Source organism: Triplophysa dalaica, chromosome 18, assembly GCF_015846415.1.
Source record: "Triplophysa dalaica isolate WHDGS20190420 chromosome 18, ASM1584641v1, whole genome shotgun sequence".
NCBI classification, from domain to species: domain Eukaryota; kingdom Metazoa; phylum Chordata; class Actinopteri; order Cypriniformes; family Nemacheilidae; genus Triplophysa; species Triplophysa dalaica.
This window is the reverse complement of record NC_079559.1, coordinates 12,418,042-12,562,220: the sequence shown is the minus strand read 5'-3', so window position 1 is coordinate 12,562,220 and position 144,179 is coordinate 12,418,042. Positions and strand designations below refer to the sequence as shown.

At 39.3% G+C, this 144,179-nt stretch overlaps 2 protein-coding genes across 3 annotated transcripts; both read left to right on the top strand.

Moving 5' to 3' along the window:
- Positions 1-13,620: 13,620 nt before the first annotated feature.
- On the top strand, positions 13,621-55,822 carry mvb12bb (multivesicular body subunit 12Bb). Of its 2 annotated transcripts, XM_056729792.1 has the most exons (11): positions 13,621-13,703; positions 18,021-18,132; positions 20,373-20,465; positions 25,450-25,546; positions 26,650-26,779; positions 27,665-27,772; positions 35,900-35,994; positions 43,537-43,586; positions 50,811-50,869; positions 51,279-51,338; positions 55,570-55,822. In XM_056729792.1, exons 2-10 carry the CDS (start codon positions 18,022-18,024, stop codon positions 51,295-51,297), a joined length of 762 nt encoding a protein of 253 aa, XP_056585770.1. In that variant the 5' UTR covers positions 13,621-13,703; position 18,021; the 3' UTR covers positions 51,298-51,338; positions 55,570-55,822. The 2 variants fall into 2 exon arrangements, with proteins under 2 accessions (XP_056585770.1, XP_056585769.1); XM_056729791.1 differs by lacking the exon at positions 43,537-43,586.
- A 14,571-nt stretch (positions 55,823-70,393) lies between these two features.
- lmx1bb (LIM homeobox transcription factor 1, beta b) lies at positions 70,394-131,045 on the top strand. Its single transcript, XM_056773212.1, has 9 exons — positions 70,394-70,592; positions 70,818-70,942; positions 71,811-71,997; positions 120,961-121,193; positions 122,929-123,104; positions 124,144-124,221; positions 124,692-124,758; positions 128,669-128,827; positions 129,872-131,045. Exons 2-9 carry the CDS (start codon positions 70,873-70,875, stop codon positions 130,027-130,029), a joined length of 1,128 nt encoding a protein of 375 aa, XP_056629190.1. The 5' UTR covers positions 70,394-70,592; positions 70,818-70,872; the 3' UTR covers positions 130,030-131,045.
- Positions 131,046-144,179: the final 13,134 nt, after the last annotated feature.

Below are 144,179 nucleotides of genomic sequence, written 5' to 3'. Positions count from 1 at the left end.
ATTATGCTGCGCACCCCCAACAGAATCCAACAAAGCAAAACAACACCATCCATATTTTAAACAGCTGGCATTGAACAGGGGGGAATTTTACACCTCCGTGCCAATTATTTTCTCTCTCATAGCTCCTCTCGGCTCTCCAATGAGAAACCACACTCTTTCATAATGAAGAACCTGACAGACAGTAAAGTACAGCAGTACCAGTCGCCATGGTGACTCCTTCAAACATCCAATACAGTAGGTCTATAGTTGCCCTATGTGTAGATTTATGTGTAATATTTAGTTGTTGTTTTTACTTTACAGTATCGCTCTTTGTTTATTCAATTCATGCAGTCTGGATCTATCCTAATGTCTTTCCTCTCTCCGTCTGGTTATCCTAATGTATTATTAACCTTTTTTCTTTTTGCTGTGTGATGTGCTAAAACAAAAAAATGGGATTTCAGACTGTCTGCTTATTTATCCATTTATTTATCTCTCATCATGGGTTTTCTTGTGTGTAAGTTTTGACAAACTTGAAAGACGTCTGCCTAGTTGAAGGTACATTACCACAGTCGTCAGACCAGCGGAAACATATATGCGTCCAGCCCGGTTGACTGTTGAGACTGACACGTTTGGACCCGTGCTGATGTAAAAACGTCTATCCAAGTGTCATTCTGGCTCTCAGGTTTGACACTGACTCAGCGTGTGAATGGTCTCCTATTGACGCCCGATCTGTTCACTTTGATTTTGACAGAGGTGATGTAATGTCTGCAATCATAGCAGAGAAATCTGAGTGACAGGATACTCGACAGAGAAAGACATTCATCACGAATCAAGAATTCTGGGCAGGAATCGAATAGCGAGTATGGAAACGTCGGTTAACGCTTCGTTCCGAGCCGCGGGCTGATGTTGTGGGCCGGCGTGCTTAAATGTAAAAGCGAGACGAACGCAAAATTGAATGACATAACACAACCGTATCTTTCTCTCTCGTCCTTTCCCTCCTCCTTCCCCCACGTCTGTAAAATGATAATCCGAGTCTGTCTGTCTGATAGACTGAAGTATGATTCAGGAAGACAGTGACTGACTGCACATTCAATCTGTTTCAGCATGGGAGCAGTGGCCCATTATCTCAACCATGTGAGACGCCTGCAGCGTGAGAGAATGGTCTGATCAGCTGGCTCCAGTGGCAGGTTTGCTGGGAAAGTTATCAATAAGCGATTGTCTCTAGTCATTTAGGCTGTCACGTTATGACAGGGCTGAAAATTAAACTGGCAGATATTAATAATAATGGAAATAACACAATGCCGTGGGGAAGATATTGGGAGAGTTTGGGAAGAGGGGCGAGGGGAGTGTGAGCGGGTGGGTTTGTGTGTGCGAATGTTTCTGTGTGAGTTCATGCATTGGTTTATTTTACAATGTTTCAGTATTGATGCAATGTTAGTTCATCAGCTACATTTGAACTGTACCCTCACAAAAAGATGCTTAAAAGGTTCTTCTCAGCGATGCCTTAGAAGAACCATTTTTGGTCTTACAAAGAACCATTCAGTCAAAGGTTCTTTAAAGCAGTGGTTCTCATACTTTATTGTAAGGCCCCCTCTGTGTAGAGTGCATCACTTTTGGACCCCCAAATAACGAGTTATGATCTTAATTTTAACACTTTAATTTAAACAAAGAAAGATTTGGTTATGCAAAGCTGAAACGGCAATTATTTTGTCTGGTGGTCGTATTCTTCTGAAGTTTGATTTCATAAAATCTTTGAACCATTTCTATATTTAAAAAAATGCCACAAAATCTGTGGTTCCCCTGGATCCATCTTGGGCCCCCCCAGGGGGGTACGCCCCCCAGTTTGAGAACTCCTGCTTTGAAGAACCATCTCTTTCTACCATTTTATAATCTGAAGACAAAAGAAACTTTTGGGAAACAGAAATGTTCTTCAGATGTTAAAGGTTCTTTATGGAAACAAAAGGTTCTTCTATGGCATTCGAATCTCCATGTTTTTATTGTAAAAGCGTTAGATGTAAAGAAAAGATTTTTAATCATTAATGTCTTCCTATCCAATGAATGTGCAGAAAATTTACATGATGACTCATAATTTATGTACTTTGTCAAATTTTGTAGGACACTCTTAAAAATAAAGGTGCTTCATGATGCCACAGAAGAACCTTTTTCGATCCAAATGTTTCCATAAAGAACCTTTCACATACGAAACATTCTTTCTGTTTCACAAAAGGTTCTTTGAGGAGATAAAAGGTTCGTCAGATTATACAAAGGAAAGAGATGCTTCTTTAAAAAACCTTGAACAATTTTCCACCATCGCCCCAAATTGTTCTCATTGCTTAATCGTTCCTCTCCGTGCCGTACAGTACAGTAAATGGTTTCATTTTCCACCGCAGGGCTGATAACAGACATTTTTAGAATGTAAACACAAACGCGTCACACGCTGTCTTGGTAACACAAGAGACTGAGCTATAACGCCTCTGCGCACATTCATTAGCACGACAATGAGTTAGACAACCGTGCCGAAAATTCGGAGCCGTGAACAGTTCGTAATCGGCGCAATGGAAAAGTGCTCTTTGACTTAATGGTTCTTTGTGGAACCAAAAATGGTTCTTCTATAGCATCGCTGTGAAGAACATTTTAGCACCTTTATTTGTGATGTAATTTCAATGTAAAATATTTTGTGAAAAAATGTCATAATGAAAAGAAAAAGAAGAGTGCTTTGGGAAATAAACCCATTGTAGTTCAGCAGTGCACATTAGTTATATGCAATTGCCTGATTGAACCCTGTCAAACATTTGTTTTGAAGTCACTGTGTTTCCTTTCAACATTGTTTGTCTCTGTTTTGTTGATAGATTTATGACTACCAAATGTTACCGCTTTTTGATTTGCTAATAGATTGCATTTTGGCAGCGGTATTAGGGAAAATAAAGTTAAGCCTTCAATGACTAATACTTTGGAATGGTTTCCAGTTGGAGTTAATAGGGTCATTTTTGTCCGAGACTTCTGAGGTGGCAATCCTGAACATATGGTAATTAAGCAAGGCACAAACGCAGTTTATGTCTTTCCTTTGTGCGTTGCCTATGAGAATATTATTGTTTTTTAAATGATTTGCATTATTTGATTATAAAAGCCTTTTTTATTAGATTTCATTTGCTCGGCGTAATGTTTTACATTTCATTCATTTGCAGATGTTTTTATTCAAAGCGACATGGTGCACATAGTACACTGTTAGTTGCATGTACCCTGGGAACCAAACCCACGACGTTGGCGTTGCCAGAGTCATTCTCTACAAATGAAACTACAAGAACTGTTTTATTCACCTCTTTGTTTTCCCAATATCATAAAAACAACTCAGGCCACAACCTTCATAGACCTTGTTTAAGCAATCCTTAACTTTTTCTCCTGCACACATAGTAAAGCGGCGCAGACACCGACCTTCCAATAGAAACAGGTGCACTCCAAAAACTGCTAGAAGTTCAATTAAAAGTTCACAAAGTTGTATATGCGGTGAACTGCTGACTGTAGGGCTGCTCTATGATGAAGTATTACAAGTAATAACAGTAAGTCCAAAGCTTGAAGGTAACTAGCGCTGCAGCAGATGGTTGGGCTTCATCTCTGGTTTATGAGGAAGTCAGCGCTTTCCACAACTCTCCACTTCAGCAGGGTCTGTGTCACAGTGCCGTGCAAGACCCCCTCTCATAAGTCACAGCACCGGGGGAATTGTCCCCTCCTGATATTAATGGCCGCCCTTGTGGCACGGCGCGACGGAGACTGGGGTATACTGGGGGGATTTAAGGGCAACATTGTCTTTCTGTCTCTCTCTCTCTCCCCACTCGACATTGAGCATACAAGCATGAGACTGTAAAGTATTTGTTTGTAAAACGTTCGCTTGTTGATACAGTTTTGATAGCGGATGGCGCCTCTACAGCGATATTCATTTATTCGCTCGCCTGTCATTTATGATTGACACCTTAATGCACTTCATTTGCAAATCAGTATTACACTTTACAATATACCAACTGCACAAAGCTGTGAAACATCCGGCTCTACACACCTCGATATCGTGATAGATGAGAATTATTGATTTTAGTGTTTGCTAAAAAATAACTGTCTATTTTCATAAGCACAGAGCCAGAAAAACGTAAAGCCCTCAAGAGACCCGAAAAACACAATAATTTAAAAGCGCGCCCCATCTACATGCTGATTTACAATTGGAATCCGTCACAACTACGTTTCCATAGAGCCACAATGGCTGACAAGCCATCTGACAGCTAACGCCACTCAGATAAGCCCTTACACGGGCTCGAACAGGAAGTGACACGAGTGGGAACACAGTGACAGCCGCTTACTGGAGAGTAATAAACTGGCAAAATAATTCTGCATTGGACACACTTACCCGAGCAGAAAGAGTCTGAAAGGCAAGACAACATCTTGTGTCATCCATCTTCCTTAAACAGTGAAGCTGCGACAAAGTGGGAAGGAGAAATTATGATAAATGAAAAGATATATTTAGTCAATACCTGGAATTCACAATCGTCAACCCCCTCTGGTTTTTATTCTAACAAGGCTCAGGTTGAAATGAAAGCAAATGAGACGAGGTAAAGTGCCTCTGTGGTCACACACACACACACACACGCACGCATGTTTACATTGTATACGATTGTTTTTATAAGTAGCTAATTGTTATTATTACACTGATTCTAACCCACACCCTTACCATAATAGAAATGTCATTTAAAAAAAAGATTTTTTATTCTTATATAAAAAAAAATGAAAGCACCATAAATGGCTGCAATCGCAATTTCCTTTTGATAAGAATCTACACAAGCATATTCTCTATATTATATACAAATTACCATGATCAGTTTCAAAATTGAGAGGCACATTGTTCTTGTTGATTAAAAACAGACACAAGGCAGGTCAACATCACTTTCTCCATCATAGAGACAAAGTACCAGAGGGCCTTCCCACACCTGGCATATCTTTCTTTCTTTCTTTCTATCTTTCTTTTTCCTCTCTCTCAAATGCCAAACGCAGTCTGCTCCTCATACACAGGCATCATTTATTTTAGCGCCTCATTTGAATATGATAAATGCCGTAGCCGTTTGTGTTTTCACAATAAGCAAATAATTGTGAATCGGGTGATTCAGGTCCAATGAATCATTCTCCGTGCTGCTCCTTGCCAGACATTATAGTTCAGGAGGACTTTAAAAATGACAAGTGGCGAATTTGGATATTTGTCGTTAATCTGAGCAATTAACAAACTGAGCGATAAGAATGCAATTAGCAAGACAATTGTTTATAGTATAATTGACCATTTGTCAAGGTAAACTCCCCTTTAACTCTGCTGTAGCTCGAAATGAAGTTAGCATTTTGACTGGAAATGAATCTGGCTTGTATTTGTCAATTGTGTCAGTGCACTGTGAAGAGTTTGCAGATGAAGCCACACACGCAGCCATAGAGAAAACATGAGTTTTATTTCTCTATAAGGAAAACATCTAAAATTAAGTTACAGGGTCGTTCATCTATGGTTCTACTTAGTGCACTTATTGTTGGCTTATTGACAAAATGTGACTTTCATTTGTAAGTCACTTTGGATAAAAGTCTGCTAAAAAAAAAAGAGTAAATGTAAATACATAAATTAAATATGACTAAGCATCCTTTGAGCAATTTTCCTCTGGGTACTCGGACACATTTTGACCTCCGAATCAATTGCAATCGTGAAAACATTAATAATGCCATTTCATATCTGAATGCATGAATTAAACACATTTTTAATTAAACACATGACATGAAATAAATCAACGCTGGATGTTGCGCAAGACAAAGCCTGCGATGCTTGAAAGCACGGTTGACATTTTAATTCCGAATGATGACAGATGATCAAAATCATTCAAACCAAACAAAAAAGTTGCAGCAGCTTCAGATCGGTCACCACGATGACCGTTTCTTACTGCAAAACTATAGCAACAGGTCCAGCAGCGTAACGGTAATGGACGCTAAGTGTTTGCTATTTCTTATGCCAGCAGCTGAAAGGAGAGCCAAAATAACTACGGTTTGATGGAGGGAGTGAGAGACAGAGAGAGCAAAGGCTAAAAAAGGATGACATCGTCCAAAAAAACACACCAATATTGAACGGCGTCATCGGCAGAGCGACTATTTATCTCATGCCCGCCAAGTTGGCACGCACATCTGGCGCCGGGTACTTAGTGCAATTATTTATGATTTCCTCCAAGATTTAAAAGCTCTTCGCCGGGCCTTGTAATGCAGTAACTGATTGCGGCGCTAATGTAATTAAGGGGAGATTATGATGTCCACGTGGCTCACCAGATGGTGGCATTCGCAGCAGTGTGGGGGAAACACAACTGGCACACCACTGCACAAGGGCAGCGAGGCGCAGCCAGTCGAAGCGAGCCAGACCTGCTGCCAGACGCTGGAGAGTGTGCGTGTTGTGATGCGCGTCGTGAGTGGGTTTGAGCATTTTTGACACTGTGTATGTGTGGGACCGTGGCCCGGTTGGCCATTTCTGCAAGGGAATATATAAGCAAATACGGTATTGATGAGTATTGTAGGAGTCAGGGTTGGAAATCTGACCTTGTTAAGTTGGGTTAAGATCAAACGGCGAGTGCTTCGGAAAATATTATGCGAGGTCGAGTCCGCTCATGCCGGAGGTCTTATAAATGTAATTGAATCATTTTGGGACACTAAATTCAAACCATCGCTATTTAACCGCATTCACCTTAAGCTGTATAACATTAGCTCTCGAGCGATTGCCATAGCTTGATTAAAGGAAATGAACTTGGGACGGTGTAATAGCAATAAGGATACATTTTTAACTTATGCATAGGTGGTGCCAAGAAAACAGATGGCTTAAAAAAGATGTAATCGCATTTGGCAAAGCATCAAAGCTGATGAAAGAAAAAGAGCGCGTGGACCGCATGAGGGACTTCACCAGCCAGGCAACTGTAGCCTAACCCAAACTGACCTTTAATTACTTGCAGAAAATACATGGATATTACATCCAGGCACTGCGCTGCGTCCTTTGGGTGCAGTAAGGCTGTGCTTCTTAAAGCACGTTATTATAAGCTATTCAGGAGGAGACACAGGGCCTTTTCATATGCTGCTGGTAAAAGGGGAACCAGGGAGCGTGGAGGGGATCATATTTGAAACGAGCGCGGTGGATTTTTCACTCTTCAGCCAGTAATGGCTTGAGTGTGCCGACTGAGGTCACCAGGGCTTCCGTAGATTTCCCAGGTTGAGATAAGGATATTATTGCACTGACTGGTAACAAAGAAATCTCCATCTCTTTAGGTCCCCAGACAAGTGTTGGTAAATTAGAAAACACAACCAATGACCTTTCTTTCATGCACGTATGGGGGAGAGCCATTTTCAGCCTTCTTTAAATGTTTTTTCTTGCTGCTTGACAGCATCAAGCATTCCCTGAACATTCCAGGAAACAGCTACTGTAGAACAAGCAATAAAGTTAGAAAACATTATAAGACTTGTCTCTGATAAGCGTCAGCCCCATATACTGTAGTGTATATACCACTTACGTAGGGGTAGTTGACCCATAACATGTGCTTAAACTTTATTTGTAACATTGATTGATGACAGAGTAACTAATGTACAGTAGAAGGAAAATAGCATTTTCTTTAAGGATCTCTTTGCCTTCTTTAATTTTGAATAGTGCGACCAGCCTGATCACGTGGGAATTTTACGAGGTGGAATTGATCTTTTTTTGTACAATAAATATACTATTAGTAGAAAAATGCAATACTGAAACCCCACCATTAAACCTAGCCATCGTAGGCGCGAAGGCAGATTATACTTAAACAGACGAATGAGATTGTACGGATTTATACAACCTCCTAAAATAGTCAGTGAGATTGTGTTGGTGTGAAATAAATTATTCCATAACTATGCCTCTTTTGCGCCATCTCTGTCTGAAACATAAAATTGCAGGTAACCTGTGGAGTTTACTGTCAGTTTCATCGGTCTTGGCGAATGGCCCGAGGTTAACTTCAGGTCTGAGTTTAGTTATAATAGTTTGTTTTATATTTAATTATTGATATTAATTGAAATAAATATTTCAATGTATATTAATTGTATTCTATAAAATTAAAACTACTCAAGAGTTTGCGTTATTTACACTTGCAGCAGTCTCACAGACATTTTGTTTGGTCCACATAACATTTGTTTAAAGTGTTGACACTGAAACAGTTTATAGAGGTTTTTTTTAGTAACTTGGTCAAAATTAAAAAGTGAATAATTTTAGGATCAGTGGTTTTATTTTTATCCAAAACAGTTATATGACAGTTTATATTTGGTTATTAATATTACATGCAGAATAGGAGGTCAACTGCAACCACAATCTCATGGAAATTTGTAACTATTTCACAAAGTGGCTAATAACAATTCATTTGAATTTGTATGATATCATTCGTGAACTTTAGTACGATTTGGTTTTGGGCAAGTGACATAGGGTTAAGGGGAGGGGCTTCAGTATTGCGTTTATTCTAATAAAATTTGTGCGATTCACATCATACGAATAAGCCATCCCTCAAAATAGTTACGAATTCCCATGAGACCTGGTTGCAACTGACTGCTGCATGTCAATGATCAAATTGCAATAGTTGCGTAAAATCTGCTGGATCTGCTCTCGGAAATTCAATTATTCTCTCTTCAACCCAATAGTAACATCTGGATTTAGTAACATTTAAGTATTAATGATTTGGTAGCATTGAAACATTTCAAGTATCTTCTAAAATTAAAAGATCTCCGTTCCATAAACTATTCCGGGTTGAAGTGGGAATTACCGAATTTCCGAGAGCGTTTGAAGGCAGCATTATACGCTTGCCCTTGTTCTGAATGTTGCCGTTGACATCAGGAGCCATAAACCTAGTAACAAATCACTCCAGGGGAGTTGAAACATTCTCCACAACATGCTCTATAGATCGAAACATGCCTGTTTTATTGTTTGTTTGTTTTAAAGTGCCCTATGACATTTAAATGTAATAATATGCAATTTTCCTTATTAAAAGTCCTTATTATCCAATATATTTGACAAGGTCCTTTGTAGGAAATTAAGAGCGTTGAATGTGAACCTTACGGTTGGCATTTACTGGACCAGAAGAGGCGGTTTATTGGAATGCAAGAAATGCAGTTCTGCAAACAAAGCACCCTCGTATCTAATGATCCCCCCTCCCATGTACCATCTGCATCGCTCAGCGGACCATCCACACCCCCATCACACACACACACGCGCACACATTCACACATGCAGGCGTCATTCATCTTACCCACAAACCCCCAGCATGCATTGGGGCGCACATTAAAACCAGCCCATAATGGCTGACGGCTTTCACAGTTAGCGTGAGAATGCTGATCGCTGACTGTTTCGCGCTGAGCGCTTCACCACCTTTTCCATAATTAGACCATTACTTTAACAGGTGCGCCACTTCCCTGCGTTCCTCCTTCCTTCTGAAAACATCTCTCCGCACTCCGTGTTTTATTTCATCAACTTCGGCATGTCTGTGAAATGCAGCCGAGGTGTTAAAGGAAGCGTGTAGTCTTTTTTCAACTTCGTCAGGAGAGTCAGGTGTGACATTGAGAAGTTCAGCTGACACTATAACACAGCAGGATGAAGGAGAACAGCTCGGGGAGTTAGTGGAGATGTTTGTACTGCAGAAAGTATGTGAGATAGCACTTGACAGCTGTGTTAGCTGTTGTGTCGTCAAAGCACAAAAGTCTAAAAACCAAGTTTATTTCTTACAATCTACAATGCACTTCCATATTCGGGTATATCTGTGCGTTACTTTTCCATCTCGACTGGCTTTAAATATTGACAAAAGCTCATTATATCACGGCTTGCATACCAACGCTGTTGAGCAGGTGTGACCTGACGTGCCTCGACGCTGTAGAGGGACTCTGACATGAAACACATGTAGCGCGTGCACTATCTGCCACGCGTTTTTCTCGAGCTTTTGGGTGGTTTGGTTGCGAGCCAAACTGACACAGCGAGTCTCGGCTGAGATGGCATCCATTAGTCTCTCATTGACACGTCTGTAGCGTACACAAGCCGGGCGCCTGTTCTGGGGCAAGGGCATTGATTCATTGTCAGTTTGTCATGAATGATGATGAGCGTAAGAGGTCTCATTACCTTATTATGTTCATTAAATCTTGTTAAGTTCCTGTGCGTTTGATCTTATTGTGCATTATTAGCTCCGGCGGAACAATGGGTCGGTAACAGATGCTTTTTGCTGTAGTTTGTGTCTCCCGAATAACACGGAACGTTTTCTCTTCTCTGAAACTTATTTCAAGGGAGTGACAGAGGAAGATCCATCAGGATTATGCCACTGTGCGGCTGCCATTAGAAGATGCGGACTGATGCATTCTTATGCAACGCAATTGGCTGTGGCGTAATCTGTTCCACCTCGCTGGGCTTCACAAGTGTGTATGAGTCTCCCGTTGCATGTACAGATTATTCATCTTCTGATATGCAAGAATGGGTCTATATACAGAATGAGTCAAGGATCACTTGACTGAGATGTTTCTCACGTGCTTAAGGTTTATGCTGGTTTAAAAAAATGTATAGTTAAAAAAAATTAATTGTGCCGACACATTATTTTTAAAACTCCTTTTTTATTAAAGAACACGTTCCCCGCAATCCCATTTTTCAACCTTTAGTTAGTGTGTAATGTTGCTGTTAGAGCATCAATAATACCTGCAAAATGGTTAAGCTTAAGGTTCAGTGCCAAGCGAGATATTGTCTTTAACAGAATTTGCTTTTTAAGGACTACGGAGAACGGCTGGATCGGACTACAGCCCTCTACTTCCCGGGTACATGATGTCACTATTCCGAGTGCTTTTGATAACCCCGCCCACAGGAATACGCCGAAAAAGGGGCGAGGCCTTCCTTAGAGAAGAGGAAGAGCTGCTGGAGTAGTGTTCGGTTATCAGAGATCCTAATTCACTTTCATCACAGTCCTACAGCCAGAGGCGGAGCCAGAGGGGTGTCCTGTCACCTCAAATTTTATTGGGCAGTTTAATGATGATTGACATCTCATTTTACCACTTGCTGAAAAAGCGTCCGGTGCCTGGTGCAGCTTTTAAATCAATCAAGGACGAAAGTGATGCGAGTAACAGAAGAATAATGAAATTTCGCATATTAGGTTAGTTTTAAGATTAGGCATCGGGATTTTGTTTGCGGAAATCATTTTGAAAGTGAAGTCACTGTATGAGTAAACATGAATGTTGGTGCTAAACGGTTTAATCAGATAAGAGAGATCGGTTCCGATTTAGTCTAAACATTGTGTTTAACGTTACATTTGTGCTAGTTATATACACATAAACAGTGCAGTGCCAATACCTTACACTATTTGCCTGTTTACTCAATGTAGGCTAATGTCAGCTACAGCCACCACCAGTGTTTAAATGTTAAGCTAACTCTGAAATTCTTAAGCTATTTATCTGGTCTTGATACTCAAAAGATTACCTCAATTGCAAATAGCCTGTTTACATATCATAAAGGGCTAATAAATTACAGCTAAGTTACTCCATAGTACGGCCAGCCATGTAACGAATCTAGTTGCGTGTTACGAGATAGAGACTCTGACAATTCATAGTATGTGAATATTTTTTTAAGCCAAATCACGTTACAAACACCAGGTTAAGAAAATTATTATTTCTCTTTTGATGCCAGGTTAGGGTTACACCTAGAGATGCGCAGATAAGCTAAAATGTCACCCGCATCCGCTGCTTCAAATAAATTATCCACCCGCCACCCGCCCGCACGTATAATTTTCTCTGATAAAGATATCCTCACCCGACCCGAATCCGATCGTCACTTTAATTACTCAGTAAGTTTTCTAGCACTGTCTTCGTCTGTAAATGCTTAAATCTAATCTTTCCATTTAGCACATACATGATGTACCATATAAGAGGTACTAGTCTTATGGCTTTCATATACACACGGTGCCTCACAGCCGTTGCATATTACATACCCAGCACTTGATTCATCCTTCTTAAACCACTTCGCTAAAACGCTCCCACACGGTACTTTTCTTTCCTACCTTTTGTTTTGTTTTTATTTCTCCCTTTTTAAATTTCTCTCGGATCTGTTTTGCCCCCATATCTTCTTTAAGAAATAGAACGTCCTCTACCGCCACCACACGCGCATTTCTTTTAAAACTGCAAATTAGCGCCTGCTTTAAAATGCATTTTAAACAAATTTGTATTTTTGAAGAAATTTTGTTAATATTGTATATGATATCATCCACCCGCAATTAATAAAAAAAAAAATATTACCCGACACACCCATCCCGCGGATCATCCGCAGCGCCCGCTGATTTAACCGCCATCCGCGCATCACCATTACACACTGACTTTCTATCATGGTCTATGGACCCCCTGAAGTTGCCTTGGCCACCCCCAGGACACCCCATCTGAAAAACTCTAGCTCCGCCACTGCCTACAGCTGGTAATAAGAATTCAGCTACACACATTCTAAGATAACCAACTGTCAAATAACAGCTTCCATGACTTTAACAGCAGCTGTGAAAGCTGTCTTGTGTAATACACTGATATTGTGATATGATATTGCGTATATGTACGCATACCTCTGTCTTAAACGCTTCTATGAAACGTCCATTAAAGTCCTGCTTGCAAATGTCTCCTGGTCAATCTGCTTGTTTTATTTTCCAACTCGGGTCCAATATAAAAAAAGCAAAACTTACGCTTCTGTTATTAGTGTTATTTAATATAACCGGTCTGACGTCGTTCGGTCCGGTTTCATTCCCCTTGCCATAGTAGGAAGAAAATTTGCGATCTCTAACAAAAGTTTACGTCATGCACCAATGTAACACTTTGATCGATCCGCATGTTTTTAACTGATAAAGTGAAGTTGACGCCATTGTTACTGTTTATTGCTAAAAGCCAAAGTTTATGAATACAGGTGAGATGGGCACTGACTAATCACAACAGCCTGAGAAGCGGAAGCCAATCACGAAAGACCTGGTCAGCTAACCAATCAGAGCGTTTCGGAAGGCTTTATATAGACTGGAAAAAATCAAGTAGATTTGTTAGAAGAGGGACAGCGATGAAAATAGACTTGAAATATGTCAAATATAAAGCGTTTTTTTTTAATTAGAAACATGAACATCCATTGTTAAACACCCCAAAAACATAATCAAAGCCTCTAAAACAGCCAAAGAATGGATCCTTTAAGAAATAAATCAAATGAATGAACTTAACTGAATAATATTGAATAATAGTTTTAATAAAGGAAAAACAGCCAATCAGAGCAGATCTTTTATGGAAACTTATGCAATACTCGAAATAGCATCTCAGGGTGAGACCTCATAAAGCTGGTTGATAAAATACCAAGTATACATTTCTGTACATTGCTATTTACTTAACGCATAAAATAATGTTTTATTGCAATGAGTATTTAGTTGTGTATTAACTTTAATTTACATATCACGATGAGATCATTTGATTAATTAAATCTGCATGCTTTATCCCGTATTAATGATACGCGCATGAATGTTACTTTTTTAATCAGTAACTTATTTTCAGTCGTCTTTCAGCCATTAAACAAATACAGCAGGTGCTGATCCTGCTAGTAAATAATTGTCAGGCTGATAAGTTTGACTCATTCCGGAAGTGTAAACTAGCAGTGAGAGATTGAGAAAGTTTGCTGCGTCTCCGTGGCTCTTTGCTTCTTTCAGGTAAGCAAGGCAACTTCAATGAATGACGAACTCATCGATCATTCCGTTGAATAAAATTGCTCTTGGTTTGCGATGCATGTTTGCGTAAACGAAGGCATCACCTTAAAGACATAATACGCGCGAGCGCACGTGGGTTGTGTTGAGATGCGCGCGATCGCGCGTCTAAACTCTAATCTGTTTTGAATAAAACTGAATAATAAAAACTGTACAAATCGTTTTAAAGACCGCATACAGTTGTTAAATCTTTTCAGCTGATTTGTTTTAGCGATGGCAACTTAGACAGGTTGTTTACCGTTTCTATTTAAAGGGACAGTCACCCTAAAAATAAAAAATCTGTCATGAATTACTCACTCTCTAGTTGTTCCAAATCTGTATAAATGTATCTGTTCTGATGAATACGGAAAAGGATATTTGGAAGAATGATTGTTACCAGTTCTTTGACCCCATTGACTATCACAATAGAAAACATGACAATGGAAGTCAAAAGTGCCCCAAAATTGTTTGCTACATTCTTCAAAATATCTCCTTTTGTGGTTATAATTTATTTATAATTATAAAGTAATTTTTCTACTATGTTAGTCAATGGGGTCCAAGAACTGTTTGGCTACAAGCGTTCTTCCAAATATTTCTATGTGTTCATCAGAACAAAGACATTTATATAGAAATGGAACAACTCGAAGGTGAGTAAATGATATTGAGAACTTTTATTTTGGTTAAACTAATCTTTGAGGTCAATCTACGTTTTATGTAAACAATGGTATTTTGTGTGCACCAAATACAATACAGTAGTTAAACTATGGTTAATTTAAGGGTCCGTTACAATTTTCTGTTTCCATTTCAATTTATTACATTGCATGATACTATTTATTTGTTTCTTAGTATTTGCAATCATTGGGATCGTACCCATGACCTTATCGATGCTAACTCAACTCAACTTTATTTATATTGCGCTTTTTACAATTTCAATTGTTACAAAACAGCTGTACATGAGACATATTGACTATAAGCGAAACAACTGAAGTCATATACCTGTAAAAACAAGAAAAAGGTGAAAACACAGAAGACAGACATACCCACATACAAACGCCTCACACACACAATATGCACACATATTTACACACATCGACATAGACGCACGCACTCACAGTGAAAGCACACATTTAAGATAAAGAAGAGAGAAACACAGATCAAATATTAAACCGACTATAAATTTCAATATGCAATATTAATTATGTAAAACTTCTGAATTCTAAAGCAGCCCCCCAGCCAGGCAAATAGTGCAAAACAGTATGCAAACGGAGGCGAGGAACCCAAAACTCCAATAGAGAAAAAAAACCTCAGGAGAAACCAGGCCCAACCAGGGGATTCCAGTTGCTCTTACCACACCATACTCTTACCACTGAGCTACAGGAAAGCTGTTAAAGAATTGCAACTAGTGAATATTATAGATGATTTTATCCAAAGCCACTTACATACAGTATGACAAAAATAAACTTTCTAAGTGTTCATTCTTAGTATGAGACATTTCATCTTCATGGGATTGGTGGTGGTGTCCTCAATAGTGTGTGGGGCAAATTTTCTTAAATATATTGCAGTTTCATTCCGTTTGATCTCCAACATACAGACACTATAAGATGTGTGTGCATCATTAGTACAATAGTAACTCGACTCTGTCTGGACAGCCTGCGCTCCATTTCTCAATTAAAGTAGCTTTACAATCAAATGGCCCAGCACGGTTAGGAAAAGGCCGCATTGATTAGTGTACAAATTAACACAAGAAAGAAATCATTCTCCTTCCATAAGCTAATTTGCCATCCTCGGTTCCCCTTAATAAGTCCCTCTGACCGACTTTCTATACACAGACCCTCCGCTGCCTCAGTAAATCCTTTAGATTTAATAACCATAATTGCAATAAATTCAGTAAACATTTAGATGGAATGCAATAACTGTGTCATTTACTCCAGTAGGTCGCTTTAAACGTAATTTAATAAAAGGGCAAAGGACCCTCCGCACAGGCGGGTCACTAATCCTTGGTGAGCCATGGATACACATTAGACTGAAGCATCTCGAGACAAAAATAGACAACGATTGATCTAGATTTCCTTGAAAATATCTGATTGCCATTGCTTGTTGTTTAGAGAGACTTTACTTAGTGGAGGCTAATTATGTTTGTATTGCTAGACAGTCTCACATCATGTATGTTGGGTCCACTGGCTTTTACTCTCAGGCCTATTATCATTTATCGCCTTAAAGGTATACAGAGACATTTATGTCTAATTAGAATGTAGACTTAATGTTTTAAAGGGCCTGTTTATTTATTAATGAAATCATGTCATTTACTCACCCTTATGTTCCAAAACGAAGCAGGGTCAATGGCCTTTAAAATCTCCTCCAATGTGTTTCACAGAAGCTATGGAAGCATTTTAGAAGCAATATCTAATTTACAATGCAATATGGGAATTTGATATGTAAACTGACAATACATTTTAAAAATCACATGCGCAGTGTTTCACGCAAAATGAAAATTCAATAATATACTCTAGTTTTAATATGTAATTTAAATAAATATTTTAACGCTTTTTAAGTTGCAAAATTAAATTGAAAATGCATTGCACGGACTGATTATATATGTTTAAGATAGTTTAGCAAAATGATCATTCAAATGTGGTTTTCCCTAAATGCATTAAAATTAACAGGGTGAACATTTGGGATTGCATTTTTATTTACATTGAGTTTAGCTAAATCAATGTGGATTTGTAAATGCATTTCGGACTGACACGCCCTCTCCTCAACATTTTGACGTCATATTCAATCCTGTTTTTAGTTACAGATCAGTGTATGCAACTAAAATAATATGCAGCAAATTCAAACCAGTAAACCTTATTCTAAAATACAGTTCTTCAGTAAATGTGAGACAAACAGAAAAGTGTGAAGGCTGTAGCTATTGCTACCTCATTTCCAGACGAGATATGCTGTGGCATTTATGTAGTGAAACGTTTATTCCCACTCTTTAATGCGAGACTGAAGATCCCTCATCTTTATATACAGCCACCGGTAAAACCATTTCATCTGAAACCGTTCAGAACGTAACGTCAGCCCACTCCATATATCTGGAGCTCATTACAGAGGAAAAAAGGTTTGCAGTAATTAATTACGCTGCTAATTGGGCCCTCAGCAGTATTATTGTCTGTGTCTGTGCTGCTTATTTAGTGTACAAACGAGACCTGCCGCATGATTGTTTCTTCAGCTTTAGGAGGCTCCTACGCCCGGCCATTAGGACTACCATGATGCAATCACTCAACTTTCTGACACGAGGAGTTGAGTTTAACACCGAAGACTCTATTTTAGACATGTAGACTTATTATGGAGTCATGTGTAAATGGATGTGGGTTTGTGCTCTTTGTCTAGCGTTTTATATGAATAAATGCAGCGTACGGTATGATAAACAAGTTCAAATGTTTGACAACAAACACACATAAGGTATGCTAATAATTACTCATGTTTGATGAACCTGGCGTATGCCGTAGTTTTTACATAAAAATATGTTATATGTATACTGTATTTATAGATAAATGTATTTTGCCAAATATATTCTTTATGGTTCTAGAATGGAAAGTCGACAAGTAATTTCAGCTATTTAGTCACAGGATATTTTTTAGGCTAAAATAGAATTGCTGTTATTCATGTCTTTTCGAATTCGCTGTTTTAAAAGAAATGGACCAAAAAAGGAAAGCACTTAATTTTTTTATTCGGATCAATTACAGGTATTTACTTGGAGTTCTTAGCAGAAAAATATGTTTTAGTGGTTAAATTTAAAGGTGTACTCATGAATAAAGACTGTTTCGTTTTTTCAAATTGTTATATGATTATAAATGACAATAGCATTTATAGTTTTAAGCATTAAAAAAATGGTGTTGTTCTTTTTTATGACAGGATGTGTGTTCTAATAACTTTGTTAAGCACTATAATTGTGATATTTTTCAGGTTGGGGTGAGCTGTTGGTTGCAATTCACAACCTCACCGCTAGATGGCGCTAAATGTCATACACTGGTCCTTTAATTTACTGTATATAGAATTATAACACATTTTTATGTAAAAGAGAATGGAGACTTTACAGACGCTCATGTCATTATAAATGTACACATTGCTTGCAGCTCTGAAGTGTGTTGCATGTTCTTACTGTGATTTCCTTTATATTTATGCCTAGTACTTTGTGTTAGTGGGATGTTTTTTAGTATCGATATAAGATTGCACAATTGTTAAACACAGCTTTGTGTGCTATTTAAAGTTTATTTCTCTATCTCTATCTCTATCTAGAATGCAAGATCTTCAGGATATCTCCAATGCTATATCAGAGTTACAGTCTGAAGCCATCACTGATATTGGCGTGCTGGCATCCAAGAAAGAGCCTCCAGCAGATTACAATGTTGTGAGTGTGCAGTTGCCAAATACTGTATATAAATATATCTGCAATTTGGCCCTTATAAAGTACAAATGAGAATGAAATAGGCAGTTATAAATTGGAACTATGAAACATGATAAAAGAACAGTTTTACTCCCGTTATCGACACAAATTCTTTGATGAAGACTATGGCTCTTCCTCTGGACTCGAATCCTGTTGCCTGCCCAGAGGACACAGTTTAACAACTCTTTCAGATGAGGCCTCCGACAGAGCTTGGCACCAGCGTGCCTTGTTGGTTTAGGACTCAGATGGCACTGACACAAGGGTGGCTGGTTCTCCAGCGCTTCTGCAACTCTCAGCAATCCCAGAGCGCTGAGAGGGGAAACTAGGACAACAGTATCAATGGCCTCAGGAATATACTTTGTGTGTGTGTGCGTATTGGGTGTGTGTTTGTCTATGTGGGAATGTCTAAAACGGAGAGAAGAGAATCAGGGCGGAAAGATAGAGGGGAAGTTTTGTAAATAAAACAAAGCATACACTATATAAAACAAAAATCCCACGCTAGGCTCACGGGCAGCTAAAGTTCTTCCTCTTCGCTTTCCTATTTTCCCTCCATGTTTTCTTTCTTCTCACTCCCTCACTTCCCGTCCCTCCCCGCCAGTCGCCAACTGTTGCCGTCTCCGGCGGGTTGTGCATGTGTGTGGGTTGGCACGGCACTTGGGATCTGCCCACTGGCGCTGAGGATCCGGTGTGCACCACATGGCACCGGCGTGCTCTCGAGGGCCCCATTCCGTTTGGCCTTTCCCTCCATCACACGCAGCAGGATGCAACTGCTTCACTTTGTTTGCGCAAACAAACACAATTATTTATTAACAACTTTTACACAGCTAAATACATTTACGCAATAGCGCAAGAGAAAAAGGCCCGTTGTAGTGAAATACAGCATGGCAAAAGCACCCATTGTGCCAAATAAATGAGTTTATCTAAACCAAATTAGATTTTTTTATAGTTATTTTTTTGTAAAAGTTATTTAGTTTTTTTCCTCAAAAAACACTATTCTAAACCTTTGCATGGTCTATTTGATATGTTAATCAAATATAAGCAAAATATTAAAAGACCGGAGAACAGTCTCCAAAGTTGCTCAACTATCCAACAGTTGACATCAAACCCATTACGAAAGACTTCAAGCGTCTCTTTATTAAGTACAAACTGTTGAGTTCTTTCAAGGAAGGACAAGACTCTCCACCCCTCCACTGGTCCCAGCGCTTGGCAACTGTTTCCACATTCAGGGTGCGTTCCCCGCCCCGGCTGCGCAGTGGCATACTGACTCCTTTGGTGCCTGGTTCCTCCCTGTTTGACTTTGGGCTTCACAGCTCCGGCTCTTTGTTTACGCTGACAGGAGGAGCGGGGCACTGACCTGGAAAAAGTGGCCGGGATGGGTTGTCTTGTAAGGTGAGGAGAGAGATGGGGAGGAATTGTGGTTGATGTATAGACTCTTCCTGAGAGCTTTCGCCCAAGCCAACGGCTGCACTTGCTGTAGCCATCCAGCAGTCTGTCCCCTCTATATCCCATTCCTTGTCAGCTTGTCAGTCTTTCCTGAATGTTTTATGCGATCGTTTCGGACTTTTCGTGAGATCCGGAGTTGTTTTGTCTAATTGTTGTTTGAGTATGAAAATATGAATTAATCAACATTTTGCCTATTATAAGACTTTGCTGTCTTTTTTTGTCAAAGTTGACAAGCACTTTTAAATAAATTTAAGTACTGTAGTTTGCAAAACCCAGTGCCAAATATAAAGGTTGACTAACAGTAATCATTCATGGCAAAACAAATCGTGAAAGGAGATTTCAGAAGGTCAGCAGCTATTCTAAACAATATTTATACTGTATCTATAAATATACATGACATCACCACATTTTGTTAAAACAAGTATCATGATCTTCCATAATTATGTTTATCAAGTACTATTATATAGTTCTAAAGATCTCTGTAGAGCACAGTAAAGTCTTATTTAGCTTCTACAACGGCCTTCTTAGTGAGATCTTATGTGATCCTCGCTGTCCCTGTGATATTTTTAGCCTTTTTTGAGGCTAACAACTTTCTTTTGTGTCAGGCTCTAATGAGATGGAGCGAGAGCTCAAGAATGCATTCATTAAGTCAAGTATGAACAGATCCTGGCAAAAAAAAAGGAAACACACATGGCATCCATACATTAGCTTGATCTCACCTCAATGCACATTCTTCTCTGGGTGTTTTTTGTTTCATGTAGATTGGACAAACAACAGATGGCTTCGACGCCAACCTGTGGAAGGACAGCATATTCAAATCCAAGGTCACACGCCACCTCTGCTTCACCAAAAATGTAAGTGAAAACGTGCGGGTTTTGCACCCGTCGCTAGTTTTCCTCTAATTTCTTCACACACTGTCATGGACTGAAGTTGGCCCGGCTGCTTCTGTTCGTCCCTCATTAGGGTTCTGCTATGATCTTTGATCACAAACTCCTTCAAAACACGTTCGTCCTTTAAAGCATCCAAGATGAATGCAAATACTACTCGGTTTGAGGTTTTTTTCAATTGATGTATAAATTCCCGCAGTGCTTGCTTTCGAAAATTTATTGATCTGCAAATGTCCCAAAGGAACCCGCTTTATGATTATTCATAACTGCGACTCTCCATGTTCGTGATTTATTTTTGCTCAATTAACCTGGTCCCTGTAGACGACTGGGATACCTCCCAGTCATCCAAGATCCAAAAAACGTCAAACTTTGGATATTAGCGATTTTTGCTTATTGAATACGACACATCAAACAGTCATCCTAATATGGCTGATAAAGGGGCACCTACACCAAGTGCTCCTCTGTGAATAGGGGCTTTTTGAACATTTACCTTTCGTTCGGCTCGGCTAAATTGAGAATGAGTGGCTTTTTATGTGCAGGTATCTCTGTTTCAAAAAAGGAACAACAGGCGGCTCATTCGTGCTGTTTAGGTTATCGGTCTTCATTTAGCATGAGTGATGCAAAACTCCAGCTGCCTCGCCTTTAGTATTCCTCCACTGCCTTAGCTTACACACAGCATACGTCTTTCATTGATCTTTGTTTACTTCCTTCAATTAAAAATTCTCCCAAATGCTGTCTGTGTATATTGAGATTTATTCTGTGTTAATAACTAGGTCTAGACGGCTGATAATTTGGTTGTGTACTGTATGTGAGGGTGGCAAAAATAGATGTGTTGTGGTGGATCATTGTTATTCAGTGTTACATGTTAAACCTGCTTTTTTTTTCAAATCCACATTAGAAAAATCAAAGCTCTGCACTTATTTATGTTTTTTTTTAAACTGTAATGATTCATTAATGGATACATGGATTTATATTAATTTTTTCCGTGTGTTTTAATAGGAAGGAATGTGAAAGAGGTATTGCTTTTGTTAATCTGTGGGCTAATAAGTATCACAGTATAAGTTTTATGCAGCATTTAGTAGACAACTTCACAGTTAAACACATGGCGCACACACATTTAAGACCGCTCCTTACACTCTGTAAATAATTAATCTGTCACGTTAATATTGGGTCTTAAAATAATTTCTCGGTTTATTGATAATGTTCGTTTGTGGGCCATGTTAATTATGTTATGTCTTTAAGCAGTTTACCCCCTAGCAATAATATCATACCTTTTGAAAAATCGTGAAAATCTTTAGACTTACACGAGACAAACAATCTAGTCATTTCAGTATCTTCAAACATCTGTGTTATTGTACGTCGTGGGTGTTGCCATATGGGGGCTGTCATGTTGGGATCACGTGACCAAATGTGACGAATACTACTTGCTTAAAAATGCAAAAATGCACCTTTAGAGATTAAGTCGTTGCAGTCATTTATTAAAGTAAAAAGTTCTTCTTAAAGGGATAGTTCACACAAAAATTACAATTTTGTCATTATTTACTCTTATGTCATTCAAAAAAATTAAAAACATGTGATGTCTTTTATCTGTAGAACACATTTTGAGAAATGTCTCGGTGGATTTGTGTCCATACAATGGAAGTCAATGGGGTATTATTTGGTTATCAGCATTGTGAAATATCTTTTGTTTTCTGCATAAGAACATCATACAGGTTTGTAATGACGTGAGGATGAATAAATCATGAAGAAAGTTCATTTTTTGGGTTATCCATCAATACAAAATCGCATTTGTTGTGGTGTCCGTAGTACCACAAGGTTAAAGAGTTGGTAGCATAAGATTATGAAAATGACATTTCATGCAGTCTGTTATGTTGCCGTGTTTGAAAGTAAGCTGTCTGCCAAGTTGTAAGTCCGAAGGTGAATAAATAACAAAGTTATTTGCTTGTAAAAATGGGAGTCGACTCTGAATCACACAAACGAGACGTGAACTAGTACACCCGCATATCTACGTCACTATACATAGTCCCCGCCTACGTTTTGCTGAGACTGACGCGAAGCTTATTTCTCCTCCCCCAAACACTGTCGCTCGTTCATGATGCGTGTGTATCATGTCTAGAACCTGTGTTCTACGGATTGACACTAAGTCCGTCTTATTTCAACTACCAAAGGAAGAACGTCTAAGGGAAAAATGCTTACAATTCATTTTTCGAACGATACCAAAGGACTATAACCCCAGGGTTTAACTGTGAGCGCGTCATTTCACCGAAGATTGTTTTGATAATATTGGCACGTTCACTGGAGGGTATGTGAAACGACTATCCTTAAAGAGGGGGCAATACCAACTCTATTTCTACCTGTTAGCTCCACCGAATTAAAACCTGTAAGTGTGACTATTCATTTTTGTCTTAACTTCAAGAAATATTTTCGTAGCTTATGTCTGTGTTTAGCTAATGCATATAACGCTAACATTAGCATGTACCGTTATTTCTGGGGTGTTACAGTTTGTTTATCTGGCTATTAACTTTGCATTTTGACACATTTGCCGCACGTGCACCTATATAGATATATTTGGGTGATACTACAATAATTTTTCATAACGTCGACTTTCTGAAATGCTCTATGTACCATGGCAACACACAGTTTAGACGAAATAATAGTATTACTAACGTATTAACAGTATTTTAAGAAAAAAAAAATTTATTTCATTGATGAGCAAAAGCACAACATGCATGTTGTCACACTGGGAGTTTTTATGACAAGAGTTTTCACTTGCCACTGACAAACATCCTCCTCCAGTCGTGGTGGAGTTTGTTGTGGATTAGCGTCTTCTGATGCTTCCTCGTCAGACTCGAGCTAAAATTGGTACGGTAAAATCGCGGAACGAATCATTTGAGAGTCAGTCAAGAAGTAAGGTACGAATAACTGGCTATTATTACGACATTAAAGTGTTTAAACACACTGTATGTTGATAAACTTGTTGTTGGACACTCCATAAACCAAAGTAGGGCCTAAAAACCATATCCTAGGTACTCTAAGAGATGTTTTCTGCACTTTCCGTCCTGTTGATCAAGCTACGGTTTTAGTATGTACCACATCAGTCCCTTCCGCCACCTCTCCAGCGTGCAGTCTTAAAATGTGTGTCTGCACTGTTTTGAAGTCCCTGACGCTAATAAAACATGGCAGCGCCATCAACAAAGGCTATTTTGTCTGTCAGTCAAAGTGGCCCCCACTGTAATTGTCTATGACAAAAACAGATTCTGCAGAATTAGCCAGTGAATTATGTGGTGGGAAGTAAACAGTTTGTGATTTATCATACTCAGGGTTGGAGGTAGATGGCCCTTTGTCAGGTCCTGATGGGAAAAATCTCTCCTGCGTCTTTTATTAAAAAAAAGTGTTAAAAGAAAAAATGCAGGACTCATGCATAGTAATAGCATTCATCCATATTCGTAGCCGCGAGTCAGAATAAAAAAACTATGAATAAAAATGGTCTGTAGTGGTAATAACTGCCAGGCAACACTAGCGACGGCTTCCAGAATGTCGGACCCGTCACGTCACGTCACGCCACGCTAGCTGCACTCTTTCAGGGGTTTCGCTGGATTATTGCTATTTATTACTGCGAAAAATGGATGCATAATGAGTGCTGGCTGGGAAGGCTGAGGGAAAAAGTCATGCTTGAAAATGTCAACTAAACAGCTCCTGATTGTTTTCAAGTACTCCCTGTTCTGAAGAACGAGCAATTTGGCCTGCCACCGACTGGCCAGGGCACTAAGCTGCTGCCGTCTGAGGATGATGGCTAGCATGCAGGTGCTTGTATGCCTAAAAGAGGGCACCGATTCAACACATTTCAGTGTGTGCGTCTCCAAAATGCAACAATAGGCTTTTCATGCATAATCAGGGGCCAGAATTAGCACTCGCCATGAGCCAAATGCGAGTAAATGAGGCCCGCTGGCTGGCAACTGAATTGGAAACTGTGAGATTGTTTGAAACAAAATCAATGCAAAGACACGTGAACTGTTCACTGAGGAACACATTTCTCCACCTCAATGGCAATTTTGCCATTAGTTTTTTTCCCTGCGGAACTGCATGTGGCGACACACCAAAATGGAAAGATGAGGAAGGAAATCACGGTGTACTTTCTTGTTGATTGACAGGTGGCCTTTTGCACAGAGAGAGAGTGAGAAAGAGATTGCGAGCAAGTGACACAGTGATCAAAGCTCTCAAGGTCCATCCACAATAAGGCCGATAACTATAAAAATAACAATATATTAGCATCCACGCCACGTTACATTTATTCGTTTTGTTATATCATTATGCTTATTTTATATTCAACGCTTTATATTTAAAGGAATTTTGAATAGCTGTCAATTTTGTATTCATATCATCTAGAAGAAATTTGTAATCCTACTATATAGATCCTTTCTGTATCTTTCTACTGTAGTTGGTGAGTGGACTGTTCAGTCACAAAGATACAAGAGGATAATATATCCAATTTATCGCTATTCCACATATAATTTTAACTCTTCATTTCTTTGATCAAGTTAACCGTTATCATTTTTAACCACTTGGGGTGTCATAATATACCGTTGCTGACAATAACCGTGATATATAAATGCCAACAATTATGGATATCATGTTAATTCTATACATATCGTAATATATATAATTCAGCACTTGTTTAAAAATTTGCCTTAAGACCAACAATGGTTACAAAGTCGCTCTCTCTTTGCCTTTCTACACTTGTTTTTGAGTGCGACCATTCATTGACCATAAAAAAATATAAGCATGGATTTGATTGAATTATTTATTCATAAAAAACCTTTTACAAACAGATACCGTGGTAATACCGCCGCAGAGATAGTGGCCGCATAAGATAACCGCATAGGGATAATCGGATACCGCGACAGTCTTATTAACCTCACGTCATCATTATTATGCACTGCGTCTTCAACAGAAGCAATTATGCCAAGTGGTCGTGGACATGAAGTTGATGGACCTGAAGGAATGTCTGCCCGAGGGCTTCACTTCGATTCAAGACACCATGGATAGCCGTAAGCACAGTTTTCTTAAAAAAAATCTTCTTTTCTCTTTTCTTTCATCCTGCTGCACTCTCTTCTCTGTAGTCGTCCTGAGGGACCGCTTCTCTCGAGGATGCGAATGCGAATGTTTCGCAGGCTCAGGTTTAGCTTAATTTATGATAGTGGGAGAGAGTAAAATAAACATTTGCCCCTGAGGTAGGAGGAGAAGAGAACGATGAGTCATTGTTTATCTCTGCCAGAACCCAGCTTTTTCTTTATGATGTGCTTATTTATTTATGTATTTATTTGTGCAGAGCGGGAGTGGATGGTGGTTATCTAATATTAATGAAATGCATTCCCCTGATGGTTTAGTGCTTTTTGAGTGCTATGTATTTCTCTCCTTCAGCGTCTTCTCCTCTCACCGTGCCTTTGAGAATGCAATATTATTTTGGCTCTGGGAGTGGGGGCAGCATGTTTATTATTTTCATTATTATTGCATTTACACGGCCCTCGCCCGCCGTGCCTTCGGAACGAATGGGATGGGCCCAGAAGTAATATGGGCGAGTGTGGTAGCGGGTTCTGGAGGAATGACTGGAAAGAAAATGGAGTCTCATTGGGCCGCGTTTTAATGCAAAGCTTTATTGTGGTAAAGCCATGTTTAATAGATGCTTCAGCTCGCTGTATTGCCATTTCACTCTCAATCAAGTCGCTGTGAAAATCTGCCTTAATATCCTTCGTATACACTTGGTGCTGAAGATTCCCCTTTAGCTCCCAACAAATGCCTTTTTTATGTAATCGTGATGGCCTTTATATGCCGATACGTCGCTTGAAGGCCCATCGCTTTATAAGGTGTTCAAATATTAATGCATATATATATTTAGCTTGTCCGTTTAAATAAATCGCTGGGAAACAGGTCGTTTTTTACAATGCCTCCCAAGGACGAATAGGTCAATGTGTTTGCGTGGGGAATAAACCCTAATGTAAGTTTTAGATATTGCCTAGCATACGTATCTCCTAGGACAGCGACTGTACCGTTTATAGAACAATAAGACTCTTGTGTAAATAGACTGTTGATAAATGAAAGACATAATTAGGGCTGTTTATGTTAACTAATGTTATCTCTCTCTTTCTTATAGATGAACAAGCTTTAAGGAAGGAAAGATTGTGTGTGAAGTTGGTGCCCAGACACACTACTGAAATGGCTATATGTGATGTTATCATACAGGGAAAATCCAAACACGGTCTTGCTAGTTACACCTACATAGGGTGAGCTGTTAACTTAATAAGCACGCAACGCGTATATTTAGGTCACTGTTGCCTCTGAGAAAAAAGCAAAGAAGGAAGTGTCCTCGAGCTGTGTTTACTACGCTCCCTGAATCGCCGTTTCTGAAACTGAAGTGAATTGTTCTTGTTGATTGTCTGTGTTTTTGACCAGCTCTTGTTCCCTATAGTGCCCCTTAGTGCCTGCGGCCCGCTACAGGCATCATGAGTTCTCGCTGTACTGATTCTGCTCCTCTTAATGTGTTCAAAGCCAACCCTGATATTTCTCAGTAGTGTTAGATTGTATTTGGCAGTCGGTAGTTGGGCTGCACAATATATCGAAATGATCAAAATATCACAAACATGCGATTGTTACAGTGTTTGCAGTAACTGAATGCATGAAGTTATACATGGTCAAAGTTTTAGATGCTGAAGCAGATGCAGAGAGACTGTGTCTGATTTTTGGAAGATGATCAATGACCGGAAATAATATAAAACATGAATATTGGTTGTATAACTTTCATTTTTTAAATATAGTTTGATATTGTTTTGAATTTATTTTACAAACGTCAATATCGTGAATATCCTATTCACATTATTCAGCAAATTATTGCATTTCACTTTTTTATATTGTGCAGCCCTAGTCAGTGGCGTTTTAATACCTCATGGTGGCCCCTATACACCCACCTATCCACAATTGATCACGCAAGAATGCACTTATTAAAAATATTTTTTTTGCAATTTACATCATAATATTTTAAAAGATCTAGGGTCCCTAGTGAATAATATGTGTCGTTTCATACAGTAACCAATTGGTTGTTTAGACAAAATTAGCTTTTATTTTAAACGCATTCATTGTTAATAATTAAACAAAACTGTGTTTGTCTGCAGAGAGCTGAATGGTTTGGGGATTTGGTGTCAGCTGGGAAAAATCACAAAGTTGAAGAACGCAACAAACAAGACAATGCCCGCCTCAACAACCACTTGTAATGTTGGCAGGTAAGATATTTCGCTAAGAAGAGCTGATTTTGCAAAACCTGATAATATTAAAATGTCTACTGTAATTTCAAGCAATTATATGAATTAAATATCAAAGATCCTATGAAAGCATTTGAGGTCATGTATATGTTAAATATTTATATAGTCTATAACTCCAAAATCTCCTCTTTGTTTTCCGGGATATTGCACCAAAATATGAATCATTCATATTGTTTGCAGCGTACACATTTTCGTCCAATAAAAGGCACTCTAGAATGAATTATGTTTGCAATATGACTTGCAATGTCAAGGAGAAAATAAAGGCTAATGGATATTTTTCATTCAATATGTCCTTTCACAACCGATGTGTCAAGGTTTGTTAATACCACTAGAATGACCTATATTAATATGACAGGGTAGCCTAATGGTTAAAAAACTGAGATGGTTAAAAATTAGATTCTGAGATCATAGGCGTCAAGCTCAAAAAGGCACTTAACCCCAGATTCTCCTAAAAGGACTGTCAACTCAGGGCAGGTCGCTGGGAATGAGCAGTGTCTTCCACATGATACGTTTTCTTTCTCAACTAAAGTTTAACAAAGAGCTTCAACCGGAGAGACCGTGGTGGAGAGAGCTCAGTCTGTTGTGTGCTCAGCCTCTGACACACACTGCCGCACAGCCATAAACACACACACATACACACAGCCTGAAGTGCAGAAGACCGATAGCGAGTGTGACTTTGTACCTCATCCAACTCAAACATGTCAATTATTTATAAGCAGGAAGTAGTGGGGTTTTTCCTCTGTAAACAGTAAATAAACAATCACCTCGCCTCTCCGTGGTTGGTAGAGCGGAGAGGTTGGCTCGAGGCATTTGGGGGGATCGTGGATGGTGCCAGCTGAAAGACTTGAGTGTGCCAGAGGGCCGTGAAGGTCTTGGCACGGAGGTCAGGGGGAATCACAGTGATGCATGAACACATGTACAACACACATGAAGTTTTTTTTATTTATTGTAAATTTGATTCATTTTAATTTCATTGGATAAATTGGATGGATCATTTCTGTCTATTTTAGTTAAAAGTTGGCTTTGGTTGTTTTACAAAATAGCTTAGTTTTCTACAAAATTCAAAGTGTAGAGCATCATTTCTTACTTGACACTTCTTTAAAAAATATAGTATAATAATAATAGTATAGTGATACTATGTGTGTCTCAGTGTGTCTCATCTCACAGAGGGCACCAAGTAAGGTAGAAGCGCTCAAAAAAATATATATATAAAATAAGGATATATCAAATAAAATAAATATAATATATGATAAATGTAATGTAAATAATAAAATGAAAGTTAATTAAAATGAATCTGTGAGGTGGAAATACAGCCTGTTCAGTAGGTTGTATCAATGTGAAATGTGATTGTTGATCATTCAGCCAATGCGACATTAGAAGTACACTTCATGTTCCTACACATTTACAGTATAAAACAACAATGTGTATTATCAGCTGAACGATTAAACACCCAGGTATTGTAAACAACATGTTATTGAACAAAGTGTAATTCTGACCCCTCGTCAATTCTCACAAAGTCTCCATGATCATCGGTTCCTCTCATGTTAGTGCACTCCAACTAAGTCAACATCTGAAGTTTTGTTCTTTGAACTTCTGCATAATGGGAGAAAGCTTCCAAAACGTATCTTGGCTCCCTAGTTTGTATAAAGCCTTTCGTGCGGTGTGTTTTTGGAAGGATCATGTATAGCAGAAAGGCGCTTGATTTCTGTCCAGTTTTACACTTTCACACACTTGCGTCTCACCCCTGTTAATTCCTCACTCTTTTGATGGCAGTTTTCAAGCATGGGAAGAATAAATTGTATCTCTGAGGGAGGATTCCTGCCTCCCGCTGTGATCGCAGACCGTGTGCTTATTATTACATTTCATGCTCTTACATCTGTGTGAATGTCCATCTGCAATCTGTGAATCTGCAGCATGTGAAACTGGAACGTGGTTTAGGAGACAAAGCAGTGCAAAACTAAAGGGTTTTTTGGCATTTTATGATTTTAGCACTACTTGACTTATTTTTTGCTGCAATGTAACTTAGTTAAACATGGAATGTACTTTGACATTGGAAGTTATTTTTAACATAAAAGAGATGAAAATTTTGGATAAAATGTCAAATCTAGAACGCGAGCAATGTTAAATGAAGATTTGTATGTGGTTTGTTTAATGTGTAGTGCTTGAGTGACAAAAAGATGACCTGAAATGTTGAATCCTTATTTCCTTATTTCATAGTGTTTCACTGAAATTGTCGAACGTAAATTTCCCCAGACAGTATTTTCAGACTACATGTATATAGACATAAAGTTAATTTCCTGATGTCAACTTGTAAGTCCCATTCTTTTAAATTGTGTGGGTCTACTCAGCCGTAGACTTTAAGGTTGTATACTTCAGGGTGAGCCAGACGCAATCCTCTGCCACCGCCCCTGGTGCTATTTGTCCTCCAGATAAAACTGTCATCTTTCCTTTGATATCTGACCTCTGGGTTGACAGAGAACATAAAGTTGCCTCTTCCTAATTTTTCGTTTTCTCTTTTTCTTCATGGAATCAAGGTTTGGGGCATTTCTCTCTGTATGACAGGCCCGTATAAGGCAGGGAAAGAGTTTATATCCAGAAGCGGAACAATATAAATGTAAAGGTCAAGCATATTTCCCATTGTGAATGGAAAGATTTTTTTTATGCTGTCGTATGATTCACTCTTCTTATTCACTGCTGGAGGTCAGTAAATAAAGAACCGCTTGGACTGGACTTAAAAACTTTGTAAGCTTTTACAAGTTTGTAGTGTTTAGATAAGATTATAGTGTTCTTTTTTTAACTTCTGGTCTGTTCATGATAATGAGTGCATTAGTTTATAGATACACTCAAGGCTAATATGTTCATACTTAAAGACAAAAAATAAAGGAACAGTTCACCCGAAAAGGACATTTCTGTCTACATTTATTCACCCTCGAGTTGTTGCAAATCTGTATACATTTCTTTGTTTGAACACAGAGAAAGATATTTGAAAAAATGCTTGTAACCAAACAGTTCTTGGCCACCATTGACTATCATAATAAAACTGCTTTATACATTTTTTGTTCTGTTGAACACAAAAGAAGATATTTTGAAGAATGTAGGAAAGCAAACATTTCTGGGGCACCTTTGACTACCATTATAATTTTTCCTACTATGGTACTAAGAACAAAAAACTCAAGATTTAGGTTGAATGTTTGCTATAATGTAAACCTTTAAAAAACAATATGGCACTCGAAGCTGTGCCATATGTGTTCTATCTACAGTAATATAAAAGGTGTAATTCTTGTGACTTGTCATTTGTGTGTCCATGTAATACTGTATTTAATCTAAAAAAAGGACATTATTTGCTTTCTACCAAAACAATTGATCTTTAAATCTCTAATATCTAAACAATTAAATGTGTCAATATGCAAATATTGCATTACAGAGAACCTGCTTGCTGGCACAAAAGCATTGTTTATGGGAAAGTCTTGAGCGCCGGGTGCACTATACGCGGTGTTAATATAGTGCTGATGGATGCGTGTCAGCAATCGTGCTCGCGTTCGTTCCAGTGACCTGCGCGTCACCTGCTGAACATCAGCACTCCAAACAACAGATGATCCACCAGTTCTCGTGGAAGGCAGACACCGTACAAGATCTGTCGTGGCGCCGTCTCCGAATCCCCTTTTTTCAGACAGTCTTCTGTGTACCCTTTCCCAGAAAACTCTAAAAAGGTTGCAAATTTCCATACACATCAAGTAAACTCAAACTGAGCAGTGCCACAAACAATAGAATCATCAGCAAAGATCTGGGGCTCTTTAGAGCTTCGACGCTCCTATATTCTGCCGAGGAATTCTTCAAGATTCCTCCAAACCTGACATAGAACTTTAAGTGGCATAATGACAAGCAGGAAAGCCGCCACTGCAGAGAGCAGCTGTCTACACACCGTGGGTTGTGTGGGCTGCCTGCTCGGAGCGAGCGCTGAGGTGTTGTCATTGAGCATCTCGGATGAGTGTCAAAACACCCGCTTCCAGATTTCCCTCAGTTCGTGGCATATTATTTTTATATATCATTTTTATCCTAGTCTTTGTTTCAAGCGAGGCTTTGGCGAATTTGTCCACAGCGTGACAGATGTGCTATATGTCTTCCCAGAAACGGACTCGTCCTTCTGCTTCTGCTCGTCGTCTTGAGTTTCTCATCAGCCACCCATGGAGTTTCCACCGTGTGCCGTTGGACGTTTGATATTGAAATTGCCCTGACTAATTGGCGCTTTTGCGATCCGGCTTAGAATGACTTGGGGTGTAATTGTGGAATTATTTTAGCTGGGAATTGCCTGTAAAAACGAAGTTAGCAAGCCATTTTGGTTGAAGTTGCTTTGCATTTTTTGTGGATGAAGAACTCTTTTGAAGCAAATTCACCAAAAATCAATTTCCCTGGAACAGTTTATTACCACGTGTTGTCTTAATGTTGGTTAAGCTTTTGATTCAGTTAAATCTCTTTCTTTTGTGAAAAACAATCGAAGAAATTTAGCAAATGTCTGGGTGGTTTTGCCTATACAATGAAAGTCAATAAGGGCCAATATTGTTTGGTTACCAACATATTTCAAAATATCTTCTTTTGTGTTCTGCAAAAGAAAAAAAGTCATACAGGCTTGAAATGGCATGAGGGTAAATGAATGAAGAAACAATTTTAATGCATGGGTGAACTATCCCTTAAATATTCTGAATGCTCCCATAGATTATTGCATGATGCAACCAGATGGTTAGTAAAAAAAACACACAAAAAACACACAAAGGTGCTGCAACTGTTTCGTAAATTGGCCCATTTATTTCCTCTTAAAGTGAAGTCCACCTACACATCTCTGATGTGCCTGTCTTCTCATTTGAAGTCTTGGCTCTAATTTGTCCAGACCTTCCATCCCAAGTCAATCCTCCTCCACCTTCCAGCCATTGCGATATTCTCAAGAGCTCGACTTTTGTTTCCACTTGTCTTCCATTTGGCCTTATTAGGAATCAACCATCAACTGTCCTCTTTGTCTCGAGTCCTTTGTCTGTCTTCAGCCTCCCATCTTTCCAACCTTCTGGTCGTCCACTCAACACTCGGCTTTCACTGGATCTGACTGGAGCTTGTTGTAGAGGATAAAAATGTCACAAGATCATTAAGGAATCAGTTCGTACAGCTACCATTACTCATGTAAACTTTCGAGCTACAGTCTAGAAACTGCAGTAAATGATGTATTTGTACTGGTTTTAAATTGAATTCCTTGAGGTATCGTGTTATGATTATATTCACAATAGGGATGGGTGTCAGTATGGCTCTTGATGTTTTTGAATTATGATTAATTGTACTCAAAACTCCAGTGGCCAATGTAATATGAGCGTTGCGCTGCTGTTCATTATGTAGCGATACACTTGCAGTGGTTTTATTTTAAGAATTAGATGTGTAATTGATTTGCCATATGTTACCAAAGCCGGCGTTCCCTGAAACCGTTGAAACAACAGAATTGGGATTGAGTATGGTTATATTGTTTGACAGGTCTGAAGATAAGAAAAATGCTTGCTCCTGAAATGCACATTGATTCAGCCATATCCAGTTTCCTATTACTTTTTGAGACAGCTCAAAAACAGAAAAAAGTTTTAGAGATTTTTCGGTGCTTGACACCGGTATTCAAAGATGACTACATTTTAACATATACAAGATCATCTTCAGATGGTAAATTCTCTAAAGACCAGCTTCTCTTATCTCTATTGTGTGACCTTATCAACGCGGTGATGTTTTACGTCCAAACTGATTCATGTCGTAAACAAGCTTTTCACAGAATATATCTCATTTCCATTTTCCGTTTCGCCTGGTATCAGTCTCTATTGTTTTCGCCAGCTCCAATGACTGGGCCGGCTGTGGCCGGCTTCGACGAAAGAGCATCCGGACCGTCTCTTTTTCAGTTTATGGGTGTTTGTGAAACGTCTGACGCGCGGAGAGCCGTGTCCCCGGCTTTCGTTCCCCCCTGCGTTCGAGTCAACCTTTGCAAACGAAGGGAAGTCTTCATTAAATGTGGCAATCGGTTCCACAAGATTGATGCCAACCTTTTAAAAATTCACCATTGGGCCGAATTGAACACGGGCAAATGCTGATGCAGATGAACAGGGAGAAGTCGGGCCCATCGAGAGAAATAAATCTGAGTTGCAGGCTTCAGTTCATAAATACCACAGGCTGTCAGGGAGCATGTTTTATTGCGCCTGATAGAAATTACTGCATTTATTTATCTCATCACACCTGATAGAAATGCAGAATAGCCAGCAAGCCTGTGTTGTGTTGACGTACAGAGGTGCGTTCTAGGGCTGAGCCAGATTTCCCAGTCATTAATTCAGGTGAATATGTTGATCTGTTTGGTGGATGCCGCGTAGAAAGTGCAAATGTGGTTATTGAAACTTTTCAAATGTAGTTTTACTTGATCTAACTCTTTAAAAATGCATAACTTCAGGTTGATATATTTTGATGAATGTCTCAGTGGATTTGTGTCCATACAAGGAAAGTCAATGGGGAGTCAGTGTTTGGTTACCAACATTCTTCAAAATATCTTCTTTTATGGCAAGCACGTTAAGAATGACGTAAGAGTAAATAAATGATGAAACCATTTTCAAGTCTGGGTCAACTGTCACCTTAATAGATATATTTTATTCAAAATTCAAAATTAATATTACATTTAAGTTTTTACTTAACATTTTAGTTTCACTGTACAATTTACTTCCACAAAATGAAATTCTCCGGTAAATCAACATAACTCGCTTTGCATTTTTCTTGCCCGGAGCGCATCAACCATTTCATCCATTTATATCAAACGCACCCCTCCTCTATTTTCAACATCTTGGCATCTCCTGCTTTGCATTGATATCGCATTTCAGAAGCATTTCCAGCATCCACTTCCGCATTTACCGTCCTAGCTTGCTCTCAAAGTCGCGTTCTCTCGCCGCCTAAATGACATCTTGCTCCCCTTGGCGGTGTCACTTTGCTCCTAATCTTCCTCCAAACATGACTCCGGCTGACTCTAATGCATCTGATGCATTCTGTAACCTGTTGGAAATGCTCATTTGGTCTTCAAAGCATGTCTAAAGCAGAATTATGCAGCTCTTCTGATGCAGAGAGACTCGGGTGGCGCGGCACTGGATTTATTGATTCCCGTGAGTGAGTCAGAGAGTGTAATTCACCGGCGCTTGATTGATGAGGAGAGCAAGTTCAAGCTGTCCATGAATTGCAGCGTACGCTATTTTTGCTCTTCCCCAAAACTTTGATATGGTTAAGCTGTTTGACTCCACATCAGCAGAAGCTTCTTTTGTCCATGCAATGTTCCAGAATATTTGGAATTGCATTTAGAAAAAAGTGTCCTGTAAATGTGTTTGTGCGTTTGCTGGATTCAAACTTTTTCAGACTGACCAAATTTGAGACCACATTTTCTACATTAGCTATTGCAAATGATTGCAGTAGAGTAGATGCATTGGCACTCCTATAATATAATAGTGAACGGGTATATTGCTCCAAGGAAATGCTAAAGTCCAACAGTTTAGCTGTCCATGCGGTGTGACACTAATAGCCCAGACACACAATGATGAGATGATAGAAAGTGTGTATGTGTGTGTTTGCAAGACTGAGTTTAGGGACCATTTCTGCTATTGTTGTGTGTGTGTTGCTGGCTTTGGAAACCCTTCCTATTACCACTGACTCCATGACAACCGCTCACAGGCACCTATGAGCCATAGACAGGAATGGAGAGGGAATGGAAGGTTAATGATTAGATGAAGTCAGAAATTCATTGCGGTGAAGATGGAGACCAACAAGAGACAAATATTGTTATTGCTTCAAACATTGTCATTTTTTAAAGCTTCAAAATGGCTACAAAAAGTATTTGCTCCAAATGCATTTTGTATTGTAAGTACAATGACTGATATTGAACATTGAAATATTAGACAGGGAAATTCCTGAAATCATTTTTTTCCAGTTGAGTCTGTGTGTGACAGCTACTTTTAGATATTTTAGAATGACTACAGCGTGTCCTCTCATTATTTTCCATTTCTGTGACTTGCACATTGTTAATGGGCTCGGTTCTTGCTTTCCTAGACAGGTTTGTGAGTCTTTGGCCTCCAGTCCTACCAAAAAGAACCTAGTCAGGCCAGATTATGAACACCACATCAACAACATCTACACCAAATCAGGTCAGTCCATTTTCAGTACGTAAATACAAATGGATATTAAGCTTCTTTGTTACACTCTTCTATTAGTGAGGTAATGTCACTATTCAGGCATCGTAAAAAAGAAAAAAATATTTACATGGGACTATAAATCGTTGACATATGCTTTCATGTTACATACACTAAAATCAAATGACATGATCGTTTGAAAGCGTGATCACAGATGCCTTATGTGAGATAAGACACCTGACAACATTTACCAGCTGTCGGTAATCACTCATATTTCATGTTTTATGGTCAAGTATAACATTTAATGTACGTTTGACAAAAAATGTCCACATTTTTTTCATAATATGTGATGGCACATGGAATATTTTTCACACCAGGTCACAATAATGTAACTATAAGGAATAAAAACATTATAGACATTATATTATAGAATATTTTTGTAACAATGATATTGGGACAAAATAGGGAACAAATGCAATGAACACGTTTTTTAGCAGGAGCACAAATTATTGTTTGTAGAAAAAAAAAATCATTTGTCAGTTCACATGATAACAAATATATCACTTTTCTGTACATGCTGTACTTTTGTAAGCATTTTAGTAAATTTTATTGGCCATCTTCACCCCACAGACCTCTTTTTAAAATCTATCTCTACTATGTTTGGAATGTAAAGACATGTGTGTCTGTATGTTTTTGTCTGGCTGGAGAGAGACACCATGTGGTGAGGATGAGCTTATCTGTAGAGACACAAGGACATCTCGGATGTTCCTTCCCTAAAAAAAACTACTGCTTAAATTTTGGTCTTTCATAGTTCACCAAACTTCGTTAAGTTCTCATTTTGTTTATTTTAGTATTAGGTTTGTATCAGAAGTTTTTAAAAGAAATTAAAATGAACACAAATGATGTGTAAATGATGTCATTTACAGTTATAAAGACAGAGCTATAAAATTAACGTTGATTACATACATAGTTTGGTTTTAGTTTATACTGACTACACAGATTTATCAGATTTATTGTTCCGAGAACAATTTGAGACAATTTGGGATCTAAAAATTGAGACTTGTGAGAAAAATTGGTAAAAGTTGGAGGCTTAGGCAAAGGTCTGTTCTTCATCTTATCTCATTGGTATCTAAGAGAATCAACTTGAAATATTAAAGCATAATCATATAGGCTGTTATTAAATATACACTAAAATTAAATTATGATAAAAAATAATCTTGTAAAGGCGTACAAATAAACCTTTTCCAGATTTTCTTTCTTGGTTAACACGTAGGTTAAAACCTTTTTCATGATCTTACTTACCTTTAAAGAGTCCATTAAAGACCCAGTCAGTCATTTGTAAATTTTTCCATAGTTGTTTGTTTACAGATACACTTATCATGTCAAAGTTTCAATGGTTAAAATAAGTGACTGGCACGTTAAAATCTGCCGTTTGCCTTTGTCATGGTTAAAATGACAGTAGATTGACTTGTTCTCGAGTGAGGCCGAAGTAAGCGGAAAGGTTCTGTCAGCAAGATGGCTTATGGCATTCTGCTTCCCCGTAGCCATGGTAATGCCATTTGACTGACATGCAGACATCCACTCCGCCACCAATCATCACTCTGTCACCACAAGTAGTGGCTTCTATTGATCCTCCTTTAGCAACGTCTCTGTGAGCGTAAGTGTTCACAGGCTGGTTTAGCCACAGAGCAGGAAGTGTCTACAGGCAGTTGTTAACTGATAGTTCACCCAAAAATAAAAATTCTGTCATCAACCTGTTTTCATTTCTGACCTGTATGACGTCCTTCCGCAGAACACAATAGAAGTTATTTTGAAGAATGTTGTTAACTTGCACTGGTTTTTTATCCATACAGTAGAAGTGAAAGGGGGCCAGAACTGTTCGGTTAAAAACATTCTTCAAAATATCTTCTTTTGTGTTCTTCGGAAGAAAGTCATAACGGTTTAAAACGACAAGAGAGCGTAAATGATTACAGAATGATTACAAAACGTTGTCTGTATTTATTTCATTAATATCATGTTGATTTTGTAAAACTAGAAATGATTAACTGCAGTAATATGCAAATATGTCAATTTGTTCTTTAATTGAGTCATGACCCGAGGACCAAGTGCGTGGAGTTTTGAACAGACAGCTGGATTTGCTTTAATCGTAGGGGATTCTGGGCACATGCATATGTGTATATATGTATGTGTGTGGGTGTTGACAGCTGGCCAGGTTCGAGCTGGGCTTAAACCATGTGTGCTCTGTCAGGCTCGTAGCACCAGCTCCTTCAGGATTGATGAATTGCCTGCTTTCTTGATTAAACCTTCCGTCACTTCCCAACAAAACACACACATGCTGAAAAAAGGCCCCGGCGCAATAAAGTCTAGCCCAGTGGATGCGACTCCGCATGTCATCGTCAGACGCATTTGTATGTGTGGATCGGAGGTGCCTGGGCTTTGACATTTATTACCTGAGCATTAAAAACTAATTCACATTGATATCATAACCCTCGTTGGCTCGACACTCCACGCTCATTTTTAGCAAGACGGGTGTTTCTAGTCTCCTCAACATCTACTTTGTTTCACCACCGTCTCTTTGAAGTTCAGCAGATTTTTGGTGTCATTTATTTTTCATTTAGCATGATGGGTTGAAGGGAATATTTCCTAATTAGCGAAGGAACCCGTGTGAAAAAGAGCCGTTCGCAACATCTGTGAAGTGATGGATTTGAATACAGTCTTTTTTGGGAATATTAATTTGATTCCAGTGAATTTCACATTTTTTTTCCCGTTTAATTAGCGGAATAAAAATGCTCTAGAACTTATTTCACAAACGTATGGAGTCGGTGTCACATACTTGGCCGTGAGCTGGGATTCCTTAAATGTTAAAAGAACAATATCATGCTTTCATTTAAATTTTAGTCCTTGTCTATAAGGAACAGGCTAGGATGTATAATTTCATTGTCTAAGATATTCAATAAACCCTGTTTAACTTCATACATTAACATATGAACACATTCATCAAAAAAGGCTGACAGATACCTTAATATGGCATTCAATTACTCCCCAATGCATTAAAAGAAGTTCAATTAGGAGGTTCTTCTTGAGAGACAGAGAGAGGGAGAGATAAAAAACAGAGATGTTTCCGAATTACCTCAAGTTTGCAAAATATCCAAGCGAGTGGCGACGATTTTTGATTTTCCAAGAACAGATATAAGTTTCCTTATTAAAGCATGTGCATCTGCATTTAATTTGCTCTAAATAATTGGAAAACGCAACAGAGCTTTCCAATTAAAGCGCCACTTTACGCACTTTAATAATACCCCCATAATATTAGAGCTTATGAAATGACAGGTGAGCCGGTATATGAATAAAACATAAAGGCTCGTAATAAGAGACCGAAAAAAAATCGGAGACAGTTGTTGGGGGGCTTTTAAAATGCTTGACTTAATTTGCATATATTAATCTCTTCTTTTCAGCCTTATCGAACGCTCTCGCGTATTTGAAGTTAAAATAGTGATGACAGGCCGGGGTACGCTTCATTTTTCCGCGGATTTATTGCTCCTATAATTCAGGATCTTTAATAAGCCAATATGACTGATCCTCCGAGTTCTGTGGAATTTCGTTAATTGTTCCAGATGGCGCTCACTGATTATGCAAAATGACTTCTTCTTTCCCTCCCTTTTTTTAACCGTCCCCAAGCACACTGTTTTTTGATTGACTAACACGGAGAAAAAAGATTATTTTTGGGCCAGCACTTTCATTAGAAAGCCTCTCATCAGGTTTCAAACAAAAGTTCCATCTTATCTCCGGGTGCAGGCCGCGCGCTGCCACTAGCGCCCGCGCTAGCGCTCGTCAGTCGGCGAGGATCCCATAGGCTTTTAATCGTGACTCTAATCTCGTGTAGCCCGGCAGCTCTCTCCACCCGTGAGGCCATATTTTACAATACCAAAACACTTTAGCCTGAAGTATTAGAGAAGGCGCACTCAGCTAGCGACACAAAAACTCATCCGCTAAGTGTGGCTGCTCTATGGCTGGATGGCTAGCCTTGAGGAGCTAGTTGATTAAAACCCCCCAAAGCTAGGCCACCATTTTTCTAGTCCTCCTCTCTGATAGCCGAGGGCCCATTGAAAGTTCACCTTGATTCTGTTTAGCATCAGCTAAATTGCCCTAAATGAATTGTGTATGGATATTTGATGGGTGTTGGTGGTCGGGGGGGCTTGCTAGGAATAGACGAGACAGATTTACAGCTGTGTTTTACTTTCGATGGGTACACGATTTAAGCCATGCAATTTCAGGGCAATAAAACCGTTCTGAAAGGGAGCCAAGGACTTCAGGTTGGCGACAGGGCATGAAAGACTGCATACAGCTTCTTTTCCAAAAAACCCATTAATGATTTATTCCCGTGGCCTACGTCGAGGAAGCCTGGGGAGAATGCAGAGGGGTTTACAACTTTGCTTGGCCTGTGTGCATGTCTCAGATAGCAAATGCCGCTATATGTGAGTCTACAGTTGGATACAAAGTTCTGCCTGTGTATTAGTCCAGTTTATGAAGAGTCTTTCAACAGCGAGGTCTTAAATCATTACTAGATCATTCCGATATGCTTTTAGAAAGAGTTTATTCATCTGCTGCTTGTTGAATACTGTACATATGTTGAATTATGTGTTTATTATTGGGGAATCTGCAATACATGAATGTTGCCTCCATCTCTGTTTGAAAGAAACAAATGGAGTTTTTCTTTTACGTGAGGTCGGAGGTGGACAGTTCTTAAAGTGATTGTTCACCCAAAAATAAAACTCAGTAAGCAGAGCAAGAAGATATTTTGAAGAATATTAATAACTGGTCCTTGGTTTTGTGTCCTTCCAAGTAAATTGTATATGAAACCAGTGCTGTTGGGTTACCAGCTTTTCCTCATGGTGAGTAAATGATGACAGAATTTCCATTCTTGGTGTTTGGTACAAAGGTATTTTTACTGTTTTTGCAGTATCTGTAAATTCGTTATAAAGCATATATCATAATTGTAGTACATTTCACAGATACATCTTTAAGTGTTTTTTGACCTTTGATACTAAAGTACTTAAAAATCTAGTACTTTTTTACACAAGTAAAATTTAAAATAAGCTCAATTGAGAAAGTACCAGATTTTTAATGAACTTAAATATTAATGTGCTTTGTTATGTAGCAAAGTCAAAATTTCCAAAGTAAAAAATATATGATGAAAAACAGGTACTTGAGAGTAAAAATACTTTCTTTTCCAATGTAACAGGCCACTTCTGGTTGAGATCAAAAAACATCAAACTGACCCGCAAAATCTTTCACGACGGAACTTTCAAATCATTTTTAAAGCTGACCTTTGCAAATGAGGCCTAAGGCAAGGAGACTTTTTTATGTACAGACTGCAGCTTTGATCAAATGAATCGCAATTAACCACGTTAATATATTTAGTGATGTAGGCATCCGTGATTGACAACATTAAAGACAACGTTACTGTGGCAGATAAACAAAGCACCGAACAGTAAAAAAGTGTTTTTTATATGCTTTGGCTCTTTCTTTCTCATGCTACAGATATAAAAGTGCTCTTGTAGTCTTTCCAAACGTGCCCATAAGTTTCATGGAGATTTGAGTCAATTGTAAGACTAATGAGAATCACGTGCCCGTGGGCCTAATCACAGTCCGGGCTCTCATTCCTCAACCGTCCATCTCGCAGCCCAGAATAAGGTCTGTTCCACCATTAGTCTCCAGCCCATCAAACATGGCCGCCCTCAATAGATGGGCCTGTCGAGCCTTCCCATTGCCCTCATGTTCGGCGGTCTTTGTTATCGCACATCTAATTAGAACTTGATAAAAATATTTCCCTCGAAATCCAGCCATTAAATATAGGTTAAGGAGATTTATGATCAAATATGCTCTTAAAGATCTTTTAATGGGCCTGTGGACTCGTTAAGTTGGTTATTAACGAGCCCCTCATACATAGCGCGATTTAAACTCGCAATGAGATTCCGGAGACTGAAGGCAGTTCTGATAAGGGGTAAGTGGGCCCCCCAAAGGCTGTTTTGAAGGTCTGCCTGCTTTGTGTTAAAGACTTTTTACAGCTGTATGAAAACTTTATTGTCTGGAAGATTGGGATTAAGTGGTAGGTATTGTCATAATGTACAGTATATCTTGCTTGTTTATGGAGTCACCTATCTGAAATGTTTCTCAGACTTAAAAACTTTTGATCTGGTATATGCTGAAATGTTTCAAAAATATAATTGCGCCAAAATATTAATAATAATACAGTTTAATTAAAAATAGTTGTATTAATTGATGAATAACAAAGAAAAAGGAACCAAAAAGATATTGCGTGGGAAGTTCTCTAAAAAGCATGGGACCTCTAGAAGTTGCTTGATAAAATAAGAAAATATGTTTTTTGGATCAATTTTTTGTTTTTGTAGTTTAAAGTAGAAGAGCCGTTACTTGGCTAAACTTAAATGGGACAATGGTATACAACCAATTCAACAAATAGTTTATGTAATATAATTACTATGCTAAAAAAATATTATTCTAATAACTAATATATAATAAAATTTAACAAATTGTTTGATACAATTATTTACAATAAAATATTAATATAAATGTAATTAAATATAAATAGTTATATAACTAGACAGGCCGATCAACAAACACAAACCAGAAGTTAACTTCGGGCCATGTGCGTATGTCCAATGAAATGTCTATAAGTCATAAACCCCGCCTCTATGTAAACAAACTGGACGTATTGCAAAAAAATTAGCTGCACTTCAAATACATTTCTTATCATGCTAATGTGTGTTCAAGTGTTTTTTTCTGATACGTTTTCCTTTTTTGCTATATTATAAAAATGAGGCGTGGTCATTATACAGTATTTGACTGTATCTGTGTTTCACTGGCAATCAATATCGCACATAATTTCACCTTATTTTAATTTAAATTTATACTGATAATCTTTATAATTACTGTAATCTGAACTAATCTAAATTTACCCCCTATTACCACCCAATTACATCATTGAGATCTCTGTGTCATACCTGCACTGTTTGCTGGGCTGAACTGTAGTTGTCAAACATTATGCACATATTCTAATCTTTGAATGACACATCTGAGCTAAAGTGTCTGCCTCAGCCTCTTGTCACCGAAAATTTAATGCTACGCCGATTAACATAATTAATGAGGAATGGCGGCGCGGCATTGGTGGATTGGTTTAAGGAGATGATGAATGGGCCTATGGCTGCACCAGTGGCTGCCAACGAGGCCTCTCATGCTGTCATCCCTCCTGCCTGAGTCCTGGCACACATCATTACTCACCGGGCCGAGGTGCCACTTTACATCGCCCTACAGCCGGCAACATGGAAAACTTAATAACACTCTTCGGCTCGGAGGGGATCTTTTGAGGCTCCGTGCCAGTGATTGTCTGTCTGGAGTGCCAATGGAACTTAAAAGGAATTATGGGACATCCAGCTCAAAATAGCTCCGATACTGACCGCATCCTATATTTAGGGTGAAAATTGCTCCATCACGTGACCCAAACACCACTCACGTTCCTTATTTTGCTTCTCTTTCTAGTACGGTTCAGTGTCCCTTTCCAAGCACGCCCTACCTCCTGCTCCAGCATGGTGAGTTAGCATACCCACAGAACCGCTAATTAAGAGGGGATTTGATGTAATTGCGCCTTCTGCTGCGGCCCATCCGGCACACGCAATTTAGCGGCGGGTCCGTTGCCAGCTCTGCTGCTCGCGCGTGCTCTGGAGAGGCCAAGCCCATTTACTCTAAGAGTCTTGAGCGCTGCAGATCACTGTGCTAGCATTACAGTAACACTAGAGCCCAAACATGCCTGAGCCGGTGCTAATCTCTCTCGTCCACTTCACTAATCCCTGGTCCACTTGTTTCTAGTGTTTAGTGTTTAACTATTATTTAATTTTTAACCATTTGAGTTTTGAATTAAATGACAATCCTTTTTTGACTTAAAGGGATAGTTTACCCAATGTTGAAAATGATGTCATCATTACTCTTTTTGTAATTTCAAACCTGTAAGACTTTCTTTCGCAGAATACTAAGATATCTTTTGTGTTCTTAGAAAGAAAGTACTAGCGGTTTGAAATGACAATATGGTGAGTAAATGATGACAGACTTTTTCTTTAAAATTTGCAGGGGGACCATCACTTTAATCAGAGTGTTTTTGTCTTATTTATTATTTTTGCCATATATTTGGCATATTATTAAAGATTCAACCTCTTCTTGTACATATAACAATGTTGTTTGTTATTCATTTTACACAAGATGATTATTATTATCCAGAATTGCAATGTTGCTTCTATTGGACCTCTGCAACACATTGTTTGAACATGCACATTTTAAATGGTCATAAAAGGTCTGCTGTATATTTGATCATTTAGCAGACACTTTTATCTGACTTTTGTAATTGACTTACAAATCATAGGACATTTAACACTGTGGAAGTGCCTTAATTAATGTCCATTTTGTTTATAAGCTAATCTCTTAGCAATAATAAAAAAGCATTTTACTTTTAAAGTACCACTTTGATTTTGTTAGGATTTTTTTGACATGTTCGAGATGATAAAGGGCTCAAAACAGAGCCTGAGGGTTAAAGCTCATATAACAGGAGCTGGAAGTCTTTCTGCTCTGTAAGCTTATTGTCAGGCTTCACTTCAGTTTGTTTGGCACTTCCTTCACTCTGGAAGACAGATCGAGACAGACAGTGCCCAGTGGGTAATGCCTACTGGAACCCCAGGGCCACATTTCACCCAGATGGAAAAATAGCATTAAGTTTAGAATAAACTTTAACATTTGTGCCTTATGCTGTCTGGCTTTTTCAGAAAAGTTTATTCGTGCCACATGGCATCACAAGTTCTTACCAAAAGACTTGTTGTATGTTTAAGGTGAGATACGAATCTAGATTTTCTTCTATTCTTTAAGATTTGACACCAAGCTGGCTGTGGGACATGTATTGATATGTCTCTTTTTCCTTCAAAAAAAAATTCTGTTTTAATTTGATTTTGGTTGGATGGATGGATGGATGGATGGAAAATGTTGTTTAAAAGTAATCAGCCCTTGTTTACTTTATTAATTCATCTTTTTATTTTTATGATTTGGATTATTTAAATCAGTTTTGGTAGTGTATTCTATTTGTATCCCTGTTGTTTTTTTGTTAAAAATTTGTTTTAATTGTTCGAGTCTTTAACCAATTAAAATAAGTATCGTTTAGGGAATTGGTCTCGAAATCAAAAACAATGTGTTAACAAACATTTCATACAGGAATTTCGATGCCTAGATCGAGCACGATCTGCAATGATACAAATTATAAATGAAATTGAATTTCAGATACAAGAAGACGGAATGGCAAGGGCCTCGACAGAGTCATTAAAAGATGCTGAAAATAGCAGCGAGCCGTCATCTGTTCTCATAGCACGGGTCAGGAGCGCTGACACTTCCAAAACTCCTCCTGTCAGGGCAGGGGGCCATTTGTATTCTCTCTCATTAGGCAATTTGACTAATGACCAGGCTGGGCTTTGGAGGGGCCCGGGCAGACCTCCTCGTCCAGGCTTCACCAGGCTGCCGCTCTATTGGAATGGCACAGATGGTAAACCCGGGCGACAAAATAAACGACAATATGTCTATGGGATGGCTTTGGGCAGCGGGCACAATTTTTCTCAAAAAGAAGGAAAGATTGAGGCGGGAGCAAGTCGGTCAGAGAGAACGTTGGTGGGATATCTCTAGGTGGTCTAACCTCTATTATCTTGTGTATTTCTGAGCACAAGTCTCATGCACGGGTTACACCCACTGGGCAACCCGCCCCTAACACCAACTTTCACATCCACTTGCACTTCTGTCCTTTATGCATGACCTGCTACTGCAGCGAGTCAGACTCAGTCTGCCGTTGCTCTCCTGTGGTTTGGCTGGATGTTGTCGAGTTGAGGAGATTTAATTGTGTGGGTTGGGGTGAAGAGGTAAGAATAGGGGAATGTCTGATTGGTTGTTTAGAAAAATCTACTGTTAATAACTTCTATCGGCTGAATGTTGAAATTGCAGTTATGGGTTGAAGCATATTCATTAACCCCTCAACACTCCACATTAACCCTATGAACACAACATTTCTCTGCTACTTGAATGCATATCATTTGATGCATGTTCTTTGTAACAATACTTGTTTTATCACTAAAAACTGATTTTAACCGTATTTGACTGCACCACTTAACTATATTATGAAGACAGATTTGTACCCAAAAGTGAGCAAACGCTCCCTTTAGGGACGTCCTCATTTATAAGAACACTTTTAAAAGTACAGTAAATAAAGTTTATTAGAGTACGTTTAAAAATACAAGGTTTTGATAGGGTTAGGTTATAGTGTGTGTGTGTGTGTTGACTTTTTATATGTTAGTGGGGGACCTAAACCTGAATGCACACCAACTCATGGGGACCTGTGTCACTGTGAGGACCAAAATTGAGGTCCCCACGGGCACTAAAGCTTATAGATTGTACACAACGATCATTTTTGAAAATCGAAAAATGCAAAAGGTTTTCTACGATCTTTAGGTTTAGGGGTAGGCTTAGAGGTAGGGGTATAGGATCAAATAAAATATATAGTTTGTACAGTTTACATATACATTACATAGACTGTCCCCACAGAGATAACACACATGTGTGTGTGTTTGTTTGCGCGTGTGTGTGTGTGCGCGTGTGCGTGCGTACGTGCATGCATTTAACCTAATAGGTTGATTCAGAAAGAATGTCACTGAAATAAGTGTTAATTGCTGTAAATAATAGCATCTTATAAATTGGATATAACTGAATTTGATATTTAAAGTCCCGTGTGGTCAATAATTGTATCCCTTAAATCTAATCTTTGACCGTCAAAATTACATATTTAAATGTTTTTCCTATACATATATATATTAAAAAACCTTGAATGTAAATACACCTCAGCTTCAATAAGTAAACGAAGATAAATGAATATGCAAATGAACCCCGCCTCCACTCAGTCGCACTTGGCAGTTACAGACGCTGCTAAAACTGAAAGGGAATCTGAGAGCTGACAAAGCAGTGCAATGATCGATTCAGCTCAGATCTATGAGCCATCTTTGCATATTTATGCCTAAAAACTGCTTATCAATAGGGGTCAAATAAGTTGATTTGATTGGTTGCAGGTTTATGATGTCATTAACATGAGCAGTTGCAAACTGCATTTTTCTTAACTCTTTGGTAAACTGTTTAATGGAGAATTTTTTTAAATGATAAATTAAAGCATATTAAAATCACCACATTACCGTATTAACAACATTAAAAAGTAGATTTTTACCACAAGGGGTCTTTAATTTCTGTGTGAAACAACACATACATAGCTGAATAAAACAAAAAAACGATACATTAGAAAAACACAGAGGAATCTCTGCAATGTTAAACAAAAAATCATACTTATATATTAATATGAAAATATAAATAAAAAATCAATTAAATTTTGGATCAACACATTGGGTCATTCTTTATCATTGTTTTTACATATTGCAAGCAGTACAGATTTAGCTTTGAAAAACAAGTAAATTCAAATACCCAGAGACTCTCCCATCATTTTCTCTCCTCTGGGGAAGAAATAATTTTTTGTTTCATGAACTGTGCTGTACTGGCTGGCCGAGTCTTCCATCTGTCAGTGTTTTAGCATTAACCTATGTATAAATCTGATATGTGTGTGCGTGTATGCGTGGCGAGCTCGGCTGGCGGAAGTCCTGTGTGACAGTGCATCCAACAATGAAAGTGTGAAGGATTAGAGCTCAGAGCGGCGTGTAGTGGAACTCTTCTCTGCCTGAAGCAGCCATCCGTCAGCGCTCGGGGGCTACGGGGATGACAAAGCCGAAATTTTTCACAACACCTGACAACGCTATTAATAAGGCAATGATCCTCATAGCCACGCTCACACTTGCTCCGGCACACCCTCATCATTCACTCACTCTAACCAATCCCAACGCTGATCTCACCGGTATAATCGGCAATTAATAACATACTTTAGACCTGTGATAGTACCGGTGTAGTGGTCATTCCATATAGAGATCTAATAACATGTCAATTATTGGCAAACTGAAATGTAGTATATTCCAGCATTTTAGGCTTTACAATGACTTGAAACACCATGACCCAAAGTCACAATTAAAATGTTTTTACACTTTCAAGTTGCATTTAATATTCTCAGTTATACTCTCCCACTGGAGTTGATATATCAGACCGCCTGTGGTCTAACCCATACGAGCAGAATCTGCCAGACGCCATACTTTACCTTTACGACTTAGTCTAGGCAGCAGCGGTCTGGACAAACATTACCTTAACATTCCTGCCCAACGTGACCCCAAACTCACATCCATTTTTCTCTCCCCACGCGGTTGTGCCAAATCCTGCTATCAGGCCATGCGTGTGCTTCAGCGTCAGATATGAATGGCAGGCGAATACTAAGCACGATCTGATTGAAAACGTGATGCTTGAACAATAAAATGGAGAGCCACGGCCTTCAAGTTCCACCTTCATCCGTTTGACGCGTACCTGATTCATCAAACCCGGCGAGCGTTACCATGAATTCGAACGTATCCCCATCGGCCTCGCTCTCTTACACAGCACAGTTGTTCGACGAGGCTTTAGCACATGTTTATTCACTTTGTTTTTATGGACTGAAACACGTAGTTGCTATCTTTTTTCAATTACCAAAGCGCTGCAGGCGGATTGACCTCAATAGTCCATTCTAGAGCTGGGTGATACATTTTTCAAGTCTTGTCTGATGGCCTTAAATGGAGAGTGTAAAAAATGTAAGTAAAGTGTTTGAGGAGGTCATTGATTTGGTCTTTGAAGACCGTTGTGAAATGGTTCGACTTCATCTTTGTTTCTATCTGTTTTAGAGTATGAAAAAGTATGTCCAGTTTAATCACACTTGTCTATTTGTACTATTTGAACTTCATTAGACACACGCCTGTGTTAACTTTTGGTCTGTGTTTGGTTATAATATAACAATTTATTTTATATCCAATTACATTTATACTAATTAATATGAATATTTTATTGTAAATTAATATATTATTCAATTAAAACTACCTTACAGTTTGCAGAGATCTATCAAAAGTTAAGATTGGGCCACAAAACATTTGTTTATGTTGTTGCTGCTGAAACCATCTATAGTAACCTTATTCTAAGGAGATATTCATTAAAGATGCACATACACAACACAACGGAAAAACAAATCTGAAAACTTATTCAAAAAACCCAAACTTTTGAAAGCGATACCATTATCGAAAGATCTGTGACATCGCTCTCTACTGGCTTGGCATGCACAGCGCAGCATTTTAAGTTATTTTCAATGAACTATTTGAACAGGGATCATTTTCACAACCATTATATGAGGTTAAAGATACATTGATATATCGGTCAATAATCGTACTTTTAAAATAAAAGCAATTTTTCACACTTTTTTTTACTGATAGTTTACAACCAGCCGATGATCAAGGCCAATATCTCCAGTCAATCAAAAGAGGGCAGGAATCTGCGACAAATTTGTGCTCTGTACATAGAAAACGTTATAGAAAAGAGACATCACCAGTTTGATGTTCAATATTAACAGCATATCAAAATGTAAGAAATATTAGTTTAACCTTCAAAATCGGTGGAGAAATTTAGTATCGTGCAACTCTATTTGAAATGTTTCAAAAACGCCCTTTTAAGTTTTTTGGTTTATCGTTGTCCTTTCGATATTTAAAAGGACATACGCATTCAATTTGTGTTTTACGCACATTTAGCCCTGAAACATTCATAGACAAAGACCCATTCAGCATTTGCCAAGGTAACGAAAGCAGTTTAAGGTATACTTTCTCTTTTCCGCAGAACATTTGACGCCCTCAACCTCCAGGTAACTTACGAGAAGAGATCTTTCACAGTTTCCTCCTAGCATGCCAGCAAACCCCATGCTCTGTTGGTAATATATAGCGCCGGAGTTAGATGCTACTCTCAATATTTTTTCCATGAGCAAAGTTGGGCGCCTTCCGATTTTTTTCAGGGGGATGGACATTTTTCTTCAGTGCAGTCAATGGAAGCTATTGTGCGGTCGTGTCACCCTGTGTTAATTTGGGCTCTAATGTATTTGATAAACAAAGGGGTGCTCTTTAGCCTGACAGTCGTGACACCCTGATTCTTGCGTGGGCGCCGTGTGGCGCGGGGTTACGCCGTTAATAACCCACTGGCAGCCATCAAAGGCGCTTTAACCATGATCATTATGATAAAGGGCATACACTTAATTACGGGCCTGCTTAATTATAGCTCTGTTGAAGCTCGTTTGTTTGGTAGAATGCTAATTATACCACCGTACTCTTGGCAAGTTCTCTTTTGAATCCACCTCTCTCTTTCTTTCTCGTTCGCGCTTTCTCTCCGAGAGCCGAGCGCTCGGGCTCATTTTCATGCAAATTGATATCCGGCGACTGTTTTGTCTCTCTCTTTCCCCCTTTTCTTTCGACGTGTGCGAGTGGGGCTTTTGTTTTTGGAGTCGAACGTCTCCTTGACAAGACAGGATCAGGAATAATCAAGAGTAATTAACAGGGAAAGAGGGTGGAGAGCGGGCGGGGGGCGGCGAGGGGGGGGGAGTCAAATGCAGTGGCGGATAAAGAAGGCTTTCATCTCGCTTTGTCTGAGCGAGTTTTCGAGGGGATCGGAACTTTGAGCGTTCTGCCATTTTCGACCATTAATTCAAACGCTTTTTCATAACGTGCTTCACATCAGCGATTAGGAGGGAGATTGTGTGGAATGTTGGTATTTTTCTGCTGTAATGTTCTGTATTTTGTGTGGTTCTGTGTTTGCAGCCATGGATGATATACCGTTTACGATCTCAAATAAACATGTCTCCAGATCCAGAGATGAAGTAAGTGCTGCATTTGCGCATTGAGAAGTTTGTCCCAATTGGGGGTCATGAACCCCTAGAGGTCTGTGAGGGAACTGCATTGAGTAATTAATGCTCAACTAACACCACCAGAATTGAAAAAAAAATTCTAACAGGTTTCCCGAACATCCACCGGCTTCCATTGATAAACAAGTATGGAAATAGAGCAATAAACGTTAATGTTACTAAAATTTGACTAAGATTCCCACATCCAGATGTTCAATGACAGGCAGAGCTGGGCTCACATAAGGCCATTTTGTCCCTGTCATAAGGGCTTAGATCCTACTGTCAGAGAAACAGAGGGAGAGAGAATGAAAGAGAGCGGATTAAAGATCTTAAACATGCTTCCTTAAACATGTGTAGGTCTGCTTTATCTCTGTTTTTTTTCCAGATACAGCCTATCAATTTAATGGGCATTATCATCAAGTCACCACAAGAGATCGAGGAGGAAGTAAGTGAACACTGTTTGCAACACAAACACAGAGAACACAGAATACAGCCTGTTTGCACATATGTAATGTTTTTTATTCAACTTGTGATGTGCTGTTATTTTAGTTCTTGGGTCAGTCAATGTGATTTTATCCAGAAAGTCTAAAAACATTCCCTGGCCCTCACGACTGGGCTCTCATACAGGAAATAGGTCATTACTGTAGATTCAGAGTGCATGCAGCTGTAATGAAGTGGTCATTCTCTAATCCAGATGTAACGTGAATGAAATGAAAGAAAACTGATTAAGGAATTTCAAGTATAAAAGAAATACCCGAACAGGAAATCTTTCCCATTTTATATTGTTTCCTTAAATTAAGGCCAAAATGTGAGACAAATGCATATGTGCACTATTATATTGGAACAAAATGTTGTTTTACCAAGTCAGCCAGGACAAAGTATGCGATATATATTTATACTATAGTAAGACCAATTCAATAAAATGAGAATCGTATTGATCATCATATGAATAATAAAACTAAATTTGAAACATTTAAGTAGTGATAATGCATTGTTGCTGTCCTTTCTAAACTCGGATGTCCAAATTTGCTGTTTTTTCAGGAAATGGAAAAAGCATTTAAAATCATTCAATACTGCGTTATCAAAGTTGACCGGCACTTTTTAATACTTTTTATTGGTTAGATATTTTCAAAACCCATGCAGTGAGAAACATAATGGGTGACTAATAATAACAAACAATATTTCTAATAAAAAATCACAAAATATGAAGATACAAAGGACAGCAGCGAAATATGATATCAATAGCAATAATGACAACAGAATGTTCCTAGAGAAATTTAAAAAAATAGACTAATAAATGAATGCATAATTCAAAAGTGTATAATTATTTTCAAATATATAATTTATTTATAAATAAAGGCATGCATAATAAGTGACTAATATATAAAATGTATAAAAAATTAAATGAACAAATGTGCTCAGTGGATTTTATCATATTAATTTTATCATCATTTTAATCATCAGTGTTTAGTCATTAAGTCGCTATAGCATATCTCCTAGAAGTGACACCAAATAGAAATGACAATCAGATTTCGTTGCTCGGTGTCTCTCTATTTACTTACACTGTACATATTTAATATTATGGTAACCCCCATCAACACTTTCCACTTTCTCTCTTGGAAGCAGGCTGTGATTAGAAGCAGCCGAGCTAGCGTGGGGGGGAGGGATTCATTAATTACAGCCTAACACAGCCTCTGCAGATGAAGTAAAGCAGAGATAGTGTAACAGTACTGGGTTTAGTGAGGTGGGCGACAGCATAAGATTAATGGAGAAGCGAGAGCTGACGGCGATGGAGTCGGAGCGCTGCCCTGATAATTAGAATCTGTGTGAAAGCATCCACAGCTATTGTTCTTCAGCCTCATCCTCGACCTGGAATGCAGCTTCACTGCCAACTTGTCAAAATGCGAGCAAGGATGCCAAACTGCTCTGACGCAGTGACTGCTGGTCACATATCGGTCATGAAATATATGTATGTAAACAATATATATTATTAGCCGTGTAACGTCATATTGATGTAGGCTATTGGAAAAGTATTTTAGAGCCATGCCGTTTGTTTCATGAAATTGCATATGTTTAAAATGCTATCGGTCGAGCAGATAACTTGTGACATGTGTCAACATTTTTTGTGTGACTGCTATTAGAAGTTCGCTCTTAAAGGAACAGTTTACCCAAAAAATGTAATTCTGTCATAATTTTCTCGCCCTCAAGTTGTTCCAAACCTGTATCTATTTCTTTGTTCTCTTGAACGCAAAAGAAGATATTTTGAAGAATGTAGGCCATTGTCAGTTTTTTGGGGGCAAACTGTTCCTTTAAGGTTTAGCTTTCTTAATTCGTTATGTAATTTAGCAATTAAATTCTGTTTTGTTTTTCAGAGTTAGATCCCTTTTATTTTTTATAAATTCAATTCAAAGGTTCAATTAAACCATCCATGTTGCCTTGTGATTATTTATCAAAATAACAAATGTAATTGTTTTAAAACATTGTTAATGTTTTGGAATTTAGTCTTTAAAATTGTAGTTCCTTTTTTACTTTTTGCTGAAACTATTTAGATATAATCCTTAACCCAGTTATACTTATAATGAAAGTGACATAAGTGTTTAAGATTTTTAGGGACCACCATAATTTATAAGGCATTTACAGTAAGCATTTACTAATTTGCATGTACTTCATCTGTGATCTTTTTTTTTACAGTTGTTATTGTCACTTTTATATTCTGTACAGAAGTTAACGTATAACGTGTATAACGTATATAACAAGGACACCGTACTGTAAAATGGCACCAAAACGTCAATTTTGCTTTTACGATTCAGTAGCGTTTATTGGCCGACAGCTGAATACATATTTGCAGTGTGATTCTGCACGTATTCCTTCATTAGTCTCTGGATGATAACTCCTCCGCTCAGGGCCCTGACGTACATCGTAATTGACTGATTGCTAATTCTATTAAAAACACATTCATTAAAAAGAGGCATTTTGTGACATTAAACATATGCACATGTAATTGCAGAAAAGCGTAGTAATCGCAATCGCGGCCGTCGATAAGACTGCTCCCTAACAAGCATCACTTGAGCCATTTTTTGTTGAAGATGTTGGTTCCAGCAATTACACATTCTTTTCATTTCCCAAATGATTTGCAAAACTCGTAGAGATTATAATTGCTTTTAGCCACGCATATCTAATTTGTGTCTTTTTAAGTGTTAATTAGTTAGTGATTTGAGCTGACGTCTTTATGTAGTTTGAATGTTAATGATTCCGCGTGTGTGTGTGTGTGTACTGTACCTTGGGTTTACAGTAAAACAAGTGGATCATATATACGAGTGAATACTAGCAGCATGTCAGTGTGTGAAATGTGAATTTGTAGCTTAAACTAGACATCTCGTTTGTGCTTTAAGGTTTCCAGTGGACGTATCCCACACATACAGTGCATCGGAGTGAATGCGTGTATTTCTTACTGCACATATGGTCATGTGAAGTGATGTGAGGGAGAAAAATAGTGAGCGGAGACCCATTGAGCAGCCTGGTAGATATTCAAATGAAGGAGGGAATTAATGAAGACAACATGTCACATAGCTTCAACTGCTCTGAGCAGGAACAGGAAATGAAGATCTGCACATCTCGGAGGCTGCCGCCCATGTTCCGTGTGTCACTGTTCTGTCACAGGCCTGTGTAAAAATGGCAGGCAGTGATACATGCACTTTGAGATAACACCCCATCCTTCCCATCCATCATTTATACACATGCGCGCAGACACACACACATACTTGTTTATTTATTACTTAGTCAGGTAGTGTGTGTGACTTTTTATTATAACTAAGCGGCGTTTGACATGTGACATGTTGGGGGAGCTTGCAGTTTTGCTTCAAGTAGTGGAGGGAGAGCAGAGAGAAAATTGTTGTTGTGTGATCCTCCAGCATCACCTAGTGCTCTGAATCAGAATGACATCTTGTAAGAGTATAAATGTAGTTTTGATCTAGCTAAATGTCAGGATATGCATATTTGTGTATTGGTTTTATTTAATCATGATTATTTTTAACTGTACGATATTAAGAAAAAAATATTTTATTTCGTTTGTGTTTTTGTAGTGTGAAATAAAATGATAAAAGAATAAATGATGTAAAACCCTTTTTCAAAAAATTAGTTGTAACAGCCTGTTATAACTGCGTATATAATTATATGAATTTATACGGGTCAAAAACTTACAATCCTTGATTTAATATTATATAAAATAATATTAATATTATTTTATTTTATCTTAGAAAAAATGTTCTCACCCCACATCCTCTGTTAAATGTATTTTAAGGCTTGAAAAATCTTCATTCTTTAAAAGATCTGTAGCAGGATACTTCCAGCTGTAAGGATTTTATGTTTGTCTGTTATTTTTTTGCAGTTCTTTATTACACATGAAAGCTTTAAGTAATATTTGATATGATGTTATATACAGGTATAATAGTTCATGATGAAACGGGTCGGTACTTCTTGGTCAGATACACATGGGGGCGCCATTCAGCAACATTTACTGTTTAGGGAAAAATCTATTGCAAGAGTGGCAAGAAAATGCATTTATCATAAGTGCTAAAATGAAGGGAGATCATCTGACAGATTTTACGCTGCAGATCAATTTGTTTTGATTGTTTTTCACAGTTTAATTGCTGTTTTAATTTATTTCTGTTTTACAGTACAATTATTCTTTCAACACTGAACACAGTTCTGCAGCCTTCTGATGGACTCCGTCTGACATCATCAATGTGTAATCAGCCTGTTTTATGTCATCTAACCAACAATCTGAAGATTACTGTCTATGTATACCTTAACATGAAGTCAAAATACATTTACATTAAGTCATTTAACAGATGCTTTTATCCAAGGGACTTACAAAATAAAAAATAAATAAATGTTGCTTTCTTAATAAATAATACATGTAACATCTGACTTATTGTGATCAATTTATCAGTGCGTTATTTCTAATAAAAAACATTGTTTTGATAATCTCATAAAAATAGGTTAAACCATTTTAGTTTGATGGTTGTTATGTCTTATGGTGAGGTATGTTGTACATTAAGCATCACATATTTTACATTCTCTGAGGTTGATTCCAGTGACGATTAAAGCTTTGTAAGCTTTAGAATGTAAATACATTTTTCATATTTGTGTGATATACAGCTGCAGAAAAAAAGAGACCATTTAAGAGACTGTTATTCTTTTAAAATTGACTATTGCTAGATATGTGTTTAGGTAAAATTATTTTTTATTTTTCATTATGTGAACTACTAGCAATATTTCTCCCAAATTGTAAATACAAATATTGCAAATCCTTGGAAATGACAGAAAATTTGAATTTAAAAGAAACTCTGTATTTTTTCTGACCTCAAATACTTATAGAAAAAAAGTTCATTTTCACTTTCAAGCAGTACAACAGACATATTTGTACATGTATTTAGGTACAGTAAAAAAAATGTTTCCTTTTTTATTTCCTCGTTTTTTATCACAATTTCATGCGTCTTGTCATGCTGTCAGTCAGTTGGTTGTTGGAGGATTTTATGTCACTTCTGAGGTTTGATTTTGTTGATATTCAATGGACACTGGACTGGAATGACCACAACACATCATAAAATTTGAAATGGTCTCTGACTATTTTCCACGGCTGTATAATGGTTTTCTGGTTATTCAGTGATTTAAAAGACAGCCAATACTACACCCAGATATTCAGCCCTACACCTCATCTGGTCACGACCCTAGTCACAATTATTGAAGAAGGTAGTAGACGGGACTGAAATGAGTTCTAAAAGCTCACTTTAAATTAGCTCTAAAACTTGTGTCATATAACGTTTTAAATACCCTGTCACATTAATGTTTGTAAAGAAAAACTTCAAGAGCACACATTAAATCAATACACCCTCCACATGCAAGGTCAGGGCTCTCTCTCTCTCTCTACATATATATATATATATATATACACACATATATATATATAAGGCAAAATGTGTACGACTTTTTATGATACAACTTTTTATGTGAAGTGTTTATAGAATAATGCAGAAAAGGGACTTCTCTACTGTGAAGTATTTATTTGGTTATTTTGTTCTTATGTAATGCTTTCAGAAGCTACCTTTTTCAAAAAATCGAATTTGGTGTGTGTGTTAGGGAACGCTAACCTCATTGTGTACAGTCAAAAAGCACCGTTTTATCTTTTAAGATGCCTTTCAAGTTGCCCCCATTAGAAACACTTCAAGTGATAATGAGTTTAGGGATATTGTCCCCTGTGACCCCTGATGACAGTGTCACAGAGATCACTTCTGGTAATGATGCTTTGTGTCAACTTTGTCCTTTTCCCCAGGTAAGTGAATGGAGTCAGTGGTGTGTTAATGATTGTAGTGACAAAGTAACAGGAGCTCTGAGATACGCAGGCACTGTGCACCACAGGTTCTGTCTCACAGGCCCGTTCAGACAGCGTGAGGCACAGGGACAGGGTAGTCTCACAGCTGTCCTCCCCCTCAGCTCACTTCACACACCTTTGAGCAGGTAGAACATTCAGTTTCCCAGTGAGTTCACCCACTAACCTATACAAACACAAACTATGACAATGGGAACAGTGGCATTAGTTGGGGCCTGTTTTTAGTCTTTCTAGTTTCTTCCATGAAGTTTACGCATGAGGTTAGGGAAGAAGTCATGCGTGGACATGAGGTTGTCATTTAGTTTATTTTTCCTCTCTATGGACCGTAATAAAAGTAATTAGAGACTTTGAATGTATGTCAGTGACTTTTATTATGATTTTCTTATTTCATTGTAAGAAGAGCTTGGGAATGATAGTCAAGGCATGCAATTTATTTGCTTATTAAATACGCAATAACCAAGCAATAGTGGGTTTTCACAGAGCTTTTAAATGTCCAAGTATCCATAAACAGTACCAATCAAAATTGTTTGGAAAGGTTTACTAATTCGTTATAGAAATTTCTTCCCATTTTTGTGAAAGTAGTTCTTTTGTCAAAACTATGGAGTTGGAATGTGGGAATTATATTGTGTCTCAAAGCATCTAAAAAAGTAAAAACGGACCTATTTTAGCATCTTTAAAGTTGCCATAATTGGAATCCAAAATCATTTGAAATGTCAAAATCATTCTCTTGCCATTTTATCATTCAGCTTCATGATATTTTACCTTGGGAAGCGTTTTAAAAAGGATTAAGGAGTTCACAAGTCTATACAGGACTCTTATTGGCTGCTTTTCTTCATTATTTGGTTATTTTATTAAGTCATCCTTAAAAAAATTCTAATAATACAGTTTTTGTTTTCTAATGAAAGAAATCGACATGTTCGCACAATTATATTATTGTCTACAAAAGCATTTTCAGACATTTAAAGTAATAGCTCACCCAAAAATCGGTCCGCATTGACTTGACCATATAAAGTATACAATGGTCAAGTCCATTTTTGGGACTGTTCCTTAAAGCATACACTTTGATATTTAAATATTTTTAAGATCATTAGAAACTTTTGAGTCGAGTGTTTCCAAATTTTCCAAACCAGTTTTGTGTTTTTTCTTCATATTTAGAAATGTATTTAAAAATTGCTGATACATTTTACATCATAAATGTGGCATGATGGGATTTTGCAGCCTAACTTATATAATAAGTAAGGTGGTAGACTGGTGGAGGAGCTTTGCATTGTAAACATAATAAAAGAATAAATGTTAACTTAATTGAAACCCTGCTTTCTATTGCTCAAGTGATTTTCCTGAGTGACTGATCAGTTCACCAAGGCTTGTGTCTACATAGCCACTGACCTCCAGATGGGGCTGAACACAGGGTCTTTTTCTGAAACACGGCCCCCTCCCATAACATCACTGCCTCTTCAAACGACCACCTCACATGGTTTTACTTTCAGCCTTTCTGTGGCTCTATGATAGGAGAAATAATAATAATATCCGAGACCGCACTGTAAAATGAAAATAACTGGTTCTCAGTGTTCTCATTGGTTAAAGCTTTTCCTATTTTTAAATCTATACAGTATGTGTTTGAAGGGAATGGTAGGGCATGGAATATGGGGAAACTATTTTCAGCTCTATCATTATCATTAAAAAAGGATATTGAATTGTGTCTGAATACTATATAATGCAATATATATCCTTCAGTTTATGTGATTGATCCTGATGTTTTCAAAATAACCAGCGCATTAGCCAAAACATTTTTACCATTCAGGAAAATATTTTTTTTTTCGATATCCATGGTTTGTTTCTCTTTTTTTCCCACAATTTTTCCGACTGTGTGCTGATATCGTCATCTGCTTCCAATGTAGAGTCGAGCTGAGGGAACTATCCATCGCTGGGCACGTGGACACACCTTGTTAGTCTCTTTTCTTCTACAGACACTCAAGCATAAAGTAGGACATGTGGGAATACATGAAAACTTGTCCATGAGAATAAACCGAATTCCGGTGATGGGTCTTTCATGTCTTTGGAAGGACATGGTCTCCGAGGATGGGCCTACATGATGAAATTGACAGAGTATAAGCCTTTCTCCAAATAGACATGTGGAGCCAGACCTTTGACTTGACACCAGGAGTTCTGTGTCTGTATAGGAATTTTTCTCTGTCTGAATACGAGAGACACTGAATGATTTCTGTTTGCCAATTATTATGTAACCAAACACTTTTATTTCAGACTCCTGTTGTCCTGTTGTTAAGCCATAAAGCTCTCTGTGCATTTTTTCATATCATATATTATTTTCTCTGATGTCTTTGCATGTTCTGTTGAACCTTTAGGGGGAAGTGTGGATGGAGATTGAAACGTGTGGTCTTCCGAGCACTTCTCCCTTAACAAGTCAAAGGGAGTCGTAAACCATCATGTCTGGATCTGGCATCAAGCAAAGGGAGATATCAAAGAGCAAGGCAAGTGGAAGGGCTCTGTCTCCCTCCCTCTCTTCCTGGTTTGTCAGAATATCTCCACCATATGAGGCACATTAGAGTAATTGAAGAGCAATGGGCCCGGGCGTGAGGTGATGTCTATTTTTTTGAGGTTGTTCCCCTGTCCTGTACACACTTCCCTCCTGGCCTCTATTCCACCTTAGTGTATGTCTGGAAATATTAACTATCAAGACGTTTTATTTGATGTGTTTCCCATTTTTTTTTGTTATTCCATTCCTTTACCCTCTAGGAACACATCAAATCTCTTCTCTCTCTGTCATTTTCTGAGAGATGCATTTTTAAGCTTAATGTTTTATTTGTGTTCGTTCTTCTCTCTAGGGACACCACAGAGCGTTCTGAACACAGAGATCAATTAGCTCCTTTAAAGTGAGATCAAAGCGATGTGGCCCCATGTCCAGGCACGAAGGCCCATTAAACTTGACCAGAGGGATGCTGGTCCCCGCGGACCACTCACCGCCGGACACATGCTACGTATTTAGGAATCTGCCATAAAGAAACCCACAAATTTGGATGATTACTGGTACATATCGTCTAATCTGTCAGATAAATTGGATCATTTTGTAGGCAAAAACTCTTGCAGGAGTCTTCCCACAAACTGGGGATGTCATTCTCAATATGGTCCTTGTTATGGTGTCGTGGAGCGGAGAAAGATGGAAGCAAAGTGTCAGAAAAGTGAGCGAGCGTGAGAGTGGTTACGAAGAGGAAGCATCGAGTCTCAATCCACAGACAGGTGCAGTGACCCCATCCACCTCTGGAGGTGCCACATGCATTTTATGGGACATTTATGGTAGGCCAGCGCTTTTACCATGGCCACCTGGATGCAATAAGGGAGCGGCTCCTGAGCTTAGGTTCTGATCGCTTGCAAGAAATTGGGAGGCTCCCGGGGGAGGCGAGCCCTGTTAAGATGTTTATGATTCTGAAAGTGGTCCAGTGGGAAAACACTGACAACCACAGGGAGGGATTTTGTGGAGGGAGCTTGTTTTCTTGTTAATCTCAACACTTTCCCAGAGAGCAGTTTTCCTGAAGAAACCCACAGGGAACACACGATTGATTTAGCTGTTTTTTAAACTATACTTAATTATGTTCGGTGAAACATTTGGGATGCTTTGGTGACCAGTCAGTTTAAAGTGTTGTTATGCGAGAGTAATGTCACAATGAGCGAGTAGGAATCATGTTTGTGAGGTGCAGTTTGTTCTTTTAAGGAACAATGAATTTGCTTGTTAGTGGAACCAACTGCCAAATGAATCCATTCTGTTCCATTAGAAGTTTGTCATTTGCACTGGGTCAAAGCCACATGTGTCCAGCTACAGGTGGGGGTGCTTTAATAACTTCATTAGGATTGACTCACTTCCTGTTCGTTGATATATATGCCTTTGGTCAGACTGAACGATTAAATCAGAAATATAATGACTTTTTTATTTTGCCTCTACAATTATTTCTACAGACTTGTATTTTAATTCAAATAAAATGTCACAGATTTTATACATCAGAACCTGCACATAAATAAATCCATTTCCATAGATTAAAAGAATTATTAAAATAGTATTGTCAATGGATCAAAATAAACAATATTAATATTATATTGCTTGTGATTATTATTATTATATAAAATGATGAAAATAAATATAATAAATACAATACAAGATTTTTTAACATTAAATAAATACATTTCAATAATATAGAAATATTAATCAATGCTATGATATCAAGATTATTTGAAGGTGTTTATTCAATTGCAATTTAAATGTTAATCTGAAATGCAATTGAAACTTGATTTTAACCGAGTTGCACTGTTTCAAACAGTCATTTAAGCTAGATGCATGGAAACTACATAAGACTGAACTTCACAGCTCTAATGCCGCCGGTCTGTTCTTTTCCAGGTTTGTAACCCATCTTCCATGCTGACCTTTGATGAAGTCAACCGTGGCCATAAATCTTGTGCAGAATCCCCTCACACCTTCATGTTTCAACCCGGTAACTACATTTGACCATTCGGCGCTTTCAAACTGGCTTTAATAGTAAAGCAGATGCAGTAAATGATGGCAAACATACAGCGGCAATCTCAAGCTTTATGTGCTTGCGAGTTAAAATGTTAAATATTTACTTACAATTCTGATGTTTCGTCAAAGTAGATTGTTTGTCACATCTCAACTGCTATGATTCGTCTCATTTTACTTTGCCACACCTGATACAGCTCTCTTCATATCAGCATTCATTTTTATTAAGCTTTAATTCATGTTTTCAGAAAATTTGTTTTACAACATAAAACAGATTAACAGCCTCATTCCAGGACATTATTTATCCATGATCTTACACACACAGGGAAAGGATCAGCGCTTGGACCCATTTCAGTGCTCTGAAAGTATTTTTCTCTCTCATGGGATACATGGAGACCCCCGGGTCAGCACATGCAGGGAGTACCAAATGTGCCGATAGAGATGAGGCGGTGCTGAATAGATTAGAAATGCTGGCTTTTGACAGACGCTACACAGATCTCCATCTGCAGATCCAACCAGCTGAGGAACATCTGGAGAGATGCCCACTCAGACACAGACGTCGAGAGCTGTGTTGTGAGTTCCCTTTATAGCACGGCAATGTCATTTGTTGATTTACAATAAGTGGCTTTTTATGACATGCAACCACTACTTTTTTTATAATGATAATAATAATATATTGGTGTATCAAATAGTAATTTATTTTTTGTTTACCTACATTTGTTTGCTTTATTTGTTATATTTTACGACTATTACATAAATATTATTAATAATAATATAGTAATAATAACGTTAGATATCCAAGGGTAATAAAAATGAAAGAGAACATAGGACTGCTGGTCTTCAAAGCATTTGAAATTTATGTCGTCTTGAAGCCTTGATCCCTTTGTTTTCTCTTTAATCTTCACAGCACACTTTTGGTTTGCCATAATGACAAACCAGTGACAAATTTTCAGTCATCAATTTCTCACAATGTGGAGACTCTAAATCTATTTTGAACATCTTGGTGATCAGGCCACAAGACCGGTTACACTTTAAATTTAAAGAACACAAGCTGGAGTCATGCCTCCCACAGAAGAGAAACAGGGGATGTATATTATAAATGGCACGGATCCTAAAATCAGACTCTGAGCCGCCACTAGGCCTGCTTTGTATAAATAAATCAGCTGAGAGAAGGATCGAATGAACAAGAAAACCATCTGCTGAAAAGCATCGGAAATATGGATTGGAAAACATAACTATACATTAAGTCACAGATCTTGAGAAATCCAGATATCTGTCTATCTTTTCCAAACAATCGATTTTACCATTGAGTATTAATTGTGTTGTTATGTTTCAAAGTCCATTAAGTCGGTACTTTTTGTCAATCTTATAGCTTCAGAATGCTGAAAGATATCATTAATATGAACTAAACAACATACTTTTCTATAAGAATACTGAAGTCAGTATTACTGTATATGGGTGTGTACTCTGTTTTTAAGTGGTTAAAGGACACAAGGATGCATTTGCCAAAATCTGCAAGTGTTTCCATGTGACATTTTCCAGATTCAATGGAGAAATCAACCACATATTCTCTCCACACAGTGCCTTTGTTAGCTTTATCTAAAGAAGTCTGTTTTATCTTAAGCTAACTTTGATCTGCTTTAGACCCTGACCTTTGATAAGTGAACTCTGGATGAAAGCTTAATAAAACAAATGAAGTTCGTATGACTTTAAAGCTTTTTCCTTTCTTGTTGCATAGAAAATGTGTCATTTAAAAAAACACCTCCCAAATCTTATCATCTATTCTTTGCATGGAATGTTTATTAGCCTATAGGCAATCTCAATAATGTAGTCAACATTTGCCAAACAGTCAATATATTTGTTTTTCATAATATTTGTATTCATATTATTATAGAAGTGTTACACTTCAAAAAGATAGTAATTTAAAATTTACGTACAAGTTAATGTTCCAAATATTTACACCGCTGCTCAAAAAAATCTGTAATAGCATATTTTTAGCTAAATGTCTGTAAATACAACTAAACAGATATTTACTTTCTTAATTTCCTTTTTTTACACCTTTCCACATTAACTCCTTGGTAATGCCCCAACTTATAAGGTGAACTTTAATAAAACTTAACAAAGTCTAATTAGACATCAGTGTTGTTAATACAGAAATTACCAGCCAGTTGTTATGCATTCAACCTTTTCTTTAGAATTCTTTAAATTCTTATGTTTATAATATTTCATTTAATTTTCTGTTTGTTTTTTAACACTTAAGTTTGCTTTTGTCCAATGTTCCTATTTTCCGATCGTAATTGTTCCCTAATATTTTTCCATATAAATTTTGCAACTGAATATATATTTTTTAAGTGAGTAAATATTTTTGTCATGCAAACTGACAAGACGAAACAAGTATACAACAGTACATTACTTTTTAGGATTTTTTTCTAACTGGAGGATGATGTTTTAAGCAAACCATATTTGTTAATCTATTATCAATAATTGTCAGGAATTTTTAATATTAATGAAGACGTACAGGGTAGAGAAAATTTAGGAAAAACATGAAAGGTTAATTATTTTTAATTATTTGTTTTCTCTATTAGCGTAATAAAATAGCTGCAATATTTACTGTTTTAATATTTGTTATACAATCAGGAATTAAAATTAGTTTCAAACCGACTTAACAGACGTTAACAACGTGACGTTGATTCCTTTTGGTTATTTCTTTTAGTTAACTGTACAGTCCACCACTAAAAATAACTGCTTTGGTTAGTAGTATCCTGCATTTGAATTATATTCAGTTGATAAATATTTGTAAGGGAATGAAAGTCTGAATGAAACATATGAGACAGAAAGGTGATTGGCCACAGGAGGGCGCTAGTTACCCTCCATCTAGTTCAGGAGAGCACTAGTCAGCCTCTGTAATTCTGGATGATTTAGACAGCTGTAGTATGATTGTCAAGGTCAAACCATACTAAACTGCCCTCGACGCTTAAAAGTATAACTCAAATGTCAGTGCTTTACAAATCGGTGAACATGTTCATTCAAAAATAAGTATGTATTACAATTCAGAAATCAAACTGCCTAAATGCATTAAATGTTGATCGGTTAAGCATTATATGTTTAAGCATTCAGTTTGTTAACGTTAATAATACAAATGTATTAATTAGTATAACCCTAATGTATTGCACGTAGTGTTGTAAATGTAATTATCTAAGCAAACTAATTTAAAATTTGTTCCCCCACACAAATGGAGACACAATTAACATAAGAAAATGCCTCCACATCCGTTAAAGAACTTTTAATTTTCATTGAAAAGTCTCAAAATGTCAAACACTCATTAAAAGATCAAAGTGGATCCGAACTTGAAAGTTAACTGCCACTTTAATTTACTCTGTCTCTGATGCTTGCTACCATTAGCGAACATTAGCTTTTTTAGATTCGTTAAAAAAAATCAAAGATAAACCTTATATAGGCCTAGGCCAAAAGGGTTTCGAATGAAACTATAAGAAATTAAAGATAAACCCTTTATACCCAAAAGGTTTTGGAATTTAATATAAGCGATACTTCAACAACGACTGTGTTTTAGTTCGCGTGCATTTAGAAGCCTGTATATATATATAAGTGTCCAACTTTCTGACTAAAGGCAATTTTTTTGTTTTTCCTATTGTTGAAAAATTCGTGGCAACCTCAACTTTCCCCGACATGGCTTATAGGAAACAGTTTCAAAGACCATTCAAAAAAGAATTGTAACCCGACATTATTTTTGTATTATAAATCAAAAGTAATAGCCTACATTTTTGACACTTTATTTGTCTCTACAGACAGACTCGTTGTAAATATGACTATGATAAAGACTTAAGAACGTTTAATAGCTTAATAGCGTCCCTTTAAATAATCAAATTTGGATTTTCCGAAAATATTTTCATTTTTGTTTCACTGATAGAAAACCCATATTTATCGAAAATGTAGGCTTTTTTGCTATTACAATGACTTGTCTTTTTTATCATGTAAGTAATGAAAGCTAAAATTCAATATTGTTTTGTCTTTACAGTTATCTTGAAGAAATATATCGATTGAGTTGTATAACATTGTTACATTCATTAATTAATAATTAAAAGCTTCGAAAGTTTCGTTAGGTGGCAGTGTGATGCTCTCTGATAACGCATCTCTCAGCTCCAAGACAAGCAGTGAAGACTACGCTGATATTTAGCAGAGAAGTTTAAATGCAAATGTGACTATATTAAACGGGATCACTGTGATTAAATCTATGGTTTATTGGATAAAAGTGCTATTTTATTATAGCCGTAATTTAGATATGTGAACGTTATACACAGTGTTCCCTTTATTTTTAGGCTATTATTTCGTTGTTGTGTTTTTTTATTTTTAAGCTTTTTGTATATTCACAATTCTTTATTTTTTAATGAAAAATCACTATCCGTTTCCATTTTGAAACTAATAAAAACTTCATAAATTATCATTTAATAATGGTAAATAATGTATTCATTTTCTGAGGGAAAAACTTCTTGCTTCGAGTAATTCGAGATAGAATTGTCAGCGAATAACATCGTTACGTTGCAAATATGTCATCATGCACTGTTATTCAAATAAATTTTATTTGGATGGGCTTTTGTGCTTAAAAAATATATTTAAATGAAAGAATCTCTTTGTTAATTAGTTATTTGTTGAATGCTTAGCTGGATAGTGGGTTGATTGGTTCTTAGCCTATACGCCGTTTTCTTAAACAGTACGTCGTGTGCTTATACGAGTTTCGATCAAAATAATACACTTTTTGGAGTATACACATTTGCAGTAACCTGACAAAAAAATGACCGTAAAGATCAATAAATTAATCTCCAAATAATAAACAATGTTGTATTTTCAGCCCAAATAACCGATTTTTTTCAAGCAAAATTTGCGATTCATTTGAACTTTTAATCTCCTTTAATGCATGTTATGTTGTTCTTACCTTGTGATCGAATTATCCGAGTTGTTTAACTAAAACATTGTAGCATAGCTTGCAAACCTTTATTGAGTTTACATTTTTTCACCCTCTCTCTCTCTCACTCACCATGCACGTGCCACACACCTGCTGCTCAAGCGTACCATTTTGAGAGAAGGAGGGGGTATGCGAAAGAAAACAATTAGAGAGTGTTTTTCAAGCAACATTAGCTACATAAATCACATATATTTACGTCCTTTGGGCTACGTTGTCTAGAATTATTTAAATACCAGAGTACCGAACCCATTTCGTGCCTTCGTTAAAACTCTTTTAACTTTTGTGGGCGCAACATTTAGGCCTACCAGTGACGGAAGTCGAGTCATTTTAGGGTAGTCCAGGCATTAAAGGCGTTTGCTGTGATCGCCTTTCATGCTTGTCCAACGAGATCCGTCTTTATGAAACACTTCGTAAACCCGAGTTCCAAACAAAAGGCCAAGTCCCTGTAACACACAAGTCACGCCACCAGCACATTGCTGACGGGTTTGGACACAGTTCATTCCTCTCTTCAGCAATTACTTTCTTCGTGGCGCATATCATATTTTGTGGTGTTCAGACCAGTGCAGATGTAAAACCTATACGAGCAGAAGTGACTGTCCAATGGTTTTCTTTGGTGAATGTCCATGCAGAAAATCCGCTCAAAGACCTAGACATTATAAAAAAGAGAGCTTATTAAATTATACACAAATTATAAAAAAAAGACTTGATGTACCATAGTTAATATTTATAAAAAAGGGTAAAAAAAATCCTTTCTAAATGCATACCCAAAGCAATTAGTGTCACCGTCATTTCATACAAAAATGCTCTTCTCTCTTTTCAGATCAAAATTGAAACGCAAGGGGGAGCCTCGCACAAATCTAGCATGAGAACAACTTCTAGCTTCACTACAAAGGATGCCCGGTTACATTACAAAAGATGCCCAGTGAACCACAGCTATCGAGGCAAACGATCCATTCATCTTCTCCATTGACGCATGTGTACATTTTCCTGTGAAGTGAGTCGCGACGTTTTCTCAATAAATGTGGAAAAATTACTTTTTAAGTAAATGAAACTAAAATCAATGACAAACAGCGAAAATAGTGATGAATATTATTCAGTAATGCTTTTGTATTTAATAGGCTATAGGTATCCTACTTGCGCTTTTGACCTACCTCAAATAATATATTTTTATATCTACATAACGAAAACATCGGTTTACGTAAAAAACATGCAGTTACGAATTTTATTTGATCTAACATTCTCTGATTTAAAAGAAATATTACTCTTAAAGAATACAGTTAACCGACTTCACGTCTTAAGATTGCTTATTTATTTGCTCAGTATTGGTATCATCAAAAACATAATCAGTCCAGTTAGGTCGAGAAGAAACCGCGATAAAAATCATTTAGGAGACGGTAATGAACTGGCCGCTGCTGTTTTCTGACCGTCAACTGAAGACATTTATTTTTTTAAAGGTGTTGGGCTTGTGGGGATTACTCGATAATGAAGGGTCATAGGTATATCACTTGGCCACTGCTTGAAGTCTCCTAAATGGCTCGGAGGTAGTACGGAGTCCCGGGAGTGAGGCGGTAACTGGGGAGCGTGACGAATTATGTATAACGCGAGGAAGCTTGAGTTAAGCGCGTGCATTCCTCCCTCTTATTGTGGCCTATATGATGTTTGGAAGAGATCGTGTAAACTCCCATGCATGAATATTTAGACTTGTGCTTTAAAATGTTCACATTGCATACTGCACAAATCGTTCCCATTTCCTCATTTTGAACGATTTTTCTCATTCAGAAAACATGCTATTTCATTTTTTATACAAACGTTCTTCTCAAAATAGACCGAGGGAACGAAAAGTTGACTTGAGTGCAGTTAATCTCAGAAACAACGGAAGACACATGCAATCAATAAAGACTTCATTCATTTGTTAGTTTTTACAAAATGTCCAGAATCGGGGTGCTTAAATAGCTCACAAAACGTAGTCAGTCATGACTATCATTATTCTGTCTCAAATATTTTTGAAGCAGTGGATAAATTCAAATGATTCAATGTTTTCCTCGTGATCAAAAACCGTGAGCAAAAATGTTTCCATTCACTAAATCAATATTAATGTTAGGCAATACAGTAATAAATTACATCCCACGAAATTTACGTCCCAGCCTATACGAATGAAACGCCTGAAATAAACACGAATTTACCGAATTAAACCAGATCGCTTGATTTTTGACGAATAAATTGCGAAGCTCACAAAATATTTAAATTAGAAGCTACGAATTATTAATTTATCAAGACTACGTCACTTATCTATTGCATCATTCAACGTGTTTTGATGCATCATCTGTTTATTGTTTTATTGGTTTTCGGATGACAATAGATCTAACCAAAGCAGTCCCGGCGGAACAAAACCACAAAGCTCATTAAATAAAACGATGGACATTTAACTCATTAGCTCGATTTTTATCTCTTCTGTTTTATCGGTAGTATTATTGCTATGTCCCAGCGAACCCCGCACTGGGCTTTGACTTTTATTTCATCTGGCTATGTCAGCCGCTGTCTGTGTTTATCGGCCCCCATCTCCAGGTGCATCGGAGACGAGGGTCAGAAGGTTCGAGGTTTCATAATGGACACAAAAGCACAATGCATGCGGACGGGCCTGGCGTGATGGTCCGCTACCTGATATCAAAGCCAGCAGCCTCTGCTTGAGAGAGGAGAGGCCCACGAAGCAGCCCGGGTAAAACCCAATAGTAACATCAGCAACATATATCTGTTCTCACATTTTGCATTACGTTATGCATATTACATTTATACGTTTTCACGTTGATACAATTAATTAGAACATCATAAGCAATAACAATGTGTAGCAAGCGGTGCTACAGAATAATTGCATATTACTATTATTTAACTCATAATCATAATTACACTGTAAATGCAGTGCAAGTGTACTACAGCTTTTTCCTAAGCTTTTCAATTTTAATATTAGCATTTAAACAGCAATTTAGTCAAATATTTTTTCATTGACGTTATAGTTGTTATTTCCTTTCCTGCTTTGTGTCACAATTTTATTCGATAACTGGCGCGTTGTCAATGTTTAGGGGATTATTTATAAGATGTCGAATGCATGTGCTTGTTCTTATTTATGATCTTATTATGAATTGCAAAATGTCACGTCTATAGGGACCAAAATTCAACCTTTCTGCAAAGTATGCGATATATTTAGAAGCCTAAATCACTGCAGATAAGCAGGTAATTTTTACCCTTTTGTAAAAAATATGCGAAAAAATAATGAATGTAATGAATGTATAATTTCTTTATTTCTTTGCAAAGCTATCGACATAATATTTTTTTTGTATACATGTATATATATATATAGGCTATTTCACCCCAATTCCGTAGCGTTGTTTACTATCCTTGTACGTCTATGGTTTGGGAGGCCACGCGATTTTAGAGGCGGAACGCATTTAGTTCCACTCGGCGGAGTGCACGAACACTGGCGCACCAATAGCATCCCAATGTCAGTCAATAGTCTGCAAAGTGACGCTACCAAAAGGGGAGGGTGCATTCTCTGAAGCCTATCTCAGTTTTGAGCTTTTTCAAGCTGCAGGGAGCCGAATGGCGCACAGTTTTAAGAGTTAACGTTTAGACATCTCCTTTATGTTTCCTTGGATTTTACCAATTTCCTAAAAACTTTTGGGAATCGAGGTGACTTGCACTGTGTAAGAAAGGGAGGATCTTTCCTTGCAGTTCGTGACAACGCAGCCGGGATACAAACTTCGAGCTTCGTGCACAAAACGTCTAGATTGACTCGGCCAGTAATTAACAGGTGATTTTATGCGTGTTTTAAGTTTCATAGTTATGTCATGTGCGTCTGTGCTACATCTAGCTTTGACCAGGAGCTAACGCTAACCTTTACTCAAATACAATGAAGTTTTCCTGGCTGCAAAGCCATGCGAGTGATACCTCTGTAATATCAGGTTATGTTATGTCTTATGTGGGGATCCCAAGCGTGGACAGCTCTGACACTTTTTTGTTATGGATATTACTACAGGTCCCGAGTCGCTAGGACGGCGCTTCGTTGCAGGTAACCGTGGGAATATTTAAAGATGTTGGACGGTATAAAACTTGAAGACCATCCGCTGCGGTCGGGACAAGCTACACTTGGAGTAATGCTCGGTAAGTCATGTTTGAAACATCTTTCTGTTACGAACCTTTGTCCATAGAAGCACATAAAAATTATATTTTAGAGTATCATCAAATTGTGTTACTGTAAGGAAGGACTACAGCGGAAAGTGTTGCAGTAGTGTAGTGTGCAGGCGGCTGGGACGAATCCTCATGTGTCATGGATTTAACCGGCCGGTCGCCTATTTGCTCAGTAATCAAGAAATAATATCATCAAGTGTAAAAACACAACTGATGTGTAAAATTAGTAGACTTACATTTTGTGCTAAATTTAGTACATGTGTTTAAATAATCAAAATTATATATTTTTTCGACACGCTTGCATTTATTTTTGGTCACACACCTATGTAAGAAGTTCTCATTATATAGCCCAATTGAAAGAGTTCATTTTAAACTAAATGATTCGTAGTGTGTTATCTAAATTCTCGCGAATAATATAAAACCTTTGCTTGAGCTCCACAGCTCTGTATTCTTGGGCTATTTTTTAGTACACATTGTAGTTGTTTGTTAGGTTTTACATATGCAGAGATATAGGCAAATTTATTTATGCTGACAACTTTTTTTGCTTTAATATTTTTTCAGACATCTTTAATACCAACATCAACGTTTTTAAACGTTTAATATTTAACAATTTGAACCCATATTATTTAACATTTGTAATGGTTAAACATTCTCATCAATCATAATGATTATTATTATTTGTAAATACGTTCGTTGATTGCTGTATTTTCTATGTATTTTAACGTTTTTTTATTAAATTATGGAAATCATATGATAACCACTTGTTGTCGAATTACCCATAATGTATATGTTTAAAAATACAGATAAATTTGGTTATTGAAATGATGTATTTGTTCTCCAGGGACAGAGTGCCATCACCAGGCGGTGTGTGAGGGGTGCCAGCGGCCCATATCCGACCGCTTTCTGATGCGCGTCAACGAGTCTTCATGGCACGAGGAGTGTTTGCAATGCGCCGTTTGTCAACAACCGCTCACCACCAGCTGCTACTTCCGGGAAAGGAAACTTTACTGCAAACATGACTACCAACAGTAAGGGCATGGATTATTATAATAATTATATCTGTGCAACACGCACCAATGTCATTGCTTAAGGTTGACCTTTTTTATTTAACCGTGATCAGGCATCGAAAGTTCCAAAATCTTCCTTACTGCGTTTTAGTACTAATACAATATTCCCATTCGCAAACATTTACCGATTTGTGGTGTTGGGATGTGTTTTTGGAATAGAAAACCCTACATCTAGGATATCTACAGATTGACATGCATCACTGCTAAGGGTGGTACGGACGAAACGTCGTTTTTGCATTTCATGGGTCCTTACTTCTCAATAATCTAAAGTGCAGTCTTTATAAAGGGTAGTTTGCCTTTTACCTGTTTAGAAAAAAATATCTGTGTATTTGACGTCGAACATTGGCTCGATTTTTCACTTTACAGAAACATGTCTGATTGGGTTTTAAAGTTGTAATGTTTTGCTACACGCAGGCAGTCCAAATAAAGTAACTCATTTTTTCTTTTGATGGGTCAATGATTTCAGAATTATTTGATATTTGACCATTTATACATTCATTATTATCTTCATCCGTTTCCCGTTATTTTAATCCAGTTTGGCTACAAATATTTTGTGCAAATTGCATAGGCCTGTCTATTTTTTATCATTATAAATTTGAATTATATATTTTCATAATAATTTTTACGATGTTTCTGCATTGTTAAAAATATATAAATGATTATATTAGTGTACTTGCACTGCGGCCCGTGCTGTCGCATTTTTATTGCATTATATTCTTGCAGATTTATTGTCCAGTGCTTTTTTGGTTGTTTTATTTATTTTGGTCAACATCTCTCAAACTATGTTGCTGACAAAACGCATAATTTTTACACATGTTTTTTTAGGATTTTTTAAATGTGCACAGTGGGTGAGTGTTGTGTTTATATTCGCCTCGTCCTAAAGCTGTGAATGGACAGCAGGGTGCCTTATGTTGCATAAATTCTCTTCATGCATGTCACTACTTTTGCAAGCTTTCGGTGTCAAGAGTTTTTGAAAAATTGCTGCCTCTATCGTCGTGATAACTGGGAGGTCCCTATCCAACACGATGCAACAATTAAAGGGCCACATCTACTGCCTGACTTTATAGTCCGCAGTTCTTTCAACTCGCTCGACATGGCCGTGAAGAGTTAGTGTTAACAAAATTAATTTCATAGCTTATATTCCTTAAGCCTACCCTGGAGGAACCAGCTTGCGCAGGGAAGGGCCAGCGATTTCACAATCTAGCTTACTTGTAGGTTTGTGTATGATGTTGGCTTTAAGTGTGGCTATTATATTTAAATGTTTCTTGGGAATACTTCTTGTGAAACCGCTATTTATTTTCTTCCAAATTGATACTCTATTATCATGTGTTATTAGAGCATGTTAGTCATTTCGACAGATGTTAAGATTCGTATAAATCATATTGTCGGAACCCGCCGTGCATCTCTTTTTGAAGGCTGCTACACACTAATGCATTATAAAACCCGCCATTTCACAACCTGCAGCTCTGGGGGTCCTCTCACACGCGCTCTTCACAGGTAGCTAACATTATTTGTTTATTTATTCTGCAATGACGGGCCACTTAGTAGATGTAATTGGCACCTTTTTGACTTTTATGACGTTCATTTAGGTTGTACTTGTCAAAAGCGCCCATGGCTTCGAGTTGAAGCCTTTAACCGTTTTTGGGGAACTCCGCCTAATGACACGCTCGCATCAATTGATTCATGCCCTATAATCATTAGAAGCATAAATCACAACACTGGGCAACCGTTCATATTCACACCTCTCTGGCAGCTATTTACAGCACAGGCTCACCGGCGGGAATTTATAGGTTGTTTTGGCGCGGAAATTTCAGCTGAAGAGCAACTTGAAATAACAGGCTCTCGTTATTAGAGGATTAGCTTCGGAATTACGATCTGCATATAATGTTCTTAGAATGGCTCAGCAGACCTTTGCGTTAGTGCCAATTAAAAACAGAGTGTGAAAATGTAATTGTGTTTCAAGATTTTAGTTGGATTCTTTTTACTGTGTTGTCAATTATTTTGCATTCACAAGAACGCCTTTACAATATAAGTAGGCTATATTAATAGCATAGCTAGTGAGTATTTAAATTATAAGCTTCTTCTTTCTTTCTTTCTTTCTTAATTTAGATGAAAAAAATTACAGACCTTGCTGTTATAATATTGGTATAGTGTTTTGAATAATAGACTATTTTGCAAAATACTATTGCAATATTATGAAACACATTTGATATTCATTTAAATTGTATATTAACAATATTATACAATATTTTTTTTCCGAATAAACAGCATTTCTGTAAGTGAAGTGAATTTAAATCATGACCATTGCTTTATTAAAATTATGTTTACAGGGAAAATGATTCCTATATTCCAGCTTGTGATTTAAATCATTCTCTCATATTGTTAAACTCAGATTTCTATTTCAAATACAGGACAAGGTGAATCAGTAATAAATGTTTTCCTGCACTAGGAGTTCACGTGTGCAGGTATTGTGCATACACAAATACATAAGCCATTCTCAACATTTGCAATTTACAGTGTTGTTTAACAGATATCAAATATTCAATATTCCGTATTTTCCCTCTGGCCCTTAGTGTCTGTGGGACCTGGCCCAAGTCTGTTGTTAGTCCTGGTCCAAGGATAATTTGCTCGAAGTAGGAAGTTGTGGATGATCCCCTGGTGTGCTGATAGTTCTATTTTAGCACTGTGGGGGCGTCCTCCTGCGATGTGTTGTTTTTTAATTAGCTCTGCTTTGCGAGTGGGATGCTGCATTCCTGCTGACATGAGTGGATTTTGGTCCTGGCAGAGTGTTTGCTACATGACTGAAGCTGTACACCCTACCAGCACATAGTGAGAGTTAAAGAGTTTTACCCATAATGCATATAGTCATTATTTCATATGAATCAGTGTATTGTATTACAAAGGTTGGACATATCACATGATAAAACCATCCTTTATTTTTAGATGAACATCTGAGAGGATCTTGTCATTAACACTTTGTTGTTTAGAGAAGAAAGAAGGGTGTTATGATTGTGAAGCTTTCAGGTGGTTTGCTTAGCGTGTTGAAGGCCGTCGTAGCGCTCCGCTTTGGGATGAGGCCAGGCTGAGCCAGCCTGTTCCTCTGCAAGGAAGTATTAGGTTTTGTGTCAACATTAGCCCAGCCTCTCCTGGCAGAATTAAAATGATGCAATCATCTGTCATCTCATGACTTGTGCCCCCCACCACCAGACGGTTGACCTACCAGGATGTTATTCTGATGTAAAGAGGAGCTTTAGATTTTGCTTTCAAATGCTTGATCTACAATTGATTATTTAAATTTCGGGAAATGCTGCTTCTCTTTGGAAGCGCTTGACTCCACCATTCTTATATTATTTATCTATGGATGCTATGTCTATATAGGTAATGTCAAGAGTGTGTGTAAAGGGATATTTAGATTTCTGTTGTAAGTAGAGTATATGGCAAAGCCAATATTTCTGAAAATGTTTTATATGTTAGAAATGTTGTGTTTTAAAAACATTGACATTAAACATAAGTTTTTATTAAACTACATGTGGACTACTGTAATTTAATTACTAATTACTAATTTTTATCATTATTATTATATCCTAGCAGTGTTTTTTACTAGAACCTTTGTGTACAATGTTATATTGGCATATTTATGTTTTGACATTTATATACACATATTTTATGTTTTTATTTAAACATTGTTATTAAACAAATAATAGTTTTCCGTCTTATTGCTATATATCGAATAATTGGTAAAAATAAGATCAATTTGCAATGGCTGTTACTATAGCGTCATAATTGATGAGACCATATAATGAATCATAATCCTAAAATATTTATAAATTATTGAAATATTTCTAAAACCATACATTTTGAAGTAGTTTTTAATTATTATGTATTAATATATATATATGATTTTAATTCTATATTTTTTCAAACTGATTTTCAATCAGAATTGAACTAACAAATGACATTGTCCTGTCCCAAACTTGTCTCTGTTTCTGTGAATCTCCAAGTATCCACTGTGTTTTTAATACACAGGATTGTCATCATGTTAGAAAATACTGGCACTGGCATGGCAAGTGTTTCTCGGAGCAAGCGGCTTGCCTACAGCTCCATATCACACTAACCTGAAACATTTTTGCCTGCATATGAAGACAGTGTGCAAGAGGGTTTGACACTATACAAGCATCTTGCTTTTGCAGTAACCAAACAGATACAAAAATATCTAGAGGAAAGCAGCAACGTAATTGAATGATTGAACTTAAAGTCCGCAAATCATACAAACTAATCCCTGACTATTAAGTTGTCATACGAGAGTGTTTCAACGTTCTTGTCATAGACAAGAAGATTTAAGTGGCAAAATGCGCCTACCGCACATCTTAGATGCAAGTTATGAGGACGATAATCGAATCTCATCCTGGAGTTTTCAAAGTCCGTCTTGCTCCCTCTCTTTCTTTTTCATATCCTAATGAGATTATCCTCCCAACAGCCATAGAACCAGACCGTTTGAATGACAGGTCTGCTCTGCTATCCGAGGCTATCTTGCTAAGCTCTTCGCTGCTTTGTCTTCAATGGAGGGACTGACGGAAGCTGTGTGCCCTAATCCTCTTATTTGTGTCAGTGGGAGAAAAGAGGAAAGAATAAGGCGGAATGGGACAGTGCTTCGGAATGGCACCGCCGCCACTTCCTCCTCCTGAGCCCTCTCTCACAGCCAAGTGAGCATGAGAGAGATCTTACGAGGCTCAAGCTCACCGACAAGCACAGTCACACATACATAAACCCGTTTGCTCCCTCCATTTAACCCTGAAAGTCTGAACCGCTCGATGGTGGAAAAGTCCATAAATGGGAATTTATTTGAGCAGCGTGAGATTCCTGAATTGCGTTTGGAAATTTGACAGGTATTCATGCATCGTTTAGTGACGAAACCTATATCCGTGTATTGTAAATCATGTTTTTAAGGGTCACTTGGAAAAAGGACTTCTGATGGTGCTTGTAGATGCTCTGCGGTCTTTTGCCCGTTCAGGTTTCCTTCACATGGAATAAGCTTTCTCCGGATTGTACCCTCCCGGAGCTGGTGCTAATCTGTCTTCAGCTAGAGCTCTCACAGTTCTTTATTTACTCATTCAACTAGTTGGAAGACTGTTAGACGGCAGATCAGATACTCTGAAACCAATCTGATTACCTCAGCCAGCCAATTACCTTCCTTCTCACAACCGCAGTTCCAAAGCTTCCCATAGCATACCAGATTATGAAATTTCTTAGTTTTCATTACAAAAGGAAAGTAAAAAGTGGCAGTCAGAACAATGTTGTTGTATACTTTGGTCTCCCCCCCTTAACAGGGAATTTTGAGGATTTGTACCCTCGTGGTTACAGCTGTGATTTGTCAAAAGAACATGATAAAACCTTTAAAAAAAATTATTTCGTCAATTTAGTTTAAATCAGTTACAATAAATTCACTTTAGAAAAATTTGTTGATTTAACTTAAAAATGGTGGCCTTTAATTCAGTGAACTTCTTGTTGAGATTGCTAAACGCGTTGAGTTGATTAATATTTTTAAGTTGAATTAACTCAAAATCTTAAGGCAACCAGGTATTTTTTTTAAGTTGAACCAACAATTTTTTAAAGTGTAACATTTTTTCACATAAATATGTTTAATTTCGGTATTACTAAACCAAAATCTTTTAACAGTGATCTATGTTATTATTATTTGCTGTAGCTTTACCACTAAGCTCACTATAATCGAAAATAGTCTAAAATGTAAAAAAGTTTTTTTTTATTAATATGTTCTGTGCTGTCTGTCAGAGTGTGAGTGTTACACAGTCTTTGTGTATCCGGGACAGAATCCTGAATCCCAAACTGTGAGGCCTAAATAAATCTCGTCCCCTCAAGGATTATGGGGAAACAGGGGTAGGAGGCAGGTTAAAGTAAACCGAAAAAAACAACGTTCTGACCAGCAAGAAGCGTCCTGTTTCCCCACCCACGGTCTTGATCTTCTGTCGCTATGTGGATCACTGCTGATCGGCCCATCGCTAGCTGGACCAAGGAAAACAAACTTGAGGTTGAAATGGTAGGGATCGTGTTTCCATACCTCCATGGGACGGCGAGCCCCCCGCGAGCAGCTAAAATGATTTGTGCTGGAGGTCAGAAGACCCATGGCAGCTTCAAAAAGTGGAGAGGGAAAATATTTTGACAATTTTGATGCGTGGAGGAGTCAATAGGGGGCACAATGATATAGAATGGAATGATGAGAGAGGCAGGAAAAAAGCATGCTAGACATAAGCAGATAACTGGAGTGCAGATGTTAGAAAATTTGAATAATCTCCTGGCGTAATGTTCTGAGGAATGAAACACGCAACCACAGTCATGTAAACACAATTTTGTTTAATGTCTCGGTCATATAAATAAATAGAAATGGAACGGATAAAAATAAAATATTTTATAATATTCTTCAGATATTTCAACAATAGTTTGGCTGTGGTGTGTGTGATGCCATTTTTAGATCAGGTTCTTGTTAGATCTTGCTCTTTTACTCAGGGATGCATGCCATCTTTATAAGCAATAAAAAAATCCTGAAGGTATAATACAGATCGTCTGCGCTCTCTTATCCTCCTCTACTCCCTACCATTCTGTTTCTCCTGGCTGGATGCTAATATGTCTCTGAAAAGAGGCACAATACATCTTCCTGGGAAATTCCGCAGCTCGCAAGTGCAGCAGAACGATCTGCTACTCTAAAAGGAGGCTGGATGAGGGAATGAAAAATTGAAGATTAATCGAATAAAGCAAAATGATTTATTCCGTAGTGCAATCTTAATGAAGATTCATGTGTCTTTGTGTACGTACGACAAAAAAATGAAATATTAGACTTTCTTTGTTTTGGTGTCAAACAGTGCGTTCCCTTTGTTCTGTTTTACCCCCTGAATGCTTTTGTTTTGATAGAACACTTTTTACCAACTCTACTGATACGACTCCTTTTTGGCAGGATCTATAACCACAAACACAAACACGCTGTTCAGACACAATAGTGGTTTCATTTTAAACAAACTAGGATGAACTCTTCCAGTGTTTATTCAGCAATAAGCACGTAAAACAAAAATGCACTCCTCTGTCACATATGGAGAATAGATAGATCTCAGTTTTGCATATTTTTGCCCCCAAATATCATAAAATCGTCTTTGCAGTCAAACATTTCTGTTATGGCCTCAAACATGTTCTACAACTCAGACCAATCCATCTCTCTTTCTGGCTTCCCTGTTTTTTTTTTTCCGGAGTGAGCGAGCAAGCTCATTCCCCCCTCCTGAGGTGGGCGTCTGTCTGTTGTCAGGCGTGAGGAGCGGCCCCTGCCCCTGCAGTTAGCAGGGGAAAAGTGATCCTGACCCCCGGCCCAGAACATGAAACCAGAGCCGGTGTGTGGTGTTTGGAGCTCAGCTGGAGAGGCGGCAGTGCCCCGACCTCAGCTCCACATCACACCGTGCGCCAGACTCCTCTGTGTCCCCTTGCTTCAACTCTGTGTTGGTGGGACACGATGCCAAACCACCTGAAGGCAAACTCTGAATGCACTGCGTGCCCAAAACTTCTCCATCTGTGAGTTAAGCTGTCTGCTGACAACCCAAACAATTTGCAGACAAATTTCTCCACTTTTGCATATGTGCTCTATATATACAAGAGTATTTTTGTTGTTGTGGGGAGGATCATGCTATATTTGACATCTGGAATAATACTTTGTGGTAGTGAAATGTATGTTATGCTCAAAGCATACGGAAAGATGCTGTTATGCAGATCGACTTGCAAAAGTGGTGTACAGTACATATTTTAAATTTGTAATGGTGGAAAGCAAATACAACTTTTACAAATATGCTAAACCTAATACAGACAGATATTACTTAGGGTACATTTTAAATTAACTTAAATTTAATGTTTAATTGTATTATTTTAATGAAGTTGTATAGTACATTTTAAATTAATTCCATTTACACTTATAATTAACTTGTACAGTATCTACAAATTGTAGTCAGTAAATATTAGAAAAAGATCTACATAAGACATAAGCGAATCCAAAACATATTTTTTAAAATGCATTCCTTTTCTGAAAACTTTATCACAGTGATGCTCTTGATGTGACAAAGACTCGTGCCCCATCTTTGCACTGCAATCAGTTAAGCGCAAATGAATCAAAATTTTCAAGATCCAGATTTGAGAGCACTGCATTGTTTCCTGTGATTGCTGTGTAAATACATTTCGGCCTTCTCTGTGCAGTGATTAAAAGTAAACACACTCTGTTTTCTTCATTACTGTAGCTTTTACGCAGAGCAAAATCGCTCTAGATAGATATTTAACCATAATGTGATTATCTTATAATGCTTTGGGGACCACGGTTGGATTATTGCTGGGAGAGGTCATTGTAGAGAATTGGGAGGGGTTCTGATATATGATGTGGAATATCAGCAGAATGAACTCAAGTATAGAAAATGTGTGCTGTTATTATTTTGAGGCTCTAACACAATTGTGGCTTTTATTCTTATAATCGTAATTGTGTATACATTTTAGGGCTGTCAAACAATTAATCGCGATTAATCGCAACTAGAATAAAAGTTTGTCTTAAGATAATATATGTCTCAGTACTGTGCATATTAATTTTGTATTCATAAACACAAAAATACATGTTTACATATTTAGTTAATTTATTTATTTTTAACTGTTTATATTTTTCTTAAATATATGCATGTATTTGTATGTGTTTATAAATGTAAATATGTTAATATGCACCAGTACACCGACAAATACTATGTAAACACAAACTTTAATTCTGGATGCGATTAATCACGATTAATCGTTTGACAGCCCTATTTCAGTTAAAATGTAAAAATCTTTTATGTCTTTTTTATGATAGACATCTAAGTATCAGAACATTTTTCAAACCGTCAAAAATAACACTCTGCTTGACCGCATGGCGGGAGTGTGTTCGTGTGTGTGGACGGCTCTCAAGGTTGTAAAGTCTGTCAGGCAGCCAGACATCGGACAGTGTTGGCAGGCGCACCATCTCCAGGTTCACAATTCATAAGCAGACCGCATGCGCCACTAAACCACATTATTACCGTACTCCCATGTTCTTCTGTTCTATTTCTTTATGATGATCAGGGCCACAATACGATATATTGATTATTTAGTGTAGAGTCTCAAAACGGTGATCATTGTAATATTTTAATCTGTGTCAATCCATTGTAAACTCTGCTGACTCAGACTGGAACTGAATGGGGTATTTCCAAAATTGTGAGAATTAAAAAAAAAAAATGTGAGAGATGTCGATAGATTTTTGTAAATGTCTAAGTACCTCTCAATTAGCAAAATAAAACTCTCAATAGTAATGTGTCATATTCTTCAGAGAGATAACGCAGAATGTCTAAGGCAGTGATGTAAGAGTAGAAGAACGAATGATCGTCTCTGAAGTGTTAAGTGCTTTAGTGTTATGCTATCAAATGGGGCATGAAGGCTTGGACAGAGGTTTATGGTTTCACTCATGTATCTTTCTCATGGCTTTTTCCGGTCTATGAGCAGCTGTCTGTTACTCACACGCCGGCTGTATTTGCATACAGTTGCAACTTTGTGCTGCTGAGGACGTTCATACTGACAGCATGTGATGAACTAAAGGATACAATCACCATAAACCGGTTCACTTGATAAACTGGTTCACTTCAGAATGTAGTGAACTAGTTTTTCTTTTCTTTTTGATCAATCATGATACCAAAGATATTTTTTAAACAGAAGATGTTAACCGCATAGATCCAACAATATGCAAATTAGTTTTTTTCTTGTGTGCCCCTACTGTTGAGATCCAATGTCTTGAAGTAGGCGATGGTCGACACTCGGATGTTCGTGTGGTGAATATCTCATTTGGTGTTTTTTGTAAGCATTTTTGGACAAAGTGGCTCCTTGTGGATTTTGCCTTCTTAGCAGCGTTTCATGCTTTAAGTTTGGATGTATCTGTGTCTTTCTGAAGAGCTGATGCTCAGCATGGAAGGGCAGCTGCTGTATCCTCAACAATTTGGCCCGATCCACCGGTTACACGCTCGCAGGCACGCACATACGCGCCGCACATCTGCATCCCACATGCTTAGATACACGCGTACATATGTTGTCGGATTTGGGACTATAATCAGATTAATTGGTCCATCTTTCCTTGGAAACCCAACATACAATGTACGCTTAAAGCATTTTTTACAAGAGCCGTATCAATGTAACATTAACCAGAAGCCATGCTCGGAGTGTGGGGTCAGAGGGAGACTTGAGGGCCCCTGACATGACATGTTAGTGAAATAAAGACTGCAGAACGAGAGAGAACACAAGAACCACTCCGAATCAGCCATTAAGAAAGAAGAATGATTCTTTTTCTCTCTACCGTACTCACAAATTATAGCCCTAAAACCGTTTTCTACAGTTTTTTTTGTTTTTAAAAATGTTAACGTTTACCTCTGATGTTATGTCTCCCCATTTGAGAAACATGAGTAAAAATCAGTCATGGCCCCATGAGGGAACCGAACATTAGTTGAAGTATGTTTCTAATCCTTATTAACATTCTCCAAAGTCATGCATGAAATATGTTTTGTGCCACACTATTCACCATATGTTTTTCTTTTTCTCCACGAGTATTTTTCAAACAGAGATCCACTATGCGCACTGCTGTGCATTATTTTATTATAGGGGTTAACCTAACCGCAGGCCTGAGATTTTAACAGACAAAGAAGAAAAAACTGGCCTTGATTTTTTTCCACCAGTGTTTGTCTGCTGCATCTCGGTGTCCCATATTGCGGCGTTGTTATTTCTTAGTCATCAACGTGATGTCATGAATGAGGTGCAGGTAAAATGTGCCTTTTCTATTGTTTTAACAGCTTGTGCATTGCTGCGGCATATGTTTTCTCTATGGCAACCGCAGGATCATCCACAGGCCCTGTCTTTACGTCTGTGAGGACCCATGAATCTCGATTTCTATGTGTCAGGTTTTCAAATCTTCCCCGAACCACGCCGAACTCCAGGGAGAAACATATGATCGATCAAAGGTTCAAACGTCATGAGTTTTGCTTGTTCGCAGTTGAGAACTCCAAGTATCTCCCACCCATGTGTTTTAATGCTCTGTGGGAGATATCCGAGATGTATGCGTCTGTTCAAACAGCTGCGAAAAAGTATTTCGCTAGCCATCAGATGAACCTCAGTGGACGTTCTTCAAAGATTAAAAGAGCTGTTTTTCTGCGTTTTGTAATTGAAATGTTACGTTTTCCTGACCGGTGAGAGAAAGACAAACGAGCAGCTGGAGAGAGAATCAGGAAGTCGTGGACCAAGCCGTGAGTTCATGTGCGCCTGAAAAATAGTTTTAGTTTAGTTTGGACTGTACGTAATAAGCACGAAGATGGGAACATGCAAGCGAGACGAGAGAGAAATACAGCGAGCGGTTCTTGAGAGCAGCATTAACACCGGGATCTGTAGCATTAAAAGAGATTTACACCCCGATGTTTTAAAGCAGTTTTCTTTAGCTCACCAGCTCCTCTTTTATAGATATTTCAAGGAAGCTATAAAAGTGAGCCGACAACTAGAGCAGAATCCCTGACACAGCATTGGAGATCGGCCCTCAAGTCAGACTGGATTTGAGACTTGACAGCTCTTGGGGCCCTGGGGTTTGGGTTCAGCTGCGGCTGATGTAAGTCACAGAGAGATAAATATCGGCTGTGTTATACGATTTCATTTGAGACTTTTTTTTATATATGGCCAACCGTTTTGCTCGTGTTCGGGACTATATAACCAGTGATTGTACGATGAGACGGTACATGTTTAAAGCAAGGTTCCTCTGTGCCGGAGGGCCTGTTTGTGACCCAAATGTAGTAGTGTTGTCTGTTTCTTTTGAAGCATGGGCTCTGCATGGTGCAGAGCTCCTCTGCTCTGTGTCAGATGTCGTACTCCCCTCTGCGCTGACCAACAGGCTCTCTGTGCACCCTGATGTGCCCATAACATTTAACGGTGCTTTGGCAACCCCAAATGGAAAGTCTTACTTTGCCTTTGCATTTGGTGTTCAGTCCTTTTATGGTTGCATTTCTGTGTATATTTCCCTTGTTATTAGTCAATTAGTAACTTAATTCTGAAATATTTGTGAATACATGAGGAAAATATTGAAGGAAAGGCACATTTGCATTGCGTATGTTGTGTCTTAATGATCATCTATGGTTTGGGTAGCCTTACAGTGATGCCAGAAAATAAATTCTGCAAGTGTGTAGTCCTAATTTATGCTGCCCCCCCAAAAAATTGACAATATACACCCCCCAAATAAAATTTGTACGTGCTTAGTTTTTTTAAAGCCTGAGCTCACACCGTGTCCTCACATTTAGGTCATCAAATAAAAGCCCTGTAACTTTTTCGTAGCTTAGTTTTTATACAAAGAGTCATTTCTGGTGTTTTGCTGGGCTGGTGGAAACACTCAAGATTTTGGATTTGATCTGTTCTGGTGACTTCCTCGCTGATGGATCGAAGTCCAGGATGCCGTAAAAGTGTCCATCGCATGTAGCCGCTTATGTGGAAGGTTCAAAAGACCTGCAGGATCAAAGCGCAACGCCAGAGAAAGGAACGGGAAAAATAAAAAGACAGGGCATGTTTTTTTCTTCAACTCCTTATTTTTACTTTGTCAACACGGTTAATCATGTTAGCATCGGCTTTACGGCTCCTCCCATGGCGGATCTCATGCTGTGGAGAGTTGCCCATTATTTTAATTCGTTACTTTTATTGCCATGAAGAGAAATAAAACCAAGAAAACGCAAAACAGACCTCTTAAACATATGAACAATGGCAGTTAAAAATGAAAACGAAAAAGCAAAACATGAAACTTCACACCACAGACATTTTTTATTGCTCTGTTACAATTCGTTCTCAAGGTCTGAGTCTCTGAAGGACCCGTGGCTGAAAGAAGATTGTACTTGACAGTTGCTTATTTCTTCCTTACTTTCACCATCCCATTTGTTTATTTTATCAGGTTTGTTTTGCATGGGAACATTCATCAATCTACTGTACGAATAATATGATATATGTCGGGCATGTTTTCGCAATAAACGCTGTTCCCGAAGCTTAATTGACCTGATTGCTACGCGTTTGTGTTTTCTAACAGTTAGCATTATGAAAACACATCTGTTTGTTTGTTTTACCACGTCATATTAACTCTTAAACTTTGAAGCCAGTAAGTGATTCAACTCTGAAGCAAAGCATTATTATATGGTATTCTTATGCGCAAAACTGTCAGACAGTACAGGTTCATGCAAAAGAATGTGGGATGGTTCTCTGATTTATTGGAGCTCTAAGGCCACACAGACCTCAGAAATGTGTGGTAGGGAATCCGCAAGCACATTTCACCCCATAATCAGAATTTATATGCCAGTGGGGTCGAAAGCGATTTGTTTTGGCTGTCTGTCAGAGTGTGAGCATGTGTGTGTGACCGGCTCGGATGGAAGGGTGAACGGCCTCGGAAACCTCTGGTTCCTGTCTATCACTTCATCTGTTACCCTCTCAGGGTTTTAATTGGGAGTTATTGCTTGTGAGATAAGTGTTGGGATAAGCATGCACTTTTGCTGTCTGATGCATGAGGTGTTTGGACGTTGCCAGGGCTGTGCGGTTACAGAGCGCGTTCGGGTCTTCGGGTTGACCCCTGCTTCACTCCTTTTGACCTGTTAAGACGTCTCGTGATCTCTCGCACATTTATTTTTTCCATTATTCATGACGGGCCATCGTTTTCACAAACCCAAGCATTCTCTGATGACCGCGTTGACCATCGTTTATCATTTTGGCCTCCAAGATCACTAATTAAACATGTATCTGAGTGTTTCGGAATAGGTGTTTGTGAGGTTTGATGGAGTATTCTGACCAATTTATTGCTTAGCCTGGGGGGGTATTAAGGAATGTGTCCACTTTGAAGTTACCCCCTCATTCTCTGTTAGACTTCTCTCCCTTACTTTTTTGGTTACTTCTGGTGTCGTTTCCCAGGTTTCTCTTCCTGGATCCCTCCTTTATTCTTTTCCCCCCCCTCGTTATTTATGGCCTTACCCATCCTTCACCTGTGAATAGATGGTGAGGATGAAAGATTACAACTCTTCGGGCGTGCATGAATGTTGTTTCACATGGATTAATGGGACTAGGAGTGCTTTCCCTAAGCACAAAGAGACAAATTTGAGCATTAAATTAGACAACTCTTACATGCCAAAAGTGTTTGCTCATTGGACATTTGCCAACGTGTTTCCAGAGCCGGTTGGAGTAAATCACCTTATATTCAGCGATGAACACTAATCCTGTAAGCAAGCAAAAGTATGCAGAGATCTAGACCATTTTGAATTCTGCTTTTGGGTTAAAGTAAATCTAGTTCTAAGCAGTATGGTAAGGAATATATTTTTTCTTTAAAATTAATATTTATATCCCTTGATGTTTCATGCATTTAATGGCCCAATGTATAATTCTATTGACAGAAATGCAATATGATATACATATTTATGTCTTCACGTGAATATCATACGATAGGCCTTTAATGTTGGACATAAATCAACAGAATATCCTGTGTCTCCTCAAATTGCAATTACACGTACATGTAACTATTAATACTCTTCTTAGATTGAGAATTTGTTTAACAACACCATGATGACAAGCACAGTTTTTAATATAAACTTAAGGATTTAACATATTTCCTTGTATACAGGAAGTTGAGTGGAACTCCAGTTGGATTGAAATGTTTTGAAATGTTGACGTAAAATCAGTATTGAGGCGTAAATATATTCATTCTAGAGAATATAATGAGATTTTTTTGTTTTATGTTTTATAAAAATATTAACTTTAAAATATGAGTCAATATTTTTTGAATGTGAGTCATCACTTTAATTTGGTTCCAGATTCGAATAGTAAAAGTTTCAAGTGTAGAATATTATGACTGCTTGACAGAAACTTTTTCGTAAAAAAATAACAAAAAACACTGTGTCGTCAGACGAAACACAAGTTGTCGTTTTTTTGTCATAATTATTTTCCGTTCTCTCAGACAAACTTGAAGGGTGATCGATAGTAATGATTTATACAAAATATGTTGGTACAAGGTTTGATGTCAATGCTCCATCATTCAAAATTGCAAGTGTTCAGTGTCAGACCTTAATTCCCCCTGTCAAAGAACAAAGCAAATCTTTGACATAGATACCCTCCTACACTATGAGACAAACGCACCATTACGAGCCTTTACACATCACATCATCAACAAACATCACCACACATTAATCATCAGATGTGCGGTCATGATCATTCTTTGGCACCTCAGGCCTCGTTTTGCCACGTCTGTGTCTCAGGACCCCAGGCCTCTCTCTCAGTGCCTGTACCTGAGCCTCCATTATTAGCTCTGGATCCGGGGAACGTGGCGGCTGTCTCCTCCTCCCCCCTGAGGGAGAGCCATAGCTGGGCTGGGAGATGAAGTCGGGCAGGGGTGGCGGGGAAAGGAGTGCTGGCTGTGCTGTAATTACTCCATTGATATTACTTCCACAATAACGCTGTCACTGCTCATTTGCATAAGTGCTTCTCCTGTCTCACGGGAGCAGATGAGCGCAGAAAGCTGAAGAGAAAGCTGGAGGAGTCTGGGTTTCAGTTCAGATTAACGGGTTCAGGGTGTGCCGTCATCTGTCCTGATCTATCCCCCTAGAAATACGCATGGATATAACAGAACGGGCTGCGGTGAATGCTGCGATAGTAGGAGGGACAGGAGGTTGTCCCTCGTGTTGGACCATCAGTGTCAGGATGTTGATATGATTATAAAATATGCAATGTGATGATCTTTGAGAAGTCTGGCGTGGTGCAATTCAACTGCCTTTGAATATTAATTGAGATCACGTGGTTGTATTGAAACTGTTATTCTATGAAAATCGTTCAAATCTTCACCCTGCTGCAATGCATCATGGGATTTAATTCTTATGGGGATACATACATGGTTTAATATTTGGCTAATATTATGTATCTTAGAAGGTAACATATAAAGATACCTTCTTGGTAGCATGCTTGATACTCTAATAAGCCGCCTCCATAACGTCTGCCAAAATGGTTCTCGTTTTTTCTCCATCCAGACTTACTCACACAGAGGGCATGCTGGGTGGATTTCGTGGACGTGTGCACCCATGACAGATCCTCTGTCTTGGTAGCGGGTGGTGTTCGAAGCCTTTATTTAATGTCACCGATCTTCGCCTCAGCGCTGGCGTGATGAGCATTGGTCATTGGCTTTTTCTCCTCTATTGCTTTTTCTGAGCAGGCTGAGGCCTCCACTCTCTCCCCTCGGAGTCGGGCCCTCGGGCTCCACATCATTTATTGCTGTCAAGAGTCAGGGAGGGAAAAAAGATGGGATGATGAGCGGCATGAGAGAGACGAAGCTAGAGAGAGAGAAAAAAAAAGTGCCAGGCATTCAGAGGAAAGTGTAGCGTATCCGAGGGGGTCGCGGAGAAGCGAAACACAGACGATTTAGTCAAATCTCAGCTGTTGAATATTTAATGGAGCCTGCAGTGTTTATTTAGTTAGCCTGTCGATTTTTAGCACGCTGTCAATAGCAGGCTCACACGCCGGGCCCTGATGATCTTTAGTGTCTGCGCTCCCCGGGGTCCAGACGCTAAACACGATTATGGATTTTTTTCTCCCTCCTCCCTTTTCTCTCTCTCCCCAACCACCGCAATGTGTTTGATATTTTTACTGATCTAATTTGCAATCTGGTAGTTTATTGTTTGGCATTTTAGTGGCGCTCAAGTGGCGAAGCAAATTCGATTTCTCCTCATAATTCTTTATAATGTCATTAATGCTGTTAGCGCACAGGCGCGGGTCTTAAATAAAAAAACGTCGGGAATCTGTCACGGATGCGCACATTCTTCCTTTTATTGTCTCTCCTCCCACTTTCATTTCACTCATTCAGTTTTTAATTAAAAATCCTTGCCGTGGTTTTCTGTCATTGTGAAATATGAAATTACAGTGTATTGTCTTTCTGAGTAGGAACTGGGAAGCTTGGCATCTGCTAGAAAGTATAGCCGCATGAATTGACATAACATAACAAAATAAAAAAGAATCAATGCTAAAAAGGTATGGAAAATAAAAGTAACGTCAAGCTTATTCTTTTCTACATACGAACATGTTTTTGGTAAATGAGAACGCATTTAGCCTTTGCTAATAGCTAAGCATTCTCATTTCGCATTTTATGTGTTAGCACTTATCCGTACGTAAATCTTTGCATTCATGACTCGTCTATAAGCTAGACTGGAACAGTCTGAGCATCAGCTGATGGGGCGCACACAGCAGGCTAATAGCGATGCTGCGCCGTTCGCTAATGGTGATGGTGCGCAGCCTCTTGTGAGGGATCTATTTGTTGATGATGGATGAGCGGTAAGCCACCCAAGACCTGTGATTTTCCACACTCAAGAGTCTGTCAGCTTCTTAAGTGGACAAGCACAATTAGCACTGAAACCAGAGCTCAGGCTAATCTGATGGCACGCTTGAAAACGGAGAGAGCAGAGAAAAAGAAACATGCTCTTTGCAACCAACCAGAAAAGAGATTACAGCAATCGCTCCTGTGTATTACAACTAAGACATATGCCGGTGACAGATAAACGGAATTCTAGGATCTGATCTGGAAAAAACGTAAGAAATGTTGTGCGTGAATTTTCCAAATTGGCTAGCATTTGTTGAAAGCAAGTGGGCAATAGACATGTTAGCATGCTTACCAAGCGAGCATTTTCTGTTGTTGTTCATTCAACTGCTGATGTAAATGTTTGTCAAAGGTTTCTGTTTCATGTTGAAGGTGTTGTTTTACCCGCAATGTTTATCTTTTACATTGCAACCAGTCATAACAAAACTTTTCATATGTAATGATAATTGCCCTTAAAGAATGAAGAACCTTCCCAAACTCTACCCCCCAAAGTCTAATTACTTCTTCACCTGATTTTTTTTTGCTGTTGGTTGCACAGGGCTACCTTTTGTGCTATGATATTAACATACTAATAATTACAGACCATGCTTAAGAAGTAACAAGTCTTCTTTTAACACCATTGCACAGTTATGCAACAACACCCGAGGCGCAGCCCCTAAACTCAAGTATACAAAACATCATCTCAGACCCATCCAATAAAAGAACAGGCTGTTCACTCTGGACTTCTAAATCGCTTTTTCAAATGATATGAAAACTAGCCTAAAACGGGCATAAGATTTGTGTATGCAAGATTCCCAGAGTGTCAAAGTAGCGCAGACTAGGGCCATACCGTGCGTGGGGTGATATATCGGGCACGTCACAGCAGCTCAAGTGTGTTTCTCAAACAAACTGGCTGCACATCAAAGAAAGGCAACACCCTAGCCTCTTAGCAGTGTGTGTGTTTTTGTGTGTGTGTGACTTAACCTGTTCTCACCTGATACATACCTGCCATCGCTGGAGGGATTACCCGGCTGTAATTGAAGGCTTCTCTGTTGATGGTTATTTTAACACCTTGAGGTAAATGCCAACCTTTGGTCTCATTAAGAATGGAGCACGCAGTCTTTGAAAGCACCTGAGGAGGCTTTTCAGATGCCACTCGATGTGACTTTCTTTGTGTTACAATTACAGCATAATAAATTAAGAGTTTAAGAAGGAATAGTAAGGAGAAACCGCAAAGCCATGGGGGACGAAACAAAAGAAGTCTCATATGGAGGAGAAGACTCTTCCTTTTCTTATCCGATTTGGACTCTTGTATCTTCATGCCGTTGTCTCTTCCAATGGCAAATAATTTAAAAGGGATATCAGATGAATGTGACAGTGATTCATTGTGGTATGATTCTCTTGGGGATATGGTTAGAATTGACTGTGAAGGGATAAAGTTACAGGGTATTGTGAGAACCCCGTATACCAATTTAAAAGGACAACTTCTGTATTAGGCAAAGACTATTCAGTTTTAAGTGGTCGCCAGTTAGTTCTCAGTTGTTGGGAAATTGTTGTTGCTTACATGCTTGGCGATGGAAAAAAAAACAATCGCACAAACCGCATCATTTACACATGAGAATATACGTCCTATCAAAAAAACTTTATGAAAAAGCCAATGTGCTGTGCAAATCAAAACAATATGTTAATGCCTCCAGCAGTTGCTACTGGTGCAAAACCTCACCCCTCTCAGCCATTTCACACCCTCACCAGATCTCTGAACTCTTGCTGGATTTTGTGATGCGGTTTAGACCAAATACCCCAGTGAGGATTTCTGTCTCATCCCATGATACACTCGCTATGTTTTTCAAAGGGAGGGGTGACCGAATCACATCCATTTTTTGCTTTAGTCTCCCTTTAATTCTTCAGCATCTCACCCCCCTGGCAGGCATAAGAGAATAACATCCCCGCCTAAATCTGTCCGCAGCAAATTTGCACCTTCAGACTGCATAATGAGAGATGACAATTAGACCAAGTCAAGAGAGCTGCACAATGCTCTTGGCAAAGCGGACCCTCCTTTTTTGCCCCCAAAATGGAAGCAGATGTGGGCTATGGTGTCATGACCAGACTGCTGGAGCGTCTCAGCGGGGGCTCAGTCCCCTCCCGCTGCACCCACGTCTCACCCCCCCCCCCCTCAGCCCGCACAACGCCAATGGGCATCAAAGGTCCTCTGCCTGTGAGACGTGCAGGAGCCCGGTGGTGCAGCCGAGCCAAGTCGCGCCACTAAATGAGAAAAACTCTCGGCTAGATTGAGTAATGACAGAGCCCAGAGCTGTGGTAGAGTCATACGGTAGCAAAACCGGTGCTGGATGGTCTATACTTGTTTAAACCTTCCCAGAGTTAAATTTTATTACTTATAGGTTGACTTTCATAGCTCAGGAGATTAAATGGAGTTCACACTTTGCACTTTTAAATTTGGTGCATTGATAAAAATAGACAGAATTGAGATAATTTCTGTTATATGGTTAGAGACCATATAAAGAAATGGATTTGGATAGAATTGCTTAAATAATGGTCTTTTTGAGACATGTTTGAGATGTTGGATTCCGGATTGTGGTAAGAAGGGTGTTTTCTTGGGTGAAAAATGGAGATAGCAAGTCTCTGTTCTCAGTTTAATCTGGTTGATGTTTAAGAGAAACAATTCAGATATGAAAGAGGTCTGATTTTTCTTCCATAGGTTGTTTTATCACTTTGTTCCCTTGTATCTCTCTTTTCTTTCTTTAGTCTCTTCTTGGCTCATCACTCCCCCCTCCTCATCTCTGCCGATCTGTTCAGCTCCATCTCTCCTTCTCTCCCCAAAGCGACTTTCTGCCCTAATTTGATCTCTGTGGCAGATCAGAGGAATGTGATTGAATTTGTGGGTGAGAGAGGCGGAAAAAAGAAAAGATATACATTCTGATTTATCTGCTCTGACTCAGGTGTAGCAGCAGATGCGTCACTAGACCTGGGCTGAAGAAACTGTAGCTTTGCATGTTTTTCTAGATAGACTTTAAGGTTTTAGTGACATAAGGGAAGAGAAGGTAAATTAACTTAACTTGTCTTTATTTTTAATGATAATTTATTTTAAATTCAAATATGATAATATTTTATTTGTTAAGATGTAACAAATTTGAATGATATTTGATGCATTCCATACTACAGTACTTGCTCATTTTTTAAATGTATCTCTAAGTATTATCATATATTACTATTAGCAAAATAAAGAAAGTAAGAAAAATCATAAAGAAAGAACAAACAGGTATTTAAAAATACCATGTAATCTAAATAAATGATTGAGAACTCTGCATTATGACACTTAGGATCTAAGTCCTGGATGTCTTCTATGTCTAACAATGTCTAGCGCAGTTTTGCATGGCATATTTATGATGTTTTCAAGTTTAGATTAGTTCACTCAAAGGTGCAAAATCCTTAATTTAACTTTTTTATTTTTTACTTTATTTAATTTAATTTTACTTTTTATTTATTAGCTTAGTCCTGTTTATATTAGCCCTGTTTGGATCCATATTTGGTGCCTTCAACTTTTACTGTGTATAAATATGATTTTTAAAAATTCATTTTATATAAGTTCAAATAAGTCTTTTTATATTGGTTATTGGCCTTCGACTGAACCTGTGGATTGACACACTCCTGACATGCTGACTGGCACTCAATACTTTATTGGCCGGAACACAGCAATGAAATAAAGGGAAGAGGGAAGGGTGAGAGTGGACCAATAGGGCGCTATTGATTTGTTTAACAAATTAGCCATGATGATGGCAGGTGCGGTCGCCAGGGCAGGTTGCCGGGGTCAGCTCGTCATATGGTTGCTAACAGACATAATATTGCTCTGCGCTCTGATCTCTTCATACTCACACAAAAGGCTATAGGGACACCCCTGGGAAATAAGCTGTCTCTTTCTCTCTCCCTCTCTCTCTCCCTCTCACTCCCTCTCTTTCACACACACGCACTTAAAATACCCATCACTGCCACTCTTCAAATTAACTCCCCAGAAGGTTAAGCTCCCTTGATTCATAATTATTCAGTGTCCGTGGTTTACTATCTCCCTCTCTCGCTCTCCATTCTGTCTCCTCTCAGTTCTCCTGACTGGCACTTGCCTTTTGGTGGACGACCGAGGGAGTTAAATTAGCTTTACTGACCTGAGAAAAGCATAGCCAGATGATGGGCGATGGGAATACGACTTGATCTCTGTCTGTACGGCTGTCACTTTCCCTAATCTAGCTGTCTATCTGTCAGATGACAGCATTATTGCCCACGGACCTCTCTGCGGACACGCCGCTCCCTCTCCACATTTCGTTCTTGTGATTATGTTACCAATAAACACCACAGGGGCGACGGGCATCCACACATCAAAAAACGCTACCTTTTTGCTGTTTCTCCAATGTCGGTTGAGTAGCAGAGTGAAGTTTAATCTAATGACTTGTACGTCGAACAAGAAATTTCGCTTTGAAATTCCCCACTGACAGCGAACAATTCCCTGCCAGGCCTGATTGTATTGTAGCTGCAGTTTATGTTGTCGTTCTCGCTGGGCATGAGGTTACATGAGGTGAAGGGCAGAAATGGAGAAAACAACCTCAAAGTGGGAATGTTGAAGAGTGCCAACGCATAGTGGTTTTGTTTTTAAGAGTGGGACTGACATGAAACCTTTATCTCTTTACGTGATATACCGAAGCCATTTGGTCCAGCTGGCTCAGAAGAGAGCAATAATTTTGCTACCCATATCCAGTGTTTGAAAAAGGAGGGTTGGGTAGTGATCAGATACAGCAGACCTTTTTAGTCCCTTCTGAATTATTATATAGAGTATATGGATTTCTGTAATTTATCAATTTAACATTTGATCTTTGATGTTACGTTTCTACACAGTTTCTATGGTTTGTTTCATCCCAATTCAGCAGAAAACAACATTCTTACTTCAAGTTTATTATTCCACAACTAGTTAGTTAATTTAATATATATCAAATAGCTCTAACAGTAGATAAACGTTAACTGTCAATCTGCGGCATTCTTCATTACTCTTTGGAAACCCTCGATCATGAGCGTTCAGAGTTCTTTTGCAACTTTCTCTTGAACGTCCTCTAATGTAATGAGCACTAAAACCCGAACTTCTATCTCTCAGTGTACCTCTTAATGAACACTCCTCAAAAGCCAGTCTCCTGACAGCCACGTTTGCGTTCAGTGCATAAAGGCGAGGTCCAACGCTCCGCCCGCCCTCTTTAAAACAGTTACGAAGCCGTTCCTGCATGGCCTACCGAGGATTAATTACCAAACTACACCCTCCCATTGGGGCCTATTAGGAGACAGAGCAAACATAAACACGCTTACACACACAAACACACGTCGACACACATGCAACACTCGCACATTCACAGACTCGAAGGGACATTTCACAACCGAGCACTCTAATGATATGTCGTCAATTTAGATAATGACCGGCAAAGAGATAAACTGAAGTGCATTGCAGGTAATTAGATTTACAAAGCTGCACAGCTCACCTCAGGTAGAATGTAGACCAATGGTCTGTGTGTGTTTTGCTTCTGAGCTATATGTGTGGACCACAAGCGCATGAATGTCATGACGTTAGATGGGGGTTTGGTGGAGTCACTCTTCGCATTGTTGTGGTACAGCTTTGTAAGTGTAGAATATCGCATGTGAATAATATCTTAAAATAGGTATAGTTCACTCAAAAATGAATAGTGTCATGATTTGCACACCCTTAAGTTATTTCAAATCTGTGTAAATTTGGTTGTTCTGCGGGAAGAATGATGTAAATGTTGTTGGACACCGTTTACTAAAATGACCATAATAGTCAATAGTTCCCCAGAACTGTTTGGTTTCCTACATCCTTTAAAATGTATTTTGTTTTGTGTCCAGCAGACGTATAGAGGTTGAGTAAAGATAACAGATTTTTCATTTTTTGGTGAACTATCCCTTTAAGAGGGAAAAATGACTGGAAACACAACGACTCTCCCCAATTGCTACAGTCAATGTAAGCCATCAGTCAATGCCAATATTCTGCATTTGTCATAAAATTTGTATTATTTTTATCCTTAGCTACTACTTGAAGAATTATGAGAACCAGGCGTGGGGTTTAAATTAACCTATGCTAGGTTGTAAGGGTCAAATATCTTGTTTTCTTTCACATTTAATTCAAACAAAACTGTTGTGTTTGTCCATATTAAACCCTACCATCACTAATCTGCACTAGTATGTTTGTATTTTATAAGTAAATAGGACCAAAAAAGTACAAATCGTGTTCAATTGTAAAGCTGTCATTGCAAAACACACCATCCGAATGCTAAATATTAAAATAGGGTTTATTTGGATATTGTGTCAAATGAGCATCTTCACAGAAAAGTGTTCTAGAAAAGAGCTCCATGTCACCACATAGCATGAGAAGCACCAACGAAAAGCCATTATGTGTGCCTAATGAAATAAACAGTGCAGTCAAGCAAAAGAGAGATTTTTTGCCCAAGGGTTCAGATACTGCCAATCATCTGACAGGAAAAGATTTCCAAAATACTCATGTCTGGCCAGTTGAGTCATCGAGAGCGTTCTGTTGCCTATGAGAGCATGCTTTCCGTGCCTTGTGTCGGTTTGTGGAGCGTGTTGCGACTACAATCAGGGTCAGATTTTTTACCTTCTTAATTAGATGAGGGACGGGCTAATTAAATCAAATTCATTATCCGCAGGTCTGGAAATCAAGCGGCACTATTGGAAATAAGGTTAGGCTAGCCTTCATCCATCATGTTCCTAACTAACCAATTTACGGGCCTGACTTTTGCATGCCGCGTTATTAGCTTGTCATAAACGGTTAGCTTTAAGATCCGTGAGCGTGGCCCTGATAGCGTTGGCGTTTATCGCATTAGTTTCTAGCACTGTGTCAGCCTCTTTCGGCCCAAGATAAAGCACACAGGCCGTAATCGCGTTACGCGCACACACCGTAGACTTACAGTACAAACGACCGCCACTTAAAGCAAGCCTCTAATCCACTGTAATTAAGACACACTGCTGCAGCCGTTTGCGTATAAAAGCTCTTTATCGTTCTTTAAATGGAAACTTTTCCTTATGAAATGAATCAGACTGCACTGTTATGCATTCGCGATGTTCTGCCTCCTGTTTATCTCGGGTCTTGTCGGTTGAGCTGCAAACAGAGCAGGTTGAAGCAGGACTTTTATGTATTTTCTATCAAAGACTGTTTGTTTGTCATTTGATGAACTTCTAGCTTGATTAAACTTTTCATGTGCTGAATGAGTTACGGTTGACACACACATTCTGATAATCTACTGTCCATATTTAACTTTAATTTGTTTCACTCGCCAAACAATACGGTGAACAGTATACAGAATACAGCGTTTCCACACATGGGGTTTGTCCTCCGCTTGAGCGTGAGACTGTGAAGAAGGTGATGAAGACGGGTGATTTGCCGTTTGTGTATATTATATCGCCATGGTCAGGCTCGGAGAGAGATGGGAGGGGTGCATGGGTAAGAATGAGCGTGTGAGGGATCGTCTCATCACTCAGAGTTTACTCACACTAAATTGAGTTGAAATAATAGGCTTATTCAAGCGGCCCTCACACAATGACACCAAGGCAGGTCATATCAAAGGCTGGCCTGAGGGCCGGGGAGACACTGCACGGGGGGAGGGCTTTCAGGGGACGGGTGACGGCACTGTCACCGAGAAGGGGACCCCACTGACAGGCACCTGGAGAAAGGGGCGAAGGGTCGGGGGTTTGGACGGGGCCCCGAGGCGCTGTCATTCGACCAGGGTTGGAGGTTGATGACAGCCCTCAGGTCATCGGGTACGGCGAGTTACTGGTGTTACTGGTACCAGTCGCACAGCGTGTCTGTGACCCTCCCGGTTTGCCTGGAGTGGGTGTTTCAATCAAAAATTACGGTTCCTCCGCTTTGAATTTTATCATTCTTCCTGTGTGTGACAGCTATTCTCACTGCCTGTATTTCCAGCCATTAGTCACTCTGTGGCATATAGTGCCGCCTATGCATTACAGAAGCAGCTGCTTTACCACGAGCCGCGCGAGTAAACAATAGCACTCGCGGTACAGACAATACTGTGTAAAATCACCTCATGAATAAGCACACACGCTCCCAAAGTCAAAGGGTGTCCAATTGGCTCATGAATACGAGCACACTCCCTCTGCCAAAGATGAGGGAGAGCAGGCGTTTGTTAAAGGGAGTGCATAGTCTGCATACAACAATATGAAGAGACAGCATATCTGATCAATATGAGCATTCGTGCCGCATGGGGAGCTGACAGAACGCCTCCTCCCGCGGGCTTACACGAGCGGTGCGCTCCAGACAGCTGGTGGGATGCTCAGCTGTGTAACCATGGATCAACATGTGTCCGTCGTGCAATTTCATTGCTGTCGTTGTGTAGCATACTAATTATTCGATTTTGTCCAAAAAAAAAAAAAAGAAGCAAATTAGCTGTGGGAAAAGGTCTAGCTAAATTTGTTTGCAGATTCCGCTTTGATATTCTTTGTTGAATGCAGTGATTCTCACACAAAAGCTTTCCTTAGGTGTTCATAGGTGTGTATCCGCAGTAAATCTGGGTTATAGAAATGCTACAATGGAAATTCTCACATTCAGTTTACAGTTGGAGTTTGAGATGTAGGGTTTCCTGTCACTCTCGCTGCCAGATCACTTGAGGCGAAATGCTTAGCTGGGACGAGAAGACAAGAAGAGATTCATAGTAACATTAGATGGTAAAATCCCCACTGCGTTGACAGAGATAAAACATCCCTCCAGATCAGATACACAGGACGTGTTTGAGCAAGCAAAATCTTATACAATTAATTTATTGTTCTTTTGGGCTTGTTGTTTTACTGCTTTAGTGTTTATGTTACAGTCTAGACATTACCATGTGGTGGGCAAAGCTTTTCGTCTAAGATGAAAAGAAACATATTTATAAAACGTATATTGTCATGTTGCTGTTATAATGTAATGCTGTCTTAAATAGGAATGTAACAATAACGCTCAACTCACGATCCAATCTCGATACTGAGTTTACAATTGAGGTTGCATCACAATATTTAGAAAATATGTAAAAAATATGAAGCTGACACCAAAAATTACTTTTTCCCCCAAATTTTTTTTGTAACATTTGTTATAATTTTAAATGATTGACAACATTCGAAGTTTAATTCAACCATCTTTATGTAAACTAATAAAAACTGAATTGATCTGTCACAGAAAAATATAACAAAATTATACATACAAACTGCTTTACGATACACATCCTAATAGCTCTACGACACATATCTGAATGTTTTTGTATTCCGATATCCGATATATAAAACAATATATCGCTACTCCCCTACTCTTCAAGTTAACATTTAACCAGGTTCGACATTTAAAAGACTGTTTCAGCGGCAATAACATAAACAAATGTTTTGTGGCCCAAAGAATAAATAACTGTTGAGTAGTTTTAACATAAAATAAAATATAGGTATTTAATAAACCATAAACTATGACTTGCCTCAGTAAACTACAATTTTTTTGCTTATTAATAGTTAGTATGATAGTTGTTAGGTTTAGGTATTAGGTAGGATTAGGGAAGTAGAATATCGTCGTGTTAAATAAGTGCTTTATAAGTACTAATAAACAGTCAATATGCTAAAAATAGGCATCTAATAAGCAACTAGTTAATTGTGAGAATTGGTCCCTATACTAAAGTGTTACCACTTTGGGCCAGGAGAGTCCAATGAAACCATCTATAATTGAAAATCAAATGTGACCTGTCTATGATCTAAAAGGAAAAAGGTTTTTAAATAATATACTGTACATATTAAAAATAAATGACCAGTTTTTCTTTGTTAACACATGTTATATATTTTTAAATGTATAATCTCATACTTGATACATATGTATATATATATATATATATATATATATATCATAAAAAGGAGACACTTCTAAAATTAAATTGTTAAACAAAGTACATTTTTAAATATGAGTTTGAATAAATATTTGCCTTTTATTATTAATGCTTTATCCTAACGTATTAAAACATTACTTTAAAACATTCAGTATACTGTATACTATAATAGAAAAAACAGCATGTTGCAATGGGTTTAGTTCCAGGGAAATTCTTTTGGAATCAAAGTCAAGATTCTTCTCCAGTTGTATTTGTTACTGTAATTCAGTCAACTGCGGCCAACTCCATCTGTGTATGCGAAACCGTGAGCTAGTATGTGTGTGTCTGTGTGTTTAGAGTGGCTTTGTGGGCTGAAATGGAGAGCCTTTTGGTAAGTGGCTGATTGGAGGGGAAGTCTGTCGGTTTGGCACGTGCCCTGTCTCATGGGACATGTGATAGCCCGGTGCCCACGCACCAGCGCCAGTCTGTACCAGCAGGGGCTTTTGCTTCACCCTGCTAGTGCCAGCCATGTGAGATTTCTGAAAGAGAGATCTGACGGTCTGGCTTCATTCAAACAAAAAGTCTTGCATAATTATCTCTATTATTGTTCTGCTTGATTTAAGATGAGCTTGCAGTTTTTCTCTGCATTTATATATTTTTTTCTACATAAACAATAAGTATTGGTAGTATAGTATGCTTCAGAATCGTAAGCAATTTGATCACCATCAACCTAGCACAAGCAGAATGTTATGGCATAACAACAACATTTGTTCTTTTTAGAGAAACACAGCTTCCACAAACAGCTTCCATTGGCTCTCGTGCCGGTCTGGATGCTTTACCGGCGTTCTCCCTCACATACCAGAGAAGCTTAGGGGCATCTCCACATCTGACCCTGTCCTCTGCAGCTTGAGGACGGGCTTTCAAAGCAAGCCAGCTCCCTGTCACGCCTGGAGCTCCACCAACTGGCCCAGACTCAGCCCAGAGTGAGCGGAGAAGAGATCGGCGACTCCTTTCAGAACATTATCCTGGCCAGTCGAAACAATCGCTGGATGCCTTCTTTCACTCACACCTGCTGTTTTACAAACAAAGTCCTTTGCAGACGGATTCAGACCCTTTATCATTTCCCTCACGGTTACTACAGAACCCAAAGAGAACTTTAGCTCTAATAAATAATAAAGCAAGTCTAGGCACACAAACTTATAGTTGTGTTTGAATAATTTCAGATTCAAAAATAACACTAAAAGAGACAAAAATACTGTGCATTAATATACAATATCTATATTTTAATATTTCACGAAGCCACCTTTGAAAGCAGTCTGTGTGAACGTGACTTATTTTTATGCAGTATCTTAGCAGTTTTTTCAAATAGATACATATTTTTATCAAATAGGTTAAAGGAGCACTAAAGAAATGGCTGCAGAAAAATATCTTCTGTTCTCATTGGTGGTCCGAGGTGGTCTCATGTGTGTGCTTGTGTGTCTTTTTCTCGCATTCCAGCATATCTCCTCTCTCTGCTGCGCTCCTACTTTTGCCACCGTTGCCATGGTGACATCTACACATTTCATGCCAGCTCCTCGCACAGCAGACATATTTGTTTGGCTAGTGTAACTCGGCCCCACAATGACAGACGCTTTTGAGCATAACACCTCCTAATCTGGAATTGAGCTTTTTGAAGGGGCCTGCTGAGCACAAATTCAAATATAGTTTCTCTATGCTAATCTGGGTGGTAATCCCCCAGCCTTTGGGTCCCGAAACATCCTGTCAACAAAAAAAAACCTTGTTTGTTTTTCATTTTCTCTTGCGCTTCCCCCTCACAGAATGAAACATTCTTTACCATAGCCGAGGAAGCGTGACACGGTCAAACCGACAACCAAACATAGAGTTTCAGTTTCCCTCCACCGCCAAATTTCCATCAAGCTTGTGTTCCCATAGTGAAACGCAGAAATGCTCCGCTGGAGACCAGGACTCAGATCCCTTTGTGAACTTTGCCCTCAGGTCCCCTGTAGCAGCTGGTGGTAGCATGTACTTGTAGCCATCAGCTGCCCAGACATCGCTTTGGTTAATATGTGCCAGCTACGGCTAACATATCCATCATGGAGGGATGTGCTCTCTCTGGGTGTGTGTGTTGACTAGCGTACCCTCCCTGCTCTTTCTCTCACACCGAGTTTCTTTTCCTCATTCATCACCGCCGGTTTTAATGCTAGCGAGCCTGCCAGTGATGCCATGGCAACAAGGCTCTCTGTGAAACAATCCCTAACCAGGTTCTTATGCACAGGTTAAGTTCTCATGAAAATTTGGGCTGTTCTGTCAGCAAATAATTCATACCTAAATTCTCAGGATGAGACCTTCCTGCTGTTAAAAGATTCAAACATCTAAAACCTGATAAACATGCAGAACATTCGAGGTTTTTGTAGCACAAAATAACTAATTGAATTTTCTGAGATTTTCTTTTTTACAGTTGACAAACATTAAAATAGACAGCAATGAAATAATTGTTTACATATCATCACTGTCCTTCAGAAACCGTGTATGTTCGTATTTTCAGGAAACGAAAAAAAAACTGATTAAATATTGTGTTTTCAAAGCTGACAAGCACTTGCTTATACTTCTTCGGGTTACGTATTTGCAAAACCCAGTGATAAACATAAAGGGATATTTACGGTGAAAATCACGAAATGCAGACATACAAGGTTTCAGCAGGACAGCAGCGTTATACTAAATATACAGTACACACGATTATAGAGCATAAAAAATATTATTTGCTATATGAACAATTTGTCAAATTGTTAAGAAGCAAATCTAAGCACATTTTTCAATACTGAGACACATGATCTCAAATCCAAAGTTTCTTTTTAGAGGAAAACGTGTAGACTTATCTCAGAAAATGAAGAGACATGAAGGGACCTCTAATTTTTCTTTATTGTCAAATTATTTACTAACAAAATCGTTCATGGATAGTGTCTGTAAATCCCATGTTCCCCTTTCCCTTCGCGGTTCCTCCACTGCTCTCATATCTCCCACTGTCCTGTGAACTGCCACGGTCCTCTTCAGCAGCTTTTCATGGGGTCAAGAGAGCAGCTGTTGACTTTATAACTCTGCCGAGCCTGCCGTTTCACAGCTAGCTACCGACTTTAAACAGGTCTATTAAATGTGCATTCGCCACATCTTCTCCAGACAGTGACAAGACAGCCAGGGAAGGGGGTACACAAGTTTGGAATGTTCTTGTCAAGTCTGGTGAAATATATCTATATATATATATAACTGTTTTATTAAACTTGAATTTTTATTTTTTTGTGAATGTTGACTTAGTAGGTGTGGAGAATTTCACTCTGTTGGAACACTAAAAGGAATCCATAGGAATGAAGAAATAAGTGTTCGAGCACACAATCGGGTCCGGGTTCATCTCCACGTCGACTAAGCCCTTGTCACCACGCATTCTCTTGATTTCAGCTTAAACTAAGTCCCTGTCGCGTAAACAGACCCCCCACCTCAGCGTGCTAGCATCCAAATAATCACAGGGTCATTCCTGCTAATTAAAATGAAGGTAAACACTCCTTTTTCACTTTTGGGGAGTTAGGGAGGGGGTGGGAGGAACCAGAGAGAAAAGGACATGCATACGCAAGCGTCTTTCCAGACTCTACCCTACTGTGTCCTTTTAGTAATCTGCTATCTATTCATCCAGGGTAAACTCCGCAAGATGGACAAGGCATGGTTCTTGATGGAGTGATACGATGGTGGGGGTGTGTTAGCAGACTGGCTTCTCTAGCCTCTGTGTGGAGCTAAGGAATTTTTCATTAGTGAACAGCTGGGTCACAAGTGCTTCCAAAGCCATCTTAATATTGTGTAGGCCCACAGATTAGGGCACCCTGAAAAGGAGCCAACGCGTGACGTTCTCCGCCGAATCCCGCCTTTGCATATTTGCAAAGCCCTCGCTTCAGAACACCTTATATTACTGTTTGTTTTATTTCTCAGAAGAAGGCCCTTCGGGGTCAATAGTAATTATGAAGCCCTCTACTCCAAATGTTGCTTTTTAACCACTTCAGAGCTGTAGAATTCCATCCATTATTTTCTTTCTTGAGTACGTCTCGGGAACGGATGGGAACGGTACACTAGATCAGTATTTCAGCGACCCGTACAAAGCAAGTATTGTGTTGGTATTGGGATACTGTTGCTGCAAAAACTACACTCTATGTGGCGATTCACATTTAACATCTAAACTGTGCATAAAACGCGAGCCGCGGCACTTTCTCTTGCACTCTGAAAAGTTGAAATATCTCGATGCCTAGAAAAACGTATGTGCTTCACCGTATGTGTGTCGCGACCGGATCGCTTCTTATTTCACGTGCCTGCTGCGTGTCTACTTTAAAAATAACGAAGACGCAAAAGACATAAAATGTAAATCGCCCCTAAAAATTTTATTTCAAGTCTTCATTGGGTCAAAAATGGAAAAACCCAACCGTTGGGTTGAATTTACCCAGAAAATGTTTATATTTGGCCCAACAATGAGTCAAAACTGAATTTTTGGTTGGAACAACCCAACATGGGTCAATTTATAACGTCTTGGTTACGTATGTAACCTCAGTTCCCTGATGGAGGGAACGAGACGTTGTGTCGAGAACGACAGATGGGGTTCGCCCTTGAGAACCAATCAACTCTGACTACTATAGAAAAGGCCAATGAAATTTGGCGAATGCAATTTGCATGCCGGGCTCCGCCCCCGGAAATCCGGTATAAAAGGAGGCCGGCGTGCAGCATTCACTTACCTTTGTTCTGAAGAGCCTGAGACCTCTCAAACTGCAGCAGAATACGATACGTGTTCGTGGCATAAGGGACACAACGTCTCGTTCCCTCCATCAGGGAACTGAGGTTACATACGTAACCAAGACGTTCCCTTTCTGTCGGTCTCTCGACGTTGTGTCGAGAACGACAGATGGGGTTGCCTATGGAAAACGCCACAACGCTGTATCGCGTCACAATCTCTAGCGAAGCGACGGTAACAAGCCTGGGCGTGTCATCTCGAAGCTTTCGTGAGACTGTAACCTTCCAGTGTGGTGGTCGGGGGGTTCCAGAGCTTTCTTGGAGAAAGATGGGTACAGCCCTGACCGGTAACTTTCACGGACGGGGCCTTAGCTCTCTATAGGCGAGAGGCCGTCCAGATCAGTTTACACCGGGTAAGCGCGACTCTTAATCAGAGAAGCGCTACAGAGGCCACCTCCTACCCGTGGGGAGGAATATGGTGGATATAGGTATGGTCTCGTCCTTGGAGGAGAACGCATGGAACGTGCGGACTGAGTAGTTAACCGCGAGGTGGAGGCCCACCTGGGGAAGCTCATGGGTTACCAGGAGTGGGAACCATTCTCATGAGGATACATCAGACGGAACAGCCCACGGAGGGGGTGTTACAGACGTCCGGTAGCACTAGGTCCGGTTAGAGCTATCTGTGATAGCTCACATGGTATCCCGGCCTAAGGGGGAAGGCTGCTCTGCCCAGCCAGCCCCCAGGGGGTGCTTGTTTGGTGATGGATGGAATGCCTATTCTTAACCAGTGTCTGGGTAAGAAGGGAGGCTGGTGAGGTACCAGTTTCTTAGCGATGTGTTCGGGTAAGAAGAAAAGGTAAATAGCACACTGACCCAACCTGTTAGAGGGTGGAAAGGTGCTTTCGCAGGCATACGCCCCCCCGGATGCCAGTCCTACATGTCGCCACGCAGGACGTGGGCTGACACCGGGTTTACGCGAAGGTTGTTAACCCTTGCGAAGGTGTTTGGGCATAGCCCAACCCGCAGCTCTACAGATGTCTGCTAGAGAGGCGCTTCTGCCAGTGTCCAGGAGGTGGCTAAACTCCGTGTGGAGTGAGCCCTCACTGCCAATGGGCATGGGAGATTCTGAGATCGGAATGCCGTCGTAACGGCGTCCACGACCCAGTGCGCCAGCCTCTGTTTGGAGACAGCCTTCCCCTTCTGCTGTCCTCCAACAGACACGGAGCTGGTCAGAGCTTCAGAGCTCTGCGTGCGGTCCAGTACGTACTGGACACAACACTAATCGGGTTGGGTCTTCCTCCCCTATGGGGAGCGCCTGCAAGTTCACCACTTGGCCCCGGAGGGAGTAGTGGGAACTTCTTGGGCACGCATCCGGGCCTGGGTCTCAAGATAACGTGAGAGTTTCCAGGGCCGAGTTTAAGGCAATCCAGGGACACGGAGGATGCTCGGTGGTCCCCTACCCTCTTGAAGGAAGTGAGCGCCGTCAGGAGGGCCGTCTTACTCTATGAGGAAGATCGGAACCTCCGAGGGGCTCTTTGGGGGGCCCTGAGGCTCCCCAGGACCACTTAGGGTCCCAAGAGGGTATGGAGCGGAGATGAGGCGGATTCCGCCCTCTCGCTGCTTAGGAACCTGGTGACCAGGTCGTGTTGCCCTAGAAACTTTCCACCGACTGAGTCGTGATGAGTGGCAATAGCGACTACATACACTTTCAGTGTGGAAGGGAGATGTTAGTCTCCAGTCTCGTGAGGAGGGGAACACAATCCTGATCAAGCACCTCAGTGGGTCTTTCTCGTTGAGAAAGACACCAGGACGAGAAGAGGCACCGTCTAGAGGCGTGTAACCGCCTAGTAGATGGGGCCCTAGCCTGGGTGATGGTCTCAGCCGTATAGGGGGAGTAGCCATCTTAGGATCTTCTCGTCCCGTCTAGAGACCAGACATGGGTGTTCCAGAGGTCTGATCTGGGATGCCAGAACGTGTCCTTCCCCTGAGAGAGCAGGTCCTCTGTCAGGGGAATGGTTCAGGGGGAGTCGCTATCCAGAGCATCGGCTCTGAGGCCAAGTGCGGTTAGACCGGTGTGGTGTAACCAATAACACTTGGTGCTCCTGCTCCCTGACCTTGCACAGAGTCTGTACAAGAAGGCTCCTGGGGGGGGAAGGTGTGCTTCCGCCCATCCCGCGGCCAGCTGTGCGCAAGGATATCCGTGCCGAGGGCAGGGACTATCAAGCGGGCAAATGGTGGTGTTACGGGAGGTGAACAGGTTTTACCTGGGCCTACCCGAACAGCCTCCAAATGAGCTGGACTGCACGGGGGTGGAGTCGCCACTCTCCACGAGGCATAAACTGGCGAGAAAGCACGTCGGCTGTCTAGTTCAGTTTGCCCGGGGTGTGTGGCCTGCAGGGAACGAGTCACCTGTTGACTCCACCGGAGGAGGCGTCGAGCAAGTTGTGTTTAGCTGCTGTGTGCGAACGCCACCCTGACGATCTGTATTCGCTACAGCTATAGTGCTGTCCTCGGAACAGCACGTGTATGTCTCGCACGAGAGGCCGTAGCCTGCTCAGTGCAAGTAGCATAGCCCACAACTCTTGGCAATTGATATGCCAGCGCAGGCGGGGGTTCGTCCAACACCCCACCTGCGTGCCCGTTGCACACTACACCGCACCCCTGCAGGGAGACTTCAGTCGTCACCACGACCTGCCTCATAACCTGCTCAGAGGGACCTGAGTCCGTCGAAAAAGTCATAAAGACTAGGGGTTATGGTGCGTCGGCAGCAGGGCGGCATCACCATGCGCCTGCTGCCGGTGTGCCACGCTCTCCTCGGAACTCGACTCTGAAACCAGTGTTGGAGCGGTGTCATGTGCATCAACTCGAGGGGTATTAGCCCGCGAGGACGCCATGTGTCCCAGGAGCCTCTGAATTGTTTCAGGGGGACCGCTGTCTGCCTAAAATGTTCATTTCAGACAGTTCAACACTGGTTGGGCACAACTGCGGACAGGTGTGCCGACATGGTGACAGAGTTGAGTTCCATACCGAGAAAGAGGACGCTCTGCACTGGGGAGAGCTTGCCCCTCTCTTGGTTGACCTGGAGTCCCAATCGACCTAGGTGCCGGAGCACCAGGTCCCTTTGTGTACATAACAGATCTCGCGAGTGTGCCAAGATAGGCCAGTCGCTGAGATAGTTTAGTACCCGCTCGCCTTCCTCCTCTCAGGGAGAAAGGGCGGTCAGGGACAGACCGAAAGGGAGGACTCTGTACTGATATGCCCGCCTCTCGCACGCGAACCGTGGGAACGGCCGGTGTCGAGGAGGATCGAGACATGAAAGTAAGCGTCCTTCAGGTCGATTGCCACGAACCAATCCTGACACCTCATAGATGTCAGGACGCGCCTCTGTGTGAGCACCCTGAATGGCAGCTTGTGAAGGTGCTCTGTTCAGGGTACGCAGCCTTTGGGGGCAACCCGCCGTCTTTCTTGGGAACGATGAAGTGCGGGTGGTGACCCACTGAACATCTTGGTTTTGAGGGACGAACTCGATGCCTGTTTTGCCAGAAGGGTGGTGACCTCTACCCGAAGTACGGAGGCGTCCCTGCCTCTGACAGAGGGAGAGATGATGCCCCGAAACTTGGGTGAGTCTCTGGCGAACTGGATCGAGTAACCAAGACGGACCGCCCTCATTAGCCAGCGAGACAGTGTGGGCAGCTCTCGAGCTCCCAGGGACTGTGACAGGGTGACCAAGGGGACGGTCTGCTTCATCATTCCCACGGGGGGTGGTTCGTCGGCTGGCGGAGCTAACCATGTCGCGGGGAGTCCCCGGAGGGAAGGTTTTTGCTCCGCCTGCTTACCTGCCTGGCGGGACAACGGCACGCACTGTCGGTTTGAGAGTGGTGACGGCTGTCGTATGTGTACGACCTCACGCCTCGCCAGGGTGTGAGGTCGGTTCGCCGAGCACAGTCCAGTGGAGTGTGCGATCGGCTGCAAGTAAACCCGGGGAGAACAGAAAACTCAGTGAGTAAGTGGGCGCCAAGCCCTAACAAGGGCCCGGCTTTGGTGACGAGGCAGGAGTCGTCCCGTACCGACCGATCAGAGCCGTGGCTGTGAAGGTTCGGGCCCGATGTTGTTCTCCCTGGGGTCTTCCCGTCAGTGTCCCTTCTCGCGAGGAGGTTGCTGACGGGGTGTAGGTTTCCCCCTCGACCTCTGCTTCCGGGGTGCCGCCTGTGGGGGCACAGGAACCGGAGCCGATGCCGAAAGGGTCCTGGGTTGCAGGGAAGCAGACGTCACGTGAGATCTCGGAGGCCTGTAGGCGGCCGAGTCGCGGCGTGAAAAAAATGTGGTTAATTGCCACTGTCTGCTTCGCCGTCAAAAAACTGCTGAGCGCAGTCCTCGACGGTGTTACCAACAACCCACCCTGCGAGATGAGTGCATCAAGAAAGCGGACTTCCTTGCTGTCACTCTTCTGCACAAGGTATAGCCGGGGGTGTCTCTCCTGGACCACTACCGTGGACATCGTCCGACCCAGGGCCCGTGCCGCCGCCTTAGTCGCCCGTAGAGCGCTGTCAGCGGTGGCACGGAGATCCTGCATTATACCCGGGTCGGCCTTACCCTCGTGGAGCCCTCTCAACGCCCTGGCCTGGCGGACCTGCAGGATGGCCAAGGCATAGAGAGAGGAGGCAGCCTGGCCCGCAACATCGCAAGCTTTCGACACCAGTGATGCCGAAGTCTTACGTGTTTTGGACGGTAGGAGTGGTCGATCCCCCCCCAGGTGGTAGCCGTCCGCGGCACAGGTGCACCGCAGGCGGACGTTCCACCCGGGGGATCTCGACGCAGTCCTTGGCTGCCTCACCATCGAGGGAAGTAAGGGAGCCGGAGCTGGTTTCACTGGAACGGTCCGTGAGTGGAGCGTTCCAAGTTTTACACAGCTCCTCATGCACCTCCGGGAAAAACATGGCACCCGGGGTGGGCGCGGTTTGCACCGCGCACCGACCTCGGGAACCACGCATCCCCGGGTTAGCACGGATGACATCACTTCTGCTTCCTCCTGAACTCGACCGCTGGGGGTGGAGTTTGGATTCGGCAGAGTCGGATGCCAGTCTCCCTCCGATGCTGCGAGCGACATCTCATCTACGTCACACATCGTTTCCGAGTGTGTGCGTGAGGATCCGGACGGTATGCCACCGCCGGTTGGGGAACGTTCAGAAGAGCGAATCGGGGTGCGATCGGCCCGTGAGCACTTGGCTGGCGGGTTTACGTTCGCAGAGTTCCCCGTATCACTAACGCTGCTAACGTGGGTGGTCATCGGGGCCGTAGCCACAGATGTCACAGCCCGGGTAGCAGACGAAATGGTGGCTGGTTCCCGTAGGAAGACAGCCACCCGTGACCGCAACTTCTGAATGACAATCTGCCCGCAGTGCAGGCAGATGTGTCAACGAACGCTGCTTCAGTGTGCTGGACGCCCAGACACCTAATGCAGCGATCGTGTCCATCCCCCTCCTCGATGAGGGTGCCGCACCCAAGAGAACAGCGGGACATGCCGCGCTGGAGAATGCTCAGTCAGTCCTGAAAAGGACTTTTAGAAAAAATCTCTAACACCTCCGGAACCGCCGAGACGCCCAGGGGAAGGTCGCTGCAGGAAGGGACGATCCGCTGTAACACGTCGTAGCACCAGCGTGTAGTTGTAGAGGATTGAATCCTGAGTTGTACTCATGAGCGATGGCTCTGAAGAACAAAAAGGTAAGTGAATGCTGCACGCCGGCCTCCTTTTATACCGGATTTCCGGGGGCGGAGCCCGGCATGCAAATTGCATTCGCCAAATTTCATTGGCCTTTTCTATAGTAGTCAGAGTTGATTGGTTCTCAAGGGCGAACCCCATCTGTCGTTCTCGACACAACGTCGAGAGACCGACAGAAAGGGAACCCAGGTTTATCCATTTGATTCTGGGTTGATGTTACACTTTATTTTCTTCCATTTTAAGAGTGTATTTGGACACTTATTGTATGACTCAAAAACACTTACTGAAGCAAAACGTTTCACAAAAACATTCAAAGACTTCAAATAGTCAAGAAATTGATGATACAATTATTTTGACACTTGAATTGTTTGGTTGTGGTACAAGTTTGACTTAAATTTAAATATTGATGAAACCAGACATTATTGAAAATGTCTTTAGGAAAAGGTCCTAAAAATAGTGGCTTAAAAGTTAGAAAATATCTTAGAAATTCACATTACAGTGTAAACAACTGAAATTTAATTTACTTTTTGAAATCCTGTAAAAAGTGTCAAATAAACAGAAACGTGCTGCAAATATGGTGTAAAATAGCCTGTCATTTTCAAAAAAAAAAAAATGTTATTTTTGGTCATTGGAAATATGGAAATTTATCATAAAAATTATTACAACTAATATGTCTTTTGCAAATGTCACGTGGTTGACAATGTGTATCTAAAGCAATGACTTGCAAATGTGACTTGAGTTTCCCGATAGTTTATGGGACCACTGTGTGACGGACTTAAAATCACAATGATGTTTTTTGTTCAGAGTTTGATTTTATAGGTATTTTATTCATATGTACTCTTTGTCATTTTTGAATAGTTCCCCATAGTGTCATAATGACATGTTGGTCTACTCTCGTCCCCGTTCTTCATCTGAAGTCATCCACCAGGACCTGACGTTAACGCAGAGAATTTGGTCTGAGCGGTGTTCCTTTCATTAGGGCTATCTATGGGAAGTTATGGCTCATAGCATACGTTATGCCATCTGAGAGTTATTAGTCCCCACTGTAAGCAGATTGTCTGCAATGGCCTGCACAGCAAGAAGGGCCTGTTAGACCTCATTTAAAGTGGCTTGGAAGGGTAAACCACTGAGTTATTAGTATTATTATAAAGGTACGGAAAACTTAACAGGGAGTCCTTTGTCCGTTCGCTTTACGCCATCTCTTTTCTCTATCATTTATCACTCGATTTTTCCCTTCTTCGGTTTAGCATGTATTTTTTTTGTGTGCTCTTTTTCAAAATATAGTTGAATCAAGAGTCCTCCCTCCCGCCCCCTCTCTTTTGGATCCTCTCTCATTTGCAGTGCATGTGTTGTAAAGATGTCAGGTCTCCAACAGGGCCAGAGAGGAGATGAGCATTACTGCAGGCTAGAGTTTCAGAGCAGAACGTTGTGATGAGAAGCAGAGCCGTCTGCAGAGATCTGCCTGTAACTCACGCCCTTCTGCCTGCTTTACAAGAGAACACACTACAGCACCATAACAAAGGGTTTGGGAGATTCTGAAAGGAGAATGTTTAATGATGTTTACATCGTGAATCTTTTCTTATGTGAAAGCTGTCTGATCTTCTAAAATCAAGACTTTTAAGATGATCAAGACGAGTTTTAAAGCATTTGTTAGCTTACTCTGGTTTATGAAGTTTTTTTAGCTTTCGCAAACCGTAACGTGTCTTCAAAATCACATGACTCAGCATTTTATTTACTGTATAAATCTGACTTCGATGAGTCAGATTTTAGGGTCGGCTCCGCACACCCGTTCACTTCGCTTTTTCTTTTGTGTTTTGTGTGAAGCAGCACTGTCCTTTTGTACATAGGAACAGTGGTCGAGCATTGAGCTTGTTCATCGGCGAGAGCCACAGCTGTCCAAACACACTCTGTGTACCTGTCTGTCTGATGCTCGGGCTTAGCTGTGTACTCAACCTCCTCTGCCCACCATCCTGCTGTCCTTTTCAAAGCACTACAGCCATCTCTCTACACTCATCCTCCTCTCTGCTTCTCTGAACGGTTAAATTGTTTTCTTCCTTCATTAACACGTAAATGTCAAATTTTGACATGTGTTTTGTCTTTAGGTTTATTTGATAGAGCAAAGTGTGTTTTCTTGGATTACTTATACTTTCTGCGATTATGAGTTTAGTAAGGAATTAAAGACTAACATAAAACTGCACTTAAAATACTAATAAATTCAATTTGTTTAGAAAATATATTTGATTACTGACTTAATTTCTTATGTGACATATTGACAAGCCACTTGGATTTCAAGTTCAGCACAACACAAGAACCGTTCTTGATTTATTTGTGATATGGCTGATATCACAGTAAGTCTTGAATATATAACATTTACTTTTGTCAACCCAACATTCAGCCAAAAATTGACAAACCCAACGATTTGGTTAATGCAATGGGTTAAAACAACCCAACATTTTGGGTTGAAACAACCAAATATCCTGGATGTCAATTCATAACCCAACGGTTGTGAGTGTATGAAGTAATTGAACGGATTTCACAGCTTTTCTTTCCAAGCATTCCAGACAGCAGGCTCACATCTCCACTCAAATTATTGAGATTAAAAAATATATATATATGTTTTATTTTTTGCTGTGATGCTGCACAGTAAATTCACCAAATATCATGAAATTCAATTGTTTCTATTTTTTTTGCTGGGTTGCTGCTCCTAGTTAAGTGTTAACTCTATTGTGTTGTTGAGTTAAGTGTAGAGACATGTTTAGACACTGAAACGCTCCCTCAGAGATTGACCTATAATGTAGCGCAGCTTCCGGTTCACCGGACCAGAAAGCATAACATCACTCATGAACGTTTTGATGATCCCATAATAATTATCTCCCCAACCAGTTAGAAAATGCGTCATATGGTTGAATTCCTTCTCACGTTATTACACAGTTTCGCTTTGTCGGATCAATAGAGCCGATTCAGTCCTGCATGGAATATTTTCCTGTCAGATGTACGACTGGAACATGTGTTTCTGTGAACAGAAACGAAAATGTAACATGTCATTTAACCGCGATCCAAAAGAGTAGGACAGACCCTGAGGCAGCAGTTCAATTTAAGTCTGCAAAAAGCAAAATCACAGATTAGACATGAAGATTGTTGTATAATGAGTCATAATTTGTATAAGAAGAATTCCAAAGAGAAGAACCGTGACTATAAAGCTGCTTTAGGGATTGACCACTGTGATCACTTGTTTTGTAAACTTCATCAGTTCAAGATTTCAGGTCATGACTTCATGGTAATATATCAACTGTCAAAAATCAACAAATATGAATAACAATCCTTGCACTCGCAATCTCCCAGTATTCATAGATACTGTATACAATGGTGTCAAGAAAAAATGACGACCTGTCTGGGCAAATCCACCACTCTGCGGTGAGGTTAGATGATCAGAAAGTTCTTCAACAACATAATGAATCATTCCGGTTTCTTATGGGCCGTTTGTTAGCCACAAGCCATATCATCGACACCCCGCAAGCTTGGAAAACAGTTTGTCTTTAATTTGATAGATATTTTACATGTACAGCGGGACAGAACCAGACATGAAATGCATCTTCCGAGATCTTTCCTCAGTGTTCCTCAAGAGAGAGGGTGAGACCGAGAACCCAAAGATTGTATGATGGAGGAAAACACCTCTGGGCCAGTAATGAAGGTGCACATTCTCCTCTAATGTATTTTACTTTTACCTGCTGGGAGTTTAATTAAAAAACAAAGAGCCTCAATTTAAAGCCCATTACTATGCTAATTTAGTATGGAGAGGAAGGTGATTAAGCAGCTCTTAGCGTTGACTTGAGCTTGCCCAAGGGAGCGGAGTGAAGACACTCTTTATTTGCCTTCATTAGCTCACGCTATAATGTCTCCACACCAAAGAGAAACGCTGATACAGAGCAGCAATAGAGGCCCATTTCCTCATGGATTATTAAAGAGAAGTTTTACTTTAACGGTTATAGTATTTGTCTAATGAAACAGCATTTTTAGTCTGTGTTTAAAGTTTTAGGTTTTGTATTATGATCAATTACAGTTAATATCGACCTCCCGAAATGGAGGAAGCGTCGCAGTTACTCTTAAAGAATATTAAAGAGGAATGATTTTATGGCACGCTAGACTAGTAGAATTTTTTTTAAAATGTACTGTTGGAGTTGTGCTTTTTAGTGCTCGTTTTTAGTACTCAATGATATGAACTCAGATTTTTTGACAACAAACTCGCAAAGTCTCTTCTTTAAAGGGACGGTTCACCCAAAAATATAAAATTCTGTCATCATTTTCTTACCCTCGAGTTGATCCAAATCTGTATATATTTCTTTGTTTGGTTGAACACAGAGAAAGAAATTTAGAAGAATGCTTGTAGAAGAATACAGTTCTTGGCCACCATTGACTACCATAGTAGGATAAATGAAAATTGAGGTCAAAAGTGCCCCAGAACTGCTTTACGACATTCTTCAAAATATCTTCTTTTGTGTTCACCAGTTTTCACAGATTTAGAACAATGATAGAATTTTTCTTTTTGGGTGAACCGTTCCTTAAGATGAGATAAGATGAGTTATGCTTGCAGTCAAAAGGGTTTTTAAGGAGAAGCCATTTGGGTATCTTGTTTCTTTGAAGTGAGGTTGACAGGTTAAGAGCTTGCGAAGTGTTACAAAATAAAATACAAGATTTATGTCATTGCTGTGCGAGTATCTATCTTAAAGGGATAGTTTACGTAATTTCATCATTTATTTATCTTCATGTTATTTCACCTTTAGCAAACAACATTTTCTTTCAGTGTGTGGACACAAAACCACTAAGACATTTCTCAAAATATCTTCTTTTCTGTTCAACAGAAGAGTCATATACAGGTTTTGAACAGACTTGAATAAAATACAGAATTGTAATGTTTAGGTGAACTTTCTTTTAAGTTAGAAAAAACTGAAAACAATCAAAACGCTCTTTCCCCAAAATACACAACAGCTGAAACAGCTTTGGCACTTCACATGGCTTCCAGATCCATGCTGTAACTATAAAGCTGCCCTAAATTGTTTTCTACCACTTTTTCTTTCTTTCTCTCTCTCTTTTTCTCCGAGTTGGTATCTAGGAGACAAGTCTGCCCGATATACGTGTCACAGATGAGCCAAGAGAAAAGGTCACGAAGCTGTGCAGCCGGTAAATCAGAATAGCTCGACGGCACGCTGAAGTGACTTTAGCTCAGAAATCAAGACTGTCCTACAACACTTCTTCAACCTGTCAACCCACAAACACCTCTGTCTTTAAGATTGACACCAAACTCACAAGCCTGGGGGGCTTAGATGAAGAAGCCTGGGGGGGGGCTGTCTTCAAAGTGATTGTTTACAGCTGTTAAACAGAGTAGACTAAGGACTTTGATGGAAATGTGGTGACATAAGCAGCCATTCTGTTCTAAATTGTTAAGGGCCCGTGCATGTTCGCTGGAATCGACAAGATGATAGGTAGGGAAGAGAGCATGTGTTTCTGTGATTATCCCTCTGGGTGCTCCCCCGCACCTCTCTTAACTTCTCTGGACTCATTTTTAATCTCCTCAGGGCATGTGCTCTTTATCAGCGAGCCAGAGGCAATGAGGGTCTTCAGTGGTTGGGAAATCTTTGGCAGCATGTGGTGAAAGCTTTAAGATGTTTTGTCACACTTTAGCTTGCTCATAATCTGTTCAAAGAGAAAACACATACTCCGAGCGGCCTGGTCTGTGTTTCTGAGGGTAAAGAGCTGAGGAATCGAAAGGTGTGGCCCGTTGACCAGGTGATGAGCTTGAAGCTGTGATTGACTTAGCTCAGACTCAAGGCAGAGCTTTAGAAATATTTCCTGCAAAATCATTGTGCTTTTAAAAGAAGAATGCTGCGAGAAAATGGGCAATGGGAGTAAATTGTCAGGTTGCAAAAGTACTTTTCTACTTTTTTCGGGCATTTTGGCATTAAATGAATCGCTTTCTGATGGTCAAACACCTGTCGCACCTGTTGAGAGTTTAACAGTGTACATTTCTGTTGAAAGAATGTAAAAGCTGTGTCATGTCCACGCATTTAAAGCAAACTCCGATAATCTTAAATGTATTGAGCATATGACATTTTTTCAATAATATCAGAGTTCTCGCAGGCATTTTTTTAATCGACCTGATATAGGTATTTTAGTAGACAGAATGTTGTGCAAGTATTGTTATGCAACAAGCGCCTTTTTGGCTTCCTCTTGATGCATGAATACTTAATCAGCTAAACCAGACTAAACTCTTTTTGGGTTTGGAAGTGTATAATGATCTCCAGGGGAGCTTTCCTGAAGTTATCTCTGTGGATTATCTCTGATTTGACTCATGAGGTCTGAGTCTGGAAGGGTTTGAATCAATATTGACACTGCAATGACTGAATTGTGTCTGTTGATCCAAATGCCAGGGTCTTATCTGCTAATCTGTGCGCTCAGGTGTTTGGATGGCGGTGTACATCCCTGCGACAAACAAATTGGGTGTCTGAGGGACTTTAAGGCCATTTCTTCCCTTCTTTGGACATTGCTTTAATATTGCTATGTTGTCTTGAGTCGTTGGCATTGTAATTTCAGTTTCATATTCCCATAATGCACCGTAATGTCCGTGTGGTATCTTCTGATGGATGTTAATGAACATATAAAGCCGTATAGGATTGGTCCCGTCCAACAGTTTAGAGTAAATTACTCTCTTGACAAAAAGTGGGATTTGTATTCCTACAGACTAATATGATCTTATGTTTTGCATTCTGCGGTAGTATGTTCCCTTATTGAGTTTGTAGAGGCAGATAGTTTAAAAAATTCCAGATGTTGGGATGTGTCTGGCCCCACAGTGTGGTCGATTCCACTTTCTTTCATCTCGGACCACAGGACAGCAGGAAACTCCTATGGACCGGACCAGAAACCTTAAAACTGCCGATGTCGTTTGCTACATCAAGAGACATCTATACATCGCGTACTAACTTCCTGTCCGGTCTTCCCTTCGTGTCCGTTCTCCCCTCCATGTCCGTTCTCCATCGCTCAGCGAGGCTAATCAGGTAATGTTACGGGGATTGAGACCAGCAAACCCCCCTCCCAAGCCGGTTGGCCTTCGCCCGCTCACACTGCGGTGTTGTTTTAAAGCGCATTCTTTCGCCGCTGAACTTGGAAAGGTATTAAAGTGGGATTAGGGGCTCCTCCACAATCCAGTGCTTGTGTCATTCACTGGGTTGCTCTCTTTCAACCCCCCCACCCCACCACCACCACACACACCCGCCTTTCTGTTACCCCCCGCCTCTGCCCTGTTTGATTGTGGCGATCAGTGGGAGTTGAAGTGACTGCGCCTTTCAAAAGGAAAAAAAGGGGTAGGGTTAAATCCCTACTCCACTGCTCCCTGCTAATTCCCCTTGTTCCTCCAAGAAGGATTTACTTCTTCTGCCAGCTTGTGAAAGGCCTTCTCTGCCCATCCGAAAAGTTTGCCGTCGCCTTCCTGCGGAGGTGTGGTTGCTATAGCAGGGGCGTCATGCGTGGCTATTCCATCAGAGATCCCACTGAGAATGGGGAATGGGTCAGGGGGGCCGACGACTGCCAGAAAGTCCGGATTAGGTCCCAGGACAAAGCCAGGACAGGAAGATTCCAGAAGGAACAAATGGGAATTACAGCAGCAAAAATAATACAAAGTGACAGAAAGGGGAAATAGAAAAATAATGGCTTACAAGATTAGAACGGTTGGGTAAAAGGAGGTGAGAAGAAAAGAGGGGAATTAAAATGAATGTTTTCATTTGGATGTTGAGAGGTGGGCGGCGTTGAGGTGAGCAGGCGAAACTAGGAAGTGTCACAACTGCTCAATGGGGTCATTTCCTGTTCTGGATCGTTGAATAAACATTCGATTCAGTCCGGGTCGAGACAGATCCATTATTCCGTTTAACATGTTTGACAGATCCGGCACGTAACTGGTTAATCTAGCAAACTCAGATTATAAATACGGTGTCAGCCATCATTTAATATGAAAGCCATCAGTGTTTGGATGCGTTTAGACGGAGGAGATTCCATGAATGTGATGGAATGTGCAGAATCATCTTGTTGTTGTTACCCGCTCATCTTTACAGATGTTTCACAAGATTGTATCGCAGGACTGTGCTCTTTAAAGCCAAGAATTACAACCCTGCTAATCTTCAATACTTACTCAAGGTTTGATTTGTAGGATGAAATAATTCTATTTTCATGTGATTAATGTAATCTGTATAGACGTTATTGCCGAAACAATAGGGAGGAACCAAAACAAATCAGGCCGTGTCAAAACACAAAATAATGAAGGTGCTTTTTTCTGCTGTTATGTTTTGTTTCCTCCACTCAGAGCCAGGTAGGCGGATATATCACGAGATCCAGAGAACGGTTGACGTGCCAGAGTTTTTTTTTTAGGATTTACAGTTTTCCGCTGTGAAATAATAATCTTATAATCTCTTTAATGTCGTAAAATAAATCGAAGATTTGAAGAGATTAGATCTGTTTGTACAGCCTAAAAAAAGGGTTTTAAAATCGTTTCTTTTTATCACTTTCACAAACAAATCGTTCAGTCATAACTACATAAAACCAACAATATCTGCGAGTGACGGTAGAACGGTTATTTGTGCCAGGTTATAAAGATGCTGGTTCACAAAATGACAAGGCACTTTTCTTTACCCCGTGTGACTTTTATTTCGTGACAGCTCAATGGACGCCCGTCGTACCTCTGACACGCACAAAACGCTGCAAACAAAAAATACCCAGCTATACAAACTCAGAAATGCAGCTGGCCGCAGAACCACGTGTGCCCAGTGAGTCGCTATTATCGCTGCTCGCATCACCATCTCACAATGAAATTACCATCACAAAAACCCGCCATATTTACACATATTCATCTGAACTCATATTAACACATATTCATCACTGTCAACCGACCCCTTCCACCATCAACGGAATATGATGACGGGTATTCTCCCGCTCCCTCTTTTTCTCTCTCTCTCTGCCGGTGAACAATGCCATAGATGAAATGCAGAGATACACGCAAGCACCGGGGCAGCTGTCTTAGCAGCCTGCCCGAACAAAAGAATCGAGGCTAATAAATCAGCTTTTAGGGGATGGACAGTGTCACACGCCCGCTCTGTCTGTCCGCTTCCTGTAGAGGTGGGCTCCCGCTGAACCTCAGAAGATGAGATAGAGACGGCAATATCTCTGCCTGTAATGAAACAAAAACGATTTTATCGACACGCTTTGGAGGAAATGAAGGCTGCGGAGGTGGCCGAGGTGTGTTAGGTAAACAGACATGTATTGTGGAAAGGCCTATGATTTTTGAGTTTATCTGACAGGAGAGAGAGATACCGGTTTGAAGCAGCATAGCTTAAATTTGCTATTTTTTGTTACTTTAGACAAAAAAAAACTATTGTTTTCATGACTATGTGGTGTTTAGTTTCACATTTCTTTACTGTGTGGATGTACTGCATTTCCTATTGGAATATCATATTGATATTCATGAGTGGTATTAAAGGGGCAGTTCACCAAAAAATGAGAATTCTGTCATCAATTATTTACCATCATGTCGTTCAAACCTTGTTTAGGACACTTTCTTGCATGCAACACAAAAGGAGATATTTTGAGAAATGTCTCAGTGATTTTGTGTGCATACAATGGAAGTCTATTGGAAACAAAGTTGTTTGGTTATCAACTTTCTTCTAAATAACTTATTTTGTGTTCTGCAGAACTAAGAAAGTCATACAGGTTTGCAATGACATGAGGCTGAGTAAATGATAAAAGCATTTTTATTTTGGTGTGAACTAGCCCTTTACTGGCAGGGACATTGTCAGCGTTTTATTGTAAAAATAAGTCAGTGCAGTGTGACTCATCGGTGTTTCAAAATCATTTTGCTGCAAGAGAAAGACTTAATTTTGTCAATGTTGAGGAGTATATAAGCAAAGATGACCTCAAACCAAACATGCAATAACTCCTACAACACAACTAATTTAATTTAAGGGATTTGTAATCCGGCTCAATAGGTTGCCATCAATAGAATGATTACATGGATGCAGATTCTCAGAGCTTGATATCAATTCAACCTTACAGATTTTAAGCCGTCAGCCTAAAGACATTGCTTCCCGTTTCAGTAGAATTCTGTGAGTGGCAATGGAGCCTGTCTAATCACTCCAGCGAGAGGGGTAAAGCCAATGGAGCTGAGGGCCCGCGCCGACGATTGAGGTTTGCTGATGCGTTGGGTCGAGAGCTGATCCTGTATTTCCTCCCATTGGGTTCTGCTGAAGCGTTGAGGGGTTATCCAAGCAGCTTTAACATATGAGGAAGGGTCAAAGCAGATCGCTCAGGGGCTCAGCCTCACGCCCCCTGCCCCCTAATCACACAACTGTGATGGACAAGCACATGTAAAGACATTCTGTGATGTTGACTGATGCTGTAGTCTGAGTTTTGTTGCTGTAGTAAGGTGATAATTCGGCAAAAAAAAAAATTCTGTCATCATTTTCTCACCCCCATGCAGACTACAAATAAAATATATTTTGAAAAAAGTTGCTAACTACAGTGTTTGACTTCTATTGTATGGACTCAAAACCAAGCAAATGGGTGCCGGTTAACAACATTCTTCAAAATATATATTTTTGTGTTCTGCGGAAGAAAGAATGTCATACAGGTCTGAAATGACAAGATGGTGGGGTAATGATGACAGAATTTTAATTTTGGCGGGATCTATCCCTTGAACTCTACATACGTAGGCTTTGTTTAGGCAAGCAGCAAAATTCTTATTTATTACATTTTGTTATCAGAAGTTTTATTTGCGGAGATTCATTTAGTTTTTTGTAGTCTGAACAGCCAAAAAACATTTAAACAGAAACCCAACACATAGCACATACATTATGGTCTGAAATCCGATTTGGACACTGTCTGAGCAAACAGATCTGTATTCCATTAGGCTACATTTTGGTGTAAGATGACAGTGCGGACAGTCGTGAAAATGGAATTATAGAAACAAATCCGGAGCAGATCCAGAAATACAGAGCAGTGCGAACGAATGAATAGAGGTTCAGAGCAGATTTGTAACGTTGCTTATGTCTCATGAACAGATGTTTTGAGCAATCTCTCTTGTTTTGTCTGGCCAGGTTATTTGCCACCAAATGCAGCGGGTGTCTGGAGAAGATCGCCCCCACGGAGTTCGTGATGCGGGCGCTTGAATGTGTGTATCATCTCAACTGCTTCAGCTGCTGCGTGTGTGACCGTCAGCTGAGAAAAGGGGATGAATTCGTACTGAAGGATGGACAGCTGCTCTGCAAAAGTGACTACGAGAAGGAGAAAGATTTGCTCGGCTCTGTCAGCCCAGATGATTCAGATTCAGGTATATGTCTGAACGAACCACAAACTGTGATGTTAATGCATTTATTACCATGGGGGAATACAGTATAATAAAAATATTCACTTGATCACAAAAGTAAGTGAAAATAAATAGATTAAGGGTGCAAAAAGATGGAGTCTGACAGTGAGAAGCAACACGTGGTGATAGCAAGATCTGGTGAGCTGCTGGAAATTATTATCGCTGTGAGTCTCTGTGACTGACAGAAGGGATTTTGAGCCTTTCTCACCCACGTCCCGCACTTCTTATCGCCCCTTTTGACTGCTTCCCCTCACTTCACCGTAATGAGGCTTCTCACCAAGCCTCGCTCTTAACATCCCCATGTGGCTTTCATTTAAACGCGCACGCACGCACGCACGCAAGCACGCTCGAAACTTTAAGAAATTTGTCAGATGCATCTATCCTCTATTTAAAGCGTTTAAAAAAAGTTTTCCCTGCCTGCACGCGTTCGCCATTCAGCAGGGGTTTTCGAGTTGACCTAAACGCAAGAAGTAATCTGTAATGGGGAGGAATTCGATTGCACTGCAGCCCACCACACAACTGGCAGAAAGGAAGATGAGAAACAGATGAGAGAGGACGAAATCGGGCCCATCGCGTTTGCATCCCCTGCCGATCACTCGAAGAGGCCAAAGCGTTCGCAGATCTTTATCTCAAGAGATGTTCAATGCTGATGCCACAAAAGCCACCGGTGCCAAATTGCAGGAGCCCTTAATCTGGAAAAACAGTCACGCTGGGACCGAGCCCATTTGGGTTTTTAAGTCTTGAACTGGGCCACGTTATGGAGTTCGGTGCCTTTTTTTAATTACTATTATTATTCTATTAAACACAAGCTGATGTGGCTTATTGGAAACCTCCACCCACTGAACAATAAAGCCAATCCCCTCTTTGACTATAATAATTACAGTAGGAGAGCCAGAAGCCATTTTGTGAATATGGCACATTAGCCGGACCCACAGAGAGAGATTATCATGACACAGGGCAGGCTTCATTAAACCGCCTGAGGATCACCATAGACTAATTGAGACACTTTGATTAGTTCGTATGAACAAGTATCAAACGGTGTACATTTGGTGATATGAAGAGAAGGATATTGAATATCTTTATGGCTTGAAGAAAAAGCAAACTAAGCTTGATCCTGGTCTCCAACCCGGTCGGATCTGTTTTAGGATTTTAAGATGGTCGAGTTTGGAAACCAGCTGACGACCAAGTTATTGGCAGGTTGGTTGGCTTAAATCTTTCCGACATAGTTTGATTTGTAGAGGTTCTAGTTTTGTTGTGATCACCGACGTGGGTGATGACAAGCACACACTTTGAATTTGTGGTTTCGCTATCTGTTTCACTTCCTCTGAACATTGGACCTCATTTCCCATTCGTGCACTGCTTTCAAAGCTGCGCGTTGGATTCTTATCAAAGATTTATATAGTGTAAAACAGCCAAAGCCGCGCGCTATTAATTCTAAATGACACAACGTCCAATCCAATGACAAATTCTCATACTTCACAGCGCTTCGCGAGACGGGTTACAGTCTCGCCGTGGATGTGGCCCACTCTTTCACTAATAAATCGATAAGAGAAGTATTAAAACCACATGTGTCTCCTTACGTTATGGACACGCTGCGCATGAATCCTAATGTTGAAAAGAACAGAAACATCTATTTATCAGTAGATAGCGAGTTTTAAAGCTGAGTGCTGATTCCTGTGAATGATGGATCTCTCTCTAGAGAAGAGTGAAGATGAGGAGCTGGATATTAAGCCGGAGAAGGGCTCTGGAGGAACTGGGAAGGGAGATGATGGGAAAGACCCCAGAAGACCCAAGCGACCACGCACCATCCTCACAACGCAGCAGAGACGTGCCTTCAAGGCATCATTCGAGGTTTCTTCAAAACCATGCCGGAAGGTAAGTTTTGTACCCAGAAGAATAGAGGTTGTGCTTTCATAGCTCAGGAGACGGAACGTATGGATGTCACAGTTTTGTTTCATGAGAAAAAAGATACACAGAAAACTAAATTGTAATTGGTTCTGTTAACCAGTTATTAGTATAGATGAAAACTGAAATTATTTAGGAAAACTACAGTTAGTATTGGAGAAATGAGAAAATGTATTATAATGTTTCGAGATAAACAACAGATGGAGTTATTTTTAGAAATTTTAGAGGAGACACGTGCGACTACTAAGGTTTTTTTCTAAGGAGAAACATCTGAGAAGTGGCAAATATAGCAAATATGTAAATACTCTCCATTTTATCTTATTTCTGTTACTGTAAACAAAATCGCGTTCTCTGGCAGTTGGGGCACCAGAATTATTCTAAATATAAAAATTTGCCTTTTGTAAATTTGCATTTGATGGGTTTCGACCATATTTCAATAATACGTGAAAGATTTTGGGACATGTGAAAATCTTAACAACAAAAAAAGCTGTTGCAATTTCACAGATGATCTAACGTGATTTTTTTGTTTGTTTTTTCATATCATGTTTTATATTCAATTTTTTTTCAAAAATATATGCATTAACAATGCATCTATACTGTATTGATGCATCTATATATTGTATTGTATAGTCCACAACGTGTAATATTATTTATCTATATGTTTAGTATTATTTATTTACTCTTCTTTTTATAATATGTATATACGTAGAATGTTCCCAGAATTTAAAAAAATAGACAGCAACGTTTTACTGAAGATTATTACAGATTCATTTCTCCAAATAATATGTTTTCTTCACATATACTTCACACATACTATTTGTCTACCAGTTGAAAATGTTCTTTATACAAAAAAATTACATGTAAGGGGGGTCCCTCGCAAAAAAGGTTCATCATAGGGTCCTTGGCATGAACTAGATGCAAAACATAAAAAATAATATAGAAACTAAATTGAATTACATTTTTCTCAATTTGTAAAACACAGATTTAACGCACACCTTTTTTAATCTAGGTTAGAGAGACTTTGGCTGCAGAGACCGGTCTGAGCGTGCGTGTCGTTCAAGTGTGGTTCCAGAATCAAAGAGCTAAGGTAAGTTTACACTGTGTGCACTACCTTATTAATCATCCAGTATTACCCACACAAACCTGATAATATGTGTCCGAGGATGTGATAACGCAACAATTTGCAAGTAATCCTCCAACAACGCACTAAACTCTTCCCAACCACTGCCAAAATGGAAAGAGTGAGAGAGGCTAGAGACAGCAGATCTCAGTCCCTATCTGCCTCGAGCTTAACCTCTCTATGCATTCCACCAAAAACTCCCCAAAAGTTCGAGAGAGATGCGTTCACATCCATCCTGCTCTTACGTTAGCGTTTGAAACCCACCTCAGAGTTCTGATTTTATCTTCAAAAGGCTGCGGATAATATAATGCAGCCAGATCAAGCTCTCCGTAGTTCACACTGAGGTGAACAACAAGGAGCATCTCTTTCAGATAGCGGAGAGTTGGTTCGGGGAGTCGCTGGGTTTTCTGATTGCGGTTTAATCGCTATTTTTTCAGATGAAGAAGTTGGCACGGAGACAGCAGCAGCAACAGGAGCAGCAGAACTCCCAGAGGCTGGGCCAAGGTAAGATGTCCTGACGTGAACCTCAGGGTCACACATCTGGCCGACACACAAATTCTCAGTTAACATGCGACATTCACGTCCGAAAATGTCATATGTAATCCTTTTTGTACTGTTTGGGGTCACATATGTTTGAACAAATGTGGGCGGGACTTTCCAGTGTGATGTCACAGTTATGCAACAATGCAGTGTAAATCTTGGGATTGTTAAAAATCAACAAACACTAACACCATTTTATAGTATGGTTTGAGCAAACGTTTTAGATTTTGAGAAAGATATCACTCCACATCTGGTGTTCAGGATGTAAGCGTAGAAAGTGAAGAATACCATCTGAACTCACATCTCCCTTGCTGTGCGAGCCATATCCATCCTCCCAAAACAGGGCGAACGGGTCAGACGCTGACCCCTGTTCGCTGTAGATTAGGTAGAAAAACGCGTGCAGCCCTTGTGCGAGGGAGGAAGTGATGAGGTGGATGAATTAATTTACAACGTAAACGCATTGAAGTGGCCTCCACTTTGACCGATCCACCCACCCTATTCCCTCCTTCGCTGGAAGCATCCCAGCTCCTCAAGCAGTCGTTTCAAGTTGCTATGCAGCCGGCCGCAGAGGACAAGTCATTGTGTGTCTGTGATCTTCACTTTCAGTGTCTTGGCACATGTGGATCTGTTACAAAGCTTTCTGTCTTCAGCTTTTCATGCAATCTGCTACAGGTCACGCATGCTGACGTTCCATTTATTATTGGTTTTTAGAAATGTCATAATGTTGGCTTTGTAATTTAGTTAAAGGGATAGTAAGTGTTGTCTTCATTTACTCACCTATGTGACATCTGTCAAGTTAATGAAGTTGTCTTTTCCATGAACTAAAAGGGATGACCATGATAACAATTCTTTACATCATAAAAGAGTAATTGATAAAGCGACAAAATCTGAATTGGCACTTTTGGGTGAACTGTCCCTTTAATTTGTCATTCGCAGGTGTTAAAGATCTATTACATCAAGTAGTGCCTTTTTGACATTCAATATGTTGTTGAGAGGATCCAACAGAGCTTCTGTAATAGATGAGTTTGGATGAAACCGTCTGGAAAACAGAATCATGAAGAATATTATTCCAAGCAGTATGGAGGAGGACAAATGTTTCCTTTACAGCTCAAGAGTCTTAATTCCTGTACAAATATTTGTTGTAAGGCTGTGGGGTGTATTCCTCCATCATTCATATTTATTATAACAACATCCTAAAGAAGTTTTACTTTGGAGATCAAGTATGCATGTTCGATGCTGGCGATGATCGTACAAATACAAATATGACATTGTATGGATAGCAGGGACGCTGCATTTCATTGATCCAACTTTTTTATGACATCATTCTTGATGTAGATAGACAATACCATTGCTTTCAAGTAAAACCTTAAGAATCATCCTTTACTCACACTCTTTGCATTTCAAACCTGTATGACTTTCTTCCTTCTGCAATACACAATAGGAGATATTTTGAAGAATGTTGTTAACCAAATAGTGACAGTACCCATTCACTATGGTTTTGTGTCCATACAATGAAGTCAATGGGTGCCAGCACTGTTTGGTTACCAACTTGCTTCAAAATACCTTCTTTTGTGTTCAGCAGGAGAAAGACATTCATACGGGTTTGAAATGACAAGAGGGTGCGTAAATAATAGACAGAATTAAAATTTTTGGGTGAACTATCACTTTAAATACTGTCTCAGTTTATTAACATTTTAGAGAGATGGATATAAAGTTACATGTTAGTGTTGTGTGAGACAAAATCCAGTAATTTTTTTATACGGTTGAAATCTCAAGGTTTTTTATTGACGTTTTATTGCTGAACAGACCCTCTTGTGTCTGCTCTCCTGTAAAGCCATAATCCAGAAGATCATTGAATCATCTTCAGCGATAAACCACCAGTAATAATAGTTTTATTTTATAGACCCATGTTGGACTATTTCTACACTACAATGCATTCATTTATGAGGCCTTCACAAACTCCGTTTGCTGCGTTGTGCAAAAAATAAGAGATTTCTGTATCACTGTCAAAGATCAGAAGTTCATAGTCACAATGACACAAGTTTCTCTTTGTTCAGTTCAGCACTTTCATGCCCTTTAGCTCCATCACATTTAATGGGATAATTCACGTTCTTTAGACAGATAGTGATCTGTCTTTGGCCATAAACCCTACACTCAACAGAAATGTTTTCTCTGAGGAAAAAAGCGAAATGATAGGGCTGATGGAGACACAAGAGAAGGACAGCTAGGTGTAGATCAACTAGTCTGGTGGTCTGGAGATATTGAGAAGTCTTGTGAAGTCAGACTCCCCCTTGGGAATTACTAAGGCGGTCTTGAGCAGTCCATGATGTAATGAATCATGGAGTTGAGCTGGAATATGTCATCAGACCCGCGGTTAGTACGTTGCTGTATCTGTTATCGTAAATCTTATCGGTCTTGGTTATAGTGTTATTTTACCCATAGCTTCAGCTGTGGGGCTAGAAAAAATATTTGGGAACTGAAAGGCAAAGGTGTTTGTTGCATTAAAGGTCAATTGATTTGAAATATGGGTCAATGACAAATACAGACTCTAAAAATGCTTTTTTTTTACGTTTTTATAATGTATGTAATGCATAGTTTTGAGCCAAAACAATTAAACAAGTTTTTTGATCAAATATTTAAATGCATATAAATATGTTTTTACAGTATTTTAAACCTCACCACCCAAAATAATGTCAGTTGAGACAATCAAATATTTGTATATGTTACTATATATTCTGAATTGTATTAATCATAACAGTAACTCTTAGTATCTGTGGTGCCAAAACACATGATTATTTTGTGTTATTTGTTTACATTTTTTATTTATATTTATTTATTTAAATTTTTTTTACCTTAAAAAACACAAAATAATCATAAAGATATAAATCTGTTCTAAGCCCTTTATTCACTCGAACCTATGATTTGTTAGTTTAAATAAAAGATAAAATGTGTACATTTCAAAAACATAAATAATGACGGGAATATATTTATCTATTCAAAACAAGCTTTTGCAAAGAAAGATCTGTGAAGAATCTAATGATATGAGAAATTCTAACCCTCTTCTCTACAAAAACCTTTAAAGACCAAGCCAAATGCGACTTAAATTGTTTTGATGTCTCTTACTGTATGTTTATAATTGTGTCATTTGTATCTATTTTTGAATCTTTCAAAGAAACTTTGAAGAAACATCTTAAGAAACAACGGCAGTGATATAAGCAAGTTTTCCTCTCAGACCGTAACAAATGACTTGTATTCTGTTATCCTCTTTTATTTTTAATTACTCCCTTTCAAAGATCATCATTTCGCAAAAGTAACCTGATACAAGCGCTGTACTATGAACGTGCACTGTGTCATTTCAATGCGGTAAAGCTCGACTTCGAATGTCTGCGCATCAGAATCGGAGATGTAATGGAAACTTGCGGAACCCTGTAGAAATGAATTGCAGACATCTTTCTTGCGAGAGCTCACCACTCGAAAGAGGAACGAGATGGTGGGCTCCAGACTAGAAGCCACAACAGTTATTCCTAGCCCTCGGCATTCTGTATGACTCATACAGCACTGCCCTATAGGGCCGGTGTCACAGCACAGCGTCTTTCTTGCTACAGATCGAGAGTGTTTCTTGTTTGTTGGTTTTTCATGCAATTCAACTTGATTTCGAGGCCAGATACCAAACCTAGCCTTGATTTGGGGAGAAACACAATATCCTTGTCGAAGGAACAATTCTTTCGAAACGAAGCATTAATGTTTTGGATTATATACAGTTGTTGGGCTAACTATGGACTTTGCTAAAATGAAGTCAGTCATCTCTACCATAAGAAGAATTGTGAAACTTTCATCAAAGTTTGATCATCGTCATCTTTTGTTCTTTTTCCAGAGGTGATGTCCAATAGGATGGAGGGCATGATGAACTCCTACACGCCATTGGCTCCTGCCCAGCAGCAGATGGTTGCCATGGAGAACGGTTACAGCACCGATCCCTTCCAGCAGGGCCTCACCCCACCTCAAATGCCCGGTGACCACATGAACCCATATGGTGAGCATCATACCCTCCTCGAGAACTCGGTCTGGTTTGCTCCCTGAAGCCGAAGCATGTGTTCGCGACAACGCGGTTCAGGCAGCGCTCACCAGAACCATACCACCCTTCATTCCTCGTGAGATTACACATATGCATTCGAAGGGCCACCGCTTTATTTTGAAGTTTTCCTGCCAAATGAATCCAATATGTTTCAAAACCATATCCACCCTGGTTCCCAGAGCTTCCCGTTTGCTTTATTCTCTCCCTACATGTAAGGATGTTATGCTGGGTGACGCTGTCAATCGGTTGTTTTTCATGACGATTTGCGGCACGCCATGTAAAAACAACAGCGGTTAACCATGATGACTGACACCCATAGGGAAATATCCACGGGTCTGCTAGCAAAACAACATATCGAGAATTGCATGGAGAACTAGCCTCGTGTGCATTTCTCAAAATTGGGGCGCTTAAAGAAGCTAGCAATAATTCCTCAGCCGCCACTTTAAGCTGCAGAATTCGTACGGCCAACCTTCTCAATATTATTGACATTAACTTCAAGCATTAGTCACATAAATCTGGAGACATTGGTCACAGCCAACCACAGAACAGGTCCCAGGTGTCTTGTCATTCATTCCCTCTGAATGGCAAGGCCCAAATCCCCGGCCTCATCACGCTCTCCAGCTTGGGTTTTATGGGAGAACAGCAGGGACAGACAACATTGCCAGCTCATTAAAAAACCATAGCCCATCAACCTGTCAGTGTCTTGCCGAATGGTGTCATTAAGTACTGGAAAGCGCATTACAGCTAACTGTGCCCACAAGGAAAATGACAGAGCCGGGAAGATTAGCTCAGAAGTAAACATTCGCTATTAGCTCGGTTGTTAGCGGGAATCCATTTAGTTTAACAATATCTGATTGTCAACCAATGTCCTTTTTGAATTTGTGATCACAATCAAACTTGTAAGCGGTTTTGTTTTAATAGCGAGCAAACTTTTTGACTGTTGCGTTGCTACTGCGTGAAAGATACGCTTTGAATTTGACTTATCTTTTCCTCTCGCCACAGGAAACGACTCGATATTCCACGACATTGACAGCGACACTTCATTGACCAGCCTCAGTGACTGCTTCATGGCCTCGTCCGAGGCGGGCTCCATGCAAGCCAGGGTGGGGAATCCCATCGACCGACTCTATTCCATGCAGAGCTCCTACTTTGCTTCGTGAAAACTCAAATAGACAACGAAAGGCAAAAGTGGGTCACTCACTGCAGCTCACTGGTCTCCTCAACATACGCCGCCTATCACGGAAACCAAATCCTCAGCAGAAATCGAACACGGGCCAACCAGGAAAAACCAGAAAAGACAAGCGAATTCGAGGGCGGAGCATCCTCATTTTTCGGCAGTGAAGAGCCAGCTCAGGATGCCCAGGCTCCTTAGGCTGTCAGGTTTTTTTCTAGTTACTTGTAGATTATTTGTACATGACTTTCTCAGAAGTAGCATTTCACCTTCTCGTCATCGACTTGTGGGAAAAAAAGACTTAATGATGAACAGTTCCAGTCGCTGAAGCATAAAACGTCCACTTTGAAAAACTCCTGCTGAGAGGAGCAGAGGACCAAGACGCAATTCATAGTGCATGAATCCATATCTTTGTGATTGTTATGTTGAAAATTTGAAAAAAAAAATCTTTTGTTGTTCAGATGTTGAAATGTAATGTTTGGACTCGGTTTTCTCTTTTCATTATGTTCAGCATTACATTTTTATCACTTTAATAGATTAGCCCTCTGAAAGTCAGTGTAGAGAAGCTTAGAGGGGGATATATGTATAGTATATCTGCATTTGTAAAGGTTGTGTATTTTTATGTGTGACCAGCTGGGATGAATGTGTGTGTGTGGTTGCGTGAGTTTACGTGTGTGTCTGTGAGTATATTTGAAAACCGGTAGGGGACTGTCATTGTAAGCTCGAACCATTTGTATATATACTTTTCCCAAACAAATCATTTGTGCATGTTAAAAATGGAGATCATTCTATTTATTTAACTAAAACATGCTTTTGAAGGTACTTAAACTGAAAAGCTTTATTTAAAAAGGAGAAAATCATGTCAGTAGACGACACATTAATTTCTCAACACATTTTATGTCTTTTAATTATGAAATACAGTGGATCCTTATTCCAGCAATGTACATCAGCAAAAATTGTGCTATTTATTTGTTACAGCCAGGATATCGTTGAAAATGTGTTTCCAAATGCGAGGATTGCTAAATTGCCAAAGTCGGTTGGTACAATGAATAAAGTCCTTTTCTTCTTGAGATTCTAGTTTCAATAATACTATTTCTGCTATCTTTTTTAATATACGTTTATACACTATTGGTCAAAAGTTTAAGGTCATTTGACAAAAATGTTTTGCATGATTCTAGAAATCTTTTAATTTTAAGCGTATTTCTAAATGTTTAAAATTTGAAGACAAACATATAATTTTGCAAAGAAAGTCGCTTCTTCAATTAGAAAACTAAAAATATTTTTTAATCTGAATGTGTACAATTAAATGTTAAAAAATATTTTTTGAACGCAACACTGTTCAAACCTTAATCTTTTTTCATGATTTATTTGATTTTAAATATTATTTTATTAATTTTATTTAAAAATGTTTTTTTTAAATGCATGACTTGGACTGAATAATGATGAAAAACTGACAATAAGAGCTCAATATAGATGGGAAGGTTTTGAAAAGTATTATAAGTATCTAAAGGTGAGACCTTAAAATTCTGCCAAAAGAACAATTTTATAAATCCTGGGAAAAGAGCAGCAATAATATCTTTACAAAGTAATTTTGAATGTTATGAATAAGTGAACCTAGAAGTGACTAAACTTTTGAATGGAAGTGTATGTACAGTATATAATGTATAACTATGTATTAAAGATAAAAAAATAGTATCATAAGTATCTTACAAAAATTAAAAGAACCCGGTCGTATCATTTCTAGTTAGATTTCTGGGTCTGAATTGATTAATCTACAATGATTTCAAAACATGTTTTTTTCTACAGTCACAATATGATTTGAATTATTGAGTATTATTTCTCTGTGAAGTCTATAATTTCAGTGATGCATAAAACCCAATTATCCTGAAATCATCCAAAAATAATAATTGAAACACACACACAATCAAAACATCAACAAAGCTAAAAGAAAAAAAGAATAATGATACACACATTTAAATGCATTTTCCATCTGCCAGGCGTAATTGTCAAAACCCAGAGTGGAAGTTTTATATGAAGTCAATATGTTTACCGGAGGATATAATGTGTCTCCTAACAACAATAGGTTTTGGGTTACAGAAGATGGGAACAAAGCTTTGTGTGCATGAATCGCACATGTTCTCTGGTGTCACACAAGCACAAATCACATGCCACACACTGAGTTCATGCATGCCTGTAGTCTCTTAGGTCATAAATTAATCCGACTACTTTCAGATTCTCAAACAAGGAAAAGTGCCTGAGGCCAGATCTTGTGGCGTACCGGGTCTACCAGCACTGCTTCAGGTCCTGATGATCAGGTGGAGGTATATCGCTCTTCTTATCTCTTTCATCTAACATCACAGGTGTTAGTAGGTGGGGCAGTCTCTGTCAGAGCAAGTCTTATCATCAGATCTACCGCAGGAACTCCGCCAAGCCTCGATCTACAGTAACATGGCAGATCCTCGTATGCAAAACCGAGGGGTGAAAAGGGTGGCTCTCGGTTTGACCCAGTGACCTTTGCGTGGCTTTCTCAGGAATTGCATTTCTGTCATTCTTTTGATTCTAATCACCCACTTCTGGTCTAGCTTGGCTGTTTTTATTAGGATGGTTCAGCCGAAAATAAACATTGTGCTATTTCATCACCATATTTTTTCCCGGAACTTTCTTTCCTCTGTGGAAAACAAGAAGAAATATTTGAATGAATATTTGTTTGGGTACATTGTGTACATCCCGGCAATGCTTAAAAAGAATCAAAGAGTGTCGGCAAGAAAGTATGTGGGGCACGCTGATCTATGATCTTAAAATATACAAATATATAATATCTCTGATATTCTGATTGTATTTGTAGTTTTGGAAAAAAAGAAGCTATTGTAATATTTAGGTTTATTCACAGTAATGTGCCATGACACCTAATGAGCTAATCGCCTAAATGGTAAATTGATTTGATGTAAATATCATCTTTTCCTGCAGCTTACATCATGACATTAACGGCAAATCATGATTTAGGATATTTATTAGTCATCAGTGCATCATTAAAGGGTTATAAAACTTATTTGAATCTGGTGATGAACTCACAAGTATCTAAGCAAAGGCATTCATGAGTGGTTCAGTTGCTGAGCCGGGCTGTGTTGTGTTTACATAACTGTATGATAATGGATAGTTTGTGAAAAATTTGCAAGAAGGTGTAGCAAATAAGTTAGACTAAATTTATTAGGAAACCGATTCGAATGCCAATAGACAGCCCATAAGACAAACACACGTTTTCAAGAAATGTTACTGGCATGAAGGCTAGTTTTTGGCGCTACAATGTTTTGTTTGTAGTTTTGTTTGTTTATTGTTTTGCCTAAAAAAGGTTGGTGCTGTCGTTTCTATTTACTGCAGTGCATTTGCAATCTGGCTCTCGGAGCTTTGTGGAGTTCCTAAACACAATAATTTCATTACCAGATTGAACTTTGATGGCTTTCAAAGTAGATCGCATGAAATATAAGCGTAACCTGGTGACATGCTGACCTGAAAGAAATTATAAACATACTCTGGGTATTTTCATACTTCTTTCATTTTTCATGTGGTTGCCTCTTATTGGATTATTTTAATTGTTCCTTTTTTACAATGATTTAGGCATTCTTTGATTAAGTTTAATTAGATTCTCAAGAGGATCTTTCCAGGTTGCAAAGACATATTAACTGTGTTACGGAATTTCGTACTGTGGCGGGGTCGCTTCACTATTGGGGGCCCTAAGGAGAGTCGATTGAACGTGAACAAGAGAAGCTTAACAACATTCAGAGAGCTCCGCTGGGGATAAAGTTATCCTGAGACACCTTCCAGCACATTAGCAGCTACTTTAATTCCTGGAAAGTTGTTAAACTAGTTGCCATGGACGCTGGGAAACGAGTTCAGCCTGACACAGACCCAGATGTAACTTTTAAAATTCCTGTGCCTATGTTATACTGTATATATATAACAGGAGTATCATTTATTGTAATTGAAATTAAAGTAACTTAATTAAGAATGATTTTAAATAGACTAACTTACTATTTACTTTGAATAATATCACATGAGAAAGAGTGCTGTCTGGCCACAGGTACTCACAGCCATGTTGATACTCAGTACGATGGGTATATTAATAGAACTGTTGCAATGAGTTAATATTGTATAACTTACATGTTCTTACAGTGTATATAGAAGCAAAACAACTACTTTATAGCTTTGCATGTTGCAATTGAAGTCATGAAGTTAAAAATGACAAGTCTCATAATTTTTTTAAGCAAAAAGTGTTTATTAAAGCAATAATCCCCTAGAACCCATTGTTTACGATGCTTTAACAGCTAAGGGATGTTGTTAGGCATGACGCCCAGCGGCTGTTATATTCCCTTTATAAAATGGTTATTCAATATTTGTAGGAAGAATTCTAAATTCTAAATTTCTCCCAATGTTCAAATAAAATATATATATTTGCATTTATTTGAAGAAACAAAAAGATGCTCTGTATTTTTTTTGGACCTCAAATACTGCAAAGAAAACAAGTTCATATACACTTTTAAGCAAAACAACAGTTATATTTGTAAATGTAAAGTAAAAAAATGTGTGATGCTTTGATTTTATAACAGTACATCTCATGATGTCAGTCTTTCACATTGCTGTTTGATGACTTTGTCAATACTCGGTTTTGACTTTGTTGAAATTCAGCAGACACTTAGCAGGAATGACCACAATACATCTAGAAATGCTGATTTAATAAAACATTTTGAATGGTCTCTTAATTTTTTCTGTGGCTGGATGTCACAATTCCCAACTTTAAACTACGACATTCTGTGATAACCCCAGATCTCCACTAATACACAAAACAATGTCCCGAAACTGTCAAACTACACAAACTCTCAGCTCTTTTGGACTGACACTTGATCAATCAAACTAGATGATGTAAACAATCTATTGTTTAATAATATCCATAAACCATAATCTGGATACCATAATGCAAAATGTGACCCTTTTTTATGAGACCTCACATTTGTATATCGTTGCATATCACACAATGTCGTTTGATTCCAGCATTTCCACACAACGACATGAATTGTTACAAGTCTGCTAAGGATCGTAGGCCACCCTCTAATCAGAAACACAAAACCACTCGGCTCATATATCACAAATGAGTGTAGCTAATTGTGTCCAAACAGAAAGTGAAGTGAGGTGAATACAGGTCTGTGTCAGTAACGAATGAATGACCTGAGAGCTTCAGTCCACAGCACTCCTCACAATACTTGAGATGAGACAAACGGGGTGGCCCGAGTAGACAAACATCTCCCCTGTAACCCGAGCAAAGGCACACACGCTTACACAGACGTCAGAAGTTTAACCGGTGAAGTTTTCACACATTCTCTGTTCAGTAGACCCGGCTCCACATAGGAAATCAGCCCTGCGACAATATTTTCATTAGATTAACTCATTGACTCATTTTCGACGTGTGAGACAGTCAAGTGTCTATATCACCTCTATAAACGTTCTCTTTAGAATCCCGACCATGAGAAAGTTTCAACCTTTAGTTTTTTCTTTAACGTATTAAATGAATTAGTGTACAAACTCTCTCTTGGTAGCCTCTAAGGTGCACAACTGGATAGCTGACACTCTGTACGTCTGTTTACTATTTTTATGTAAATTTGCAGGTAACCATATTAAAGTCTTGAATTTACATATTAGTTGCCTCATGTTTTCCCATGTTGTGGTCCACAGGTACATAAGACAGGGAAGCTGGAAAGGAAAAATGGAAGTTGCTGCCCTGTCACTTGTCAATGTAAGTAAAGTCAAACATTTATGTTTGTAATGTTGCTGAATACCTATAAAATGAAAGCCTTGACTAACTAGACAACTCACTGTATTATTTTCATGTGACTGGTTATTGTGTCATTCTGGAATATTTTTTTCCAACTGGCAGAATTGCAAATGAGCATTTGTGGCAAAAGATTGTTCCTTACATTTACAAAACTTTAACTAAGCCTATTAAAAGTCACTAAAAAGAGTCACTTTTTTAAAATTATTATGTTATAGTAGGAGTAAAAATCTTTCCTTTTTTTCCTTTGTTGTTGGTCAGTTTTATTGTATTTTGTAAATTTGGATTTGTTGTTTTGTCGCTTAGTTTTTATTGTGTTTTGGGCTATTCCATTGTGCTGAGATATTTCTGCTGTGGCACAATTTTGTGTTGTGAGTATTTTGTTGTTTTTAACTTTGCTGTTTTTCTTTTCATTGTGTAGTGCTTCATAAGCCCATTTTTGTTGTGAAAATGATAACTCTCCACAATGGCAGAAACATTCACTTTTCGTTGGATACATCCCTCTTACATTCCCACGATCCATCATTTTCTGTGTAAAGCATTCCCATTATCCATCAGAGTGTTTACTTCATCTTCTTTTATCATGTGGAAATTTTGTTTTTCGCATCCACTGCATTACATCCTTTAATTATAAATTCTTCCCTCGGCTTAAACACTATATTTCCATCATTGTTTGGCAAACTCTCAATCATCGAAGGCACTGCAAAACCACATATTCTCTCCGCCAATTAATTCCAGATTGGGTCAAAGATAGGCAGGCCTTTTCTAGTTTGCGTAAGCCAGTCCAAATGCTCTGAGGTCAAAGCCCGTCCAAACCAGCAGCAGATGAGAGTTTTGTTTCGATTATGTCAGGAATTTTTAATTGCCTGGAATTCACAATTTGTGAGCGCAATATGCAGCATCTAACACATTCCTGAGAGATGTTTTGTGATGTGTTTGCTTCCAGTCACAGAGGTGTGAGGGGTTAACCTTGATCATACGGATGGTTTGCTAGAAGGTTATGACCAGAAAGGTCATGAATGCCATCTAAACACCTCTAAACATAATAGCTTAAGGGCTTCTCTGTCCTCAAGCTGATCCTCGCGTTGGATCCCAATGATAGCATCAGTGGCTTTTTAAAGAATAGCTTCACTTGAATTGGAAAGTTTCCTGGATATTGTGGATTATGATTTATCTATTTAAATGGTTTACCATAGGTCTTGCTATAAAAGACGGTCACGACATCCTTTAGGTGGCCTTCCATCTGTTTTGATTTTTATCTTATAATATAATTTGCTCTTATTGGTATATGGTGGAGGAATACAGATGGCTGGTTTTAATGTGGAAACGGGACACTGAGGTTAAAGGTCACAGAGAGCAGTGGCCATGACCTCAATGCTAACACTTGCTAGCACCATTATCTTGAGTAACCTTGAGTAACCATCACTAATTCTTGAGCCCTGCTTGCATCTTATCCATGTTTCCCACAGAATGTGGGTATTAGTTTTAGATGTTTGAGATAAGTCTTTTCTATTGAGCTTATAGAGTTCAACTTAGAGTTCAGTCATGAACATAGAAGAATGTTATTTATCTCAATTGAAGCTCTAATAAAGTTATCAAACAAATTAGAACAACACTGCCCTCAAACACAGGGCAGTGTTGGCTTGCTCAGCGGGAAACTGCATTTATTTATTTATCAATTGGATATTATTTATTAGAATGATCTTGCTCGTTCTATAAACACCATGCACTGTGCTGTGTTTTACCTTTACTGTTTTTCCTGTTTGCCCTTGTAAAGCTGCTTTGGAACAATGCACATTGTGAAAGGCGCTATATAAATAAACTTGAATTGAATTAGAAATGGAATTGGAATATGATGAAAAGTAACATTCTGATCATATTAATTTGCATTTATAAACTCAAAAGCATACACAGACATGTGTATATATTAAGTAAATATTAAGTATGTACAGTATGTATTTATTTATATTTACCAATACTTGAAATTATATACAAACCATTATTATTTTTTGTATTTAAAGTTTTTTTTAAACATATGTACATGAATGTGTATGTGTTTATAAATGCAAAATGAATGTGCATAGTACACAGACATATAATATGTAAACACAAACTTTTATTATATATGCGATTAATTGTTTGACAAGCCTACAAAAAATAAAAAAATAAATATTAAGTTGTTTGGTTAGTTAGTTTGTTGGTCGTTGATATGGGCTTGCTTAATTTTTCCTTGCATGATGTTTCTGTTCCGGCAAGTGTGTAAACCACACAACGTGTCACAATAAAAGCGTGTCATTTAATCCATAGTAATACCTTCATGTCCTCTCCAACCTCAGATCCTTTACAATTTCACTGTATTCGTCGAAAACATTGCCCTTACTCTCTTTTGAGTTGGATTATTTAACAACGCACAAGTTTAATTAAAATCCTGGACAGTCTTATTATAAAACTGAAGAATAACGTTATTCCACCTGGACAAATATCCTATTGAGAATCTTGCGCTGGTCACGTAGAAATTTAATTATGTGTTCCAGGGTCAACATAAAAGCCATTATTTACATGGCACTTTAATGCAACGAAAGATAATTATGGTTTGTGCGCTGTAGAAATACAGTGTTATTTGATACCTGTCTGTGTTTACAGCACTGCCTGACATTACATGCAGAAACGAAATTTGTCAATGAGCCCTTCTCAGATATAACAGCATATGACAATAACAGCACTCTGTGGAAAGCATGTGTAGAGTATCAGATTACCCGAGAGAATATAGATACATTGAAAGACAGCTCGCTATCTGGGCTAGAAACCATTTTACCTAGATGCATGCAGTCATGATAGACTGATAGGTGTGCGTTCATAAAGCTCTTTTGCACATTTACTGTAAATTTATGCGAAACTCAATAGCAAGGTGCTTGTTCAGGTCTATGTTGCAGAGTGTTACCGTTGGGGGTGCAATATCTGGATCGCTGGAATGGATAGAGAATCCTTGTTATTTAGATATTCACAGAAAACCAACAACGGCCTGTAAATCTCAAGCAGAAAAGGAAAAAAATAGCTGTCGACAGTCAATGAATGAACTGGACAGAATTCAGCCCCCGGCACAAACTGCGTTGTGTTGCCTCTATTTATTGTGAAGGTGTGATATCGCTAATAAGCCGGTTTGTGAATGTTCAGAAAGCCATTGCTGTCTTGTAAGGCTTAAGTGAGCTTTTCAAATGTCACCCCGGTTGGGGCTTTTATTGATGATGTAACCCAGTCAGGGTAAAAGTATGCTCTTACTTTTTAGACATGTTTTTAAAACGAGCTTCACTGAGTGCTTAATGGACTCTTACTTTCCAAATTGTTATATATATATATACACCTGTTTCAGAATTTTATGGCAGTTAAACTGGCAAACAATCATGGCTCAATGTTTTATTAACTGTGTATTTTAACACTTTTAAATGCAACATCATTTTTTCTGATTGCTTTATGTGGGCGACGCAGAGGAAAACTCTTGGTCTTAGAAGAATGTTTGAGAAAATGTTTGAGAAATGTTTGATTTCGGTATGAAACATTTATATAAAAATTGCAGTCGTCCTATTTAAAAGGTGAGGAGACATATGCAAGATTTTAAAAGAACCTCAAGAAACATGTGCACAATGTATACATAATCTACACTCTTAAAGTGTGGATTATGTATACACTGCGAGAGTTAGTTTGATCTTTTTAACACTGATGATTTTGCTAAATGAGATTGAATTAATTCTAAATGTAACCTGGCAAGAAACAACAGAGATTAACCAAATCTGGGAACATACATGAGCCATACCTTAAGTAGATTCAGCTTTCTTTCAAAGGCTGAAGGGATTCTTCCACTTTTACTTTTTTTGATAGTCACATGACCAAGCACCGGGAGCAGTATTCCCAGTGAGAGGACCTCTGGGCAATGTTCAGAGCAGACAGTGAACAGGATTAACGCCCCACAATCAATGCAAAACAATGAATCTGCCAAAATCCAATCTGCTGACTTCTCAATTATTTAAGCTCCTCTGCTTTCCCTATGGAGCTATGCTTAGCCTCCACCTCTTCGGCTGGGCTATTAAATGCTTCTTTAACTGAGCTAACTAAATGACAACCTGGGCTGGCTTGGGGACTATAGTGCGGCAGGCTGACCCAGGGTGATTGACCTGATAATAACTTGTTTTCACAGGGTGAAAAACAGAGGGCCCTAACATGTCACCGCTTGACCCGGACTGACCTCAAGTGAGATATTATAGGGTCAACTTCTGTGGCAGGTCATCAGTGCAATTATGTTGCTTTCATGTTGGTGTGACTGTGTTCTGTGATAGAGGAGAGAACTATTTTTGACTTAAATGTTAGTCCTTTCATTGAAGTTCATTCTTGCTTTACTTGAAGCTTACGATATTTACTGTATTTACAGATTTTAAACATGTAAAATAATTTGAATCTTAAACTAAACTATTAATTACGAATTTGGAAAATGTATTAAAGCTTTGACTTGACAGTGGTGACACTCTGAAAAGGAACAAAAACCACAGCCATTTATTTATCAAACACATTTGAAAAGAATCTTTCATCAAATTTGACCCTTTAAGACACTGACGTCTTATGATAGAAAAGGATAAACATACAGCCTTCATATTCCTATGCCTGCTTGACCAGGCTCAATCTTGGCAGATGTGCTATACATTCTTCAAATGGCTCACATAAATAAAACAGACCACTTTCCACTCCCTCTCCAAAGGTTAGTTCTTCTGCAGATATAGATTTTCAGTCTCTTGCCTAAAATGCCACAGTTAATAATTAACTATCAGAACATTTGTAAGGGCGAATCTTTTTTTACGATGGGTCATCCTGGTAAGGTTAATTGTTGGATTTACTAGCAGCCAATTTTCCTTTTTTCAGCGTTGATAGAGATGGATTTAAAAGGGGTCTAATAAAAGGGGTCCGACTGACCTTTGCAGTCTATTGTTTGATTAAAATACAATTTAGAATGTTAGGGGTCTCTGAAGATTAAAAAATAGCAGATTATGTTTTGATTGCTTAAAAGGCAAACTGGGTTTCAACAAGTAACGGAGAATGTACAATCAGCCGGATATGACCACAATGTAAACCAGACAGGGTCATACTATTGTTGTAATATATAATGGCTATTCAACAAATAAGTAAATATAGGCACATAATATTAAGATGATGTATTTGATGGTGTGTTAAAAAACTACCAGCACAAATAATAGACTCTACACAGTGTAGGAGATAAAACGTTGCTCAGAGGTAGCTCAAGAGATTTCATTTCTCAGTTCTCAGTTGTGTTTGATAAATATTTTTCTTTTAATTTTCAACAATAAAATAACTATAAAAATGTTATGAAGATTAAAATTTAATGTAGATTGCATATTAAATTTTTTGGGGATTGGGATTTCACACAGTGGAAACATGCGATTTCTGGATCTCTTTCTATAAATAGACATCAAACTCAAACTTTTTGTCCAAATGAAAGGGACTTTTCAACCAAAATTAAATTCTGTCATCGTTTACTCACCATCTAGTCATTTCAGACCTGCTTGACTTTCTTTCTTCCGCAAAACTCAAAAGAAGAGATTTTGAAGAAAGTCGGTTACAGTAAGGCACCAGCACCCATTCACTTCTATTGTACGGACACAAAACCAATGCATTTGAATGGGTGCGGGTTAACAACGTTCTTCAAAATATCTTATTTTGCATATGCTTTAACTTTATGTTAACATTATTTCATTGTTACATGAACCTTTATTTTATTCCCCAATCAGCAGAAGAGTTAACCGAGGTGGTGACCACCCCCAGCTTTCCTCCATTCATTCACACACACACACATATCCCACCCACTCACACTGTAACTACCCCAAGTGATTAGAGCACAGAGGTTCAGTGTTCCCTGCTAGAAACTGAGGAGAGTGTGGCTGCCATCACCCGTGGCCAGGCTTTGCCCTGTGTAAGCACGTCCGCCGGCTCACGTGTTGACATGATAAGCAGAGCCTTCATCCGGCCGTGGCGCTAAGAGTGCGTGTCAGCCCGTGTTTGCGTTGACGTACGAGTGTGTGTATATGCGTCGGTGTGTGTACGTGCACGTGTGCAAGAGTTTTGTGTTTCAAAGGCTCGGTGTAGGCAGATTGGGAGTTTAGGTTGCTAGGTCGCAAAGGACGGCTTCTTTTGGGCTTAGAGAGTGCCGCGTGGGCTTCCCTTTCCTATCCCCCCCTTTCATTTGTCATCAGCAGCAGGGTACCCTCCTTCCCCCCCGTTTGCCACTATGCACTTCCTCTGCTGAAAAAGTCAGGTTGACATGCTTACATTGAGTAGCAGCCACCCAGAGCTGCCATACATTAAGATGAATGGCACTTATGTTAAATTGCCCCTTGATGCCTGTATTTCACATTTAGCTTAATGTAAGTTTGATGATTCAACGTTCACTAAACTTTGTTTTATGAATATATGCGCTCTTTATGGATTTCTTCAACTTCTTGTAAGGATTTGTTAATGAGCACAGCAGCCAGAAAGTGTTCAGAAATAGTTTCTCGGCTTATTATAAATTGATAGATCTACCAGACGAAATCGACAGTAGCTTTCTAAGTCTGCTTTATAGTCGCAGCCTGTTCATTTTTTCACTAAACGTGGATTTAGCGCAACATAAGCCGCCATCTACATTGTAAATCAATCAGGTGCAGAATGACTTTTCCACGGCTTCCAACCATCAGCAGAAACTGCAACCAAAACTGACACAAGAGAGCTGTATTCAAAATCATTACAACAGATTGTTATTGCCCTAAATCCATACTCTGATCCACTTGGCAGCTGCTGTCAACCTTGAACGGAACTGATACGTCAGGATCGGCCCGATATGTTTCGCAAAGCAGAACATAATACTTTTGACAAAGGCCTTCAGGAGCATGTTGAGGAAAATGGGGAAAATCAGCAAGCCCTGACAGAGAATTGAGTCGTAAGCCATGCTGGAATGAGACCTTGGAAGCCTGGAGCCAAAGTCAGCTGCCCACAAACTGCTTGCCCAGTGGCTGGGTGCTATAAAGGAACTGCAGGTTGGTTCTTGTCTTCGGATGCCTGTGGGAACATTGAGTTCTCTCTTAAAAACGTGATCATAGAAGCCTACATGCCTGAAGAAGGACTTGTCTGTCTGGTAGGGCACGGTCGGATTGTATTGCCAGGACTGGCACTCTGAGTTTGGCAGAACATTTGCAGCTATATTCATAACTGAAGGTGTGACCTTTGGGTACACAGGACACTTATATTGTAGTTCTCACAATGTGTAGTGTACTGATAAAAATATTATATAAAAGACTTATATTGGATGTTCTTAGATCCGTTCACACAGAATATGTTTTTCCATTCTACAGTGCTACCAGTCTATTGTATTTCTGTATAAATGCGTAAAGGGCCGTGTACAAACGTCTTTGCGTCTGAAAACTCAAGGTGCGGCGGTGATGAATGCTTTTCACCCTTATGCGGTCTACGGGGTCTTTTTGACCCACAAATGACATGTTTTCTAAAATAAAAATGATCTTTGTCCACATGGCATGATACTTTGATGAGTAATCAAAACTTCCTAGATCTACAAAGAAAAAAATGTTGAATGATATCTTGATTTTATCACACATAAATAGAAATAAAGTGGCACACTTCCAACAATAGAGAGAGAGAGAGAGAGAGAGAGAGAGAGAGAGAGGAAAGGATGAGAGAAATGTAATTGATGTTTAGATAAAATTTTTAGCATTATATGAAAATCAGAAGATTTAAATAAACTAAACTCTAGAGACTGCAAATTTTATCTATAATGTAAAATTATTGAAAAAAATGTTTTATTTTAAGTTTAAAAACTGCTATAAAAATTATTTTTTATTGTTATAATTGTGATTTCATGTAGCATTGGGTTACAGTGCAGTTTATAGCAGCCACAACGCCATTAGCAGTTATTAAATGCACTGTAACCCACTGCTTCTTGGGTCTTCATGCTTTACGGAGCGCGAGGGAATCAGGGTTGCGCCTTCGATAACACAAACTGACCTTGCTACTCACAAGCTCGCAACGCTTGCCTCGTCGGGGTCTTTTGATTGGTCCGCTTCTACGGAACCGATATTGATGCCCTGCGCGGACGCGACGTTTTCGATAAGCACTTCATGCCACCTAATCTAAACAATATCTTGATTGCGAGGCTTGGTCCTACTTTGGGGTCTTCTGATTCGTTTGCTGTTGTGAAACGGACGTGAGCAAACTACATGTAAAAGCTGAAAAGTTCACCTTGAAACAGCGTCTCGAAAACGCGATGC

Excerpts from the sequence above, each read along its gene's own strand:
- mvb12bb (XM_056729791.1), top strand. The coding sequence starts at position 18,022 with ATGCAAGATCTTCAGGATATCTCCAATGCTATATCAGAGTTACAGTCT. Across the intron at positions 20,466-25,449 it reads ACCTCTGCTTCACCAAAAAT|AAGCAATTATGCCAAGTGGT; the intron begins GTAAGTGAAAAC and ends CGTCTTCAACAG. Across the intron at positions 25,547-26,649 it reads TCAAGACACCATGGATAGCC|ATGAACAAGCTTTAAGGAAG; the intron begins GTAAGCACAGTT and ends TCTTTCTTATAG.
- lmx1bb (XM_056773212.1), top strand. The coding sequence starts at position 70,873 with ATGTTGGACGGTATAAAACTTGAAGACCATCCGCTGCGGTCGGGACAA. Across the intron at positions 121,194-122,928 it reads CCCAGATGATTCAGATTCAG|AGAAGAGTGAAGATGAGGAG; the intron begins GTATATGTCTGA and ends ATCTCTCTCTAG. Across the intron at positions 124,759-128,668 it reads CTCCCAGAGGCTGGGCCAAG|AGGTGATGTCCAATAGGATG; the intron begins GTAAGATGTCCT and ends TTCTTTTTCCAG.